Source organism: Asterias rubens, chromosome 7, assembly GCF_902459465.1.
Source record: "Asterias rubens chromosome 7, eAstRub1.3, whole genome shotgun sequence".
Classification (NCBI taxonomy): Eukaryota; Metazoa; Echinodermata; class Asteroidea; order Forcipulatida; family Asteriidae; genus Asterias; species Asterias rubens.
In genome coordinates this window covers 20304045-20441687 of record NC_047068.1, presented here as the reverse complement: position 1 = coordinate 20441687, position 137643 = coordinate 20304045, and the positions used below count along the sequence as shown (strand labels likewise).

General features: G+C 38.6%; 5 protein-coding genes and 1 pseudogene across 6 annotated transcripts; 5 read left to right on the top strand and 1 right to left on the bottom strand.

Moving 5' to 3' along the window:
- The first annotated feature begins 3385 nt into the window (after positions 1-3385).
- Positions 3386-7974, top strand: LOC117292759 (annotated as a pseudogene).
- Positions 7975-22106: 14132 nt separating this feature from the next.
- LOC117292982 (transducin beta-like protein 3) lies at positions 22107-43553 on the top strand. The gene is made up of 23 exons (XM_033775169.1): positions 22107-22164; positions 26077-26224; positions 26374-26421; positions 26833-26910; positions 27307-27455; positions 27965-28057; positions 28892-29045; positions 29660-29756; positions 33254-33486; positions 34179-34320; positions 34439-34497; positions 35084-35190; positions 35849-35987; positions 36685-36846; positions 37350-37418; positions 37833-37903; positions 38225-38381; positions 38891-38949; positions 39395-39498; positions 40143-40214; positions 41246-41404; positions 42212-42311; positions 42674-43553. Exons 1-23 carry the CDS (start codon positions 22142-22144, stop codon positions 43452-43454), a joined length of 3204 nt encoding a protein of 1067 aa, XP_033631060.1. The 5' UTR covers positions 22107-22141; the 3' UTR covers positions 43455-43553.
- Positions 43554-47076: 3523 nt separating this feature from the next.
- LOC117292697 (mitochondrial uncoupling protein 4-like) lies at positions 47077-55676 on the bottom strand. Its single transcript, XM_033774835.1, has 9 exons — positions 55251-55676; positions 53433-53561; positions 52876-52938; positions 51811-51895; positions 49770-49892; positions 49029-49141; positions 48337-48421; positions 47575-47770; positions 47077-47345 (listed from the first exon to the last, which is right to left on the bottom strand). Exons 1-9 carry the CDS (start codon positions 55441-55443, stop codon positions 47274-47276), a joined length of 1059 nt encoding a protein of 352 aa, XP_033630726.1. The 5' UTR covers positions 55444-55676; the 3' UTR covers positions 47077-47273.
- A 2291-nt stretch (positions 55677-57967) lies between these two features.
- LOC117292379 (BTB/POZ domain-containing protein KCTD5-like) lies at positions 57968-77340 on the top strand. Its single transcript, XM_033774407.1, has 7 exons — positions 57968-58192; positions 63647-63755; positions 64764-64855; positions 65552-65647; positions 70588-70713; positions 71543-71594; positions 72513-77340. Exons 1-6 carry the CDS (start codon positions 57968-57970, stop codon positions 71585-71587), a joined length of 693 nt encoding a protein of 230 aa, XP_033630298.1. The 3' UTR covers positions 71588-71594; positions 72513-77340.
- A 4426-nt stretch (positions 77341-81766) lies between these two features.
- LOC117292240 (3-phosphoinositide-dependent protein kinase 1-like) lies at positions 81767-125933 on the top strand. Of its 2 annotated transcripts, none has more exons than XM_033774221.1 (14): positions 81767-81876; positions 100789-101166; positions 105377-105419; positions 107348-107485; positions 110284-110428; positions 111602-111699; positions 115748-115823; positions 116138-116206; positions 116734-116830; positions 117564-117734; positions 118298-118516; positions 118924-119021; positions 119668-119722; positions 121806-125933. In XM_033774221.1, exons 1-14 carry the CDS (start codon positions 81853-81855, stop codon positions 121914-121916), a joined length of 1722 nt encoding a protein of 573 aa, XP_033630112.1. In that variant the 5' UTR covers positions 81767-81852; the 3' UTR covers positions 121917-125933. The 2 variants fall into 2 exon arrangements, with proteins under 2 accessions (XP_033630112.1, XP_033630111.1); XM_033774220.1 differs by lacking the exon at positions 81767-81876 and adding an exon at positions 93082-93532.
- A 2812-nt stretch (positions 125934-128745) lies between these two features.
- On the top strand, positions 128746-132096 carry LOC117292963 (nephrin-like). The gene has a single exon (XM_033775144.1). The coding sequence runs from the start codon at positions 129593-129595 to the stop codon at positions 131390-131392; it is 1800 nt and encodes a 599-aa protein (XP_033631035.1). The 5' UTR covers positions 128746-129592; the 3' UTR covers positions 131393-132096.
- The last annotated feature ends 5547 nt before the right edge of the window (positions 132097-137643 follow it).

Below are 137643 nucleotides of genomic sequence, written 5' to 3'. Positions count from 1 at the left end.
GAGAGTTGGGAGTTGGAGGTCTCTACTTTTGAGAGTTGGAGGTCTCTACTTTTGAGAGTTGGGAGTTGGAGGTCTCTACTTTTGAGAGTTGGGAGTTGGAGGTTGAGAGTTGGAGGTTGGGAGTTGGAGGTTGGGAGTTGGCTTGTAGTCAGGCACCCTCTGGGATGTGGCTTGTAGTCAGGCACCCTCTGGGATGGGGCTTGTAGTCAGGCACCCTCTGGGATGGGGCTTGTAGTCAGGCAGTCCTCTGGGATGTAGCTCGTAGCCAGACACCCTCTGGGATGTTGCAGCAGCAGGTAGCACCACATCCCCAGCAGAACTGCAGACTCCTGAAATATAAACCAATCGAGTCAAATCAACCAGTGTAACACTGCATGTCTCTATGTGGGTCTGTACTTGAGCCCTTTTGATTAACTATGATCAGAATTTGGAAATTTACCTATGTTTGGTGCGCTTCAATCACATGGAATGATGTCCTCTAGGCAGGCACCCTTGTTGCGAGTTGCGAGTTGGGAGTTGCGGTTTGGGAGTTGGGAGTTGGGAGTTGGGAGTTGGGAGTTGGGAGTTGCGAGTTGCGAGTTGCGAGTTGCGAGTTGCGAGTTGCGAGTTGCGAGTTGCGAGTTGCGAGTTGCGAGTTGCGAGTTGCGAGTTGCGAGTTGCGAGTTGCGAGTTGCGAGTTGCGAGTTGCGAGTTGCGAGTTGCGAGTTGCGAGTTGCGAGTTGCGAGTTGCGAGTTGCGAGTTGCGAGTTGCGAGTGTTAGGAGTTAATAGTTAGGAGTTAATAGTTAGGAGTTAATAGTTAATAGTTAATAGTTAATAGTTAATAGTTAATAGTTAATAGTTAATAGTTAATAGTTAATAGTTAATAGTTAATAGTTAATAGTTAATAGTTAATAGTTAATAGTTAATAGTTAATAGTTAATAGTTAATAGTTAATAGTTAACAGTTAATAGTTAATAGTTAATAGTTAGGAGTTAATAGTTAGGGGTTAAAAGTTAGGGGTTAATAGTTAGGTATTAATAGTTGGGGTTAAAAGTTGGGTTTAATAGTTAGGGGTTAATAGTTAGGGGTTAATAGTTAGGGATTAATAGTTAGGGGTTAATAGTTGCGAGTTGCGAGTTGCGAGTTGCGAGTTGCGAGTTGCGAGTTGCGAGTTGCGAGTTGCGAGTTGCGAGTTGCGAGTTGCGAGTTGCGAGTTGCGAGTTGCGAGTTGCGAGTTGCGAGTTGCGAGTTGCGAGTTGCGAGTTGCGAGTTGCGAGTTGCGAGTTAATAGTAAGGGGTTAATAGTAAGGAGATAATAGTTTGGAGTTAGGAGTAAGGAGTTAGGAGTTAACACAATTTTAACACTATAGACCCTTTTGCAATAACTGTTGAATCAGATGCGTGCTGGCTTAGCTAGGGATCAAACACGATCCCTAACCAGGCCAGCATGCACCCCAGCCAATAGGTATAATGTGATAACATACATAGAAATGGTAGTTTCTTGATACATTCTTCCTGACCTGATTCCAATCTTCTTCTTGAGTGCAGATCCGACACAAAAAATGATAATGCTTGATTTCCCATCAAACAAGCAAGCATCTTGGTAGTTCGACCACATCTGCAAAAAAAGTAGGAGAAGTGAGAACTTACATTGAATGGGCCAGATGTGGTTATTTTTACAATTACACCATCATGGAGACATGTTCCCGCAAGTTTACCATTATTTATAGTTTATTCCTATTTTCTGTTATGTGATAATTTCCACATAAAACCAAGAGTTATGGAAATAAAAGCTGGACAAGTCTTTTTTTAAGTACTTATTTAATGTTAAGGTAACATTTGTTTTCATGATTTCTTTTGTTGAAAATCAGATACATTTGCAAGGTTATTCATAGCCCTGGTAGGACGTCAGTCAATGCCACTGCACTGACGTCCTGGGTATAAAGGTTCTTTACAATGTGAATACAAATTAGTTTTCATTATTTTTTAACTGAATCGAGAAGTTGGAATTCCAATCATTTATTCTTAGTGTCCCTTAGTACATTTTTAAGTTGCGCCGTAACAAAATTGCAGCTTGCGCAAATTAAAAAAAGACTGTCACATCTCCAGCCGCCACGAGAGGGCGGTAGTGATCAATGCAAGAAAGTGTTTACAAGCAAGTCCATTCTCGACATGCGTATTGAAAATGTCAAATTTAAATTTTCTTTTCTCAAAAACTTAACACCAAAAAAGAAATTTCAAAAATGTTTAACAATGCGGGCTTGGATTTCCGACTACAAGGAGCATGTGAGTAAAAGATCAGCTTTCTGAGTTAAAGCCATTAGACACTTTCGGTACAGAAAAAAAATAAAAGTTCACAGATTTACAAATAACTTTACAGAAGGTAATGTGAAAGACTTCTCTTGAAATATTATTCCGTGAAATGCTTTACTTTTTGAGAAAACATTGTAACAATATCAATTCTCGATATTGAGAATTACGGATTTATTTTAAAACCCATGTCATGACACGGCAAAACGTGCGGAAACAAGGGTGGGTTTTCCCGTTATCTTCTCCCGACTCCAATGACCAATTGAGCCTAAATTTTCACAGGTTTGTTACTTTATAATATATAAGTTGTGATACACGAAGTGTGGGCCTTGGACAATACTGTTTACCGAAAGTGTCCAATGGCTTTAAGTAAAAATGTTTTTAAAAGATTTTTGAAATTTTTTCGCAATGGTACGGGACCTTTATACCCTGAACTCCGTCGCGTTGCCTGCAACGGAGGAGTCCAACCTGGGCTAGGTTATTCACAATGCTTTCAATTTGTGTCTCCTATTTTAACAAAATGGTGCTGTCTTCCACCAAAATGCAAACTGGTCATAAAAAAGTCAAGTTTTCTATCAAAGGAGACCATGGAGGAAGAACATTTCTAGTCATAGCTCTTTATCAGTTTATGATGCAGTGGGGAGCACTGATAGCCCAAGTAATAACAAAAATTAAAAATTACCCTTTCTTGGTGCATTTTGGAACTGCGTCATCAGTTACCGGCGTCCTTAGACTCCTTACCAGCTCACATGGCGACTGCACTAAATTGGTCGTCGACATAAGTGGTCTCTTTGTAATAAGAAACACACACAGCAGCATATAGACGAACAATAACTCGGTTGTAATCATGATTGTTCCCACAAGTTTACTGTTCATACCTACACTTATAGTTTCTCTCAATATTCTCCACACCATGCAAAGCTTCAAGCACCATTTAATAACTCGGTCATCCATGGTATTCTCAAAACTGTGGCGCGAAGATCGCCACCTAGCCTGTAAATAGAAAACCTTTGACACACACACACCAAGCTCGTATTTTTCTCACATGTTCTGAAAAATGTAGTCTAGGTGCAAGACGATGCGGCTGGGCGGGACGTTTACAAGAGGTGAACAACAATGTGTTGACGTTGAGGGGGCTATTTTAAAATGGCGACGTCCATGGCAGACAGAACCGCTGGTGAGTTTTTACGTTTTGTTTCCGATATTTTCATCGTGATGAAAGTTATTCTTTTGTAGAGGTTGGTGGGATGTAATAAGGAGTTGTTTGTGTTCACAATAGCCGTGTGTAAAATAGAACGGGTTGTTTTATTTTGATATAAATCATTATTTGAAAATTAAAGTTCTCTCACTCGTTGACATCTCCGATCTCGTGGCACCGCATGTATGATGTAGTCGATGTGGACGGCCGGACTCGATCAAGCGAGCGAGTGTGGGGGAGTTGATGGGGGCGGCCGGGCCGCATGCACGCATATAAAAATATATATATATATAAACAAATAAAAAAATAAAAATAGTGTTTGCAAGTTCAGTCAGTTATTTTATCAACACTGAATTAGAGTGTTGATAATGATACTCTAATAGTAAGAATAAGATGCTACCAGGATAGTTTATTATAACATAATTTCCGTTGTAAATTATTATATTTATTAATATTATTGTCATCAAATATATTTAAGTTTAAATATTGTCAGGGAACTATGGCAAGCTATAACTAACAATTTGTAATGATGTTGAAGAATTTATTGTTTCTATTTTTTTCTATTCATGTGTGAAGTAAGCCTTTAAAGATAGTTCCATTTTCTCAAACAGGGAAGAGCAAAGCTTCACAAGACCATCTTCTGGAGATCCCTCAGGGATGGGAAGAGCCAAAGTTTACAGCAGAAGACAATCCAAATGGTGTACTGGAGGAAAGCTCATTCGCTACGCTGTTCCCAAAATACAGGGAGAAATATCTCAGAGAATGCTGGTCGCTGGTTGAAAAAGCCCTGAAAGATTATGTGAGCACAAAATCTATTAGGGAAAATAGTTGCTATCCCAGTCACAGGCCTGTACTATATGCTTCGTTTTAAAAAGGCGAGGGCACCAAGTCATTTTCGCCCTTGGTAAAGGGCACCCTATGAGGAAATTGTAAATTTGTACTACAGCATTTCAAGGGCACAAAGGCAATGACCAGGGGCATGGAGGCAATCGCCTTCGTTGCCACCGTGAAGTATCAGGCCTGCAGTCACCATTATTTCCAAATTCATAGGCCTCCTTTGGCACAAAAAGTAGCTAATCACAATCAAATCAGCAGCAGTGACTATTAGAGATTTCAAAAAATAATTAATGGCCAAACGTTTTGACCCTAGCAAAGTAGTCTTTCTTGAAGGCTTAATGGTGGTATTTCGACCTTTCGACCTTAGCAGGGTCTTTCTCGAAGGCTAAATGGTTGTTGTTTTCTTCAAGAAAGACTTTGCTAGGGTTGAAACACCGGAACAACGTCAAATGTTTGTGTTTATACCATAGGGTCCTTTTGGTTGATAAGCAGGTTTCAACAGCTTCTCAACTGTTTAATTTGTGTCTTTTCCTCGCAGCATCTCAAAGCTTCTTTAGATTTCATCGAGGGAAGCATGTCCGTTACGCCATATGCAAGACATGGGACCCCTTTATACTCATCAAGGCACGGGACATGATCAAACTTCTCGCTCGCAGCGTTCCTTATGAACAGGTAGGTTCATGCTCTCACCATATTTGTCTTGTACCCTGTGTGCAATGGTGACATTAGCCATAAAATCTTGGCATTCTTAAAAGGGACTGGACTAATTTGCTCTTTTAGCCTCGGTTTGGTTACATTGATTTTTGTGAGAGAACGCAAGATGGTCGCACGAGCAAAGTAAAAACCCAAAAGTTTTTGTTGTTGCCACATTTCAAATGTCTGTACGTTCCTGAAGAAGTATCATAGTATATATCTCAAGGAGAAATGGGATGGGAAAGATACTTTGTGAAAACGAAAATAGTTCTTGCATTTTTTCCTCAGGCTGTTCGGGTGTTAGAAGACGGCATTTCAGCCGAGGTCATCAAAATCGGTCGCATGGTACGCAACCAAGAGAGATTCGTCAAACGCCGACAGCGTCTGATTGGCCCAAATGGCTCAACACTCAAAGCCGTTGAGCTACTGACCAAGTGTTACATCATGGTTCAGGGGAACACAGTGTCTGCGGTAGGTCTGTATAAAGGACTCAGAGACGTGTATAAGATCGTCATAGACACTATGAAAAATGTTCATCCAGTTTACAACATCAAGGTAATTAGATTTTCTTTAGGTGTAGATCTTTTCTTCCACGGTGAAAAAAACGCCCCTTGGTGTCTCACCCGGTGTTTAAAACCAGGTGAGCAACCGGATGTTCTGGCCCAACTTCAAGCTGTTCCCTTTTGGGCTGTTACTGTTGAGTCCACAACTGTGGCTTCCCTCCAGGAACCAGGCGGGTTTACCGTGGAAAGAAGTATCTCTTAATTTTAAAATCTGGAATAACGAATATAGTTTGTTTTTATCCTCAAACCAATGTGTGTCAAGCACTGTATAATACTTTCCTTAATTTTTTGAACCCCACAGATTTACATTAAACTTACAGGGTTTGAAGATAATGATAGTGGAAAGCTTCCCTTCAAATATTACTAGCTAAGGTTGTGTAGTTTTTGAGAAATGAGTAAAACAAGTCACAAAATAGTTTTGGTCTCATGAGACCAAAATTATTTTAACATGTAAAATCCTCTTAACCAGTTATGATATTATACCAAAACCATAGCATAACTGGTTAATACGTTTTTACATGCTATAGCTGAGACAACAACTATTACTTTTACTCATTTCTCAAAAACTACAGCACCTCAGTACGTAAAATTTCAAGGGAAGCTTTCCACTATGATAATTTTCAAACTGTGTAAGTTTAATGTAAATCTGTGGACATTGTGTTTTTTGTTAGGAATAAGTACATATATACCCTTTAAAGGCAGTGAACACTATTAGTCATTACTCACAATAATTGTTATCATAAAAACTGACTTGGTAACAAGAAATGGAGACCTGTTGAAAGTATAAAACATTGTGAGAAACGGCTCCCTCTAAAGTAACCTTGTTTCGACAAAGATGTAATTTTCCACGAATTTGATTTCGAGACCTCAGAATTAGATTTTGAGGTCTTGAAATCAAGCGTCTGAAAGCACACAACTTGGTGTGACAAGGGTGTTTTTCTTTCATTATTATCTCGCAACAACTTGGACGACTAATTGAGCTCAAATTTTCACAGGTTTGTTATTTTATACATATGTTGAGATGCACCAAGTGAGAAGACTGGTCTTTGACAATTACCAATAGTGTCCAGTGTCTTTAAGTTAATAATAATAAATTAGCATATTGTAAGTTGCAGTTTCCTGTAAACATTCAAAGGTGCTGGTCTAGTAGATTTTAAGTTTAAAGTACTGTCAAATTTCGTCCTGGTATGTTATTGTCCATTTAGGTAGCTAATTTGTTTTACTTTCTACCAAAGTCTTGTTATTGTTTGTATTTTATCTGTGATTTATTTGTATATTATGTAAGAAATTATTATTTCCAGTGTGAACACATTGATGGGGATAATCTAAAAGTACTTTTAGTGTTTTATATTTTGTTGTTGTTTTTCTGTGCCCTTATCTGCCAAGTGTCGTCGTTTAGTATTTTATCTTTGATGTGTTTTTATACAATGTTATGATCAGCTGTGTTGATCAGCTGTGTTGGATGGGTTCACCATCATTAAATGTGGTTTAAAAACAGTAATAATAAATACATAGATATTTTGGGACCTCTTTATTAAGATTATTTCTCATTAAAATTTGAAGAAACGAAGAAAATAAAACAGAAACTAAGATTTGAAACTTTGTTTTCTTTGCAGGTGAAACATGCTGAAGCCGAAACAAAACGCAAGGAGAAACGAAACCAGTCGTTTGTCCCACCCAAGGAACCCTCGGTGACAAAACCCAAGACACATCCCAAAGCAGACACCCAGATTGATATGAAGGCACTGAAAGCTAAGATCAAGAAATCACAGGTATATGATCTTTCATTGATTTTCTGATCTACCACGAGTTCTTACAAGAAGTAAACTTCTGTATAAAATATTGATGCTTAACGTATAGGATTATGAATTGCACAAAACAATCGATTGTGATACAGTAACTAGAGGACAATACATGTACATGTACTTATACTTTTCTTCCGTCATTGTGTTCTTATCCATTTGTTGTTTTTTTATATTCCAGAAAACACCATTTCGAAAGCCAGAGGAAGTGCCTAAACCGAAGTCAACGAGGCCGGAAAGAAAAACAAAGAAAGGGGTGAAGAGGAAGCAGAAACCGTAATTTTCGACCTCCCCCCCCCCCCCCTCGCCACCCAAAACATCATCCCCCCAAACATATTGTCAGAGCCCTGTTCCGTCAAACCTCAAAAACAAAACTTGCTCCTCGAATAAATGAAACTTGGTATGAATTCACACAATAATATACTATCAAGTGAATATAAATACTTTAAAAAAGGTAAAACTGTCTGATTCGTTTTATCAGATTGAATTACTTTAGAAAGTTACCTCCGCGGCAGTTTTGCCAAAGACTAGCCTTCACAGTTGGTGTATCTCAACATATGCAGAAAATAAAAACCTGTGAACATTTGAGCTCATCGGTCATCGAACTTGCGAAATAATAATGAAAGAAAAAAAGCACCCTTGTCACACGAAGTTGTGTGTGTTTAGATGGTTGATTTCATGCCCTCAAGTTCTAAATCTGAGGTCTCCAAATTCGTGGAAAACTACTTCTTTCTCAAAAACTATGGCACTTCAGAGGGAGCCGTTTCTCACAATGTTTCATACCAGCCACCTCTCCCCATTACTCGTCACCAAGAAGGGTTTTATGCTAATCATTATTTTGAGTAATTACCAATAGTGTCCACTGCCCTTAATGTCCCCTTGATCCAAGAGAAAGTCACACGGCCGATTTTCTACCCCAGGAAGTTCCTAAAGGCAAGATTCTTTTTCAGAACTATAAAGTCTCCTGAGGTATGAGGAAATACAAAACAAGCAATACACAACATTGTGGCTGATTTAAATATTCTTGTTTCTTTATTTAAATAAAACTCCAACATAAAATATTGGTAAATGGTAAAATTAATATAATATATTTATAAGTTTCAATAAGCCGATGGTATACTACAACATAGTTAGTTAAAACTTTAGTGTTACGTAAAAGAAAGGGATGGATTCTTTAGAACCATCACTCATTGTTTCCTTAATTTAGTTTAGATAACAAAAAGACACACAAGGACAAAAAAGCGCGGGAAACTTTCCAAGTCCAACTTCTTATCCAATTGCCATTTTACCCATTGACGCCAAATGCAAAATCTCGTTTGAGTAAAATAGGATGGGGCCTACTAATTTGTTTTAATAACAAAAAATAAATGTGGAACTTTCACCAAAAGTGCAAACAAATTGTGGAACTTTGTTATAGTTGCTTGGTTTGTTGTGAAGAGTGAATATCAAGATATTATGTGTAAATTTAAGTGATATTGGACCCCTTAAAGAAACTGGACATCTTTGGTTATTGTGAAAATTTGAACTGAATTGGTTGTCGAAGTAGCAACATAATGAAAGAAAAATCACCGCTGTTACACGAACTCTTGTGCTTTCAGATGCTTGATTTTGAGATATTAAAATCAAATTGTGAGTCCCGAAATAATTTGTTTGCCCATATTTTAGTGGGACATTACTTCTTTCTTGTTACTTCAGAGGGAGCCATTTCTCACAATGTTTTAAACTATTAACAGCTCTCCGTTAACAAGAAGTTTCTGTGCTAACAGTGATTACCAATAGTGTCCAGTGCCTTTGGGGTCAACCTATTTTTGCAAGTGACTACCTCATCCAAACTCGCTATTGAAAGTACAATCAATTTGTTCCATATAAAGGCTTTGTACTAGATATTTTAGTACTTTATACAATGTAACGAATGGTGGATTGCAGAATGAAACTATGGTTCTATTCTGGTTTTTCATTTAAAGATCACCAAGTGGTACTTTTTATTAAACATAGCATACAACATAAGCTGACATAATAAGATACTAAAAGCTTTAAGCTCAATACTCTACAGATAGTCTGAAACAGCAATAACATTTTATAAACCTCCCCCGGCATGGATAGCATACAAACACCAATTGTAAAACTATAAACAAGTTCAGGAAACAAATAAATGCAAAAAATAAATAAATAAATAAATAACAATAATGCTGAAGAATACCGATACTGATAATGCATTGCAGGCCAATTTCATGTAGCTGCTTAAACAGAAAATTTTGCTTAACATTTCCTTGTCTACTGAGCAAATTTAAGCAGGATACAAGTAAAAGATGGACCATGTGACAGGGTTACTGGCTAGTATAGTCTGGTAAGCAGAAATGTGTCTGTGCTTGTCAAAAATTGCTTTATGAAATTGGGCACTGATGTTAATGCAATTGTACAAGTACATGCATGGTTTGTTAATACAATCACAGACAGTACACATCTTAAAATAAAACGAAACAAAACATTAAAGGCACTGAACATGTTTGGTAGTAAGAATTGTCAAAAAAACAATATTCTTACTCCGTGTATCCCAACATATGCATTAAAGAAACAAGCATGTGGAAATTTGGACTCAACTGTTCATTGAAGTTGCAAGAAACTGATGAAAGAAAAAAACACCCTTGTTGTATAAAATAGTGTGCTTCTGGCCAGATTTTTTTATATATTATTTTAGTGAGAAATTATCTCTTTCTCAAAAACTACGAAACCTTAGCGGGAGTCGTTTCTAACAATGTTTTATACTATCAACAGCTCTCCGTTGCTCGTTACCAAGTAATGTTTTATGCTAATATATTTTGAGTAATTACCAAATGTGTACAGTGCCTTTATAACAGTAAGATAACTTTGTTCCTTGTTATAAGTTTTGCTTTTTATACAAACCCTACTATCCCATATAACATCATATAATTTTTTTAATTTGTTGTTGTATTCATGCCCTTATATGGAAAGGGTTTGCTTTGTGCATGGCATCCTGTCACCTAATTTGATAAAGGCAATAACAAGTCCACGGTGCTAATTCATTTAGGGGTTAGCACCTATTAATGCACAAAACAAAAAAACACCTGTTACACGGAGTAGTGTGCTTTCAGATGCTTGATTTCGAGACCTTAAATTCTAAATCTGAGATCTTGAAACGAAACTCGTGAAAAATTACTTCTTTCTCGGAAACTACGTCACTTCAGAGGGAGCCGTTTCTCACAATGTTTGATACTATCAACCTCTCCCCATTGCACGTTACCAAGTGAGGTTTTATGCTGATAATTATTTTAAGTCACTACCAATAGTGTCCACTGCCTTTAAGCAGGCCTGGAGCCTATGCTGTTTGGCTACTCACACTAATGCTCAAACTTTGACAAAATTGCACCTCCCCCTTGAAACAGGTGGAGGGCACAAACTCAAATGTTTCCTGTGTCTATGACCATCTTTATCTTGAAACTCAAGTATTGCACTGTATAAAGACCAAACCCTGTGTCCCGTCAATGGCATCAATCATAATGTTTGAGCATTCGTGTGAGAAGCCAACTAGCATAGGGTCCAGGCCCGTTTATAGGCACGGGAAAATTCTGCATTTTAGATGCTCTGTGGTGCAATCTTTGGTCAATTTTGAGGGGGGACATTTGATATAGTGTCCCCCACCCTTCTAAAAAATTGTGTCATCCTTAGTCCCCAGGATTAATGCCCATGGCGAGACACAGGGTTGGTCTTACACAGTGCAATACTTGGGCTTCATGATTAAGGTGGTCAAAAAGATGGGGGGGGGGACATTTGATATTGTGCCCCCCCCTCCCCTTGTCACACCCCCACCCCCACCTATTTGATGCCCACCACCATTAGTAGAATTTGAAACTTTGTATGGTGGAATTATAACTATAAGAACATTTTGCGATAACACCATGTGAGTCTCTTTATGAGTAGTGTTGGTTCGGAAAAGAACTATTGGTTAAAGACTCATATTTCTATTAATATACGCTGATCATCTACAGGAGAAAAATCATAAGAAAGACTGTACTTACTGTTTGTCTAGACGTTACTGTTCGTCGAAAGTACTTCTGTAGGGTTCTCTACGCAACCTAAAATAAACGACAAATATTAGACAAATCACTAGGCATAGTTAATTTTTTACAGTATTACATTTGAGAACCACCAGTTCCTTAAAAGCTCAGATATGCCTAGTTCATTTTGATGGGTCATAATAAATAATTTGCAGAAAATAATTAACTATTTGTCTTTTTAACGACAAATTAAGCACTTGTGTTTTAACCCATCAAAGTCTTTTGGGAAAAAAAATTTCACTCAAATTTCACAAGTACATGTACCTACATGTGAGGTGAAACTAAACATGGATTGGAAATCACTAACAAGGCAATTATTTTTTTAGAAACCTCTTTCATCAGTGAAAAGGGTACAAAAGAATTTAGGCATTGCATGGTGAGGTATCAATATATATTTGGTTTGCGGTAACACCATGTGTGTTTCTACTTGCCAGGTAGAGTTTGTTCTTAGAGAACTGTCTTTCTTTATTCTACTACCACAAAGAGTAGATTATCTGATTTTTGGGAGACTTGTTCTGAAAAGAACTGTCCTGCTTTGTAACTATACCCGGGCGGAAGGTATAGAAAATTGGCTGGGACAACTACTTTAGCTTTATAGGATCATAATTAACTGCACTACCGCGGAGTCAGTCTCTTGACGATGACTAGAGCAAGCTAGTCAAAACGTTGAAACCAATTCAAGAACTGGATAGTGATTTGGTTCCCTATTGGGCAATCCCTATAGGCTTCTGCTTGCTTTTTGTTGAATGTCTCTAATTATTTTACTAATAATGTAAAAATTATACATTTCTACTTATTGTTGCTGTGTGTTTTGAAGTTTTTAAAGCCTAAGTGAATAAATAAATAAACAAATAAATAAATTACTTGATTGATTGGAATTGGACCAAAATTAAGAAAATGGACAAAGCTTTATGGAAAGATTTCTCCAAACTGTAATTACCTGTGGAGCTCCTGGTTGTCTCTTCGTCTTTTATCCATATGCTCCAAGTCCTCTGCATTCTTCTCACTCAGCCTCTTCCTTGATTTAACCTCTTCCCTGCAAACAGTCAATCAAAACAAACAAAGCTCGGTAAATAACACCAAACTCACAAATCTCAACTCATGTTAATCCGGCATGGGTACGCCCATCGTCTTCTTGATACTCCAAGGGTTTATGAAGACGCACCAAAAATTCAATCCATACTCAGTGATACCGCCTCTTGAAATACATAATTCTAAAAACTCCCCCTTTCTGGAGCTCCGGCCCTGGCCCCACGCGTCGACCTGGTATTCTTTTAAAACGTAAGAGCCCATAATTTAATAACAACAAGTTACTAGTAGTAGTACAGTAATTTCGCTGCATTGGCCTGAAACCCCCCCCCCCCTCCCCCTGGGTTAAACAACAGAGGAACCGCAGTTTAAATGACCAGATAGAGAAAGGACCAATAACACTATAATTAATACCAGTATCAGCCGCCAGACTTGAGATTTGCTGAATTGGGCCCGCCAGACACCTCCCCCCCCCCCTCCTGGGTTGAACATCTGAGGAACCACCTAAAACCAAGTTGAAATGACCAATGATGACACTATTCCCAATACCAGTATCAGCCGCCTGACAAAAGTTTTGCTGCATCCATGGGCCCGCCAGACACCCCCCCCCCCTACTTAAGTAAACATCAGAGGAACCACCTCAAACAAAGTTGAAATGACCAATGACACTATTCCCCAAACCAGTATCAGCTGTCATTTTCAAGAATGGTTAATTCAGTCGGCACAAACGCCTGCAATTGTATGTCTGAGCTAAATTACATTTTCCGTGCATATGATGAGTAATTTTGATCTACCATGACCGATCCAACTCGCCCTTTCCCTCGTGGCCCCGGGGCTGGATGTATCTCACCAAGAACTTTACGTCCACAGTACTCTATGTGTTGTGAAATATTTATCTGTAAATTGAAACTTGGTAAAGTGGTCATTTGGGTACGTACTTGAAGTCATGGCAAGCAAGTAGAAAGTTTGACGTGAAATAAACGTTTTAAAAATAATTATTCACACTGTGCAGAACTGCCCCCGAATTTGCAATTTCTCGCGTCTAAAGATTTGCATAAACACGAATAATAATTATTCTAAAACGTTTAATTAACGTCCTGCAAAATTCTGTTTCTTCAAACCATGACACCAACTACGTACCCAAAATACCACATTGCCAAAATTCGCAACTTGACAAATATTTTACAACAAAAACGATACTGCGGATGTTAATATACATCCAACCCCGGGGGCCACGAAGTACAAAGTGGCTCTCTAAAGAAGCTAAAGACAGATGAAAAACGGTTGTATACACGACGAAAGGAATTGGTGGAATCTTGCTACATTTTTTTGTCTCAGTTTAAATATTTTTTAAAGTTTTATCGAAGTGTCAGTTAAATCAGCGTAGTATACATACGTGCTTCACAATGTAGAAGGTTTAAACACTTTCTTGCGAGAAATTAGTTGATCAATACACACTGCGAAATGTTTGTAAATATACTAGTGCGCACAAAGTCACTGTAACACCAAAAAGGTTAATCAAAGAGCAATAACAGCAAAGTGGACAGTGAACTTGGCTAATGGAACACAGCATCAACGTTAATTAAGGCAATCAAAAAGTAACAGTTTAAAAGGTACATGTTCTTAAAATAAAGTGCACAACAAATAATTAAATGTATGTATTCACCAAGTCCCTGCGCTCCTTGACAAAACACATCACCCATTAGAAGTGATAGAATTGCCCTTTATAATCATGGGGAGCCCAGGGCTACATTCAGCGGCCGACTGTACTCTCGCGGTACCGTTGTGCGACTTGCTGAGCCCCGCGGCCATGTTGTTGGAGATTGGTCTATTCACTCTCTATTCACTCTCGTCTTGTTGTTTCCTTCTTAAAAAATCAGAAGATAGTTTTTGAGCTATGAATAAAGTACTTTATTAATATCAATATAAACTGCGCCAATAAAGTATCTAAACACTTACAAATGGTCAGATTTGTCGGAACCTGAAATAGTATACAAAAATTTAAGAGTCAGTTCAGGTAAATAATTGACATAGCTGCTCACGGTCAAAAAATGAATTTTTTTTATACTTTGTGGGTGAAAGGGCCTTGGGGTGCAAGTAAACAAAATTGCATTTTCAATTCTATATATAGCCCGTTGCCATGGTTACGGCTCATTTTGTTTTTTGGCCATTTTAGGCCGATTTTGGGGTCTGAAAAACTGGTTTTTAGCTCATATTTACAACTCCACCCCACCAAAGTGCAAAATTATTTCAAAAAACCTTATATATCACTACAAAGTATCATCCTTGGCCTTCCTTGAGAAAAAAATTATTGCTTTAAATATCACCCTTGTGCTATTTTTGCATCATGCATTACAGTATGTTTTTGGAACTTGCAAAATCGACATTTTTACCCTATTTTTGGACCCCAAAATGTCAACTTGCCAGGGGTCTCAGAAGATTTTCCTTTCGGCTGTGATTAGGGCCAACATTGGTCTTTCCATATCTGGTGTCAAAAACTTGGGCAATTGTATCCTGTTGTGTACTGCCTCAAAACTAGACTTTTTTCCCAAAAACGTGAAAAATGCCTTTTTAAGGGTCTTTTCACATAATATCGACATACGTGTCCATGGTAAAAAAAAAGGAATCTTTTTCTTATACTTTGTGGATGGTAGGGACTTGGGGTCCAAATAAACAGCATTTACATTTCAAATCATAATATAACACGTTGCCATGGTAACAGTTCATTTGTGTTTAGGCCACTTTAGGCCGATTTTGGGGGTCTGAAAAACTTTTTTTTTAGTTAATAATTTACAACTCCACCCCACCAAAAAACAAAAATATTTCATAAAACCTTTTACGTCACTACAAAGTATCATCCTTGGCTTTACTTGAGACAAAAAAATATTGCTATAAATTTTACCCTTGTGCTATTTTTAGAACGTGCATTAGAATATGTTTTTTTTTAACTTGCAAAATCAACATTTTTACCGTATTTTTTGCCCTCAAAATTTCATTTTTTCAGGGGTCTCAGAATATTTTCCTTTCGGGTTTGATCAGGGCCAAAATTTGTCTTTTTATTTCTGGTAAGAAAAACTTGGGCAAGTATATCCTGATGTTAACAGTACTGTCTCCAAAATAGACCTTTTCCCCCAAACAGAACAATGCATTTTGAATTGTTTTTTCTTCATATTGAATTTATAACATTAATAAGTAATAATTCTATCAATCTTGCAGCTCTTCCTAAGCACTCTATAGGCTTAGTGGATTACCCAACATTGATCAGGAACTGTTGATGACCTTAATTTTAGAATTTGCCCGGCCCAGCCCCAATCATTATTTCTTGACATTGCATAAAACAATGTTTTGTGAATAGCGCCTCTTTTTTTAAAGTGTTCCCTTTCGGTTGTTATTGGTATTTTCATGTCTTCTGGGTAGAAACACTGTGTTTATTGTATCTTGTTGTGACTGATCATGCCTTAAGTATAGTAATTTTTCCAAAAACAATGCATGCTTATTAAAAGTCTGGCACTGTTTCCATGCCCTTTGAGTAATGAATACAAAGGTTTTTTTTAAACATAATGGTATCCAACCAAACCATAACCAATGCTTTGCCACTGAGAGTTCCTGGTTTGGCTACTTTACCTATCGTACAGGTATGATTCCCATTGCAAGTAGAGTGCGATGAGCATTCTTTACAAGTTGTCTTAAATACAGGGCCTACTCTCCTTGGTCCCTGCCTGCTACCAAATGTAAAACTTTTCATAGAGATAGAGATCATAAACAATGTAGTTTCTGTGCTTGAGGCAGATGGTTTTGAGCATCCAATCATGTCCAACACAAATGTGGGAAATTGAAAAGCCCGCTTAAAAGTGTTGGAAAAGTTTGCCAAGATCTTATTAAAAACAATGATACTAACGATTTGCAAGATGAGCGTAAGAGATCATTTAAACACGTTGCCTGGGATCGGTCAAGTTGGTATTTGAAATGCGTTTGTAACCGCTTGTTATAAAATGCATGGTTAGAAAGATGTTTTTGAGTGATACTTGTGTGGATCATTATATTCTACTTTTAAAATATCTTTCTAATCATATGCATTTTGTAATAAACGTTTACAAACGCTTTTCAAAGACCAACTCGACCGATCCAAGGCAACGTGTTAACGTGTTTAATGGAACAACATTGAAAGAAGCTGTAAATACTTGCACCTGCTCAACATAAATAAGTAAGATGCATTTGCAGTGACAAAAGTTTATTCAGGCTCATTTGATTATTTTTTCCATTCACTATATTACTAGTTCATAATTATTATATATGTCTCTGAGAACGATCAACAAAAAACATTGTCAAACATTACCTGCTGAATTGTTTATCACGTTAAATAAACCAACTCTTTTATTGTTTGCAACAGTACAATTGAAAGGAACCCCACCATGGATGGGGGAACTGCTTACAGAAGGCCAAAGCAGGTGAATGGCCATTTAGACACTTTGGACACAGTACTTGCTCACTTTTAGAGCCTCTTTGTTCTGATAGGGATGAAAATGTTTAGTTTGGTAGCGGGCAGGGGACCAAGAAGACTGTTATAAGGCCATGTATAGACAAGAATAGTAAAGAATGCTCATCGCACTACTTCTCTTCTTGCAACGTGAATCATACCTGTACAACTAGGTAAAGTAGTCATGACAAAACAAGAACTCTCAGTGACAAAGCATGGTTATAACATTTTTATAATGTTACTTAAAGAGCATGGAAACAGTGCCATATTTTTTTAACAAGCATGCTCGTTTTTGTTTTTTATCAATTCAAACTAAGGGATAACTTCAAAATGCATTTTTATTGTTTTTGGCAAAATTACCATGTTTGAGGCAGAACTGTCACAACAGGATACAATAAACCAAAGTGTTTCTCCCCAGCAGACATGCAAACCATAATGATAGCCCAATCACAACCAAAAGGGAAATATTCTGAGAACCAATAAACAATTAAGACAATACAAACTTTCTTTATGTGCAAGGGGAATTAAAAAATGTGACTTTCAAAAAAGAGGCACTGTTCACAAAACTTTTTTTTTTATGCAATGTCAAGAAATATGATTGGGCCGAGTCGGGGCGGGGCAAATTCTAAGATTTAGGTCATCAACAAGTCCTGATCAATGTTTGGTAAAGCACTAAGCCTACAGAGTGCTTATGAAAAGCTGCCAGATGTATGGAATTATTTCTAACTTGAAAAAATGAAGCAAATATTTCAAAATGCATTTCTCTATGTTTTCGGGGAAAAGGGTTTATTTTTGAGACAGTTCTGTTACATCAGGATACAATTGCCCGAGTTTTTCTTACCAGAAATAAAAAGACAAATTGTGGCCCTGATCAAAACCGAAAGGAAAATATTCTGAGATCCCTGAAAAAATGAAATTTTGAGGGCAAAAATATGGTAAAAATGTTGATTTTGCAAGTTCAAAAAAAAATATTCTAATTCACGTTCTAAAAATAGCACAAGGGTAAAATTTATAGCAATATTTTTTTGTCTCAAGTAAAGCCAAGGATGATACTTTGTAGTGATGTAAAAGGTTTTACGAAATATTTTTGTTTTTTGGTGGGGTGGAGTTGAAAATATTAACTAAAACAAAAGGTTTTTCAGACCCCCAAAATCGGCCTAAAGTGGCCTAAACACAAATGAACTGTTACCATGGCAACGTGTTATATTATGATTTGAAATGTAAATGCTGTTTATTTGGACCCCAAGTCCCTACCATCCACAAAGTATAAGAAAAATATTCCTTTTTTTACCTTGGACACGTATGTCGATATTATGTGAAAAGACCCTTAAAAAGGCATTTTTCACGTTTTGGGGAAAAAAGTCTAGTTTTGAGGCAGTACTGTCACAACAGGATACAATTGCCCAAGTTTTTGACACCAGATATGGAAAGACCAATGTTGGCCCTAATCACAGCCGAAAGGAAAATCTTCTGAGACCCCTGGCAAGTTGACATTTTGGGGTCCAAAAATAGGGTAAAAATGTCGATTTTGCAAGTTCAAAAAAGATACTGTAATGCATGATGCAAAAATAGCACAAGGGTGATATTTAAAGCAATAATTTTTTTTCTCAAGGAAGGCCAAGGATGATACTTTGTAGTGATATATAAGGTTTTTTGAAATAATTTTGCATTTTGGTGGGGTGGAGTTGTAAATATGAGCTAAAAACCAGTTTTTCAGACCCCAAAATCGGCCTAAAATGGCCAAAAAACAAAATGAGCCGTAACCATGGCAACGGGCTATATATAGAATTGAAAATGCAATTTTGTTTACTTGCACCCCAAGGCCCTTCAACCCACAAAGTATAAAAAAATTCATTTTTTGACTGTGAGCAACTATGTCAATTATTTACCTGAACTGACTCTTAACTGTTCGTTTCTATTCACCGTTAATTTCTGCACGTTTTGACACATCTTGTGTTGCGCTACGAAGTTGTTTGGTGGATTTATGGACACTTGAGTGGCTTAAGGTCGAATTTCAAAAGTTGCAAAAGCCCCTATTCACCCCAATTCCAAAAGGGAACTCACATAAGCATCACACTCAGACAAAATCAAGACAAAAGACACAAACTCGTTTCGTTTACATGACCATGAAATTAATTGCCGTATCTTTAACTCTAAAACTGCTGTTATAATGTCCTCCATTCTTGGTGTGTCCTCCATCATTGTCCTGATCGGCAAGGAGTCGTCTTCTCATACTCTCAATGAGACCTCTGATCTGTCCCTGGTCAATCCCCTGCCGTTTACCGATCAGGATGCGTCGCAATCCCTCAAGAGTGGTGTCAGGCTTTATGGACTTGTTCACTTTCTTCTGCTGCAGAAGTCACCCTCGGACGGCCACTCCTTGGCAGGTCGTCCACATTTCCCTGAGCTTAGCAGCGATTTCACCATTTACTGACCGTCGCTGGTGACGTTTTTACCTCACATCGACGTACCGGCTTCTATCAAACCAACGATCCGTCCTCTTTTCTGTTTGGTCGTTTGAGCCATCTTTCCTGTTATCTTGAAACACCTTTCCCTGTCTTACCATTGTTGTATGCCTCCCATCTTTGACCCCTTTGCTTGGTTACTGACAATTATTGGTGAGTATGTTCATCGCAACCGATTTATCCAAAACGCGACCAAAAAAACATCATTTATAAAAGGCGAGCAAAAGAAACGCCGATCTTACTCGTCACAATACAACGATTTAGCTTGAATAGGGGCTTTTGCAACTTTTGAAATTCGACCTTAAGCCACTCAAGTGCCCGTAAATCCACCAAACAACATCGTAGCGCAACACAAGATGTGTCAAAATGTGCAGAAATTAACGGTGACTCGAAATGAATAATTATTTTTTGGCATACTGTTTCAGGTTCCGATATATCTGACCATTTGTAAGTGTTTAGATACTTTATTGGCGCAGTTTATATATCTATATCAACAAGTAACACAGGTGTGCAAGCACTTGAATAAGTGCAAATAACACATTTAATTGTATACGTACAAAGGCAATGTTCACATCGTCTATATGAGCTATTGTGGTTATATACGAATCTGTGGTTATATCAAACCGACGTTTCTATCAGTGTGTTCTGACTGTCTTCAGTGCATGCCTTCATCGTCTCATTGAGACCGGTCAAAGCACACTGGGCGAAACGTCAACCTGTTAACCACAGACTTTCGTTATAAGGGGAAGTTAAGCTGCACGTTGCGCGGGCCAAAACCAGAAAATTGTCTAGGTGACGTCAACACTTTGGGCTTATTTTATGCTGACGTGGTGACGTCTGTACGTACGTGCCTGACGTGAAAAAATGGTAACTTCACCTATACTAAAATCACAATTTTCTGACTTTCACGTTCACATTTTTGCTCGCGTAATACGCAAAAGAAAAAAAAAACTTGCTCGCGTAACACGCAAAAGAAAAAAAAAACTGCGTGACAACCGATAGGTTGAATTGCACTGAAAGTAAGTAACAATAAACATATTACTATCCCCCCTCCCCCCATTCCATCTCGTCTAGTTCTGCCTCATATTTGACAAGTATGTACTGGGCCCTAGTTTTAGTATGGTGGTTCTGATAATTATATATCGTGTGTGTAATGCTTTTACTTGCCATCTTTTGTATTGATTTTAGCTACAATTTTTGATTTCTATGTTGTATATTATATATAAATTTGCACCCTTTCTTACAATCAAGGTCTAGGAGGGAACATCTTTTTGGATGGCAGTTTTTATGACTTTTGCCTTTCACATTGTATTGTCCGTAGAATAAAAATAAAATATAAAGATATTTGAACCACAACGGGAAGTAAATGTCTTTTTTGGCTTTTGTTCTTTGACCTCCGCTTGTATATTGCCAAAGAGTTAAAATAAATACATAAATAAACTCCTACATGTATGGGGGTTCATTATTCACGCATTGTGCATCACTTGATTGTATTGTACATATCAACCCTGCCAAGTTTTGACTCCTATTTAATTTTTAATTAATTCAGACAGAGGTATAAACGCTCGTTGCACAAACACGCTCAATTGACACGGCTCAATACTTCTATTAAATCTCATAATTTATTCATTTTTGAAAGAGTGGAAATTTTGGATACTCGTAAAAAACAACTATTATGGTAACTGTGCGTGACAAGGACCTTGTCACACGCGTCAATTTTTACAGGGTACTTGGAGGCAGCCAACGCAGTGCATGCTACAGGACCACTTTGGTCGTACATAAGTATTTTTTTCAAACAATGTCTTAAAGCCATTGGACACTTTAGAAAGAAAAAAAATTAAAGTTCACAGATTTACAAATAACTTACAGGGTTTTTGAGAAAACATCAAAACAATAATTGAAAATTCCATGGGAGGAAAAAAAATTAGTGGACATAGTAAATGCTGCCACCTATCGACGGAATATGAATAGCGAGATGACCTCCGAATCCGCACTGTGTAGGATTCTTCCCCTGTTGCTTTAACATTGTGTAGGATTCTGGCCCTATGCTTTAGCATTGAATAGCATTCTCTGACACTTATGTCATAAAAACTCTGCATGCTACCTATTCTGCAAACACATTATAATGATCCATGATTAACAAGGCAGAGGGCGCCCTATCTAGCCCTCCGTTGGTTTTAGCAATCATTGGTTTTGTACAGTAGTATATGGAGTAGAGCAGAAAGCACAGAGGTCAATGAGTAGAGTAGAATCCTACACCGCCTGTGTGGTAAAAATTTTGTTCGTATAGTAACAGTGATTTTAGTCTGATACCCAAACATAAGTATTCATTGACAAGTGATAGAAGTTTTGGAAGCCAGACTCAATAGGCTCTGTAATTCTAGAAACAATGCATCAAAAGGTGTTACCAAAAATACAAAATATAACGCTTGAGGGCGACTTGCAAACGGCCCTGTGAAACGTGTTCATACACATACCGGCATAATAGTTAAACATCATTTAAACAAAAATTGGGAAGATCTCTTCTGCTTTTGATTTGAATGTTGCATTTAAGTGTTTTTTGTTACTTAATTTGATTTGTATTTCGGCGTAGAGCTCCCTCAACGATACAAATATGGAAGGCAACTTCGGTCACCCTTTACCACATGTGATTTGAATGTAATGTTTTGGCCATGTTAAAGTCCATGTGGACGTACGCTGCAGCGCAAGCATGGCGGTCAAACTCAAGTCGAAGTAAGTAAAAAGGTTATTTAGGCCTTGTTTTTATGGTAAATGCTAATAAAGGTAAATGAAAATAAGGTCCTGATTCTAGTTAGTGGTTACCCCTTACAAAAACATGTTATTGCCAAATCCTTGTTCTCTCAGAATTGTAGTTGTTGGTGGCCAACTCTTTCGTTCGTCATGTTCGTTCGTCTTCGTCTGTTCGTTGTGCTGCAAGTGCGACACATACATTCATTCGGGTCGCACTAAATACCGACAACTCACGACAACAATTTTTAAATGTACTTTACCAGAACATTTGAACATAAGTCAACCGTTAAATATATGCACAAGAGTCATATGCACCCTGCGGTGTAATAGAATCGTCCAAGTACGTCGAAAGACAAAATGGCGAATATTTCCGTCCGTTACTAAATTCGGGGTAAAAACACCTTTTTTACAGTTAAAAATACAATTTTTTCAACAGTTTGAAAGTGATTTAGATGCACATATTTAACGGTTGAATTATGTTCAAATGTTCTGTTAAAGTGCATTTAAAAAATTTTGTTGAGAGGGGTCGTGAGTTGTCGGTATTTAGTGCGACCGATTCATTCATTCCATCGATTCCGTGTGTACACCACACCGCGGCGGTTGGCCGGTCATGTCGGTCTGAGGTCAACTCGGTTTAAAAATATTGTTATACCTCTGTACAAATTGTGAAGTTTGATTGGTAGAGAACCAATCCAAGCCGTGCAACAAATACGCATGTATCATGGCTAAATATGCGCGCTACGCGTAATGAATGAACAGCACGCCGGGTATCATGAAAAGTGATGTACACCGATGTACATCACCTTGATTGTTCCCACCGTTGGTCAATTTCCAACGCTGTACGAAACACGCGCGGGTTCGAGGGAACAGGTGAAGAATTGTTTCTTATTTGAACTGTTCGTCTGCTTATTCGACCATGATTAAACTATGCATTGCTCTGTCTTAATAATGTTTGAAGATGAACAGAGCTTTGAGAAGAGGAATAACAATGTTACCAAGAAGGTATAACAAAACAACTGTTGCACGCTTTCGTGACTGGGGTCCATGGGTTTTGTACACCCTCGGTGGCAAATGGCACCCCCGGCTTTGCCTCGGGTGCCATTTTCCCCCTTGGGTGTACAAAACGGAAAACGCCATGGATCCCGTCACAGCGTGCAGCAATTGTATAATGTCAAGTGTGATTGCAGTATGATGAAGCTGTAACGGTGGTGCTTGCATTATTTTACTTACATTATTAAGGGAATCAATCCAATCAATGTGTGGTGAAGAGATTTTCAACTAGTGTTTTAATCCCAACAAGGCCTCGTTCTGATAATTTTATCGAGATGAAGTTGAGGTCAATTATCAAGAACCAGGCCTCGGCGGGTTTAAACCACTGGTTGAAAAACGATTCAACACACTTTGATTCCCGTTCATAAATACCTGTTCGGTCAAAAAACATCAACACTTATAGTCAAAAAGTAAAATAAATGCAAGAAAATTATAATTTTTCATTAATTTCTTTCAACACAACACCCCTCCAGCTATGAAATGGTAAGGCCCAGTCAAGGCCCTCGGGTAAACAACTCCTTATAAGGGAATGCTGTGCGCGTATTGCGTGATGTGGCACAATTGTCTCGGCCGTTGCTTTCGACCAATAGGAATGAAGAAACTGTCTTATAAGCACAGGTGCAAACTCGCGTCTCACGTCCATGTGTCAACACTTTTTACTGGTCATAAACAAAGGTTTATACACACTCACATAAACAAAGGTTTATACACACTCACGTGACGCGCTCTCCACCAATAGGAATAGCGAAACTGTCTGATGTATTTATGAATAAATATTAATTAACAATATTTTAAAAATAAACATAATGCTGAATAACTTTCCGTATGGCGCCACCACTTTTTCACTAATTTTTACAAAAAGGGATATCTCAGTCTAGAATTGCAAGGGTCGTTGGTTCGAATCCCACCCGAGTAAAATGTCTGTGATATTTTTTCATAAGTACTGAGTAGTCAGTGCTAACACACATCAGTGTATGGGTAAAAACCAAAATTAATATCTCAGTCTCGATGAGCCTTGAGTTAAATAATTAGAATTATACTGTTTATTTCATATCAAATGAAAAAGTGGAGGCGCATACCATATATGGAAACTTTTCAAAATCCAACATATTTCTCATATTAAGTTCTGCTAACTAAATAAGTAAATTTTCAATTGGAAAAGTTACTAAATAAAGTTAAATAGAATCATATCGGTCCATTCTTCTTCTTTTAGTTAATATTTGTATTACTTTTAATTATAAGAATAGCTAGTATTACTATTCATTAATCATGGAACTTGTATAAAGTTGTAATAAATAAATAGTGTATTAATTTTGGTTTTTACCCATCTCAAATAAATAGTGCCTAAAACGCTGGACTTTCTGACTACCTTACCTACCACCCTACTCTTACCTTAGAACTGTATGAGGTTCATTTCGCTATTGTTCGTGGAGACTACAGCAGAACAAACCTCACAGTTCTAGGAGTTGCCTAGCCCTATATCTCTCCAGGAGGTGAAATAGTTTTTCGAAAAGAAACATACTTTTATGACAATATTATCCCCCATTTTATTTGTACTCACTTACCGTCGCTTATTAGGGAGAGCAGATTAACTCAAAAATGTGCGCGTTCGCTTTTGTGTAATTTTATGAGAACTCCGGTAGCTGGCAATCACTTGGTGAACATCGCCGGTGCCATGATGTTTACGGACATGCATGATTATACTAAGAGCATGGGAGTTAAGACAACTCGTCCTGCAGACAACTCAACAGTCTGACAAATCGAGTCGTACAACTTGACGATTCAGACAACTAGACGGATGGTACACGCGGTCTCAAAGACTTGAAGACGACTTTTTGTTATCCTACCGAGTATGCTGAGCAATATTGGTAAACGTACGTAAATCTAGTCTTGATTCAAGATATTATTCACTACTTGATACCCCCTTTCTTTAAATTCGCACCACTTTTTGCTGATGCACGTTCGATGGTGGCGCTCTAAGCAAAGAACACTGCATTGACAGAAAGAGTACTTGCTCACTTGCACAGTAACAAACATCCTGGCGCAGATGATGTTTTTTGTGCAAAATGTTTCCTAGAACTAAAACCAAACAAGCGTGTACATTTTGGAGTTAATGGGCTCTCCCCAATGTGCTTAGGTAAGTGAAACAATTGGGGAAAAATATTGTCATAAAAGATGTTTTTCTCATGATTTCACCCCCTGGAGAGAGATAGGCATATGGCCAAGAAGCGGAGGTAGTCCAGCGTATTTGGCACTATAAGTATTTATTAGGCTATTTCTGGAGTAGTTGTTATAATTGAACCCTCCATGTTTTGAGTATTATGAATGGATTTATTAGACATTTGGTAATCAAGACTGTGATCTTAGAATTTGTGTCATGTTTTTCAAAAGTGAAAAAAATTGGGCAGTGGCAAGTCTATCAACACTGGTTGAAATTGCATGTGTGAAGTTGTGGTGTAATATGTAGCGTCAGGAGAATGAAGGGGTTTTTATTGAAAAATGTGCTGAAAACTGATTTATTTAAATCCACATACACTTAGCTTGTTGTATGTCTTGACTTAGATTATTCAATTGCCATTGTGGTCTTTATTTCTCTTTTGTTGTATATATGTTTTGTTTTTTGTTCTGCGCCTCGGAATAGGGTCTTTTACACTAGATATATGGTGCATAATAAATGCAGCTATTGTTATTATTATTATTGTTATAATTACAATCATCGCAACTATGTATGGAAGAGCCAATCCACCAACCATGTCCACTGGAATTCCTTATGACCTTTACCCTTTTTATCCTTGGCCCTACTTGAAGTATTTTTAATTTTATTTGTTTCTTATCACATTACAGCTTTCGTGTGGAAAGTAAGATCTCTGCATTATACACAGGGGGTAAGGTTCATCTCTCTACCAATGGACTTCATTTGTTCTGTGTACATGGAACAAGTATCAACATACTTGACACCTCCACTGGGAAAGTGGTACATTCCATTAAAGAGGTTAGTAAACTAAAAAATACATCTGCAAAATTGTTCTCTGTTACAATGGCTGACTTAAAATCTACTTTTTCAAATTAACCATACACGTTTTGTCACAAAAAAAAGCATACTCTCTATTTAATATTATGATTTACAAAATTGATTTGCAGGAAGACTGCGACGATGTTACATCATTTGCAGTAACTCCAGATGACAAGGTTAGTTTCTGATTTGTTGGTTTGTTTTTGAGAGGGCGTCCGGGGCACCATGGCATTTTCTCCTCGGTACAGGGCCCCTGTATGAGGAATTTGTGAATTTCTATTGAAACAATTCCAGTGGCACCAAGGCAATGATCAGGAGAAACTGAGTTAACAACCTCTGTTCCCTCCGTGAAGTGTGACGCCTACTTTAAATAAAAGAGGTAGTCTAATTGCAGGCAATCACCAATAAAACATCCTCCGTTCAATGTGAGACTTTTGAACGTTAGGTGGCAGCAGACTTACCAGGTAAATTGTCATAATACTGAGCGTGCTTACATTTCCGAAAACAATGGATTTAAGTTTAGTCTATTACCAAACTGGGGTTGTTTATTTTTGAAGTTTGAGTAAACCTTTTTTTTCCTTTTGTAGTTTCTAGTAGTTGCTCATAGGAACTTGTTAATGAAGCAATGGGACTGGCAAGAGGAAAGATGCGTCCGCACATGGAAGGTTAGTGCAAGGTGTGTTTATTCTAATTTTATATTGTTCAGACTTCCTGCGAATGCGATACGAATTATGATATCAGAAATTCGCAACAAATAATTCCGAAGAGTTGAGCTTTGTTCAATTCCTGCGAAACAAGTTATAAGAGTCAATATTATTATTATAATAGTGCCATGAAACTTGGCCCAGTGTTTTCAGGCATTATGCATTTCGTCTAATTTATGAGTACAAAGTACATGTTAACAGCACATACGTGTACAATAGCAAAGACATAGCGCAAAGATATAGTGCAAAGATATAGCTTTTATCGTAATTTTACTTGGAATTTGGCTGATGCTGCTATTCATAAATTTGTATAATAAACAATCAGTGAATGTTGGGACAACTACCCACTCCTTGCAGGCCATCCATGTTGGGCCCATTGTCAGCATGGCCTTTGACCCCACCTCTACCCTGCTAGCCACTGGGAGTAGTGATAGCACCATCAAGCTGTGGGACATCGTTCAGCAGTACTGCACCCACAACCTCAAAGGTTCACAGGGAGTGGTCAGGTAGGTGTACCCCCATCCAGTCTATTACCTCTTTGTATTTCTCGATTTACATGTATAGCTGCACCTGAATCTGCATGGATGTGATTTCTCTGTTTTTATATGGAAATTTGTTTTTTTGTTGGTTTGTTTGTTTGTTTGGTTGGTTAGCTGGTTGGTTGGTTGGTTGTTTGTTTGTTCGTTTGTTCAGTTGTTCGTTTGTTCGAATGTTCGTTTGTTCGTTTGTTCGTTTGTTCGTTTGTTCGTTTGTTCGTTTTTAAGTAAGAAAAAGGAAAAGAAAACGAACTCCAGTTTTTTTAAGCCTAGTACATCCCTGTAGTCGGCAAAACATCCTTTTGGAAACATTACACAACCTTTTTTTTATAAAGAAGACAATGAAGAACTTTTAGTTTTAGACGTGAGAGGAAAACCCCTATAGTGGAAGACACACCCCTCTGTTGTTTGTAATCAAGAGATAGAAATAATGTTATCCGTTTGGTAATTTGTTTTTGTTTGCTTATTTGTTTTGGCAGTGTTGTTGAGTTTCATCCAGAGTCCGGTAAACTTCTCCTCTTCTCTACATCCGATGACTGCAAGATACGAGTATGGGATCTCAGTACTAGCAGGTACCACAACAAAACTTTTAATTGAATGAACCTTACATAACAAAAATAATAGTAGTAGTATTGACCCCTTACACACGCATCCCACGCGGCGACTGTGCCACGCTCACCATGTCGGTGGGCACATAGGTTTACATATAAACTCTGCGTTGCCTAAAATGCGCCCTCACTGTTTAACACACAGTGACATTGCCCACCAGTATGGCGCATCCAAGATTATTCTGATGATGATGGCAGGTGAATTGGATCAATATATAGCTCGAGGTCATCTCAATATGAGGTCATCTCAAAGCGAGGTCATCTCAAAGCTAGGTCATCTCAAAGCAAGGTCATCTCAAAGCAAGGTCATCTCAAAGGGCTCTTTATTTGCTCACTAAGTTATGCGGGGATATGTTGGTTAATATACGATCCATTTATTTATATAGCACCATGTAACAGTTTACATGATGCTGTTTTTACTATTGAAGCTGCTGTAGGTTTCCAACCAACAGGTTTTATTGCCACTAATTTTAAGAGTGATTACCAGACGTATTCCATTAATAAGGAAGGGACATGAACAGGCAAATCTAAACATGATTCCAACCTCACTCGACTTAAGAGGTAGAGAGAGTTTAGAGTCATATAGCAACACTTTCACAATCACAATTGTGGCATCAGGAGATTAACTCGATAGTAATTTAGTTTACTTTTAAAAAAATCCATCAGGGGTGCTACTTTTTGTTTTTTCTCTCTCTTATATGTATATGTTTTCTTTACCGTTTTTATTTTCTGTACTTTGCATTTTCACTTGTGAAATTAATAAATGAAATGAAATTTATTCTTGGTTCATTCCCTCAGATGTAAAGCTGTATTAGAGAGCCATTACAGTGGAGTCACCAGCTTTGCATTCACCGAGGATGGCATGACGATGTTTAGTTCAGGTAGAGATAACATCGTGACTGTGTGGAACTTAGAGACGTATGAAGCCACCAAAACAATTCCTGTCTATGAGGTAAGTTAAGTCAACTGATTGAGCGCCTTAAAACAAGTCTAGAAAAGACCCAGCCATTAGGCTTGATCGCTATAGTTGGACCAGTATGCACCTCATTCAATAGAGCTTGCACAATGGGTCTGTGCAAAATTTTCTACGGCCAATCACATCTGCACAATAGTCAATTAGGCTTCTATAATATTTGTTCAAGTTTGTGCAAAACTATGGCATCTGTTGTCAATATAGTCGCAGCCTATTTAAAGTAGTACAAAACAAGATTGTTTGTGTTTGAGTTAGGTTTTTCGCAGCTTTTTGGGGGGTTCTAATCAGGGGTTCATTAAGATAAGGGCAGGGGTTCAAATCAAACCATTTAAATTGTTTTGAAAATACTGTGTTAGAGCACTGTTCATAAAATATGTTTGTTGTTGTTGTGAATCATGCTAAAATTTTTAAATTTATTTGTTGACATTCTAGCTGCTAATACAAAAGAACAAAAACCCTATTAGTTGTTTACAGCAGAGAAGTCTATAGATTTCATTGTTTCCCACTGCAAACCTATTGTACTATTTCTGCCATGTAAAGGCTGACAGCTTTTATTAATTTATTAATTTCTCTATTGATGATTTTTATGCTAGCCGTTAGAGTCTGTCATCGTACCACCATCTGACGTGGATTGCAGTAAGATTGGCATCAGTGGTAACGGCTCATTCTTCATCACTGCTGGATCTCAGGGTAAGTCTTGGTACTAGACCGGGGATTTGCTTCATGTTAAATCTCCTTGCATCCCTTGTGGGTTCATGGCTGTTGATATTAAAGTGGAGTTAAATTTTTGTCCCCTTTGAATTTTATGTTAAATTTGGGGGGTGAGTTGTTGGAGTAATAATAATGTACATTTATAGGGCGCACATTTCCATTAAAAATGCTCAAGGTGTCAACAAGAAAGTCATGATAATTAAAAAACAAAACCGAAGGAATTATTTGAAAGCAACTCTCATCAGATGAGTTTTAAGCTGTTTCTTGAATGTTGATATGCTGGTGCATGACCTAAGGGATGGCGGTAAAGAGTTCCAGAGAAGAAGGGCTGCTGGAGCAAAGGATCTATCCCCCCATGATCTGTTCATCTTTTTGATCGGAGGCCGACTCTTCCAGGAACAGAATGTTGGATATGGCAATATAAATATTGCGGTGCTAAACCAGACAAAGGCTTGTAGGTCTGCAAGAGAATCTTGTAAACAATACGCTCATTCTTGGGCAGCCAGTGAAGTTCTTTAAGTATCGGAGTGGTGGATGCTGACTAGCTTGCTTGCACAACAAGACGGGCAGCTGAGTTTTGTGTCTTTTGCAGCTTATGGAGCAGATGTTTTGAAAGTCCGTAAACTTTTTTGTTAGTAATGACTCTCACCCCTTTGATATGTGTGGACTTCTTTCAGTCTTTTCCTGCTTGATTCACATGGTATGGTTTGACCAAACTTGTAAAACATGTATGTACATGTATACCACTGTTGCAGCGAAGGAACATGTGTGGAGACATTGAAAAGTCTACTGACAACAATGCACAGTATTTTGGATGCACGCTCATCGTTGGACTTTTTACTAGTCGTCAGTACGCACCTTCATAGGCTTACAGTGCTGTTTCTTCCATACATTTAATGTGTTTTACATCTGGAGTTATTTTTACCCTTTGAACTATGACCTGGAATTTTGTTTTGTGACAATGGATGCATGAGTGTGTGCAACACGTGTGTGCAACACGTGTGCGGAGATACTGGTAATAAATGACATTTCAGGACGCTCTACTTAGTAAACTAAATCACAGCACTCACAATTGTCAATAAGTACATAAGTACATCAAAATAAATAAAATAAATGAAAAATTAATTAAAATGAAAGCCACCTGTAATGCAATAAATTGACTCATTTCGAAATAGATATGTTTGATAATTTTCTTGAATTTGGCAGTTGATTTGGCATTTTTTTATTAAAAGTGGTAGACTGTTCCACTCCATTGCTGCAGTGACTGTGAAGGTTCTGTCACCGGCCTTGTTGTGTGTGCATGGGAAAGTCAGCCGGAAACAGATACATCCCTTTTTATGAGGGAATTATTCATCTCTGCAAGAGAGATTGGCACCCACCGGCAAGAGAATGTTGGAAAGATTCATACTTCTTCCAGAAGCATAACTTGCAACAAGCCCGTGTAGGACATTTCTGTCTGCTTTCAGGATTGTCCTCTTGCTTGTGTCACTCTACTGTAAAACTTCAGAGTTTCGATAGTTGCTGGCTTGTTTTTCTTGTCAGGGTCATATAGAGAACAACTTGTCTCTGTGGTGGACTGTACATGAAACTTGTCTTGTACAAACCTATCTAACTGCCTGCTGGCCATTTTCTCTTGCATTCAGCAGTGGTTGTTGAGTAGTTTTAGTTGCAAGATCTTTTGTGGCAAGATTTTGCAGCACACTCTGACTGGGATGTAATAAAAAAACTTGGAACCTGTGATAGACACACATCAGTGACTGTTCGTCCTTGTTGTCACGCTGAGGCCTGTGTGGGATTGCTTCATTGTGATGAGTCCCATCCGTGTGCCACGCTATGTGCCATGTCAAGTTTTCATCATTCACTTGGTCCATATATTGAAATCCTCCAGATATTTGTTGGTCTCGCTTCGAGGCTCTGATCACATTAGTACTAACGAGAACTGGTACACGTCGTCTGTAGCTATCTGAAGGGACAACAAATGCATCGACATCGTCATAGGTGACACCAAGAATTACGATGGAGATCGGGACAACACTAAGATATGGCACGTTTTGTCCACTCGTGTCTTCTATTGAAACGTCTGCTGGAAGTATGGATTTGTTCTTCCAGAGTTCTTCAGTGATTGATGTTATCTGTGAGCCGGAGTCTATTAATGCTAAGTAGTTTTCACAATCTTCTTCGATGACATCTTCATTATTAGGTCCGATAAGTTGTTGAAATCTGGTTTGGCTTGGTGAGTCCATTGGCCGCGGCCTGCCAAGTTTAAAGGAATGTTTCTGCACCCTAGATGAAGACCCTGTTGGTGGTATCCCTTTGTTGTCTCGTGTAGTTCTTCTTGGGCTGCTGGCAAGTTCTTCTACCTTTTCGGTGAGGAGGCTCATTCTAACCATCAGTTCTTGAAGAATATTGTGGTCAGTCTTCTTGTTGGGTGGTTGAAAGGTAGTCGGTGCTTTGTGAGGATTGGGTTGCGACTGATAATGATGTGACTGTGCTGACTTCTGTGACTGCGCTCTGACTTCAGGCTTAGTCGTCGGTTCAAGTCGCATCTCTCTCTCAAGTTGTCTTACTTCTGTCTGCAACTCATGGAATGTCATCTCACGTGGTCTCATAGGTGCGATTCGTCGAGTCACTCTTTCATCTTTTACTCCTCGCATGAATTGTTGCGTCAGCATGTGGTTGTGGTTTGGGAAAGGTATGTTCTTGCTCATGCGTTCTTCTATGGTGCAGAGTGTAGCCTCAAGTTCCACTGCAAAGATGCTGGTCGGTTCATTAGGACTCCTCATCTGTGCATAGAATTTCGGCTAGTAGATCACCAATCATCATGAGCTCACCAAACTGTGCCCTCAGCTCAGCAAATGCATGTTGTGGAGTCTGTTGTCTGGATGGAAGGTTCAGTCCTAGTTTCCTTGCTGATCCACCCAAGTACCTCACGATTGTTGCAAACTGCATTTCTATCAGCATCGCTGTGTTTTCTATCGGGTACTTAGTGTCTCGCACCCAGCCTCGAGCATTCTTTTCCTGTTTAGATAGGGACATTCTTAACCTGGTGTGACGGCATGAGATGTAGCTGAGGTGTAGGTTCAGTCTGATTTGAAGAAAGATATTGATGTTTCTTGGTCTTCGGATTGTTCGGCTGTGAAATATGCGGTGGGAAGTTTAGGTAGTCTGGTGCTACGTGTCTTCGTATGGGCGTAGAAATCAGCTGCAATGTGTGACTTGAGGTTATAAGTTAGTGACCATCTGTCCAGTGCACAGGTTGTTATGGTGATACCAATTTATGGTCAAGTCCTTAGTCAAGGGCACAAGGGAATCTGAACCCGCACTCAGTTGCTGACAACACAAGAGCTTGGGTCCGGTGAACTATATCGCTCACCCACGACATGCATTTTAGTTGTTTGAGTTACCAGATGATAAAGGATTCTGAGGTTGTCTTAAATACAATAAACTCCACATTGCTTTCTCCCCCCCCCCTTTAGGTCTGCTTAAGGTATGGGATGCTTCTACAGCGAAGTGTGTATTCACTCAACAGCGACAGCTCCCTGACCTCCCTCAGCCAGAAGGTCAGAGTGAGGGCAAAGGTCATGATCAACCAATGGGGAGCCACATCAACCAGGCAATGTTCTGTGGAGCGTTGGGCGTTCTCGCTGTGGTCACCTACGATCATAACATCCTCTTGTTCAGTGTGAAAGATTTTGAACTCAACAAACAGGTTTGTAAAAACAAAGTTTAATTAGTGCACAGTTGACTCTTTCATGCTCCGACTGGTCGCTAGGGACCAGTTTAAATCCCTTCAGAAAAATAGTAGTAAAACAGAAAATAAAGACTGTACGGCCACACAGTTTTCAGAATGGGAAACAGGACTCTTGAGGGTGCTATTGTGACCTGTTTTGGGGAGGTTGCCATTTGCTGAAGAAACAAGTAAGTAATAAAATTTGTACATCATCAATTTATCACTAAATTAAATGGTGCATGGAAGTGTTCAACCAGGAAGTTCTGTAGTTTTTCAACAGTTCATTATTCTTAAAATAGAGGAAATTGGAATACCAGTTAAACTGCCATGCATAACTTTTGCTTGTGACTGATTTTCAACTAATTTTTGCTAAGCAGACATTTGTGAAGCAGTATTCCACTGTATTTTGGGGTTTTACAGAATACACTGATGTATGTAAAGCACTGTATACTCAGTGCTGAGTCCTGTAGAAAAAAATCCATGGGCATATTGCTCAGGTGGGATTCGAACCCTGGACCTTTTGCCAATCTCAAACAGATGTCTTGCCATTAGACCACAGAGACTGCCCGGTAGTCCGAGGCAGTTTCAAATCCCATTCCATTATTTGTGTACAGAATGACCAGTTGCTGAATACTTGATAAATGTGTATTGTAATCTTTTTGTCCATGCAGTTTGTTGGGTACAATGACGAGATCCTTGATCTATGCTTTATGGGTGAGAATGATACACACATTGCCGTGGCAACCAATAGTGAACAGCTTCGTGTTTTTGAGCTTTCCTCCCTCAGCTGTCAGATTCTACCTGGACATACAGGTTAGTTATTTGTTGTGTCTGTCCAAAAGATTTGTTTAGTCTTAGATATTAATGGCTATCAACTTTGTGAATTCAATTGTGTTTTTAAGTTCACCATTTGTGTTTGTTTTTCCTGTAGATATTGTTCTCGCACTTAAAGTTTTTAAGAATGGACTGATGTTAGCCAGTAGCTCCAAGGTGAGTTTAAGTTTCCTTTAAAGTTTGATTGATTAGAATTTATTCAAATTACATGAAGGATGTGGTCAAAATGGTCAATGACATGATTACTCACCTGTTCCCATCTGACACTTTTGTTTATTTTTTTATAATCAACTTTCATTATTACCATCTTAGCTGTCCTCCTGAGGCAGGTCATTTTTACTGGTGGGGATTTCTGAAATTACGTGTGAAAAAACAGGCAAATTACTTGTGTGGGATTTGAACCCACGCTCTGTTCTTTATCGCACGGCCATGACTCGGCCAGTTTTAATACAGGTGTGCAAGACCTCGCACCACTCTTTTATTCCCTTAAAGGCAGTGGACACTATTGGTAATTACTCAAAATAATTATTAGCAAGGAGTATTTTTCTTTCATTAATATCTCGCAACTTCGAAGACCGATTGAGCTCAAATTTTCACAGGTTTGTTATTTTATGCATATGTTGAGATACATCAACTTTGAGGGCTAGTCTTTGACAATTACCAATAGTGTCCACTGCCTTTAATATAAATTGCGTAAAACAAGACAATGACAAATTGTTTCTTGGGGCTTGTTTGTTTGTAGGACAACACTGTGCGACTTTGGTGTATGGAGCCAACCACAGGCTCAGTGTACTGTGTAGCAATAGGTAAAGGACACACACATTCAGTTGGAGCACTGACTACTGCAAGGTGAGAATACTGTGGGTTTACAGACTTCAGAATCTGATGAAATTAATTTGCTCCTGAACCAAACTTCAAAGTACAAAGTGGTGTTACAACCTCGCGTTTACTTTTCAAAGCCTCTTCATAACGTCCACATAGTAGAAGCATCTGTCTCGACAGTGTCCTATCAAGTCAATATAATAGAGGTTACTGATTCACATTAGCTTCCAAACAAACATACATCAGAAGTCATCAATGGTTTTTGGTTTGATTAGCCGTGTGTAAGTTCAAATCTGGACAGGATATAGTTTTATGACTTGATACGTTTGTACACTGTCACAAGGGAACTCTGACCTTTGATTGTTTTTAAGAATATGAAAGTGTTTATTTTTTATACTGTTTAGGGCTTAATGGGTTTGGGTACTTGTACAATATGAAACACCATTTATACAGACTTACACGGTTTAACAATAAAGATTGTAGAAAGCCTCTCTTAAAATATTACTTGCTGGGGTGCTGTAGTTTAAAAAAAAAACAATAATAAGTAAAACAATTTCATATAATAAAGTTCAGCTCAATGAGACAAATGTTACTTTATCATGTTTCGTGGATTTACACAACTCTGGTAGACAAGGTACTTGAAGAATTTGTTTGTCAAATTAGTTCTATGAACTTTTGTTTTCAGACTATCTAACAAGTTTTTCGTCAGCGGCAGTGAGGACTGTACCATCAAGATTTGGGATATTCCATCTACCCTACCCACTCAGAAAGGCAGCACACCTGTCCAAATTCATGGAAGATTCACTGAGCGTGCTCACGAAAAGGTATGTGATTCCGTTCCGTTCTCATTGAGCATATTCATATGGTAGGCCTACATGCATAATAATATAATTGAACAAGTTTTTTTGTTTTAAAAAGTTTTTACTTTATAAGGAAAGCATTAGACACAGTTGGTAGTTGTCAAAGACAGGTATTCTCAATTGGTTTATCCCATCATGCTTAAAATATCTAATCTGTTAACATTTGGACTGGAATGGTCATCGAAATTGCAAGAGAATAATGAAAGAAAAAACACCCTTGTTTCAGATGACCCTTGTGTGGTGTCAGATGACTTAAAAAGGTGTCTGTATATATGTGCCGGAACGACTGTAGGTCGGTAATAGTTGAAGCATGATGCATTAAACATGTTAATTAACAAATCTGTACAATTTTGACTCATTGTTCATCAAAGTTGCAAGAGAATAACAAAAGGAAAACACCCTTTTTGTGCAAATTTGTTGTGTGATTTCAGATGTCTAAATAAAGGGCTTCAGGCTTGAAGTTTTTTTATTATTTGATTGAGAAATGACCTCATTCTCATAAACTATGTTACTTCAGAGGGAGCCGTTTCTTACAATGTTTTATACTATCAACAGCTCTCCATTGCTCATTACAGAGTAAGGTTTGATGGTAACAATTATTTTGAGTAATTACCAATTGTGCCTTATATAGTTGTTTAGATCTCTATGATTCTTTTTACAGGACATTAATTCAGTTGCTATATCGCCCAATGACAAACTGCTAGCCACTGGTTCTCAAGACAGGACAGCCAAACTATGGCACCTTGAGAAGGAGACTAGCCTGGGGTCATTCAGAGGTCATAGACGTGGTATTTGGTGTGTCCAGTTCTCTCCTGTTGATCAGGTATGTTCGGATTGCAATGTATATAGGGGTTTGTAGATTTGCTGCCAGTTTCAACCCAAGTTTTCTCAGCTGTGGCTGTGTATTATTTACAGTTTTGATACCTTTTGTCGATCAAGATTTGGTCTCACAGTGATTGAAGAGGTATGTAAAAGAATTTAACTATAGAAGTTGCAGCTTCATCAGTCGTTAAGTTTTTGAGAAAAATTGGAAAATTAAAGATTAATGTTTGCGTCAATCCATTGTACATGCCATTTGACATTAACAAAGACAAACAAAAATTGTGATTTTTTTTTTACTTGTTTCTTAAAGACTACAACTTTACAGCAAGTAATATTTTATGGGAAACTTCTACCAATATTATCTTTGTGAACACATTTGTGTTTTGTGTCCTACAAAAGTACATAAACCCTTTAATTGTACAGAACAAAGGAATGACCACACGAAAAGTAAAGTTGTGATTGTTAAATTTACTGTTTCTTTTTATGGTGTTTGTTTTCATTTAGGCCTTAGCAACAAGCTCAGCGGATGGTTCCATCAAGATATGGGCTCTGTCTGATTTCAGCTGTGTCAAGGTGAGGCAAGGTTGCATCTCAAATTCAGTTTCCCAATGTGACATATTCTGTGTACTTTTATCACTTCCGGCACAGTTTTGTCACTTTTGTTGCACCCTAGTTGTAAGTTCCTGTAGAGGTGGTTTATACTGCCTCCTTTAAAAGTCTAATTGTATGTGATGGATATGATGGCTGTGGTGGTAATGTGTTCCAGTCTTTAATAACTGTTTAGGGTATGATTGAATATACCCCCGGAAGTGATACTAATATGTTTGAAAGCGTCCTCACGCAGTCAAAAGTACAGCGCGTTGTAAAATTTACATCAGATCTTTGTCTCATTACATGACCTGGAACAAGGGAAAACTTGTAAACTAAGATAAATACGTCTATAAATTATTTTACAATTGTTTATCATTGCTTTTTATTTCTCCACAGACGTTTGAGGGCCATGATGCATCAGTCTTAAATGTCCTCTTTCTGTCCAGAGGGATGCAGCTTGTTTCATGGTAAGGAGAAGTTTGTCCCTGGTTGCATCCTCCATGAGGATGGCAGATAGCGCTATTGGTTTGTGGTGAAGGAAGAAACTTTCTCTGCCTCATTAGACCAGTAGTAGCCTTTGGTGCACGTATATGTAAGAGCCCAGGGATCGATTTCAGAAATCAATCAATTGAATCTTAAGTCAAACTGTCAGTATTACCATAGTGATTTGTATTGTGACATCACACTTTACTTAGCAACTACGATTGATTTGCAGTTAAGATCAATCTTAGCTCTTTGTGAAATTGGCCCCAGTCCCTTTATAAACAATTTCTTTCCCTTTTTTCCAGTGGCTCGGATGGTTTGCTAAAACTCTGGACAATCAAGACCAATGAATGTGTGAAGACATTTGATGAACACAGCCAGAAAGTCTGGGCATTAGCTGCCAATAGAGGGCAGGATTTAGTGGTCAGCGGTGGCGGTGACTCAAATATTCTAGTTTGGAAGGTAACTCAAGGAATAAAGTGTCAGACACAGTACTGCTCTAGAATTGCAAAGGTCATGGGTTTGAATCCCACCCGAGTAATATGCCTGTTATTTGTTCACAGCGAAAGTACTGTGTAACCAGTGCTAACATACATGGTGTATATTGGTAAAACCAAAATGAATATAAGTTTGTATTGTCATTAATTTTCGGAGTCATTACCAAACATATACAGACCCTTTAGAGATGTGGCGAGCATGTAAATTTGATGTCGCGTACATGTACACTGCGCACTAATAATAATAATACTAAAAGTGGCTTCTTGTATAGGGCTCCAATCCAGTGACGTTTATGGTGCTCCATTAGTTTTACCCATGGTCACTGGGCCATTTACTTAATTCCGTATACCATCTCAGCTCCCTTGGAAGTAAAAAAGCCTGTGTTGCCAAATATGTAGCGCACATGAACCATCTCTGGTCTCACAGGTAATCAATTGTATTAACTACCCTTAATTGTTTTTATCTTCAATCAGGATGTTACAGAACTAGAGCTTGAAGAGGAAATGGAGAAAGAAGAAGATCAGATCGAGAAGTAAGTTCATCGCTGAACTTGAACCCAATGTCTTGAAACTCTTAAATGTGTAGGAATTGGTTTGCTAACAAGGAAACATTTTGTAGTGAACCAGTCCAAACCAATGTCCATAGCGTGTCATTAAGAATTATTGTTTCAAAATAATGCAAACAAATAGTTGATGATGTTGGGCCATTAACTTTTGTTTACATTTATATTATAGGTCCTTTTGGTTGGTAAGCAGATTGCAACAGCTAATTCTATTTTGTCAATAGTTTCAAAAGGGTTAAACCTGAACATTTACAACAATCATTTTGTGACTCGACAGCGATAGCTGTTGGTAAAAAGTGTGTGACCTCATTTTGATAAGGTAGCATTCTTTGCTTTCCACAAAGGAAGGACAATTTTTGTGTGTTTACAACAAGCTTTTGTTGCATCTTTCTTTACTTTATTTGTTTCTTTACAGGGAGCAGGAGTTGTCTAATTTGCTTCATGACAAGAAATATCTGAAAGCAATCGGCCTGGCCATCACCCTCAATCAACCTTTCCGAGTACTCACTATTATGAAAAGTATGTACATTCATTGAAATTCAGTATTAACTATTTTATTACTCTGAATAATACTCCATCATTTAACCATAGCACTAGTAGCAGTGCCCTGTGGCAAATATGTGTAATGCAATGTATTTTAAAGGCAGTTGACACTATTGGTCATTACTCAAAATAACTATTATCATAAAACCTTTCTTGACTATGAGTAATGGGAAGAGGTTGATAGTATAAAACATTGTGAGAAACAGCTCACTCTGAAGTGACGAAGTTTGCGAGAAAGAAGTAAATTTTCTACGAATTTGATTTTAAGACCTCGGAATTTGAGGTCTCGAAATCAAGCATCTGAAAGCACACAACTTTGTGTGACCATGGTACGACAAGGGTGTTTTTTCGTTCATTAATATCTCGCAACTTCGACGACCAATTGAACTCAAATTTTCACAGGTTTGTTATTTTATGCATATGTTGAGATACACCACTGGTGAAGACTAGTCTTTGACAATTACCAATAGTGTACAGTGTCGTTAAGCTGAAAATTACTACTTTTTAAATTAATTGTTGATAAAATTTGAGAAAGTATGATTGTAGTAAAAGCATTAGCAGGGTTCTTACATGTAGCTGATTATTGCTCACAAATTGCAATTATTTTCTCTGACTTCAAGACATTTTGGATGAACCCGGTGGAGAGAAGAAACTGGAAAGGACAATGAAGAAGATGAGGCAAGACCAAATAGGTGAGAGAACTGGAGCCCACTTACTGGGGGGGGGGGGGGGGTACAGTGCTAGGTGGATAAGCATGAGTCAGAGGCAATGAAGGCGATTCCCTCCATGCCCCCTGGGGTGGATTTCACAAAGACTTAAGACTAGTCTTTTCTCGAGTTAGGGCGAGTTACTCGTCCTAACTTAGGACTAGCCACACGTTTTGTATATATCCTAGGACTAGTCCTAACCTAACTCTTTGTGAAATCGACCCCAGGTCATTGCCTTGGCGCCCTTGAAACGCTCCAGTTGAAAAATACAATTTCATTGGATGAAGGAGAAATTTCATTGGTTCCCTTGCCCTTTCAAAAACGAAACATACAGGCCTGGGAGGTTGATCCCACTAAGGCTTGGGCCCGATTTCAATCAAGCTGCTCCAGCAGACAAAGGAGCTTTTAAAAAAGGATACCGGTCACAGATGGATGGTTCATTTGACAAAGTATTTATTTAGGCTGGTAACCTTATAGTGGTTAGCATAATTTTGTTGTGCTTAGCTGCTTTTGTTGTTGTAAGCAGCTCCAGGAAAGCAGGTCCTGGTTTGTACGTAGTTCATGAGGTGGGATTACGAGGCAAATAGTGATTTGCGCAAGAGTTGAAAAAGTTGAAAAAGTTTCAAAAACGTTGCATGATTCAGAAAAATAGTTTGTGATACCAAATTTCCCTCTCGGCAGTTAATTCTGCGGGTGGGGACCGTGGATTTTGTGCCCATGCTCCACGCCTTTGGAACCGTCTCCATCATCAAATTCATTCAGCTGAGTCATTTTAAGTGTTCTAAAATTGATCTCAAAATTTTCATGTTCAATGTGGTTGATTGCTAAGGAAAACTGTTTTCCCTTTATTAGTGCCTTTATTTATTTGCTTATTGTTCTGTTTCTGGTACCCAGTTTAAGAGCGCTCTATAAATGCCTGTTATTATTGTATTTAACTAGTCCTATTATTAACTAAGCTAGTTTATTGTCTGAATTGCAGCCAAGGTAAAAGTGTCTTGTTTCCTTGTACTGTTTAGAGTCTGTTCTAGGTTTCTGTAAGCACTGGAACACCAACTCTAAGCACTGTCACACAGCGCAGACCGTTATTGCAATCATCCTGAGACAGGTCACCCCAGATGACCTCTTGACCTTTCCTTCAATGCAACAGACACTGGAAGGCTTGATTCCATATACAGGTAATTTTGTTGTCCTTCTTTGGTTTGTATGTCCATCCTCATCGGTGCAGATCATATTCCCTGAGCATGAAACTAGACTTTCTCCTTCTAACCCATGCACTCTTGGTCTGTTGAGATGTAGAACCATGAGCCCAATGAGCCATTCAAACAGCTTTATGTGGAAGTGTTATGGCTGAGCGGTTAAGAGCACCGAATTCAATTTCTGGTGTTTCTGTTCAGCAGAGTGTGGGTTCGAATCCCCAGCTTGTGTCTTTAAGCAAGACACTTAACCATTGTTTTGTCCTTCGGATGGGACGTAAAGCCGTTGGTCCCATGTGCACTTATCGAAAAGAGAAGGGGTTCGCCCCGGTGTTCCTGGCTGTGGCTGCTGTATGCTCGTAGCACCTTGTAAACCCTTATAAGTTAATACATAATTGGGTCTCAGAATTCATCACTGCAATAACCTGCAATCTTTCTGAAAGTTTGCATATACTCAGCGCCTTGAATACCTTGTTTGGTAGATACGTGCGCTATACACATATAAGACTTTGACATTATCATTATTATTATTATTCCATGTACTGCATCTCTTTGGAACTCCTTGCCTGGTGGATGTTTCCCTCGATCCTACGATCTAGACTGTTTTAAGAGAAATATCAATTCCTACCTTCAGCTCCCCAGATTTATTGTTCACATTGGAACATTTTTCTTCTTGTAGCCCCTTACCCAGAGTGGCTCATAGCCTGGTTTGGGGTGAACTTGCATAATTGAAAATGATCATTTACATCCATTGATTTATTTATTCTCTCTATCCAATCAATACTACAGAGCGTCATTTTGAGAGGATGAATCGTCTACTACAGCAGGCAATGTTTGTGGAGTATACCTGGCAATGCATGAGACGAGCTACAGGACCTGTTGATGATAGGTTGGTTCAATTTCTCTTAGTCTCTCTCACACCTCCATGGTTATTTTGACTTAAATTTAAGCCAGGCAAGTTATACCTTACATGGGATTTGGGGCATGGTGAGGTATCAATGTATGCTATGTGTACATCTACTTTCTGTGTAGATTATGTTCTTTTTAGAACTTGTTTTGCCATAATCTACTACTGCAGAGTAGATTGTTCAGAATTCGGGAGACTTCTCAGTTCTGAAAAGTGTCCTGAATTCTGAAAAAATTCACGAGACAAGTTCTATAAGGGCGTAATCTTCCCAGCAAGTAGATGTACACACAAACCAAATATAAGTTGAACAATGTTATAATTGCTTTTTATTTATTTTTTTGCAGTCTTGTCCTGAAAAGTAGTATGGGAGAGACAAGTGCATCATTCGTCATCGATACGGAACCTACGGTTGTCACTGGAAACATCACTGACAGACTTAAGCTGGGTCAAAGGTCAACAGATGCTGAAGAGAGCAGTGAAGATGATGAAGAAGATGATGATGAAGATGAAGTTGAAGATGCCGAGATGGAGGAAAATTCTTTGAAAGGACTCATGAGTGACGAGGACAACGATGATAGTCATGACCAAGGTGAGAGGTCACAGAGAGGTCAGAAGTCACCAGGGGTCAGAGAGGCGGGAGAGAGCAGTGAGGACGATGATGAGGAAGATTCTTCATCGAGTGACGACGATAACGACGATGATAACGACTATGGTGGACATCTTGAGGAAGAGCTCATTACACCTGAGAAAACCAAGAAAGTAAAACCCAAGAAGAAAGCCCAACAAGAGATGATTTCCTCACCCAAAACAACGAGTCTCAGCAGTGTCGAACATAAAGCGTCTCCCAAATCGACTCCAAAACTCCTACGCAGCAAAAAGAGGAAATCTGAGATGGCGGATTCCATTGGAAGCGATGGTACGGCGGACATCGATGAAAGCGATCACGATGAGGATGATGGGATTGCAATCAGAACTAGAAGCAAAGATACAAAAAAAATGAAAACAAAGACACCACGGAAATCACCCGTTGTCAATAAGAAGAGGACCGTAAAAACACCGTCTTCTATTGGTAAGTCAGCCAAGAAAGCTAAGATCGCTGGACTGTCCACGTCCTTGCGATCATAGAGGTGTTTTAGCTAGCACTTGGAGATTTGAGGCAGTGGACACTATTGGTAATTACTCAAAATAATTATTGGCATAAAACCTTTCTTGGTGACGAGTAATGGGGAGAGGTTGATGGTATAAAACATTGTGACAAACGGCTCCCTCTGAAGTGCCATAGTTTTCGAGAAAGAAGTAATTTTCCACGAATTTGATTTCGAGACCTCAGATTTAGAACTTGAGGTCTCGAAATCAACCATCTAAACGCACACAACTTTGTGTGGCAAGGGTTATTTTTCTTTCATTATTATCTGGCAACTTCGATGGCCGATTGAGCTCAAATTTGCACTGGTTTGTTATTTTATGCATATGTTGAGATACACCAACTGTGAAGGCTAGTCTTTGACAATTACCAATAGTGTCCACTGCCTTTAAGGTAGTTAATCATTTATGTAATTTGTAATAAATATAAGGGCCGTCAGGCCTTGAATTACACGGTCTCTCTTATGGCCTCTGTGGTCCCATGTTTGGCTTTAGTGCCCCTGTAAAAGTTTCCCATAGACTTTAAGATTTTCAAATGGAAGTGCCCTTTTTAAAATGGTTTTAAAATGTCTTCCTTAAGGACACAAGTGTTGAGGTTGAGACGGGGACTCGAACCCACAACCTGTTGATCAGAAACACCAGATTTTTTCCCGCTCTTATCCGCTCGACCATGACACACCACAGATGATTCCAGACTGGGATATACAGTTACATTTATATCTTTATTCATTTCAAAATTCACCAATATATATTTACATAAAATAAACTCTTTTCTATTTATACATAGGATCAGCTTTGTGCTTAAAGACCATTCATTGGAATAATTACAATGATCATAAACAATGCTAAACTAATACTTATTCAATGTTTATTGATTAGGGCAGTTGCATCATTGGTAATTGCAGTATTTTTTGGAGAATGTATGGAATTGTGAGGTAGGATTCAACATTTGTTCCAATGCCCTTTTGCATTTGTCAGTCCATGATTGCTGAGAAAAAACAACACCAACTGGTGACGATGTTAAACTGTCGGAGAAATCTTGTTTGAACCCACACATTCAAACAATCAATACAATGATACAAAATTGCATTTTTCTTTAAAATGGAACACCTGGCGAAACTATTTTACTGGATACTTTGGAATAAAATAGTACTTTCAGTCAAGTAATCTATTTTGTAGTAATGTTGAAGTACTTTTTTGTTCATGTTTGCAAAAGATGTAATCTGCTTTTAAGTATCTTTTCTTGTCACTCTTTGATCGTTTTTGACTCGTCTGTGGCTCTTGCCTTTACAACAAAATGCATTCAATATTTGTTTTGTATTCAAATCCAGATATGGAATTCCTGAGGAACTTTTACAAATGTTTCATTCAACTAACTTCCTTGTTTAGTTCTGATTACAGGCCGTCAATTAGTCTTAAACTAATCCCTTTAATGTTGGAAAAAATAATGTGTGTAGCCAGCATACATATCGATTAATTGATAACCCAGCGTTTTTTATCGACTAAATGTATAGATAGGGAAACAGGACCACCCACACTGAAAATAAAATAAATAAAAAGATCTGGCTTTTAAAGTTTTAATATATCGCCTCTCAATTATATTCTGCAACAATACACTTATGCTTCCAATAATTGTAAACTATATCCCACAAGGGTAGTTTGCATAGTCTGATCACTGTTTGATAAATTCATTCGTTCAAAAATCACAAATACAATAGGACACTTTGAGGACCAAGTGCGGGCACCAGGCCAACAACGACCCAAGAGCTGCTCAAGCACACAAAATAGCTAAACACAACAAAAAAGTGCTTACCAGAATAACGTTACCAGCTAAAATACCATTTCACATGTACCATGTGTGACTGATATCCTGATTTTTATTGCAATTGCTTGTCATAGTTTGATTTAGAAATATTTTCTGCTGAAGCAGCTCTATGAAATTTCGCCAAGGTAATCTAGTAAGCGCTTAGTTCAGAATTACTAAGCAAAAGTACAGGGTATGTATTGACCCTTTGCACCATTGTCACACACGGGCAACTGTCAATTAGGTTCACAAATTTTGGAGTAAAAATGCAAGTACAAAATGCGCGATACACTGTACTTAAAACACAGGGGCATTGACTCCCAAATTAGCTACAAATTTCATGGCTACGGTAAGCAATTAATCAGCGTTTACGGAAGCAAGGAATTCCACGTTGACATCATGCTTATTCCACAGGTTAGCAAAAGGACCCAATTTAACAGGGAAATTTTGCTTGTGTGCATGCATGCATACTCCACCTTGCCAGGCATTCTTCGCTTACACAGCTAGTGCATACATTTGGTGCTTGCCCTCTAACATGTCTAAGCAAAGAATGGTGATCGAAAGCGCAGAATTTTGCGGTAAGCAGAGCCATGAAATTGGGTCCAGATGAATTTGGACAATACCAGTTGCCAATACCATCTCAATAGCTTCTTGTTGAGATGTAACTTACTGTATGGAAATAATATAATGATACACACTTCATCAACTGCATTTATCATAGAAACTTACTTTCTACAAAAGCTTGGAAGGATCAGCTTCATACATTAAAAATATAATCTTTCTAATAAAACTTAATTACAACTGCATTGTGCGTTGATTTAATATAACTGTCAAATTAAAAAAAATGCTCTGGTAAAATTAAATTTGTACAAATAAACTTTGTAGGAGTGCTATTCACTGCAAATGGCCATGTTATTGTAGACCAGTGGAAATCTAAAAACGTTTTCATACCCTTATATACCCTATATAACAAATAAAAACCCAAACTCCAAACCACCTGAAAATCTCATCCAAATAAAAATTTGGGGTTTTGGAAAAATCTTTAAAATCTGTATGCAAATAAAATTGAACTATACTTTCTTGTCGACTACTCCACGACCAACCCATGCAGTAAAACAAATAGTCCCCTTTTCCTGAGTAGGTATTCCTTCTTTTGAACCGCTTGACACACACAAAAAACTAACCAGTGAAATTTGATTTCAATGGTCGCACTTAAATGACATATCGCCGAAAATCCGGAGCAGTTTTGTCCAGGCAAACAAATTCACAACCTGAGAAACGTATCCGACAATAAAAACTTATTATTATGTTCTCCCATATAACTGCATTTACTTCAAATTGAACTGATCGTCAAAATTCTTTATACTATCGAAAGCTGCTGTACTTTAAACCAAGTAAGTTTTTATTGCCATTAATTTTATGAGTGATTATCAAAAGTACAAGCCTTAAAGGCCCGGTCCCACTGCAGCGATAACGAGAAGGATAAAGATAACGACGCAAAGAGAACGCATTCTATTGGTTGAATGAGCGTGTGCGTATTCTGCGTGGAGTGATTCAAACAATACAATGCGTTCTCTTTGCGTCGTGATCGTTATCGTTTTCGTTGTATAACCTTCCCTTCAATAAGTATGTAGGGCATTGTTAGCTATTCCTCGACATGGTATGAGGAAAGATCATAATAGATGTTAAATTTGCATCGGGGATAAAGAATATTAATGTTGATTTTTATCCATATACACCGATGTGTAATGCACTGTATACTCTGTACTTACCCGAGTTCTGTGAAAAAACAATCACAGGCATACTAACTCGGGTTGGATTCGAACCCAGGAACTTTTGCAGTTCTAGTGCAGTGTCTTACCAACTAGAAAGATCGTCTAACGGTTAAATTGATACCAGTAGGCGCAGAGATAGTTTGTGTTGATCCATCGACTTTGATGAAGTAACAGTTCCTCTGTGTTGGATGCTCCAGTAGTCTGCAATCAGAAGGAATGCAATCAGAAGGAATGCACTCCTGTCATGTGTCGGATCTCCTCATAAGACACCCAGAATGTCAATGACCAAGGAGCCTGAAAGAAATAGCAAAGCACTGAAGATTTATACCAAGAATTGTTTTATTTTTATTCAACACAAAAAAAAGTAAATTCAAATGCAATGCGTACAAACAAACCGTCTAATTTAATAATGATATTATCTTTAGTGATGTGTGATCGGCATTGTACACTTATTGATCACAAATACTCTATTGGTTTTCTGAACGCAAAAGAAACCAAACAGGACTTGATTTGATTGACGTACCATTCTGGCCCATATAGGGAAGAAGCCTTTATACAACGTCCAGAACCCTTCATTCCTGACACATTTTAATAAGCAGTCCATAGACGACCTATAGAGCAGCCCCCGGCCGCTGGCATCGGTAGGCTGGTTCATTACCCGTGTTTTAATTACATCTGCTGGTGTACTTAAAGAGGCTGCAACCAGACCTGAGCAGCCACTGTGGAAGTAAGAAACAAATGACAATAATACAATACGATATAAACAAGACCATCAAAAACTCAAACCAGTTGAGTTGGCTGCAACTACACGTACAAGAAGTTAAAGGCCAGCCACCAGTAGAAGCTGGCAAGAGCTCCAGCAGAATGAAGCCACAGCAGTATCGTCACTCGAAGGTTTGCAAAAGGAGATGGGCAAGTGAAGTAACCAAACACCCCCCCCCCCCCCCTAGTCTTGGTTCCAAGACCTTCGCATATCAATTCCAATCACGGAATGAATCATTTAACTGGCCTATTAATTTGTATTTATATACATGTAACAACTAATTTTGAGTTCCCAAGATGCATTGCGGCATAATGTTTGCCAATGCCGCAATAGTAAAGTTCACGCTGAAAGGGTTGTGTCACTGATGTCTGATTGTGTTTCGTAAAAGTAAATTATGTTGCCGAGAATAATCACGAGTGTTGGTAACTAAACAGGTAGTCACGTCTATTTTTGTAGTAGTCGTAGCAGTTCGATAGACCGAGTAGTTGAAAAATTGTAGTTGCGACTTATGTCAATGTATACCTTGCTAAACCATGTGTTATCCAGTTGTCGCTGAATTCTGTGTGCTTGAGTATGAGATGTTTGGAGGTGTCGTAGGTGGCTAGATCTGAAAGATAAACACACAGCAAAAGTTGGTCTCTTTTACGTGAGGACAGGGTGAAGTCAGGGTGTCTACAGTTTGGGCCAGGTCCATGTACATTCACCAGACGATTGTCACTACAGTGTAGTGTCCATTTTAGGCGGTGCAGTCTTAAAAAGATTACCATGACTTTTACGTACAATTTCACTTCCAAAAAATAGCGAGCCCAGAAGATAATAGCCACAGGTGACATTGGTGAAAATTAACATGGGCATGCGTACAGAAGTTGGAGTGTGAATGACTGTGTCGTCATCAAGTCGTCATCACAACTTTCGACTTGAGATATGGTATAATTTTGTTATACATACCTTGTCCACTCTAGTAGTCAATTAGTGCATAGTTCAACTACACAGAGTTTGGGCAATGTGAGTCAAACTATGGTCAATGATAGTCCAGCGCAAACTTGGTCTTTGCCGTCGCATTAATGCACGTGATATCAAAAGACCCAAACGGTGCCCGCACAGAAGTAAATCATTGGGTAAGAGTTGTGCGCGGCGCCCAGACGCATGCATGTTTCCATTGTTTGACATTATCGATGGCAGCCAATACAAGGGGGTCTATTATTATACTGTACCTCCCATGTTGACTAATGCTGCTCTCTGTACATTTGGTATCCAGCCCTTCCACAAACCTCGGATCCCACCTTCCCTGAGAATTTTGGCAAATGTATGTAAGGCACTTTTGACTCTGTAAATAATCACAAGCCGATAATATGTCAGTTTCAAACTTGTTCAGTAGGATTAAAACCTGTGGAGATAATCAGTAATGATAATATTAATAGTGAATGGATTTATAAAGCGCACATTCTCAAATACATCACTCAAGGTGCTTCGGCAATACAATGATTGAACATTGTGAGAACCCATTGCTCAGAATCTAGAACACATGAAGCTTGTGTAAAGAGCAATTTCTTCAGTTCTGTATTGAAAGCCTTAAGAGAAACAACGATAAAATGATAGTATTTTAGTTGATAATAATGAAAATAATTTATTGATTAATATTGCGCGCATTCCATACAGTACTCACAAGGCTTTCCTGGGAATTTTGTTCCAGTGAGTGCACTACACTCGCCCTACAGGGTGGTTGAGAAAAATTAATTCAATTGTTTATGCTTTTCACAACACCTGCTTTTCACAACACAGCCAAAAATGAGCTAATACAGGGTGGTATTACAAATGATTGTTTGTATTTATTTTCCTGGAAATATTGTTAGACAACAAACCCTACTAAAACGTGCCAAGCGCTTCATGGTGGAAAGCAAACCTGTATTATCAAATGGGAGGTATGGGTATAAGCTGAGTTGTACTTGACTGACCTTGGTGGTTTGCCCTCTAACACCCTCCGACCCTCCATCTGCATCTGAACTTTGACCAGGTCCGTTGGACTGGCAATAAATTGACCAATCATACCGGCCAGCATCCCTGCAATAGCCGCCTTCCTTTATGTAGAAAATACACACAAAATATAACGGTGGTGTATAGACAATGTAACCTGCGACACCTGTTACAAAAGAGCTACAGAGCCTAGACTTCTTGCAGGCACCATTTGTACAAAGCTCAATGGACGAAAAACAAATTCAAGGACAAAGCTATTAATACCTTTATCAACTTTTGATCGCACACCTTCAAACTTCTTGAAATATCAATCAAATTAAAATAATGGTTTTTGTGTTGTTTTAAAATGAAAATTGTTTTAACTTCCCAGTTCTCAACACCAACTGGATGAAGTGTCTTTTGGTAGTTTGCCTTTGGCTTTGGAAGTAATGTATGACACTTTTAATGCAGAGATACCAACATACACGATTTGGGCGTAGCAAATACGATTTCGAGCCGTGACTACGACGCTACGATAATACTCAATAAAACACGCCAAACAACCGCCCAATATAATTGTATTAAATCGTACAATACATGCAAACAACGAATGAACTATTAAGTGGAAATAAAAATTAAGAAAAATATCAAAATAATTGTAACAGAAAAGAAAAAACACTTTTAATTTTAGAACGCAGTGTTGAATAATAGCGGCGAATTCACTCGAACATTATACGTGTCTCGACGTAATGATTGTTGCGTGCCCTCTCCCCCGCTGGCTGGCCGGTGAGTATTTTTACGCTAGTGCATTGCTGCAAGATCGTACCCATTGATCTCTATTACACCATGGGGAATAGAGCACACGTGCGTGGGGAATGAGGTTGTGTGTGAGCTAACGTGTCACAGTAACCTCATTCCTCATGTATCCACTATTATTGTGCCCGCGCTGTCTGTACATGTTCTTCATCGAAGCTTGGCACAAAAAGTAAGAAATAATGGCGACAAAAAAGAAGACCTTCTGAACCAAAATACCTTCAACTGAGTGGCCTGTGAGATCTAAGCTAGACAGTTTCCATGTTTTCTTACTAGTAATGTAGCGCCGATGTCCAGACAATGCCCAAAATACGGACACGTATTTTTTGCCCAAAATCCGGACACGTTTTTTTTTTTTTTTTTTTTTCTCTCTCCCAATAGCTTGTTGTTGCATTTCTGACCATTAAAACAAAAACATTTAAGTAAGGCCACCCTTTGTTATGTTTTTTTTTTTTGAAACAAAGTCAGAAGATGAGGGATTTGTTTTTTTTTTTTTCCAGATTTTTTTTTTCACTGGCCATTATAAACATTTGTAGCTGTTCTGGTGGTGCATACAGAGGTAATTGTTATTTCACGACAATGCCTGAAAATGAGCTAATTAGCATTGTAGAATGTAATAGAAAGATCGGTTTAGGGAGCCCAAGCCACGCTCCCCCTTAACTTTTGGGATATGCTACTCTTTTTTAAAGTTCAATGTTGGCATCTCTGTTAATGGGTAGAATGACTGAGCTACATGTACATGTGGTTCAAACTGTGACAGACTATGTAACAATTTTTCTGATTTTTTCTGAGGATAAGTTAAACAAATTAGAAAACAGATTAAAGTTTGAAGAATGTTGCGCCTAGTTATATGATCAGATCAATTAAATCAATCAAAATCAATTAAGATTAATCTAGTGTAGCAATGAAGCAATTGTTACCCGTTCATCAATACTAAACCAGGTTTTAACATCTGTTGAATACTGGCTGTATTGTATGTAGTTTTTTGGGCAACACTAAGCATTCAAAACTTACACTGAAAAAGTACCCCCAAAATATTGCTTTAAAACAGACCATTTAAGTTTTAAGTGTGTATGTTTATTCTGTTTTTACTTACATTGTGTGTCAGGGCAGAGCAGTTAACCCATACATTGAATTAAATGTACTAATTCAGTTTCCCTTGTGGATAACTAGAACTCTAAAATTAAAACAACAACAAATATTGTTGAGAATGAATCTTTGTTTACTCACCACACTGCAAAGGAACCATCACTGCGCCTATGAAGAACATTTTCTCGGATGTACTCATACGCTCCCATCCTACAGCCTGTATAAACTGTTGCAGAAAACACAAGAAAAATCATATTATTGAAAATTCGTCAGGGCTGAAATGTGTGGGCAAAATCCACAAGACTGTTGGGGCTTATAGTTCTAAATTGATGATGGACCAGAACAACTTTCACAATGCCAGAATGAAAATGAGAAGAAACCAAATATCTACAGTTTCAAATTCTGCCTTTATATTAAGTCCCTCATAATGTTTGCATGACTCCCTCCCAACCCTGTGTTCTCCCCATGCATTAACAAGCCTGGGCCCAATTTCATAGAGCTGCTTAAGCAAAAAATGTTGCTTAAGCAAAAACATCCTTGCTTAGTAAAATCAGAATACCGGCCAGGACTCCACTCAATTTTTATGCTAAGTAAAACAATTAGTCACAAGCAATGTATATGCCATGACATTTGGCCAGCAACATGTGTAAAATAAGCAAGCTTTTTTCATGCTTCAGCAAATTTTTTGCTTAACCAGCTCTATGAAATTGGCCCCAACTAAGGGCCCAATTTCACAAAGCTGTTAAGCAGAAAATTCTTCTTAGCAAATTGCTTGGCTTAGCAAGATATGATCAGGGTACAAGTCAAAGCAATGGTAACTGTGTGGTGTTCTGACTAGTAACCTATTTTTGCTAAGCAAAAGTTTTTTATGCTAAGCAATTTTTGTGCTTACTATGCTTTATGAAATTGGGCCCTGGTCATAGCTTGTTGGGTATTCAGTTCCTTTAACCTCAACAGTAAGGATTTCTACCCAGTGATAAACCTACATCTAAACAGCAAACTTGGCCTTACATTTTAAGAAGGCAAAGTAATGCAGAAACACCCACAGAAAGTTGTGTTTGAAACTGAAACCGTGTCAACAATTTGGAAACACAGGTACCAGCATTTTCATAACAATAAATGGGACACAATTTTTTCATTTTTGACTTTTGAGAAAGCCAGTATTGCGAGGGAACCAGCAATTATGGCTTTTTATTGCTTCCTTACCGATATGCCGGTAGATTGCTGGTGTCACACCTTGCCACAATTTCAACAAACCCTCTTCTTGAACTGAAAAAATAAACAAAGAGAAAACTAAATTTAACTTCAAATAATTTATAAGCAGTTTACTTGATGATTTGTTTACCAGTTAAAGATGATAAAATTAAGTATACAAGAACATTACATCCTCCATGATTACATGCAGCTTTAACATTGAATATTGCTCAAATCAAATTTGTTGGTTTGTTTAATAATATAGTAATATAGGCCTAATATGCACATTGTCTGTGAAAATAATGACAAATTCAAATGTTCATGCAGGGCCAAATTCCATGTGGGCACTGACAAGGAATTGTTCATAAACTTTCACTAATCAAATAGTGTTTTTGTTTAAAATTGCAAGTGCACTCTTAGGCTTAGCGAATCGAAATGAGCAGGAAACCAGTCACAACACGTGGGACATGGCATTTTGGCTGGTAACCTTCATCTGGTAAGCATTTTGTGCGTATCTATTTGTTCTGCTTTCAAAAGTAGCTCTATAAAATTGAGTGCTGTAATCTCACCAACGCCAACAGCTGTACGGACCATCCCCCTGTAAGGAATGGCTTCTGCCGCTACCCCATAATGCCTTGCTGATGCATGCTCTCCTTGAAGCTGAAGTCTCGTCTTGGTCAGGTCAAGTGGGTAGGTCACTGAAATCAAGGATGGCAATCAAGAATCAAAAGGCAGTGGACACTATTGGTAACTAATCAAAATAATTGTGAGCATAAAAAGTTACTTGGTAACGAGTAATGGGGAGCTGTTGGTAGTATCAAACATTGTAGGAAAGGCTCCCTCTGAAGTAATGTAGTTTTTGACAACTAGAGGTAGTTTCTCACTCAAATAAAAAAAAAAAATCAGGCTTAAAGCCTTTATTAGGCATCTAAAAGCACACAAATATGTGCAACAAGGGTGTTTTTTCTTTCATAATTGTTCTCTTGCAACTCCGAAGACCAGTTGAGTCTAAATTTTCACAGGTTTGTAATTTTATATGTTGCTGATAATTTTTTTCAAAAACCACATTACTTCAAAATCAAATGATAAATCAAAAATAGTTTTTATTGTTTGAATGACACACAGGAGTACCCGCCGTATGCGTCACATGACTTATACGCGGGTTACTCAAAATGAATGAACCGTGTCGTGATTCGTTCATTTGAGTGCATTGATGCATGTCAGTATAAAAGCAACGTCCTTAGCAACAGAATCCAATTCAGGCCGCTGCTTACTCTGCTGTAGTGTTAGTGTCGCATTTCGGCAACAGCGTATTTTATATACAACATTAAGTTCGCAATGTCAACTGATAAAGATCAACCCGCGTTCAAGAGAAACGATTTGATAAACTCAAAGAATACTTCAACCATAAATTGGAAAGCATTCAAACTTCCAGCAAAGACACAGCTGATCAAGTTAACATTAACGAACTCTCAAATAAAGTGGAGGCAAAAGTAGTGACAAGACCCGTGATGTGAACTCGGCACAATTCGAAATCTGCGGAAAAGTCGCAATCGCCCACGATAAAATCAAGGCTGCCCTCGAGAAGAGCAACATTCCAGCAGCCATTGAAGCACTTAAAGGAGACGAAGGCATCATTGCAGAACGAAAGAGAACAATCAAAATTGGAGACTGTAGCAAGGCTAGCTGGGTCGCTGTACAAGAGCTAGACAAGACGGGGAATGATAGAACGCCAGAAGAGGCCAAAAGAATCATAGTAGATGAGGAAGCCGCATTAAAAGCATCGAAAGAAGAAAGAAGTTTAACCAATCTCCAGATAACCCCGAGTATGGCAATGGCACTGCTGCTGATTGGTTTCTTTGTCGAGGTAAAAGAAGGGACATAACACCCACCTTTTGATCTTTGTAAATTCATATGCAGTTTAACAACGGCTCACTCCCATGATTTAATAAATTCTGAAACTAAATAATGTTTTCAAGGTGTGTTTATTGTGTGTCCTACAATAAAGTGAAACTGTTTTTCATGCGTATGAGCGCAGCGAAGGAACATGAAAATGCTTTTAATAAGTTTATTTAAAGCTGCTGCAGTACCTCAAGTCTTACCAAGTAAGTTTGTATAGCTATTAAAGTAAAGGCACTAGACACCTTTGGTAATTGTCAAAGACTAGTCTTCTCAGTTGGTGTATCTCAACATTTATGCTTCAAATAACAAACCTGTGGAAATTCATTTGAGAGAGTCATATCAATATCTTGCAGAAAGCCCATAAAAAGGCACGGGGTAAACAATCTGCTTAATTCATTTAATTTTTTTTAAGTAATTTATTTTTATGAACTAACAACTTGAATTGAAGTGAACGACACTTTTTTTAGTAAGTTACTGGTAATTACCCGTTTCAGCCACAGTTGCTGCACACGCTGACAAAAAGTACTTGAAGACGAAGGAGTTGGGATCAAATATTCTCCTGCCTGCTGCTGGTGCTGGTGCACTCGCGTCTTCACCCCGACCAGCAGGGCTTCCGACCGCGGCACCGGCGGCACCGGCAGCAGCGGGCAACACGGGTTCCCCACCCCCGGTCGACATCGTGTCTGAGCGCCTCTTCTTTGGTGGTGGGTGGGATCACCGACCTAATGTGACTGCTGCCCACCTCAACTTAGACAGTGATACACCGCGTTAATAATAATACTCTTGCCGTACAGGTCCTTATCCTGATGTTAACTCAGCATACCGTAAATATTTCTGGAAGTATTTTCACCCTTGATTGATCGAAATTCACTCGATGAAATTATTGTTTACAACCGTTTGCTCACACCCCCCAAAACGAACGTGATTCTTGTGTACGTTTTCACTAGTCGGATGCCCAAGAAGCCTTCTCGCTTTGTTCTAGTCAAAGCGTCAAGGTTACGCACTGACTATGCCTATATCACCAATAGAGGGCGCTAGTGCACTAATCGTCTTCGTTAAAAAAGGCAGTGGACACTATTGGTATTGTCAAAGACTAGCCTTCACAGTTGGTGTATCTAAACATAATAAAATTATGCATAAAATAACAAACCTGTGAAAATTTGAGCTAAATTGGTCATCGAACTTGTGAGATAATAATGAAAGAAAAAAACACCCCTGGCACACGAAGTTGTGTGCTTTTAGATGGTTGATTTCGAGATCAAATTGGTGGAAAATTACTTCTTTGTCAAAAACTATGGCACTTGAGAGGGAGCCGTTTCTCACAATGTTTTAGACCGTCAACATCTCCCCATTACTCGTCACCAAGAAAGGTTTTATGAATAATTATTTTAGGTAATTACCAATAGTGTCCACTGCCTTTAACAAAAACTATTTTTATATTATGATATAAGGGAATAACAGGGTAGCGACGAGTTCTTCGATCGACAAAAGGTTTATGCACACCCACGTGACGCGCTCTCCACCAATAGGAGTAGAGAAACTGTCTGGGGTATTTATGAATCATTATTACTTACAACATGAGGAAGAATATGAATTTAACAATAACATTAATTCAGAAATCCTCATCCTAGTATAAGAACATGTTAACCTTTTATAAACAACTGTATAAATCAATCAATAATAAATTAACCAATCAGTAAGTAAAAACGTCACTCAATCAATTGTACTCGGTTTTGTATTTTTTATTTGTCACTTTTCCACTGTTATAGATGTTGGAACTTCAACGCATTATGCAACACAAAAATGTTATTACCAAAAACAATTCAATTATAGCTTCGTATCCATATTATTTCTACATAATAATGCTCTGACGGCGTTTCATCCCATTTTAAAAGCCCTCAGGTGCACTCTTAGGCCAATAAGAGGCAAAATGAATGAAACAAAACATAGAGTTTTAAAAATGTGAGCAGCAGTAGAGCCTTTTGGGTTAACAGCATCTTCTTGGTGTTGATCTAATACAATTTTTGGGGGCAAATTTGTAAAACTTGAGCATGCGAATGTGAAGCCTTAACGGCGTTGGAAAATGTTGCATTCTCGATGGTGATGCAATCTTAGGCCAATTTTGAGTGGCCTTTGATGAGAGGCCGGCCTAGCTTTGCGAATGTAGCCTTCAAAATTTGAGCAGTAGAATTTTGGTCCTTTTGGATTTTGGATTTTGGAAATAACTTGAATTTTCATTAAAACAAAATAAAAACAATTGCTTGCTTGCAATGTTTGTACGCAAAATGTTTACAGAAAATAAAAACAATCTCAGAAACGTCTCAATGAATAATGGTGTCAAAAGCTTCAGAGTTAATAACAACCTGGAATGCGCAGTAACTTGTTGACCAATCTCGAACTAGCCATGGAGGCCGCAAAACAGCAATGCCAGAATGAGACAGCGCATCACCGAAAAGTAAACACGTATAATTATACTTTAACGAACGTTCAGTAGCTATGGAGATGGCACGCACGTTCCCTTGTATACAATTAAGTTAATAACACACGAGTTAACACAAACTTGGGGTGAACAGAGTGTAGTCCAACTACCCCCTTCCCCCTCCCAACGGATTAATGCAAAAGGTGGGAAACAGGGTAAGGTCACCACAGTGCAAAAATTGAGCCTCATGGTATAAAGGTGGTCAAAAACATGGAGGGACGTTTGATATTGTGCCTCTGACCCCCACCCTTCAAAAAAGAGGGGACAGACCCTTCCTCCCGCTCTTTTAAGAGGGGTACAAATCTGTCTGATGGAGCGTTAGGGTTTGAAGACTTTACGGCGTGGGGTCCAGGCCCGTTTAAGGGCCCGGGGAAATTTTGCATTCTAGGTGCTCTGTGGTGCAATCTTAGGCCAATTTTGTGGGGGAGGGCACATTTTGATCAAAAAGTGGTGTCATCCGAATTGCCCCCAGGATTGAAGCTGATGGTGGGACAAAGGGTTTGGTTTTACACAGTACAATGCTTGAGATTCATGCTAAAGGTTGCTTAAAAAACATGGGAAAACATTTGATATTGTATTCCCCACCCTTCAAGAGTTGTGGGTAGGGACTTGTCCCCCCCCCCTGATTGACGCCCATGCTGCTGTATGCGTGATGATGGAACGCACTGCATCTCATAATGTCAACAGAGGGCGCTACCACACGTCAACTTGTACTATTCCAACATGGCGACTGGTGGGGTCGGTGCAGTGAGCAGCAATCACTTGACAATGGAAACAGACGTTTCTCGACAAAACGGCGTCCAAGAGAAGACAGAATCGAAATGGGTTCGGCTGAATGTAGGAGGAACATATTTCTTGACAACTAGGACGACACTATGTAGAGATCCCAAGTCATTTCTATGCAGATTATGTCAAGATGATCCAGTCCCGGACCTAAGTTCGGACACGGTGAGTGATCCTGTTTTAAATTTTACTGGTTAATTCGTTAAAATCATATCAAAATAATTAAATCAATATTGTTATTTGTTTAAAGGGAGGATCATATTTTGTTTAACTGTTGGGAGTCACTATGTCAGCGTTATAATGGTTTATTGGCAAGATTTTAAAGAAAGATACAATTTACAAAGGAAAAGTTTCCGTATGGCGCCACCACTTTTTCATTCGAAAAAAAATAATATAGTATCTATTTTACCTGATGGATATATCCCTTTTTGTAAAAATTAGTGAAAAAGTGGTGGCGCCATACGGAAAGTTATCCTTTACAAACTCTACATTGTTGAAAAGGGAAAGTCACATGTGATGTGGACGTTTGTTTGTTTGCAAAAATAATATTTTATTTTTAGTGTCTACCTCAAAGTTTAATAAAGTGTTTATTTAGTTAGAAAATTACCTATTTTTACAAAGCAAAAAGTGTCACCGTATTTTCATCAATGATCAACTGTGTCCCCCCCTGTGTCTGTGATCAAGAGTGTTACTTTTATTAAAGCCATTGGACCCTTTCGGTAAACAGTGTTGTCCAAGGCCCACACTTTGTGTACCACAACTTCTATATCAAATAACAAGCCTGTGAAAATTTAGGCTCAATCGGTCATCGGAGTCGGGAGAAAACAACGGGAAAAACCCACCCTTGTTTCCGCGCGTTTCGCCGTGTCATGACATGTGTTTAAAATAAATCCGTAATTCTCGTTAACGAGAATTTATATTGTTTTGCTGTTTTCTCAAAAAGTAAAGCATTTCATGGAATAATATTTCAAGAGAAGTCTTTCACCATTGCCTTCTGTAAACCCTGCAAGTTATTTGTAAATCTGTGAACTTTTTTTTTTTTTTCTGAACCGAAAGGGTCCAATTGCTTTAAATTGTAAAAATTCCCATCCACTAAACTAAAAAATATCCGCAAGTTTGTACATTTGTTTTTATGTTCTAAAGAATGGTGGTAAGAATCCTGCCAAATTCATTTGTCTAAAATGCCCAAGCAAGTGATTAAAAATCAACAAAATAAAAAAAATTGAATCTGAGAGTGAGAAAGGACTGTGAGTCATGCTTGAATCGTTTTTCAGATTTCTGAGGGTTGGTTTTCGTTCGCGAATGCTGGGACCATAGATGTAGTTGGTAGCCACTGTCACCTCACACATACATGGATATTTAACATTCTTGTGAAAATACTTTCATTTTTTGATGCTGTTTTCTCAGCTAGTAGACACGGTATTCGGCTGAAACTTTCACAGATGAACTTGGTTGTGTACACACCTTTCTTGATAATTTTGAATATGTATAAATCAGTAAAAATCAAAGGTTGTTACTTGTACATAAAATACCTTTTAACCTAGTTTAAAACACAAAGGGTTTCCTTGTGAAATGTATTGTCTCCATTTTTATAGAATAAAATCAGGGCTGTATGCTTCGTTTTCGAAAGGGCAAGGGCACCAAGGCATTTTTTTCTTGTTAAAGGGCACCCTATGATGAAATTGCAAATTTGTACTGGAGCATTTCAAGGGCACTAAGGCAATGACCAGGGGACACAGAGGCAATCGCCTTTGTTGCCTCCGTGAAGTATCAGGCCTGTAAAATAGATTGGATTCATCTGCAGAAAGCAGGCTAAATTGTGTAAAATCTAGAAAAATTTATCAAAATCGTGAAATAACAAAAATCTTCACTGGACCCAATAAGGACCCCTGTGGTACCCCACTCAGCAATTTGTGGACTTATTTTCATGAACAAGAGTGGAGAAGCCACCAGCTGTGCTCAATTGCAATGGAATTTGGGCCACTGTTGTAAAAGGATGCAGTGAGTTCTCAACCTTTGTTCAATTTCTCCAGCAGCATTCTGTGGCACTGATTGAACATACTTGGTGTAGGAAAGTGTGGGCTGTGTACAGTACATGTACGTTACTTTTTCACCATGTTGTGCATTCAGTGTGGCATATAATATCAGGCCTGGAATAACCTTTGCTTCCATTGCCCTGGTCTTGGCATTGGTGCCCCTTCAAAAGTTTCATGGAGACTTTAAGTTTTTGCAATGGAAGGATGAAATTCAAGGCCTGTAAATGGGAGATTTTAGTCATCTTGTTTTACATGTTATAGGCACTGTACACGCTTGGTAATTGTCAAAGACCAGTGTTCACACTTGGTGTATCCCATCATAAGCATAAAATAACAAGCCTGCTCAATTAGGCATCAATTGGACAAATTTGTGTGTTTTCAGATAAAAAATAAAGACTTCTAGGTAGAAGTCTTATAATATTTTAGTGAGAAATTACCTCTTTCTCTAAAACTATGTTACTTCAGAGGGAGTCATTTCCCACAATGTTTTATACTATCAACAGCTCTCCAATGCTCGTTACCAAGTCAGTTTTAAAGTTAATATTTGTTTTGAGTAAATACCAAATGTGTACCTTCCCTTTAAATGGAGTACAGTACATGTACATATGCACCAAATGTGTACAGGAGGGTTACATAAAAAACGTTAATTGTGGACATTTCCACTCATGAATTTCAGTTGAGGAAAAACAGACACAGTAAAATTTCTGTAGCGGTATACCAAATAATGTGTCATACATTTTGTACAATGTGTACAGACTTTATAAGAGATCTGCAAATTTAACATCGCTTATATCGTTGCTGTACCCGCTGCCAAACATAGGATTCGAACTGCCTCTAGCTACCGGGCAACCTTGGTAGTCTAGTTGGTAAGACACTGCTCTAGAATTACAAGGGTCGTGGGTTCGAATCCCACCCGGGTAACATGCCTGTGATATTTTTTTCACAGGACTTAGGAAAGTACTGAGTATACAGTGCTAACACACATCGGTGTTTGGGTAAAAACCAAAGTTAATGTGTACAGACTTGTGTTATAATTCCTCTGCCGACTCATATTCTTGTTGGGTTTTTTTGAAAAGCACTATTTAAAATTTCAGATGAATCCAGGCCTTTTTGAGAAAATAAATTGTGGGTAAAAAAGGTGTAATGTATACGTATGTATGTAGCTGGAAATAAACTAGTGATGTGGCAAGTATAATTTGCTTTCAATTTGTAAAAAAGAGAAACAAACAATCAAAACACAACCAATCCTGCAATACATGTATGAACATTATCGTTAGCGGTGTTGTTGTACCATGGATATATACAATTGAAACAGTCAGATTTTATTTAATAGGATGTCTAAATTTTGTCTTTAGACTATTGTGTGTGAAACTTGGAGGAAAATGAAAGAGCTCTCCTTTATTAAAGCCAAACGATCAAAACCAAAGAGTAGTTTATAGCTGCCCAGTATGTCTTATAAAGCCCCTTTCACACAAGAGCAATTTAGCAACCTGGTTCCTTGCTAAATTGTAGCATGATTGATTGTAATATTTTACAAAATGTACCTCGCGTGAAAGGACAACAATTTTGTCTACTGTTCAAGTTCTTTTGCAAAATCTTGTCAAACATTGTAGCACTACATTTTACAACCATGCTGAAACTAGGCACCCTAGTTAAATTGCTGTCGTGTGAATAGCACTTTGAATGAAGCACTGTGAGAGGTGGTCCTTTCTATTAATATGGATGATGTAATGGAACATGTGTGAACAGTTACAATGTAATGTTTAATCACAGTGTTCATGTGCAACATGGGCCAGAACAGTAACCACATGTGGGAAGCTACCTGATACATGTAGAATGTACCGTCCAAGTCTGACATTTCCAATTATAACAGTGTCAATGCATTCCCCTGTGCTGCTGAACGCCTACGCCAAGCTAAGCTATCAACCCATAGTCTTCCCTTGGCCATTATTACAACTTGAGATCTGGACCAGTGAACCATGGAAATTACGACCTGACACAATACTATCCGAACTCATCCCACACTTATCCCACACACCCACCCTCTGTATCACACAAGAGCAATTTAGCAAGGGTCCCTTGCTAAATTGTAGAAGGAATGTAAAATTTTACAAAATATGCCTTGGCTGTGAAACGACAACAATTTTTTTCTACACTGTCAAAGTTCTCTTGAAAATCTTTTCAAATAATTGTAACATTTTTACAACCATGCTAAAATTAAGCAAGGGACCCCAGTTACCATCCTGTCGTGTGAATAGCACTTATGCTATGCTCACTGAAACAGGTGGGGATGGCTCAATGGTGAATGTCACAGGGTGCCTGTAGCCTGTTTTAAGCCCACCACTGAATATGTACTAACCATAGTATTTCTCATGAGGAGATATAGATTCTTGTTCTCAGGCCTGATACAAACCATGGAGGCAATGCAGGCGATTGCCTCCATGGACGCCCTATGGTCATTGCCTTGGTGCCCTTGAAATGCTTTGACAGTAGAATTTTACAATTTCCTCATATTGTAGGGTGGTGCCCTTTACAAATGAGAAAATGCCCTGGAGCCCCCGCCTTTCAGAAACGAAGAATAAAGACAGGCCTGTTTTCCCCCTTCTTTTTTCCCTTGTTATAATGCATTTTGTGTCTTTTGGGGTTATATATGTACGTAGAGTAATCATCACCGCTGACAAGGCCTGGTTTTGTTATTGTATCACCGTGTGCTTGATGTGTGAGCCAGGGATTATTAAGGTTGATATTTGCATTCTGCAATACTGTACAGCTGTACAATGTACTTGTGTACAACACACCCACGTACACATTTTAAAACAAGTGGTAACAACGGGGGATGTAATTTTTATGTATGTTATTATCAAATTTATTATTTCACTAAAACAGTGCCTTTGAACGATCTGTGTTTCTTTACTCAAAGACCCTTATTTACAGTAGCATCATGTGCACACTACTTTATACATACATGGGATTCGAACTGGCTCCAACTACCACTACCAGGCAGTCTCGGTGGTCTAGTTGGTATGAAACTGTTCTAGAAAGGCAAAGGTCATGGGTTCGAATCCCACCGAGTAATATGCCTGTGATTTCTTGTTCACAGAACTCAGGAAAGTACCGAGTATTGACCCCTTACACGCACGTCACACGCGGCAACTGTGTCAAGCTCACCATTTTGGTGGTCAATAGGTTTATGTGTAAAAGCCGCGTCGCCTAAAATGCGCACCTCACTGAATAACGCACAGTTGGCATTGCCCACCAGTATGGCGGTTCCAAGATTTTCTGATGATGACGTCAAGTGAATTGGGTCAATACAGTGCTAACACACATCTGTGCATGAGTAAAACCAAAATGGATGTTCTTTATCCTTGATGCACACTTGACATCTATTAAATAGGGGCCTACTACATAGTACATGTACGTGTTATCTACTGGCACTTGCACACAATACTTTGTAGTACAAACCCATTAACCTTGAAATTGACATTACTGAACCAGGCACTTCCTGTCAAAACTAAAAACTGGGGTAACAAATAAATAGATCTACAGAAATAAAATGATCGTCATTTCCATTTATTTTCTGCAGGATGACACCGGTGCCTATCTTATCGACCGTGACCCGACCTACTTTGGGCCAGTTTTAAATTACCTGAGGCATGGCAAGCTGGTATTAAACAAGGACCTATCAGAGGAAGGTGTGTATCAGGATGCTAGACCGACCCATTCGGCCGGCCCCTTCCATCCCTCCACTCTGGGCCCAATTTTGTGTTGGTGCTTGTTTCGGAGTTCTGTCATTACTGCCTCTATGGGCCATTAGCGCAGAATCCGCGGTAAGCAGTGCCATGAAATTGGGCCCCATTTACCAACCAGTTCCAGGCAATCTCCAATAATAAAATTGTTTCACATTTGAATGTTCAGTACTACATAACTGCTTGTACAATAATGGCGTTCCCACAACATTCTTTAACAAGACAGTTCATTGTTGGCTCTGACTCGGCTATGCTTACATAGTCTGAACACGTTCAAGATAAGCTTGGGAAGAGAATGCAACTTCCCAACCTAGTAAGGAGATCCCACCCCCCGACCAAACCACGCTCATGGAGATCTTCCCATGTTTGGCCCACAATTGGCTCGCTATTGGCCACCCTCTCTGCCACTTTTCCATCGTAGTAGAAGTGGCGTCTATGTGTGAACAGGGGTTTAGACATAGGCATTTTGGGGGTGTTGTGGCCGAGCGGATAACAGAATCTGACTCAAGTTCTGGTGGTTCATCAGGATGGGTTTGACACTTAACCATTGCTTCTCTCCACCCAAGAGTAAAATGGGTACCTGTGAGGGCCGAGATGGTTTATGTGAATGATTAACTTGGAGCGTGGTTACTCGCAGCAAAGGCTCTATACTCCAAGGGAGAGACGGTTTAAGGAATGAAATAATATGGCCCAGTGACCAAGGGGTTAATAATATTGGGAGCGCTTTGAGACGCCCTTCGGGCTGTGATTAAGCGCTATACAAAAATTGATTCTTCTTATTATTATTTGCCCTTGATCTCCTCCTCAAATTATACCCTGCTGGAACCACTGTCACCTCTCCTACCACAGCTTGTCTTTCCAGTGCGGTTGCTTTCAGTTTGGTGGTATAACAATTGCAGCAAAAGTTTTCTTCAATTTTACAAATTTGCTTTCCCCCTTTCTATGTGTGTGTAGGTGTTTTAGAAGAAGCAGAGTTCTATAACATTACATCATTAATAAAGACAGTCAAAGAGAGAATACGAGATAGGGATACACGAACAGCACAGGTAAGAATACAATGTTCTCTTTCTACACCATAGTTAAGCCCGGTTCATACTTCCTGCAAATGCGAAGCGAGTTGTGACGCTACATGGCTGTTTTCGCTGTGAATGTTTTATAGGAGTTGAACACAGTTCAACTATTGCAAATTATTTGTTGCAAATTTGTGAAGTCAAAGTTTGTTTCACATTCGCATTCGCAGGAAGTACGAACCGGGAGTTACTCCACTTTTATTTCAATCTCTGAAGTAATGAAATAAGGAAACTCTCAAAAGGTTCTTTTTACCTGTAGCCCAGAAAATGTGGAAGAGGAGATGGTGATGAAATGTCAGTGTTAGATGTGGGAGGAAAATCTGAAATGGCAAGAAAACACACAAATACATAGGGACTTAAAATTGGAAGGTTTTGATTAGACAGGGATGAAAGGAAAAGAAACCACTAAGCCAAGTCAAATGCTGATGGTTTGTCGGATTTTTGTTTTCCCCGAGTACAAGATTTGTCAAAAGTCTATTTCCATTTTGTCTCGTATTTCTAACTAACTGTACAGTGGGTCAACCTCAAAGTGAAGAAAGAACTGGCCGTGAACTGATTTAGAGAGTCTGTAAATGTTTCACATTTGTTTTCCCGTTGGGAGTTTAAACCATTGACTTAAAAATTGAAAGAAACTAGTATCCCAACTTATTGTTTTTGTGTCTTTATGTGTAGGGTTCTTTAAAGCATGTGTATAGAGTATTACAGTGCCAAGAAGAGGAATTAACGCAAATGGTCTCCACAATGTCAGATGGATGGAGATTTGAACAGGTGAGTGCTGAGACAGGGCTTGAAATTAACACTGGGTTACAGGCTCGAGGCCTGTGATTTTGGTGTACATTTGTAGGGTCAGTAAACATACAATGGGACAACCCCAGTAGTCTAGGTTTTTTTTAAATTGATTTTTGGGGTTGAACAAAGAATTGACTAGAGTGGGATTCGAACCAACGACCTCCGGATTAACGTGCCGGCGCTCTACCAACTGACCTATCTAGCCCTATATTGGCGGTGTCCCTATTTTGTCAATATCTTTGTTCGGGGATGCCATTTTTTTTTAATTGAGTGACATACCTCATTATGTCCAATCTCTGTATAATCATCACAAAACGCCCAGACATTTATAATGCTGTTCATTTCTTTAGTGATATTTTGTCAGTAAAAATAATTGTCAACAGAAATTACATGAAACAGAAAATTTCAATTTGTGTTTTGAAATTGGGATACTATGTTAATATACTAAAATTAATTGGAAATTTTCATATCTGGACTTGACCTTTTCTTTGACCTCTCTAGTAAATGGAAATAGGTCAAACCTTGGGGCTGTTTGCGGCTGTTATGCCATTTTGATACAATCAGCTTGTGGACTCTAAAGGGTTTTAAAACAGTTACTTGAAATGACTGGACGCCTACATCATCATTTGAAATCAATATCTGCAGACGGAAACTTATGTTTGGTTGTATTTTTTTAATTTTTATGTTCAGAACACGCAGGGCACTCATTGCACTGCAAAAACAAAGATGACTCTTGTTTTTTTAATTCCTGAGAAACAAAAACAGGAAAATGTTTAAAGTGAAACTAAACAACCTCTGTTATGACTAATTGGTCTTGGATGAAGGCCAAATTTTAAAGAGCTGCTTAAGCAGAGAATTATGCCTTAACACCTTTCTGCTAAGCAAAAATAAGCAGAATTTAGTCACAAACTGTACATGTAACATACAGTTTGAGTGGTAACCCTTATTCTGGTAAGCATATTTTGCTTGTTCTTATTAAAAAAAAAATTGTGCTTAAGCAGCTCTATGAAATTGGGCCCTAGTCATAATGGAAAGTGTTTTAAACTGACAAAAAAGTGCATTCATCCCAGACTCGAAGCATGGCCATGCATCCCTGATGAATCCTACTTACTTTATATAGTACACTGCATGTATACCACTGTACCTAACTATACTCATCCACATTCTAACGGTGTCCCACTCTGACTCAGTACAAGAGCCCTCCCTCTAGAGGCAGAGGTAAGAGTGCTTGTAGGAGAGTGGGTGGTAAGCATGCTCTCAATCTCACTATCCATTTAGCAGGGTTCCCTAGAGATTTTCACAAGCTAACAGACTCCCCCCCCCCCCATTGTTCGGGTACATGTTCACAAGAACACTTTGTACACAAAAACAGTGTGTACAAAATCAGAGTGTGGTCTAGTCATTTGGACTGATGGGTTTCTGGGGGTTGTTTTCTTTTTGGGAAAAAAGAAGCTTTTGTAAACGGGCAGGGCCCAATTTCATAAAGCAGTTTAGCAACAAATACTGCTAAGCATATTGGTTTGCTAAGCAACAAATGATTGGGGCACCAGTCGTAACAGAGTAAACTTAATGGAATGTTGGCTGGTATGCTGTTTCTGCTTAGCAAGATTTTCTGTGCTAAGCATATTTTAAATTCCTTCAAAGACTATAAGGTCACCCGAGAAATTAAAGTTTCCGTCTGAGTCTTTTTGGGGGGTAAAATTACACACAAGCGAAATTCCAGCTCTTGTATAGAGCTGTGCAGCAGCTATGTACATGTAGACTAGTGTCTGATGCAATAACTTTACTAGATTATGAACACTATCACTTATCAGGGATGAGATTGTTTAGACTTTTGTCTGAATTCAGACTTTTTATGTCGGCCTGTTGAAGAAAAATCAGACAATTTTGTTTCCACAACTAAAATAAAATTATAGTAAATACTCATTGGTCTACTTCTCTAGTGCTTTGGATACTGTTTCCAAAAGCTCCTTGGAATCTATAACCCCAGGGGTAACCAAACAGTAGAAATGGCATCATCTCGACATACCTTTGAATTTGTATCCAAGTTTCAGACTTTTTGTTAGTAATTACTCTCACCCCTGCACTACATGTACATGTACGTGCACTACATATGTACATGTACAATGTACATGTATGTAATGTACACAAGCAGCTCTCTCTGTTAATCCTTTAGTGTCCTTTAGTAATTCTCATGTAATTTTCATCAACGTCTGAGCTGACCATCCTCTGAATTGTCCAGATTTAACATTCTAATTGAAATCAAACTGAACCCTAGTGCGATAACGGTAGCACTCTAGGCTTGCATAATGTATGAAGGAGAGACACTCAAGACGGAATGGATTTCTGTCCGAAATGGTGGCCACCTTTGTGCAGGAAATAATTAAGTGCAATGTCAGTGACTCGACTTTGAAAAAGTGACCTGCGGTGTTCTTTTAAAAAATCCAGCCCTTTGTGGAAGACTAGAAGAAAAGAAAGAAATCCAAGAGACGATAAGAGAGAAGCTTTAATTCATGCAACAACATTCGTTCTCTACGACCTACAGAAATCGTAACTTTGAAGTAAAGGGATTTCTCACCAAGCTTGGGCAACTAGTGCGACTAGTGTCAAAGTCACTACTATAGTTTCTTAGTCGACTCACAACTACGGTTTTTCAGTTACTTGGTTAATCGTGCCACGCTAACTACAAAAGTAGTCAAGCTTGGTGAACCATTTGTGTCGCTCACGACTTTTCATGTCAATAATCCAACATAATTTGTAAAGACCTCAGCGTTTTCAGACAGTAATAATTTAAATGGATGATTGGTCACAGTACAGACATCATAAAATTAACAACTAATTTTTTTTTTTAAACGATAATGAAATTCTTCCCCATACAAATAATCACCAAAAGTGTTGGTTTGGTAATCACTCTTATAATTAATGCCAATAAAAATTGACTCGTTAGAAGCCTACAGCAGCTTTCGATAGTACAAAGCATTTTGAGAATAATTTCATTTCAAAGTAATGATGTCAGTTTTTATGACCCAAGGTTTGAACCGGAGAAGCATTACTGTCAGTAATATTTTTAAAGGGAAGGTACACGTTTGGTAATTACTCAAAACAAATATTAACTTAAAAACCGACTTGGTAACGAGCATTGGGGAGCTGTTGGTAGTATAGAACATTGTGGGAAACGACTCCCTCTGAAGTAACGTAGTTTTTTTAAGAAAGAGTAAATGTTTTCACTAATTCCTATCTGAAAGCACACAAATTCGTCCAACAAGGGTGTTTTTTCTTTCATCATTTTCTCGCAACTTCGATGACGAATTGAGCCCAAATTTTCACAGGCTTGTTATTTTATGGTTATAAGTGGATACACCAAGTGAGAAGACTGGTCTTTGACAATAACCAAACAGGTACCTTCCCTTTAAGGGATTATTCTTTCTTTGTGCACATTTGCTCCAGAGTTTCAGCAATGTCTCAAACACGCAACCAAAATCTAAGGGTTTCAAAAAAACAAAGGTACACTTTGCTTGTAAGGGCATTGCCATTGGCAAGGCATAGTGATGAGGCGCCTGGATGGTCGTGAGTCAGGCTGGTCGTGAATATCAATTAGGAACTCTGGCTTGCTTGAGCCATCGCATGTCAAGAGTAAAATGGAACGCTTTAAGAGTGATTCTGTAATCCCTGTCTGGGGGATGTTTTCCAGAAAGTTCTCAAGGGGGAGCCTGGAAGAGTGAGAGGATAGACACATTAAATATTAATAATAATATTAATAACTAGACATTAGGTGTTTGTGCACAAACCCAGAGCTGTCCTGTGTTGTTTGCTTTGATTAAAAGCAGTGGACACTATTGGTAATTACTCAAAATATTTATCAGCATAAAACTTTACTTGGTAATGAGTTATGGAGAGCTGTTGATAGTATAAAACATTGTCAGAAATGGCTCCCTCTGAAGTAACATAGTTTTTGATGAAAAAAAGTCATTTTCCAAAGCTTTGATAACGAGACCTCAGAATTAGATTTTGAGGTCTCAAAATCAAGCATCTGAAAGCACACAACTTTGTGTTTACAAGGGTGTTTTTTCTTTAAGTACATGTATTATCTCGCAACTTTGACGACCAATTGAGCTAAAATTTTCTCAGGTTTGTTATTTTATGCATATGTTGAGATACACCAAGTGAGAAGACTGGTCTTTGACAATTACCAATAGTGTCCAGTGTCTTTAAGTGCTTCAAAGATGATACTGATTTCAAGCTGGAAGAGTTTTGATCTTTGCCATAGGAGTCTACGTATAACTTAAAAAGGTTTGAAAATGGGTTATGTAGTAAATTAATTTGCAACTGCCAATTTCATATTTTTACCTTTTAGAGTGACTGTGATTCAGAAACTGGAAAAAACACTGTGCAAAGTTCATTCTCTTATCTTGATAACTGAGTGACACAGCTTTAATTGCATATAAATACTCCTTTAAAGGAACGCGTTGCCTTGGATCGGACGAGTTGATCTATAAAAAGCATGTGTAACCGTTTTTTATAAAATGCGTATAGTTGGAAAGATGTTTTAAAAGTAGAATACAATGATCCACACAAGTTTGCCTCAAAATCACGTGGTTTTCCTTTTACTGTTCTAACTAACACGGTCGGCCATTTATGGGAGTAAAAAATTTGACTCCCATAAATGGCCGACCGTGTTAGACAATGAAGTAAAAGGAAAACCGTGCAATTTCGAGGCATGTTTGTGTGGATCATTGTATTCTACTTTTACAACATCTTTCTACCCATATGCATTTTATAACAAACGGTTACAAACGCTTTTCAAAGACCAACTCGACCGATCCAAGGCAACGTGTTCCTTTAAGACTGGATAACTTAATTACCCTTACAAATCTTCTGTCTCTTAATCTGTCATTGTTTTTATCTCTTCTTTTATTTAGCTGGTAAACATTGGTTCATCTTATAACTATAGCAATGAGGACCAGTGTGAGTTCTTGTGTGTGGTATCTAAGGAACTAAACAACACAGACGGGATTCCCACGGTAGAACCAACAGACAAAGCAAAGGTAAGTGTTCTTCCACTTCTTTACTATTGACCCCTTGCATATGACAGCGCACTCTCAAGAAGCGCCATACGTGTTGATAGTATAAAACATTGTGAGAAACAGCTCTCTCTGAAGTAACGTAGTTTTAGTAATTTCTCACTAAAATATTTGAATTGATTTTGAGACTTCAGCTGAGGTCTCCAAGTCAAGGTATCTGAAAGCACACAATTTGTGCGACAAGAGTGTTTTTTTTCTTCTTCCATTATTCTTTTGCAACGTCGACAACCAATTGAGTTCAAGTTTTCACAGATTTCTTATTTTATGCATTTATGTTGAGATACAACCAAGTGTTAAGAGTGGTCTTTGACAATAGACCCTTCCCATGAAATATGTAAATTGCACATAGCGCGTGCGCACTAACGTTTTGGTTGGCAAAATGAGGGAACATAGCGCTGTTTTGTACACGGCTAGTGGATGCGTGACGCAGACGCGCGTCTGCTTAGTGCACAACTCTATGGCGTTTGCCAACCAACAGGGTCTGTACGCATGCGTGAATGTAATTAGCATATTTCATGGGAAGGGTCCATTACCAAATGTGTCAAGGGGTTGATTTCACAAAGAGTTAGGACTAGTAACTCGTCCCAACTCGAGATAAGACCAGTCTTAACTGTTTGTGAAATCCACCCAGTGCCTTTAAGTTAGGGTTAGGTTCTTTTCATTTGGTTTTCATCATGTACATTTATTAGTTCTGGTTGTGAAGCTAAATCAAACTAGATCAAAGAGGTGCAAGGAGGTGACAATGCCACTGCCAACAGTTAACATGTTGTCCTTTGTAATTTTTCATTTTCAGATCTTACAAGAACGGGCTTTCCGGTTGAGAGATCATAGGTCATAGAGCTAAGGTCAGTGTCAAATCATTTCTCTTTCATGATGCTTGTTTATTTTTTTTAAGCAGATTCCTCTACATGTATTTATATCCTTTAAAGGATTTGGGTACTTTTTAAAAATGTCCATAGATTTACATTAAACTTACAGGGTTTGCAGATAATGATAGTGGAAAGCTTCCCATCAAATCTTACTTACTGAGGTGCTGTAGTTTTTGAGAAATTAGTAAAACAATGTCATGAAAATACGTTTGTAAACGATTAAAATAATTTTCGTCTCATGAGACGAAAATTATTTTCATGACGTTGTTTTACTCATTTCCCCCAAACTACAGCACCTCAGCACATAGTATTTTCAGGGAAGCTTTCTACTATCATTATCTTCAAACTGTGTAAGTTTAGTGTAAATCTGTGGACATTGTGTTTGTTGTCCTCCAAAAGTTACATACATGTAGACCCTTTAAACATGTGAAGTTGCAAATAATAATGATGATAATAGTATGCAGTTCTATACTTCTCAGGAGACGAAAATTATTTTAGCATTTAAAACATACTTTCGAGACATTGTTTTACTCATTTCTCAAAAACTACATAATATTAGCAAACAATATTTTAAGGTAAGCTTTCTACTATCATTATCTTCAGATGGTGGGAGGTTAATGTAAATCTATGGACATTGTGCTTTGTGTTACAAAAAGTACCAAAATCCTTTGCAAAAATACAAATTTGTGAAAATGTTGACCTGATCGCTGAACATAGTCAGACTGTGTGCAAGATGTACAAATGTACGCATACAGCGCACATTTATATCCGTTCTACTTTTAATTGAACTTTCAATACACCTTAATTCAAAGACTAGAATTAAATGCACAATATAATGTAATGTAAGCCTCAATCACCAGTTCTTGTCACCGTGATTTTGTATTTCTTGCACAGGGACCAACCACTTCATTTTATCTCTTCAAGTAAATCCTGAGACGATGTCGGAAATTTCTTGTTGGGAAGTTTCTCATCTCTGGACCTCTACAGTTTCTTAGTTTGTCAACACTAAGGTATCATCAAGCTTGCCGACTAGTCTCAACTCAAGTCAGTCATCGCAGTTTCTTTGCTTATTATAGCACCAGAGTTTTGCCAGGATAGGTTATCAGTCAACTAGTCTCGCCTCAAGCCAGTCATCCCAGTTTCTTCGCACACAGCTCTATGGTAGGTGTCACCAGGCCAGCCTATCTGTCAACTAGTCTCACTTCAAGCCAGTTATTACAATTTCTTTGCACACAGCTCTAGGATGGGTGTCACTAGGCCAACCCATCTGTTCACTAGTCTTGTCTTAGGCCAGTCACAGCTCTGGGGTGGGTGTCACCAGGCCAGCCTACATGTATCTGTCAACTAGTCTCACCTCAATCCGTCATTGCGGTTTATTTGTTCTCCAGCAACAGAGTTTTATCAGGCTTGCTCCTCAGCCAAGTAGTCTCCCCATCAAGCCGTTTTTCTTTCACATACCTTAGGTTTTCTATGATCTTTGAATGTTTTTTATTTCTTCATTATGCAGCTGTTAAGTGGGAACATTTCCTTGCCTTGAGTCGGTGAAATGTTTCTATAGTATAAACAAAATGTATGTTTTACTCAGTCACTTGTGAGCCACTTGGTGGCAGTGTTCGTAGCATGTAAGGCACAGAGGACCACAGCCAAATCCCATGCTTTTGTGTGAGCAGTTTTGATGGTTACCTTCAAAATATTACCATGCACTGGATGTGGCAAATTCCGACAGATCAGGCAACTTGTTACTGTGGCTAAGATTTGAAAACTTGTTCATTCCAATATTTCAGTCTAGATACATTGTGTACCTCTCAAGGAAAATATAATGTTTGTCTTCTGATTTTGATAGCGTTTCTCAGCTTAATAATCATGAAAAAAATGCAAAAGTTATGATCAAATTTGACTTCTGCGTATGTATCTGACGTCTGAATCTCAGGAAATCTACCTTGCCCTTCTGGGTTAATGCAACCCACACCTTACAAATTGGGTTTATTATCTGTTTACAGCCCAAGCGACCCTTCTGAGATGACCTCATTTTTGTATTGCTGCCCATGCAGGGGTTCTTACACGCTGCACACTAACTTTATAAGAACCTGCTCGGACATTTGCTGCAAAACACAAAACCCAATTTATAACTTGTTCATCCCATCGATATTGATGCTACCCAATTATGGGTGTGAATGATCCTTACATGTACAGTAGTTGTTCTCTCTAGGTCATTATTACCAAAGCTGTCCAAATTTGGATATAGACCGTATTGAATAACCCCCCTTTTGCTATGAAAGTCGCTGTATTGTAGGGCAACCATATGCGCACCCATATGCGTACATCAATGAAGCACGCAGCATTCCTGAATTGATTTATACAGAACATGCACCCATACACACACACACACACACGGGCGCGCAAAGACGCCATGTTGAAGGGCAGATATTTGAACGGCGACGCCATATTCATTACGGTCTATTGAAGTGCCGTGTTATCATTAACAATATCCCAGTTGGGTATACTTGTACCCATATTAGAACCCACAATGCCAATTAAGGGTGGTACCGGGTATCTGTTGTCCCTAATCTGAAACCCCACAATGACATCGGCATCAATTTATTGTACAGATAGTTCAACTACCGTACAGTGTGTGTAACTTAGTTTCAAATGTTCACAGTACCAACAAGCATCAAGAACAAATTCAAACCCACCGAACACTTGTTTCGGTGTTTTGGTACATTTCCCGTGACTATCGAGATGCTTAAACAGAAATGATTGCTTAACAAATTTCTGTTTACGCAAAAATTAGTGGGACACTAGTTATAGATGGTGTGACATGATGGTTTGGCTGGTAACAATCTTGTTAGGCTAATTTATTGTGCTGAGCTAGTTTTTTTTGTGCTTAAAGCAAGTCTGTGACAGGCGGCCCAGACCACGATTTGAAAAAGGCACCCAACTATTTCAGACAGCCTATGTTTGGTTTCAGTCGGGCCGTATCCGAATTGGCACCTACAGCAATGGCTGTTGCTAAGAGTGCTGCTAAGGACGCCCATGACGACGCAGAAGTCTTGCCGCTAGCTGTAGCCCGAGCTGTAGCTCCTAATTTGGACATGGCCTATGTCAGTGTGCATCCGCTCGGTAAAAGTTCAGACGGTGTGAGGTCGTTTCTTATGTCTGATTTTGGCTGTCATTATGCAATGGGTTATTTGTACGTCATTTGTTTGCACAGCACTAATATGCTACATACAAGGTGAAGTCATGAACCCAATTTCATATAGCCTTTTGTCATGGCCTTTGTAGAGCCGGGGTTCCAAGCGACTGGAACGGGAGACCACACACGCAAGTGGCGAAGCCACGAGTGCCATTTCCAACTTGTTTTATGGTGTTGTTGATGAATTATTCATAGGGTGAATGAATGTATGCTGACCCGCTGACCCCAGTCGCTTCTGATTGGTTTGGACTTTTGCTACCCTTTTGGTAGCATAAGTCGAGATAAGAAACCGCAAACAAGTTGGAAAAGGCCCTCGTGGCTTTGCCACTCGCGTGTGTGGTCTCCCGTTCCAGTCGCTTGGGACCGCGGCTCTACGAAGCTGTCCAAGCCACGAAGGCCTTGACAAAAGATTAAATTTCATAGAGCTACTTATGCACAAAAAGTTGCTAAGCACAGTATTAATTGCTTACCAGATTAGGGTAAATGGCTACAATACCATGTGTAACAGGATACCATTTTTGGACTGGAATTCTGCGCATTTCTGCTAAGCAGAAAACTGTGAAATTGGGTCATTGTCTGATACATGTATGACAGGCTAGAGGAGTTGAGGCATGTTACATTATTTTCTCAAAGTGTGAAACATGAAATGGTTTTTAAAAATTGGAAAGTTTAGAAACATAGAGGCTTTGATATACAGTGTTTTTAATTACTATGCAGTTTTATCGTGCCATAATCTCTTTTAGAGTAGATATTTGAATAATGTGTAGTAGCATCGATGTGTAGTACATTGAAAGATGCTCAAATATTTTGTGTGTGTAACAGACCTGGAATTTCGTCTTTGAGAGGGCAAGGCCATTTTCATTTTGCAAAGGGGAACTCCCTTTGGGAAATCTTATAGTCTATGAGAAGCTTTTGAAGGGGCACCAAGTCCAAGATCAGGGGCAACAGGCCATTGCCTCTGTATGATTCCAGGCCTGGTGAAAATGGTCTACTGGTTCATGTATCAAAATGTCAGTGCAATTCTGTTTCTTCTTTTTGTTTTTTTAATTTTATTTTTTAGGTGGGCATTTTGTGAAAGCAAAGAGAATAAATGGGAGAGGTGTACATGTATATATAACAGTTTTTTTTATATAAAAATATAAACTAAGTATTTGTTATAGGAGAGAATGCTTTGTCACTGCAGATGCGTTTTTTTTATTTATAAACACTGTTGCATGTGATTTTGATGTGCATTGTCAAAAGATGTAGTTTTCAAGTGTTTGAGACAGCATTGTGTAACTTGGAGCTGTGTAATAAGCTTTGAAAACTTGCGATTAGAAGCAATTTTGTGTCCAAAAAACATGCATGGGCGAACACAGGGTGCCGGACTAGTCTGCACTTTGGGTTGTGCTTCATTTTTGACTGAAATCAGCAACTATGTGACCGAAGATTACTGTTCCCTCTATGTCACAACTATGTCAATATATGGCTCTGACTTGGAGACTGCTGTGTGCTTCATGTTTTTAACACACATTGTGCCTGTGAGGGTCGTATGGGTTTGTACAAGTGTACAAATTCAGAGACTTTATGATTGAAATTATTGGTTCTCCTCAGAGATCCTTAGAGGCAACCTGGTTCCAATTGGTGTATGATCTTGCCGCGCAATTTTCTTTTCAGTCCGAGAATGCGTGGCTCGATCGTAACCCCCTTTAAGTGTGACCTAAAAGTATAAAAATATATGGGATATTTAAATTAGTCATGTGGTTACGCGCCTCCATTCTGCGTTGGCATTAATCACGCTCAGGCTGGATGTTCTGTGTGGAAAGTTGTAGGAAACTTGAGGTCAGTGTTGCGTGACAAAAAAAGTGAACACTAACATCTTTATATCTGTTTGCCTTGCGACAAAAAGAACTTTTTGAAAACTTTAGCGTCTCAGATTGTACGCGTATATGATAGCCAATTCACGACACAGATCAGAGTTTTTCTTCCAGGGGTTAGAGACGTACGCAGAGTTTGCGGATGATACGGCGTGCTGCCTATGGTAGCTAGGATGCCTTTGAGGACAGTGATGCGTTAAACATTCTACCTCCATGATTGTACCTTTGATAAAATCAATGGTGGTTGCCAAAAGGCCAACAACAGTGTGGCCAATAGAGGGCGCAATAGATAACCAACACACACAGATCTTTGTCATTTGGTTGGCAAATGTGCATCACCTAACCTTAATTTTATGTATACTGCCGTGTATAAAATCAGGGTGAAAACTGCGTTTGATGGATCTAGGGTATATATAAAAGAGGGTGTCAAAACTCAGAATGCTTAAAAATATTGGCACATCCTCGCGGGGATGTTAAGACCAGACATTCCAAAACAAAAGGAGCGAGTGTCGGCAGAAACAAAAGGCAAGCTGCATGTCCTACTTTGGGACACCTGACATTACTAAGGTAAAACTACTGCCTGCTCCGGTTAAATCGTTTGGATACTTTTTGTACAACACAAAACACAAAAGTCCAACAGTAGAAAGTATCTCTTAAAATATTACTTGTCGAGGTGCTGTAGGTTTTGAGAAATGAGTAAAACAATTTCACAAAAATAATGTTCGTCTCAGTGCGACAAAAAAATATTTTAGCAAATACAACGGATTTACTTGACTCTCCTCTGTGATTTTCAATTTTTTTCTCTCAAAAACTTGACAACTAATGAAGCTGAAACTTCTATATAACATACATGAACATCTTCATTCACAGTGAGTGAGGATACATGTCATGACCAAAAACTTCATCACAAAAGGTATCAAAACAGACAGTTTTCAAGAGAATGTTAATGAGTTTTTTTATTATGCTCCTTCTCAAACACAAGCCAAGTGATCAAATGCTAACCACTGCACTGTGCAGAGATTTTCCAGTCAATTTCTTATGTGCCTAAGAGAAGAATATTTCTTAAACAAAAAATGTTTCATTTCCCAAAACCCATTCCCAAAGTAACTACTGTCTTGTATAGAAGTTCAAATTAGCCCCATACCTCATTACGTACAGTAGAGATACCTATTGCTTATAGTGTTTATTGCTTGATTTTGATGTATAGAAAACAATGAGGAATCGTTGGTTTGATGGTGATGTTTAAAGGCACTTCACATGTTTGGTAATCACTCAAAATAATTGTAAGCATAAAAACTTAGCTGGTAACGAGGAATGTTGATAGTATAAAACATTGTGAGAAACGACTCCCTCTGAAGTAATGTAGTTTTTGAGGAGGAAGTTATATCTCACTCAAATTTACATGATTTAATTGAATCTAGACCTCAGCTTAGGTCTTGAACTCCAGCATCTGAAAGCACACAACTTGTAGGGTGTTTTTTCTTCCATTATTCTCTCGCAACTTCGACAACCAATTTTCAAAGGTTTGTTATTTCATGCATATGTCGAGATACACCAAGTGAGAAGATTGGACTTTGACAATTACCAAAGCTGTCCAGTGCCTTTAACAACTGTTTTTATTATTTTTTCCCCCGAAACTTTGACAACTGATTTGGCTTAAAAGCACTGTACATGTTTGGTAAAATGTCAAAGACAAGTATTCTCACTTGGTTTATCCCAACTTATGCATAAATTAACAAATCTGTAAACTATTTAGCTCAATTGGTCATTGAATATGAAGTTGCAAGAAAACAATGAAAGAAAATACACCCTACCAGTTGCACAAATGTGAGTGCTTTCAGTAACCTGAGAAAGGCTTCAGGCCTGAAGTAGTTCTCAGATTCAAATAATTTAGTGAAAAATTACCTCTTTCTCAAAACCTACATTACTTCAGAGGGAGTTGTTTCTCACAATGTTTTAAACAATCGACAGCTCTCTGTTGCTCCTTACCAAATAAGAAGTTATGCTAATATATACTTTGAGTAATTACCAAACTTGTCCAGTGCCTTTAAGAAGAACCAGAAACTTTGTATTTTTAAAATAATTGATCATCATTTTTGCCAACTTTCTTTTGTAGAAATGTGCAAGTGTTGAGTCAGAGTGATGTTTTAGCACTTTTACTATTCCCCCCACCCCCAGCTGCAAGGCTCTGAGAGTCAGGAGATTGTAAATAAGATCTTTAAGTTGTTAAGGTCATGGTCAGATGACCCAGTGAGGGTCTAGTTGCCATGTTAGCAGGGTAGACACGTCTGTATGTATAGTTACTATGAAAACCTTGGTGTCGGAGCTCAATTAATTTTGGTTTTTACCCTTACACCAATGTGTGTCAGCACTGAATACACGGTACTTTCCAGAGTCCTGTGAACAAAAAATCCACAGCTTTATTACTTGGGTGGGATTCGAACTCATGCCCCTTGCAATTCTAGAGCAGTGTCTTACCAACTAGACCACCGAGATTGACCTGTATGCTGTTGGAATTTGATGGAGCCATCAAAGTTGAAGTAAACACAGGATTGATATTTTGTTCTTCTGTAAAAAATTAGGTAAAATATTTTGATTACATGGGCTGATCTACCTGCTAATTGGTATAGAGTTTAATTTAGGCTTTCAAAAAATTTTGCCTGATTTTTCCCAAGAGCAACTAAATTGGAAATTACACTTAAGTCGGAAAATATTAAATGCCTGCTTCTAGGCCTCTTGCGCTGACATCAAACATGGCAACTAACTGTGTGTCCATGGTCTTCCATCTTGAGAGTCAAAATGCTTAAAACTGCGAGCGCATTGCCTAAAATCCGCACTGCACAGTAACACACAGGGAATCACAAAATGGCACAAGCAGGAATTACCATGGTCAGGTTAATTGGATAAATAAAGTGAGCGAAAAGGCTGGTTAGAAAAACTAAACCACTCCTGTAGAATGCAGACAGATTCATGTATAGTATGTATTTATTTGTTAGAAAGGATTAATATATTCCTGTAGAGTAAGTCCAGAGGTGTATGATTGTAGAGGTTTTTGATTTTTTTTTCTTCAAGTGTATGCATGAGATGTAAACCTTAAATTAAAAAGGAAATTTTTGTTAATATTTGATTTTTCATTTTCTAATGCAATTCTATGTGCCATTGCCATGTCCTTATTTTATACCAATAAGTAATCAGCATTCAAGTTTGATAAGAAAACTTAAAAAGTACTGTATTAAAACCGTTTCAATAAAATCTTATGTACATGTCATTTTGAAGTTTGATTTCAAAGCGATGGGCAGTGCAAATTTTTTTATTGAGGGTCGAAGATGTATTGACTCATTTCACTTTGCGGAGTGCACTATTAAAACACAGTCTTGATTGGGGACCGGAGTCATCGAGAACGCAACAAAAATAATTGGAGAAGAGGTTATTTGTGACACACAAATCTTTCAGAGCACTAGAATAATGTATTTGAGAGGAATGGGGCAATATCTTTTAATTGATGGTTGCCGAGGTTGCCTTGGTTCCAAGTTTATGATTGGGTCTCCCCCTCCCCTCCCCCCCCCTCTCAAAATTGGCCTAAGATTGCACTTTTAAAGGCTGACCTACCAAAAATCGAAAATAAATCTGAAGTTTACTTGTCTGAAAATTTATCAGTTTGTTTATTTTCAAGAAGCTGCTTATTTTTGAATGGGAGTTTGTGGTGCACCCTATAATGCCTGAAATAGCGCCCTCTTTTGGTTTTAAACTTATTTCTAATCACTGGAATTGCCACTAGCGTAGTACTTTTCAATTGATTGTTTTTTTCTCTCAATCGATTCCAACGGGAATCCTTAAAATAAAATTAAAATCTGATAATTATTGTTCTGAGGATGGCAGCTCAAACATTATTGTGCACAAAAAGAATTGTGTGGGAGGGGGTTGCGTGTTGATGCTAGTTTTTTTAGTAAGTGACAGAAACAATCTTGCAAACAAAAGTTTATCTACAGGATAAAAATACACGTTTTATACAGAACTACCCAAAGCACTGGTCCTGAATGAAGATGAGATGATCTAGTGACAGAAGGTTTGGATACATCAAAGAACATAAGAATAGATGGGGGTAGATTTGGTAAGGATAGGTGAGAGAGGGAACATCAGGGGTACGGAAATAGCCTCACAAAGACACGTTCAAGCTAACTGGCCAGGATCAAAAATAAATTACCCGAAAGTCTGTCAATCCATTGAGACCGTTGATTGGCTGAAAGTTGTGCGCGGCGCATAATGGGGCGTGGTGTATGTTTTTCATGACTTCTTGGTGACAAAAGACCTCCTTTTACGGTGATGCCAGCAAAAACTGAATGCAAACTTAAAGGGTCTACCGACCGCCAAGGACGAATTTTCACATAAAAATGCAGTGGCGCACTCCAAAATTCATCAACATGGTAGTCTTGAAATCAAGTCTGTAATTAATTGTTGTGCGGTCTAATGTGCCGCTCGCCGCCGTCTGTGTTGAGCTTCGTCGGTCTTTCGGGGAATAAAACGAGCTGATAAATCAAAAAGTATATGCAATCCATTGATTGCCTTTTAAGTGTAATGGGAAGCCTATCCATACACAGTAAAACTAGAGCCAAATTGTGTACGCTTCTTTATTTAATGATATGATCATCTCTAATTTTTGTGTGGTTTTTGTTGTATTTTTAAAATAGTTTATCGTTTCACAACAGCTTTGATGGGTCTTCCTACTACGGATAATATAGTAAATAGTGACAACACACAATATACGGTAAATAAACGGCACAATATGTCTGCTCTAGCTACGGATACTGGGCGTATTACAGTCCATTGTCGTTGAAAACAAAAGCTGAATAATATTTATAATAACTTTGTCAAAGGAATAATTCTGGGTACGGTTTTCGATCGTTCGGGCCCTGCCACTTTACTTGTCTCGTTCAATTGGTTACAATGTTGGGGGAACGAGCGAATCCATGTACGGTTGAGTAAAAAATAATAATAATAGGGAAATTCGCTGGTCCCTTATTCAGATCGAGTAAGGTATACACGCGTAAAGTCTGATGGGTACGCTGCGTGCGTAATGCTTGAGTACCAGTGATCCGGTACAGTAATGGCTGCTCACTGCTGATGTTCGGAACTGAAGTGTTGATGACTGAAAACAGCTTTCGTACCTGGGAGTTTCTTCTTAAATATGGCTAGCCACAACGGCGAAATCGTAAGTTTGAAACTTTTCTTAGTTCTGCCATCTGTGTATTTGTAAAGGACGAGAAGACTATAAACGGAAGTGCGGCTTTACCCCCTTTTCACTTTCTCAAATCTGTGCCCTGTGGTCGAGAATTTTGATCACACCATTTTGGGCAAAATAAGATTGTCATCCTATCATCCCAGCCGAGGCTATTGGACGGCAATGATGGGGAAATAATATAAATGTAAGCTCATTCTTAAAATGCGTAAACTTGGTTGCTCTCTTTCTTGGCTCATTTTGATGTTCTGAGTAGTACTAAGCAAGGTTGTAGCTGAGCTCTGGTCTGGGGGATAGCCCACCTTGTTGAGCTGTAATGGCTCCGCTTTTAACATCGGTCTCATCACTGTCACCATTACAGCCCACCTTTGATACATGTCTTGGATAACTTTCCGTATGGCGCCACCACTTTTTCACTCATTTTTACAAAAAGGGATATATCTATCAGGTAAATTAGATACTATATTATTTTATTTCGAATGAAAAAGTGGTGGCGCCATACAGAAACTTTTCACATGTCTTAAACGCTAAGTTTTCAAAGACGCAAAATGCAAGGTAGTTTGTTTGCAAATTTCTCCCATTTAAAAAGTCCTATACTACTCCAACATACCTCATTTTATTCCTTACATCTGTGGAATTACTATAATATAACACATAACAGGGGTTACTAAATGATGACTTTGTCCAGATGTGATTGATTTGAAAATTGGTCCAAAAAAACGTGTACAAATGTGACATGTTCTTGGGCGCCGCCATCTTTTAATGATTCTCTTCTTGTTGGACGTGAGAAGTCAGGGCGCCAGGCAAATATTGCAAGTCATGAATATCCAAGAGGTAATGTCACGTGACGCGGTATGGCTACGCTGATTTATCAATTTGTGTGGTGTACAAAGTAAATATGATACAGATACAGCGCATTGCTACGTCACCTTATACATATTGATGTTTTACTGTACACACGCACATAAGCCTAGCGATCATGACGTCACCTTACGGGCGCCCACGATCAACAGGGGGAGAATCATTAAAAGATGGCGGCGCCCAAGAACATGTCACATTTGTACACGTTTTTTTGGACCAATTTTTAAATCAATCACATCTGGACAAAGTCATCATTTAGTAACCCCTGTTATGTGTTATAGTAATTCCACAGATGTAAGGAATAAAATGAGGTATGTTGGAGTAGTATAGGACTTTTTTAATGGCCAAATAAATAAAAAAATACCAGTTGATCGTCCGGATTTTTCCAAAATGAGGATTGTTGCATGAGGACCCAGGTATAACAGGGTCGGATTATTACACAAAAAAGATTTGCTAATTAGGCATTCACTAATTTTGTTTTATGAGACAGACGGTTACACGTGTTCGAGAGCATCACGTTAGGTATAGGTCAGTCCTTAAAATAAAAAAATTGTTATACAAAAATCTAGAGAGAAAAAAAAGTATAAAAAAAGGATGCGTCCCTCCAAAAAGATGCGGGCGGGGAGGATGAACTGGTATTTTTTATTTATTTGGCCTTTTTTAAAACACATGATCAGCTCAATGTGGACACATGACTCAGGAGCCATCTTGTCAACAAACGCTGTATAGACAATTCCACGACGCAAAATATGATTTGCACAATGTGCAAAGAAAATACAGTGTGTAAGGCCCTAATGCATAAGTCTGCTACAGCACAACTCAAGATGAGTAGAATTTCATAGGGGCCTAACCGTCCAAAACCCACATTACATACGTATGAAAGGCAAGCAAGGCGTATGATGGAAGCGAAATCATGATTCGTACATACAGTGTACCTTGCACATGTTGCATAGGAATAGGCAACTTTGAGTGTCCTTTTGAAAGCAAGCCAAAAATCTTGTATTTTTTTATGTGGAGAAAACAATATACATGTACAAGTACATGTATGGGGAAAATGTTCACTGAAGTTCATCTCCAGATCTTGTGATCCATAAGGTCAATTTCAAGGTCAAACTAGAGGTCAAAAGGTTATCAAACCTAAACATGCTCCTACAAAAAAAGTAATGACAGATTTGGAAAGCTTATAATGCAACATTTCAAAAGACACCAATTTCAGCCAATTTGACCAAAATTGCATTGACCTGGAATGACCCCATTACCAAAACAACCCTGGGGAAGGGTTACAACAATAATTATTTAAAATTTACAAATGTCAATTTACATCATGACGGAGGAGTTAGCAAAAGCCTCAATGTAAGCATTTAAACAAATTATAATTAGTTCTGTTTGCAAATTATCAAATAAACCACAAGGGAAACTGACTTAAAGTTGTAAATTGTATTTTAAACGCTGTAGGTAAAATGTGTAGTTTTAATGAGTGAGTTTTAATCCAAATGGGAAGGGAGGTTGTGTTCAGTACTGAATGTTTTTTTTATTGAACCTTTTTGAGAATAAATTCATATACTGAGGTCACTGCCATGTGTTTGGGAATTGTGGAAATGAAAACATTTTACTTTAGAAAGTCCTTCAAGGGTGTACGTGCATGCATGACATCATTACTTCAATGTACAGTTAGTTGGTTTGGATTGCGAGTTTTTAAAGATGATAAAAGTTTCGTATTTCACTTGCTTTCCTGTCGATTGTTTCCTGTTTGTTACCTGGAGCATTTTCCCTGCGGGAAATGTCATAGTTTGAGCACTTTCACTAGACATTGTTTGTTCATCAATTGATTATATTAGAATAATTCTAGTTTAAGAGGACTTTTAGCAGGGAAAAAACAATGACGAAGAGTAGCTTTATGTTTCAAGTGTCTGTTACTTTACGTTGAAGTGGAGATCAGATCAGAGTACCATTAACAAAACGTAAAAAGAACTGATAGGTGCCGGAAACAAAGACCATTATTAATGGAATAGAGTTGTTGGAGCTATTGGCATGGTGAAACAAGTAAAAATTGAGTTGTGCTTTAGAGATTTTATTTGATTTTTTTATATATATTTTTTTATGCAAGTCGCCTGACACACAAGGCCTGAAGGCCACTTCAAGGTGTGGGCTATAATTATTTTTTCCAGAGGCCGTTGCCACCTACTCCTAGGGCTGAAACAGGGTTACCCCTTTCACAGTCCATACGAATGTAGGCTTGGGTATCATCAATTCGAAGCCTGGCCGGTAGAGCAGAAAGCACTACCTCTCCAATTTTATGTAGCAAGTGTCACGACCGGGATCCGAACCCACACCCTGCTGATCAAACACCAGTGCTTGAATCTGGTGCTCTTAACTGCTCGGCCATGACACTGCCACAAAGTGTTGTGTTGATGAAAAATAAGAGCTTGGAATAAACTGGCAACAACATTTTTTTGAAAATTTGCGTCCTACTCATTTTGACACTTTCTATAACATACAGCACGCCTGATACTTCACGGAGGCCACGGAGGCATAGCAACGAAGGAAATTGCCTCCGTGTCCTCTGGTCATTGCCTTGGTGCCCTTGAAATGTCCAGTACAAATTTGCAATTTCATCATAGGGTGCCCTCTACCAAGAAGAAAATGCCTTGGTGCCCTTGCCCTTTCAAAAACGAAGCATAGGCCTGATACAGTGTGAACCTTATTTTTGAGTTTTTTAAAGTTTTTTTAAAGCAAAATCATGATTGGTTTTTGTATGAACATGAAAGCAAAGGGAAAACATCCTCGCTCTATGGAAATACTTTGCTCCCTTTTGGTTAAAGTCCTGGTTAAATGTGTTTGGGGAAAGCCGTGAAGAAGGAAAAGTGTACCCCGTTACGTTACTTGTTTCCACAGGGAGACCTAGTGCACATCTACATGTACATATACATTACACTGTACAATGTACATTTGTACGTGCACTGTATTACTGGGCATGCTGGGTGTACACACGTATCGTTTTTTGAACATGAGTCGACATGCAGGGCCCAATTTCCTGGATCTGCTTACCATAAACAAATAATCAACCTCCAATGTGCACTACATGTAAATTAAATGCAGATCATGTCAGATTTTTGGCCCCTAACATTAAAAAATTGATTTTTTTGAGTGAATGGTATTGAAAGAGTATCACCCGCTCTAACAACTAAAAGTTTAACTTTTACTTTTAATGGTCAGGAACCATGACAAAAATTTAAAACGTTTCTTATAAAACACATAAGAATTGGTCACGCGATATACATGTTTTGTCGGGATCCCGACAAAAACTAATTTTGAGCACTTTATTTCACTGCTAATAATAATTGGCGGACTTTTTCGAGCAATGGCATGAAAGCGTGTAACTTTCTTGACCCCCAACAAAATACCTACTAAATTTTAAATCAAAATTTGTGGGTCAAATTGGCCAAAAATCTGACATACATGTAGCATCTTTAATGCATACATGTCCCTTTAATAATGATGGCAATGGCAGTGCCTTACATTAGTATTGGCCTTCAATTACAAATGTATGCCCCTTAATCTGGAAAAACCCACTCTATGCGTAAACATTCTAATGAATAATTTGATTAAAAGTCAAATTCCTCGCTACACATGTTGTATACATACATTACGTAAGTGTAGTTTACCTACAAATTGTTAATGTTGTTGGCAGAGGGCAGACCGAGTTAAATAAAATCGGAAACAATTCATCCACAGTACAAGAATACTAAAGATCAGTTTCTGAAATCAGAGCAGGTGAAACAGCTGTACAATGTACAATATGTACATGGGCCATGCAGGGAGAGAGAGACACAGCTCTACAACCCTACAGTTCTGCATTACATGTGATGTGCATGACTCATGAATGATGACACTTAACATAATTTTGTTTTCCTGAAATATCTGCGGTATTGAAGTGGCGGGGATCATACATGATGGGCAGTCTTCATGTTCGGGCATTATTTATCCTGAATCTTATGGGACGTTCGTGTACACACTACACTGAAAGACTGTAGAATGTTGGTGGAGGAGCATTTTTGCTCCTGATGTCAACACAGTTGTCAAGAGTGGCTGGTTGTAAATGCCAGGTATCTCTGTGCAAAATTTAATGTCTGTATTTGGCGTGATATCTCTGGTTTTATATGGAAGGATGTAGGCCTAATGCAAGTCTAAAGTTCCTCTTTTTTTCTTGTATGGAAACAAAGATGAAGAAATTGTCAATTAGGTCACAATTTCTAAGAAGTATATAAATAGTGTTTGCTCTGGATCAAACTTGTTGAAATGAGGTTTAGGTTTAAGGCACTTTTGGACACTGACTCAGGATAGGATGGATCGGATGGCTGCCACAATTGTTTCCACTTTTCCCTTTACGAGGATGTGTGAGATTTTAATGTACCATCGGCCGTGGCTTTGTTGGGGTGTTGTGGCCGAGTGGTTCAGAGCATCGTTCAAGTTCTAGTGGTTCATTGGGATGTAGGTTCGAATCCTGGTCGTGACACGTCCTTGAGCAAGACACTTTACCATTGCTTCTCTGCAACCAGGCCCAAAATGGGCAGAGATGGTTTATGTGAATGATTCTAGGAGCGTGGTAACTTCCAACACTGGCTGTATGCTCCCCAGAGAGCTTAAGAAATGATTTAAGGCCCACTGACCAGGGGTAACAATGTCAGAAGCGCTTTGAGAGGCCCTTTAGGCTTTGATTAAGTGCTAAAATTTGAATATTGTAATAACTATGTACATGTACAGCCTAGGGACGGCTGAAACATGCTGAACAAAGATGGCTTCCATGCCAGTTTCTTGACAGAGAACTGTGTAAAATCCAGCTTCAAACACCACCATTTTTGTGTCGTTACCTCGCTTAGCAACAATGTATTCAACAAATAAATTGTTCTGATTGATTCTGTTCTGATACTATACCAGGAAGGGGAGATGGGGAATATTTTGGAATTTAGCTGTTGAAATGAACTAAGGGGGAAATATGCAGTTTTTCTGATGAAAGTGCTGTTGAAAAAAAATATTTTGAAAAGTATTTTACAATGTAGATCAATTCAATAAAATATGTCACGATAGTGAAGAGCCATGTCAGGTGGCCCTCTCTGCTAGATTTATGACTGTAACTGAAACAGGTTTAGTAAATGTGGCCTAGTTCTATTTACTGTGTAGTGTGTATGTGTGTGGGGGTGCAGTGTGTGTTTATAATGCTTGTGTAGTCTGGCATTCTTGGCATGTCTAGACTACTGCCTCCTGGTGAGATGGAGGACAGATAAGGTCACCCCTTGGCCCTCCATGCTGAAGTTTGGTGGAGGAGGCCCTCTCTAGACCCATTTGGTTGCAATACAGAATGTACAGTAGTCAAGGATATGTCAAAACGATGACTTCGGCTACAGCTACAGCTAGATCAGTGCGTCTGCCAATGTTAAAGAATAGGCAGATGCGCGTGATCTAGCCGTAGCTGTAGCCGAAGTTTCCATTTCGGACATGACCTTACATTGTACTTCACGGAGGCAACCAAGGTGATTGCTTCCTTGCCCCCTGGTCATTGCCTGCCTTTGTGCCCTTGAAATGCTCCAGTAGAAGTTTACAATTTCTTCTTAGTCGTATAGGGTACCCTTTATCGAGGAGAAAACGCCTCGGTGCCCATGCCCTTCAAACAATGAAGCATACAGGCCTGAAATTGTGTAGTACACAGTGTAATATTGATATTGAAATTATCATCCCCTTGATCAATGCATGGAGGAAGGAAGAGAAGGAGCTCGAACGACCAGCAAAACCTGTCTGGCCAGTGGAAAAAGATAGGGGACCTCCAGCTGGACGGCCGATTAACGAGCGGGATGAAATCTCTTTGTACAGAACGTGCGGTACCGCCGCTCTGCACCGTTTCCTTCGTGTAAAGTTGAATCATTGGAGACAAGAATTGTGCATATACATGTACACGTTTTCATATACCGTTTGTGGTGTTTCACTGAAACATCATGGCATATTTTTACATTTTTTGTGATCTTCCGGTCAATAGCGGTGGTTCAAAATTTTTCTGTATTATATCCATACGACATACGACACCATGGTTGAGTGAAGAACCAAGTGCGCATGCGCAAACTCACATTGGCGTGGTCGCCCATTGTCTGTATAAGGTATGTGGGTGATTATGAGGTGTCGTTAAACGACCGCGGTACCACGGGTTCCACTTTTGAAGTCCATTCGTTCGAGCTCCTTCTCTTCCTTCCTCCATGATCAATGTAACCAGAGACTCCAAGCCAAAGCCGAGAGAAAAAAAGCCACACCTGTTCATGTACAAATGAAGTGAAGCTTTGAAGACAATTGCTTGAGTGTAATGTTATGTACACGCATATTGTACATGATGTACAAAATATATGTCTGCTGCCCCCAAGAGTCTAGTAGTATTCCATTGATTGGTCAACAAAGTAGTCGGGTTACAATTTACCGCATTATCAAATGACTGGGTTGTTTTGGGATGTAAGCCTATAATGTGGAACGCTGTTTTTTCAATTATTGACTGCAAACAAAAAGCTGTTTAAATGTGCATTAATGTTAGGCTGTCATTTGATCCCTAAGATGAGGGGAGGGGGGTACACGTTTGGAAGCCGTTATTGATCCTTTTTTGTGTACTTAACTTTCACTTTCAGGAGTCTATAATTAGAAAAATTAATTGTTGTACAATATACACAGTAGCTACGATGTTAGTTGCGATAACGTAACCCTCCTGCCGATACGCCGTCGGCAGGAGGGTTACATTATCGCAACTACTACGATGTATAATACATAGTGCATCTAAGTATTGCCTGACATAGAACATACATGTACATGTATACTGTACATAGTATTACTGTAGGCCTTCATGCAGTAGACGCGCATGTGTAGCCTACATGTTTGGCCCATAACAACTTAGTGTATACGTACATTTTTATGTAAGCACAAAATTGGGGAGAAATTGTTTATTTTATGGTGTCATATTGCACACTACAATGTACACAGCACTTGCAATTATACTTGTGACGAAGTTTGCTGAATTTGTACCTTTCAAATTTAAGTCAAAACGAATGTAGTATGTGCACTTTAAAGGCGAGGTTTATCTCCATTGTGTAATGATTCAATAATTACAATGCAAACAAAAGTTAATGATCTGACATTTCGACCTTAGAGGAAGTCTTTCGCAAGAAAGTTCAGTTTGGAAGGCCTGACCCCTTCCAAAATGTTTGTGCAAATTTAGGTAAAAAATTACCTATTATAGCCTACAGGTACATGTATCATGTAATTGTACATCACGTAATACAGTACATGTAGCTAGTGTTATGTATTGTTCAGTGCCAGAGTTTTATTGTCTCTGTGTTCTAATAAATAACTAATGTTTGGTAAGCTTCAACGTCAATACTGTAGTAAGTATCCTTTTCGATCTCCTGTGACCTTTTTCATGAAAAGGGGTCAATTTATATTTGGGGACATCTTCACTGTGGTGTTGTGTGGCTTACTGAGAGATATTGTCATGTGGATGAAAGAGCTGGTGTTGGATGTTCGTGTTGACCTTTTGTGTATCACGTCTCTATGGAGGATGTTGGGGGGGGGGGCGGCGGCGACGACTGTCAGACAGGTCCTGTGTTGCATTGTTAGGGTAAGGTTACCCTGTAATCATCACGCCTGATACTTCATGGAGGCAACAAAGGCCCCAGGTTATTGCCTTGGTGCCCTTGAAATGCCCCAGTAGAAATTTACACTTTCCTCGTGTGTAGGGTGCTCTTCACCAGTGAAAAAATGCCTTGGTGCCCTTGCCCTTTCAAAATCAAAGCAGACAGGCCTGTAATTCTTTGGGTTGCCCTTCTTCAAGATGCATTGTCTGACCACTTTATCTCAATGTCTGACACAGCTCAGTTATTGGTAATTTCATTACAATAAACTACATTAGATAAAGGCAACTGTTTATCAACACAATGCACCTAATGTGTCCTATTGTATCATAATGTCATTGCAGAATATTGTCTGTCTTTCAATCTTGTGGTCAGAAATGTTAAAAAGGATCTTTCCATGCAAATGGATGTAGCCAATCTTTGTGCCTAATGGGGAGATGGCAAAATGTCCTCTTTTGTTACAAAGAGAAAGGTTGGAAGCCAGGAAAAGCCATTGAAATCTCCTAAGCTGGGAGAGCATTGTTTAAAATGTCTGGAGGCGTTACTTTGTTCTTGAGTTTATAGGGTGTATAAAATAGTCTGTCAATATATAAAAAATCGAAATTTGGGATGGGTGGGCGGATAAAAAATCACAAAAGATTAACATTTGTAATTGTAATGACTCCGAATCGACGTCTATCGAGGTCTTTTGCGGCAAATCTCCGGATTTCTGAAAACAAGTCTCACCACATCCTCCTAATCTTGGATCACTTTTATGACTTTATAAATTGAGAAGTAAGAAGATTCATTTACTTACTTCAGGCCTGAAGCCTTTTATTACATGTAGGCATCTGAAAGCACACTTACGTATAAATGTGTGCAACGAGGGTGTATTTTCTTTCATAGTTACATGTAGCTTGCAAGTCTCCAAATTTTCTCAGGTTTGCTATTTTATGTATATTTGCATTTTTTGTGACAACACATGTCTTTGACCATTACCAAAGTTCCTAGTGCCTTTGACTATTACAAAAGGTGCCCGTGCCCTTTTTCCCCTTTTTTTTTCAATCGAGCTCAGGCTTGTTTCCAATCACTAAACAAATAAAAATAAAACATAAAAATTGGTAGGCCTATTATTTTTCTAGACATTTTCCAACATTGTACCAGATTTTAAAACAGAAATAAAGCATTCCATTTTCCTTAAAACTTTGTCTTTCCTAATATTACATAGTATGTATTTAAACTAAATATTGTATTTCATCCCTTTGTTTTAAATTGACTCTAACCTCCAATAAAACTTGTTCAAAATACAAAAATAATTAATTAACATTTAATTTATATAAACAGTCCATAGTTTGTTTCATTTGTCTAACCCAAATGAAACGTAAACAAAACTGCCCAATTTACTGGTCCAGCTGTCTACCAAACAGTTGGTCTCTTATGATTTAATGCCTTGGACCCAAATGGCCTTCACTGAATCCAGTATTTAATTTTAATGACAGTGTTTACCTCAGTCAAAGCACTTCTGAGCCACTAGGCTGTTCAAAAGGAAAATTAATAGCATGTACACGTGCATAATTTCCCTGTTTATGGAGGTACTGAACAAGTAATATAGGCCTACATGTACACGATCATCAACATTTAAGTTTATCTGGGGTCATTCGTCTAGTGTTTTACCTAAAAAGATCACTGTTTTTACCTACATTAGGGTCAACAAATTTAATGAACAAAAATATGCAGTTGCCTTTTAATTATTAGTACATATAAAATATGTATAGGAAATTAATCCATTTTGTAGATGAAATTTAACAAATAGGCTAAGAATATGTTTGTTATGCATCAATACAAACAACATATTAGATGATGTACAGTGCATCAATTATACAGTGCATACTACATTAAGTACTTTGTAGGCTTCAGAATCCCCAACATTTTTTTTTAAAATCCTGGCGAGAACACTGCGGAGCTTTTGATTTTGGAGACTTTTGTAAGTTATGCCTTTTCTTTATGCTGTGATTGTGGACCTTGTTGAATTTTTAGATTTATTTCTTCGTTTTTTAAGATTATTTTTAAGCTGCCTGTTTGTTTTTGAGGATTTTTGTTTGGGATACGTCATTGAAGAATTTTTTTCCCTATTGTTTTTAGTCGATGGAAGCACAGGATGTGTAATTTGTGTAGTGTTTTAATTGAATCCATAACAAAACAAAACAAACCAAAATAACCTGGAAAAACATAAACCCTTCGCTAGATTCCGTTGAGTTGATTGATCAGCAGCAAACAACACAATTGTTTTTAATGATTTCAACTGAAAGCCCCTAGGGCTCATTGGACTGCAGAGAAAAGGAGCGAAAAACAAAACAAAACAACAACAGATCGCGCCATCTGTCCCGCATAACAGCATAAATCAAAAACATGCCCAGTATGTGATCTGATGAGGAGCACTGCACCAAGCACTCACTGCATGGATCCTTGACCAATTGCAACAGAACACACATGTTGTGATACCATAAACATGGTGATCAGCAGCTGCTGGCGAACACACACATACACACACGCCTGCCTGCCTCACCGCCACAACCGAGCTTCCCCCACAGGAATAGTGGATCCTCCCAATCAGATTTGTGGGGTACCTTTTGCTGTAAACAAGTTATATTCAGCCTTATGATTTGCACCTAACATGCCTGTCATCTCAAACGGCCTCAGCAACGGAGCTGCATTTTCGACACCGCCGGCCAACGTTTTGTCTTATGTGAACCCAGCAGTAATTAGTAGTAATAACTGGCTTTGATAAGAAACTACTTTGATTAAATAGACAAAGAAAAACAAGTAAACACTTCGACAGGGAGTTTTTCCAGAGACCATAGAGAAAGAATCTAGAGGAGAGGGGGGAAGGAGAAAAAAACGTGAAGGGTTGGAGCAGTTGAGGGCTTCAGATGAGCCCCAGTGGTACCCCGCCAAGTCACGTCGTCGTGGTAGAGCCGGCCCGTGCCAAGCTGGGCTGTACCCTGACCAGCTGTTTGTGTGGTCACTCAGAGGTAAACAACAGTCGGAACAACCACAAAAACAGACTCTCTGGGAGGCTGAACAGGATGCTGACTATAGCATTTAGAAGGTGGACCAGTAAAACAAAGAAGGTAGGCCAAAGCCAAGCGGGCAAACAAATGGAGGTAGAAATAGAACAAAACCAACTGGCCCAATGTAGACGTCAATCCCTTTTGTTTCTAGTTCAATGTTTAATTGTAACCTGCATTGTAAACGGCTAGTTTTTGTAGCGTTGAAGTTTGTTCATCTGATACGAAAAAATGCAGCATCTGTTTCTAATCTAGGCATTACACATGTATGGTGTTGAATCCCAATGATACAGAACAGTTTTTTTTTTACACTGTAAACATGTACTTGTGTTCAAGAGAGGGAGAAAGATTGGAACTCCAAAATATGAATTGTTTGTTGTACATTGTGTACATTTGGAAAATCTTAATTTGGAAATTAAGGTGTTTTTTAAAGGTACATGTTGTTTTTAGGATCCATTTTGAATGTTGATTGAAATCTAAGTACTGTACACATTTTTTTTAAGGCAAAGTCTGGTAGTCTATAGAGAGGATTTGTTTGTTTTAAATTGTCAATAGAAAAATAATAAAATTAATTGATTTACTTTTCAAAGAACCTTTTTAGGGTCCACTTTCCTTCATAAAGCAAGATGAGGCTTTACAAATGTTTAGTAATACATCATGTAATCATTAGATAAGGATGTGAATTGTACATGTATGAGTAAATCCTGCACTGTCATAGTCTGTTGTCAACTGTTTGTTTGCTGGCTACAGAAATAGGTCATTGTGCACTAAAATTGATGTGGACAACTTCTCATGCTCGTGTCTGGCTAAAAATATTTGATCAAATATGGTTAAACTAAATGTTATATTTCAGGGAACGGTTTTGTCCATTAATTTTGCGAAATTATTTGCAGAAATATTTAGACTGAGCATGTTTTTCAATGCAATTTTTCAATGGAAGCTCTTTGCAAAATGAAAAATAACCTTGTCTCTTCAAAGATAAAATCCCCGGCCTGGGATGGGTATTTCTTCTTCTTGGGACCGGACAAGAGCATCTTTCATTTAAAATACAGATTATACAGAAAGGAACGGTTTTAAGATTCCATTTGGTCATGATGTTGGCTTACTAGACAAGGCCCACCTTCGTTTTAAATACAGATTTTACAATAAGAAAGCATGTTTAAGGTTCAGTGGACATGATACAGTACATGTAGTTGCCTAGACATGGGCCTCATAGGTCACAGCCTCTACCTTCAGGTGATAACAAATAATTTGCTCTGCTTTTCTAAAAGATATATTGAAAATCAGCTTCAATCTGAAAGCTCTACTTAATATTCCAGTTCATACTAGTACCATGGAGGAAGAAAATGCTAGTACCAAATCGTTCTTATAGAAATACTTCTTAAATACAGTAATAGTCCGGGGGTCAGTTTCCAAAAGAGCTGAGAATCTCTGTGTATCAATCTTTATTGCTAAGCAAAGTACAATTTAGATGAGTTGCAATAGACGCCATATTTACGGGCAAATTGCATTTTGGCTTGAGGATGTGTCAAGCGTCTAGTTTCTTAACGCGGTCTCGCTGTTTACTAACCAATCATGCAACACGTTTTGTGAAATTTGCAAAACGCATGGCTGTGTGTTCCAAATTGCCCGTAAAGATGGCCGGTTTACGTCATGTGGGAACTATCTGTAGTCACAATACAATCATCACTATGGCAATACGGGAACAATCAAACACTTTTGATCTTTGGCTGTGCTCCCTGTTCATAATGGGTTGATGTTGTAGCCGTGTCCTTTGCAATTCAGCTCTTTGCTGCGAGTAATGATGATTAGCCCCCCAAATTATTAATATAAAAAACTCATCTTTAAAGATGAATCTGATGTAGGCCCGATACTTCACAGGGGGCAAGCAAAGACAGCAATAGCCTCCATGCCACTGGCTGTTGCCTTGGTGCCCCTTAAACTATTCCAGTACAAGGTTAGGCTACATTCCCTCACTGATGAGGTGTCATTTTACGAAGGTAAACTGCCCTGCCCTTAATTAAAAATAAAATAGCCAGTCAAGGAAATTCAATTTCAAGACCCCCAACAGATGACCAGTGGCGTATTTTGATTGCCACAATCTAAACCAACCCAGTGAACATTCACTCAAACAGAATTTTTAGCAAAAGATGTTTTTTCACAGGTGATCTGATTTGTGCAGTATGGTGTGTTTATTTTTAAAACCAAAGGATGGGACTTCATGCACAGTTTTATTCCAAAGTATTGATAGACATTTATAACATGTAATTTTTCACTTATGAATGTACAGACCAACACATTGTACAAGGAACATGTTTTAAGGAATCTACGTGTACAGTATGTAATAAAATAAAAATAAATCTCCTGTGAATTATCCATCTTATGAGCGAGTGTCACACCTACATCGTATGTAAATCGGTTAACAACAGGAACAAACAGTTGTCATTTCCGTTTAGCTTGCAAAGAAGGCACGTACACACAATTTCGTTGAAAAACCGTAAATAATATTTAAATCCCCTCTGACGTTTTTTTTTTTTCCCCCGTGAATCCCCCTCAACCCGAAAACAACAACAATACAACAACCAAGCCAATTTAATTGTAGTCTCATCCATAGGTTAAATGCCAAACTAATTAAATCCCCCCAGCCCCGCTAATTCTAATTCCAGCGCTGGACAGACGGACAGCAGCGTGTTGGTTTTCAGTGATACACAATCCAGAAGCCTTGGGACACACCATAGTCTTATATTGCAAGCACGGTTAAACGAATGTAATTGCAGCATGTCAATAATAAGCTCAAACGCTGGATTGCTGGATATCTACATGGTGAGGAGACACGAGGGCAGCCGGGGGAAACAAGGGGGGGGGGGGGGGACACACGGGAGGTCCTTGCGCAAGCTTGTTTTTGTCATCGAGTGCCGTGAATTTGTTGTTGTTGTTGTTGAAGATGATAGCCAATCGTGTTTTTGCTCATTGTCGTCTTCATATTTGTGCATCGCTGAAATAATTTTAGCGCAGAGTTTGAGACTGCGGGGCGTGGGTGTTCTGACACGAACTGTACTGGTACGTCACGGTCTTGTTCCAACTCACTGTTACGGAATCTATTACCGAATTTGCAGACTTTTTTGGAATGAAAGGATGTCTGCGACTTGGTAAAACAATGCAAGGGAGAAGTGATTGATTTTAAATGATTAGTTGTCATAAATAACTCAAAAAGTGTTTGTTTTTGCTGGTTACATGCAGTCTCACCATTTGGATCTATTTACTATTTCTTTTTGTCAGTCATTTTACACAAAATTAGCATTATTGATGAAAACCCACAATTGTATGATATGGTTCATTATCTAGACAATTAATTAAGTACTTTTGTTGCAAATTCTACAAAAATACAAACTTTACATGTTAGACTTATTGTAATGTCAGCGTTGAATTTTACCACACAGCGCCTGCGGCAAACAATATGGCGCAATGCATCTTGGGAATACAAATATTAGTTGTGACTATTTGAGGCGTGATTAGTTGAGTCCCTAGTCGCCCAGGCCTAGATGTACAGACAAGGAAAATGGTTTAAAGTCGTTTTGTTTGGTAAAGCGATGTGTCACAGCCCTAAGGTATGGCGTTTCTCTTGGGGTATGGGCTGTTCTTTGTCTAGTGGTGACCATCAACAATTATTTCTGACGACACTCTACATGGTGGTTTTGCAAAACTGTTTTTTTTTTTTAAGTAGTATGAAATTGGACCCAGGTTTTGCCATATTTAAAATGGGGAGGGTTGGGTGGGTTGGACTTTGGGGCGGGGGGGGGTTGGCAAGGATTGGCTTTGAGGCAGTCGGCACGATAGAAATGTGGCTGACCACTGTTGAAAAACAGGATCATATTATTGAGAAGTAACAAATTTGCTTCAATTAGAGCTCTGCACAAATAGCTAAGTAGTCATTTCCCTGATTCCAAATACACCTGCCGTCACATGAAAACAAGAAAACAATGAAGTCAGCTCTTCTTCCACTGCTTCATCATTGATGAAGTGCCCCGCGATGCTGTCGTTACCTAATTCCATGTACATGTACTTCACCTCTGTGCTGTAAACACTTCCAGAGAAATACTCTCTTTAATCGGGCGGCTGTTCAACATGTGTAGGCCACATGGAGGTTGGTCATCCTGTGTGCAGTGTACAGACACTGTGCACATAAAGGCCTTGAATTTCATTCTCAGGCCAGATACAGGCAACAAAGGCGATTGCCTCCATGCCCCCTGGTCATTGCCTTGATGCCCTTGAAATGCTACAGTAGAAATTTACAATCAATTTCCTCATAGGGCGCTCTTTACCAAGGAGAAAATGCCTTGGTGCCCTTGCCCTTTCCCTGGTCATCGCCTTGGTGCTCTTGAAATGCTACAGTAGAAATTTACAATCAATTTCCTCATAGGGCGCTCTTTACCAAGGAGAAAATGCCTTGGTGTCCTTGCCCTTTCCCTGGTCATCGCCTTGGTGCTCTTGAAATGCTACAGTAGAAATTTACAATCAATTTCCTCATAGGGTGCTCTTTACCAAGGAGAAAATGCCTTGGTGTCCTTGCCCTTTCTAAAACAAAGCATAGTGTACAGGCCTGCATGATTCTTCAAAGGACACAGCTAAGGGGCACCTCTATGACTGAGGGCAATGTACATTTGTATGGGAACTTTGCAAAGGGCACCACAGCAAAATCACTGGGCACCACCGCATTTGCTGGGGGTTGATTCAAGGCCTTTGTGCATTTATAACATGAAACAGTCTAGCAAAGAATATGACTTAAATTTTGGGTAGAAAACATTTTTTTTCGTTTGAGTTGACCCTTGGTCTGGTAGATCACATCAAGGTTTCATGCTTTTGTCCATTTCTGTAGAGGATCAGACAGGTGTACATATTGTACTAAAATAAAAAATAGAAATAGATTTATTTGGAACTCAAAGTAGTATTACTTCTGTAAATCCATCTTAATTGGGAAAGCTTGTCGAACCTGCTTATTTTAGCAAGGGCAAAATTCGGTTATGCAAAATAAATTGTATTGAATGCACGCAAATCAAACTAGTGGTTCTTAGAATGATCTGTGAAGCTTACAGAGACAAAGAAGATTTACACTGAACCTTTCTTTAGATAAGAGCAGATAATATATACAGGTGCGTGTGTCGTGAAGATTATTATTATATTCAGACTGGTTTGTTTTTCAACTGAGACTTTGAAACCAATGTGGGTTATATAAAGTAAACAAATAAAACATGTTTAGGTAGGGTACACTGGAAACAAAACGGGAAGAACTGCGAGTTAAAACAGGAGACCGACTGAACATGCTCCATGCAAAACCAGGCAACTTCCTCAAACATGTCAAAGCTGGGTTGATTTGCTCATCGAACAGATGAGATTAAAGAGCTTTCAACCCCCAAAAGAAACATGTTGAGTGTCCTCTGGAAGGAAAAGGGGCGTTTTTTCCTTCTCAATATAGCCGCCCAACACATTTTTTTTAAAGACAACCGGCTGCGCTATTTAAAAAAGAAATTGTTGTTGTCTGAGATCACTGAAAACGTATCATTTTCTAAGTTATTTGGCCTAGTAAGGACCTGTGTATCTCATCATACGTGTAGAATGTTTATAAAGACATCACATCGCTTTGATGTCTTGCACACATCACATTCATGTCTTGCTTGTCTTCACGTTTAAAGCCACGTATTAACTATTTTCTTGGAAGTAGATTGTTTCGACATTGGGTGTCATGTGTATTTTTCCATACCTTGTTGACATAAACAGGAAACTGTGTTTTTTATCCTGGTAGTTTCCGCATTAAATTTTAAAAGATCAGTACATATTGTTGTATGTAAAAGAAAAAAACATTGAGACCCCCCCCAAAAAAAAAAAAAAAAAATGGTGGGATCTATGCAGACCAAACTTCCTTGTAAACACTTGTTTTTCCCACCACTGCCCTGTCTTAATTACTGACTGACACAAGCTTCCAGGCATTGTATTATCATGGGGCTAGAGAATGTCATCTTAATGAATTCATTCCATCCTATAAGAGGTCAAAGAGACTGAACGGCTTCAGCCGAAAACAATGTGATGATGTGTTGTTGTTTTTTTTTATCTCTGCCCCCCCCCCCCCCCTTAATGATTTACTGGATCCTTCCCCACTTTTTTTTGTTCTTCCTTCGGTTGATCCTTTTGGGATCAAAACAAAGGAAGTTTTTCATCAGTTTGTTTGATATGCACAGGTTATTCTCAATTAACTAATGACCCATTGCACTTACAACATCTGTAGCAAACAATTGCTAGAGTGTGTAGGGGGAAGGGACAGACTGCTCATCCAGTATAATGCCATGTACCTGTGTATGTACTGTACATTGTGTACCCCTGAGCAGATGATACTGTCGATGCATGCAGTACAATGCAACCCCTGTCTGTATGCTTTGGGCAAGGGCACCAAGACATTTTTGTTCTTGGTAAAGGGCACCCGATGAGGAAATTGTAAATTTCTACTGGAGCATATCTTTCAAGGGCACCAAGGCAATGACCAGGGGGCATGAAGGCAATCACCTTCTTGCCTCCGTGAAGGATCAGACCTGTCAACCCCTCTCTGCACAATGCAAACAAGTCTCTATCAAACTACACCATCTTAGCCACTTACTGCCTGGGTTTTACACAATATTGTGATGCCTACTCAAGAGATTAAACCGGAATATATTTGTGCATTCTTTTATATGAGAATATGGTTGTCACAGTGAAATCATGACATACATGTACATGTACGTAAAAAGATGTGTGCACTTTACCAGTGTGTGTTAAACACAAATATTTTGCGGGTGTTAAACATGGTTAAATGTACGATATATTATTGAACAATTTTGTGCTAAATGGAAAACAGTCTCATTATTTCTGATGTACTTTTCTAATAATGACACAAAAGAAGAAGCCCCCCTCCCTTGTTTTTAATAAGCGATGTCCCTTTTTAATTGATGATCGGAAAAATAATATCCATGAAGAATGTTTTTCAACAAATTAGGAATCTTTTAGATATAAATATTGTTCAGCTTGAGCTGACGTTTCAGGTCTGTTTTTCTGGCAGTTGTATAATTTGACGTTTCCCTGTGTTTGCATTCCAGTAATCTTTTGAAATACTTGTTTGTGCCATATTTCTCATGACAAGTCGATGTGGGAGATTAATTTCATTGTATCCCGTGGGGGGTTAAATCGTGCCTGATTACACCTCCGGCTGATACCTGTCAGTGTCTATGTCAACTCAGGAAAAAATACTCATCCTCATTAAACATCTCTGTCTATCCCCCATCCTTTATGCACAGTCAAAAGAGCAAGCACGACAGCCAATAGGAGGGAGTGACAGCTCATCATGTGACACGTCATCGACCAATGGGCATCAGCAGCGGCAACACATCAAATCACCGGCCAGTCGGACCGTGTCGACGGGCACGACCACAAACTGCAAGAGGGGTTCCACTCCTCCATCATCCTCCCCATCTCAGCCGCTGTCTTCGTCGTTACCGTCGACCAGTTCGGACTATTTGCAGAAGCGGCCCTCCGAGGTATCGTCCAGCCCAAAAGACATGAATCCGGCACAGCAGCAAGCGGAAACAACGACGTCGACGACGACGGCCCCCAAAAAGAAGCAGAGGGCGGACTTTAAGTTCGGCAAGATTTTGGGAGAGGGCTCATACTCCGAGGTGAGAATTCATTGTCTGGTTCCTTTGTTATTAGGGCCTGACGGTATAAAAGTTTCTATGAAATAGAAAACTTGCTGTGTATGTAAGATATCTTTGTGATCTTGAGAGAACTTCCACAACTCATTGGGCAGTCCATGTAATCACCCCAATCTTAGTTTCTGAACTTAATTTTTGATATGTACATACATGTATTTGTAAACTGTATACGGGCATGCATACATGTATTGCATGTACACGTAATGTGAGTGCTTGTTGGCAGGCTCAAACTGGAAGCCAAGAAGTCTATATAACACGTGCTTCTTGGCTTCCGACAAACGCCCTCTTTCTGTTGAATACTCGCACCACGTACATGTATGTAGTGTTGAGTTTGCGTGGTTCTACTAACAAGCTAAATAATGTATTGCACTAAGGCTAACTCTCGGCAAGTAGACAAGGGTACCAAGCCATTCAGAAGCCAGACATTTAGGCCCACTTACACATAAGAAAACCCAGAATTACAAATTGTTATCGAAAACATGTGTGAACCACGTGTGACTGACTGACTGAATAGCGAAAATAACCGTCGCTGCATATTCAGCATTTCTCACGAAGATAAGCCTCAGTTCGTAGCCGTGATTTAATCTTGTTTGTTTCCCAAGAATGCTGTCGGTTATAACATACATGTACCGCCATCCGGTCATTTAAAAAAAAAAAAAAAAAAAAAAACAGATACACTTTCTGATGTCTTGCACTATTGATACACGTAGGCCTAAAGTACATGCACATTCTTGATGCAACATTTTACAGCACTCATGTTTGTTTGATGATCGTAGAGAGAGGTTCTTTCTATATGGTTTAATCTTCCTTCATATACATGTATAGGTTTTTCTGATATTCCTGGTCAGTGTTTTCAATTATGAAACGCAGTGTAATTTAATCCTCCTGGCATCAAATAATTGTGTGCATGAAAACTTACTTGGTAATGAGCGATGGAGAGCTGTTGATAGTATAAAACATTGTGAGAAATGGCTCCCTCTGAAGTAACTTTTTTTTTGAGAAAGAGGTAATTTCTCACTCAAATATTAAAAGACTTTAGGCCAAAGCATCTGCAAGCACACAAATTTGTGCAACAAGGTTGGTTTTTTCATTCATTATTCTCTTGCAACTTCAATGACCAATTGAGTTAAAATGTTCACTGACTTGTTATGCTCACACACCAAGTCAGAATACTGGTCTTTGACAATTACCGAAGGTGTCTAGTGCCTTTATTAAGGCACCAGGACCAAGGTCATACAAAACATTTTCATTTCGTGGAAAGAATTGATTACCAAAGTCATTGCACTTTCATAACGACAAGCACGACTAACCAAATTGGAACAGTCACACATCAATGTGGTACAATGCTCATAATGTAGATGTACAAACATGCTTATAGTATGATACCGGTAATGTATTTGGCCGTACCAAGAGTTTTTCATGAACATTATATAATGTTTTGTTCAAACCAATGTCGACAGGCCTAAATGTATTGCAAAAAAGTATGGTTTTGATGCACTTGTTTTGATGCTTGAATTAACAGCGCATGATCATGACATGAGTTTGCATTTTTTGCAATGTTCAATGTTAAAGCAATCACAATCAATGCACATTTTATAGTGCATCAAGAAATAGACATTAGAATTCATTCGTCCCCAAACCACAAATCCTAAGGTCTTGACTCTAAAAAAAAAACCATGTCACCAGGATCGATATATTTGACAGGTTTGACTGTAAAAGTACAGTTCATGGTTATTATACAACATTGATGAACGTCGTTTTACAATTTGTACAATGACATTTCCTCTTCATGATAGTACACGTAAACCATATTTACCTTTCATACCATTGTACATAAGAATCCATCTGTTTCAGTTCTCTTAACCCCCCCCCCCACCCAATAAATTTCCGTATGGATACTTGTGTACTATTAACTCTAGATCTCCAGGCTGCAGGGCCTAAACTTGTACGCCGTTAGCAACAAGGAATTATTGCTGGGTTGAGTACACTCCCCTCCCATTTAAAAAAAAAAACCTGATCTGGAGCCGATATTGAATTCACCGGGGACCAGAAAAACAAGAGCCATCAGATTGAGCTGCAGACAAAAGCAGCGGAGCTCGAAATGTACGCTTTCTATTAATAACACTATCAACAACAACGATGCAGGGAGAGACTTGTGTAGGTTAATATGACTGACTGTCTTTGACATCCTAGAACATCATTATTTCTATGTGTGGCCCACACCTGCTGCTGGGCATTTCTGATTTGGTATTTAAAATTTGAGCTTGCTCTGCCAGCGTACATGTTTATATAATGAAGTAAACACAATGTTCAAACGCGTACAATTTGGCCAAATGAAAAGTAAAACAAAAGGATGGAGGAGGGCCTTTTTAAATATTTTTTATAGATAACTGGGCTGGGCTTATTTTCAAAATTTTAGATCGTTAAAATTTAAACTTTTTATTTTTCGTAAAAATTTAAGATGCGGCCTCTAAAAAGGAAGCAGGCGGGGATGCTAACAAGAAAGACTTAATTTGTAACCCTGCTAATCAATTGTTTCAACTTCACGTGTGTGTAAAGCTCAACCGGTTTGAAATAACACCAAAACAGATTCTGCAGACAAAGAAATAAAAGTATGGCCAATGTGAACTTGTTTTGTTTTGTTGATTCGGGGCCAATTTCATAAAGCTGCTTACAAGCAGAAAATACTGCTTGACAGTTTGTTTTGCACGAAGCAAAAATTTAGTGGGGCACCAGTCACAACAACAATAACCTACATGTACATATGTAATGCAGTTTTGGCTGGTAATCTATTTCTGTTATGGGATACTTTTCTGTGCCTAGCAAGTTTTTGTGCTTACAGGCTTTATGAAATTATGCCCAGTAAATGATCGTTCATAGTTCCATGTAAACAAACAAGAATTCCAAATCCCAATCCAGCTGTTACAATCTGGCCTTGTCTGAGCATGTCAATCTCTCCTTTAATATGGAAAGTGATAACGAATATCAAAAATACTTCATGATAAAAGAAAGCATGCCCTAATGAGATCAGATTGTTTTGCAGTAAACAAGCTGGCGATTCTACAGAACAATTTTGAAACATGAGGCATTACAGCAATGCGGAGTATCTTGGTTTTTTTTGCACTGAGAAAACTAATGACCTGTGGACAAAGTGTTTTTGTCCTTTGAAACGAAAACACGTAATTATCTGCAAAGTATGTCTTCTTTGTTATGTACAAAATGTATTATGTCTCCTTTGTTTTGCATCTGGAAACAAACAAGGAGACTTTTAGCTTGTCTACTTAAAGGCTTTCTGTTAGTGTTGCGTACAGTGTACACAATGTTCATGTTTGCATAAATGACCCAGGTTTAGTTTGTTTCTATTTTTCTCAAAACTTAAAGAGCTTCAAACATTGTCAAACATTAGCATTAGCCATGATGGGTTGGCCCTAAAAAAACAAAACATAATTTTAAGTGGTGCAAAAACATAGATGAAGAGCTTGCCCCCGACAAAGTTTTGCTTACCAGAACAATGTTACCAACCACTAAGTCACTACCATTCTGACTGGTAATCTTCTAATTTTTCTAAGCAGAAAATTGTTCATGCAATATATAAAAAAAAATCAAGTAGTTCTATGAAATTGTGCTGAATCCTTGATACATACACGTACAATGTAAGTGGTCACATTTCCTCTCATAGTTTTACCTTTGTGTGCACTGTCAGCACAATTGTAGATAGTAAGAAAACCTCTGAATTGTGTGAGTATTATTTACACTATACTGTATTTTCTTTTAATCAAAACCCATCATCAATTTTTTGTGTGATTCTAATGGGTGCTCTGTTAAAATCCTTGCCCTTTGTCATCCGTTGAAGATAAATTGTCCACTTTGCGAACGGCACGAAAAACTGCATTTAAAAAATGTTTTTTTACAACTCTACATCGTACATCGAGCCTAGATTCCTGATAAAAGTGTGAGATGAGCTTGATAAAGAAATAAGGTCATGGGTGGACAGGTGAGGGAGGAGGGGGGGGGGGGTTAAGGATACAAGATTGTAATAAAATCCATTAAAGTCTCAGTCGGATAGGCAGATGCTCTGTTCGTTTATTGACTACGGCATCTCTGAGTGTCTCGCAATCACACGCCTTTTATCTCTTTTTTTTTCTCCATCTTCTATTTTGTTTTGTTTTTGCAGGTCGTCCTTGCCACTGAAATCGCCACGGGCAACCAGTATGCAAGTAAGTATGGGAATGGGTTAATATCTGTTTAATGGCTGAGAATAAGACTGTATACACATTAGACTTGACGGCCGATGGTCTAGTGTACATGTTGGCTGCAACTGTGGTTCATACTGCGCGCAATGTACAGTATGTAGCTTGTATTGTGAACAGTAAATGTGCTTGCGTGCACAGTCGGCAGATAGTAAAAAAATAGTGACTGTGTACAGCATACATGTAGAATCGTTGTTCCATGACATTTCCAGACGGGAGAATTTCTGCATTTGTTTTTTGTAATTGATTAGAATATTGTGGAGATAACACCGAAATAAAGCTTGGTTCATTGCAATAATATGCAATACAAAGTGTGACGTCACACATTCGCAACAATTGACTTGACATTGACTTGTGCTGTGGAAACAGCCCAGTGGCGTCAACATTTGTATCGCATTCGCAGGAAGTATGAACCGGGCTTTAGAGTTGAGATGTACAAGTTTGGTGTTTTTTTCATTTAGCCTACAGTGTACATGTACTTTTAATTGGAGTTTCATTAATGGACATTCAGGCTTGTGTACATTTATCATCAATTCCTATGTAAAGTTTAATGCTACGGATGATTGACTCAGCAAATTGTTCCCACCAGCACCAGCCTTGGACTCCCACTTTGTTCATAATTATAAATTGATGTCAAACATTGCCTTTTTATCTACATCAACATAGTGGGCGGACATGCAATGATTAATAGCAAAGCTCATTGTTTTGTAGAATGGATCTCTCTGGATGTTTTTGTTGTATTAATCAAGGACAAACTTATTTCAGGTTGTTGATAGATTTTGATAGGTGGATACTATTTGCATTAAGTTGTCTGTCTGTTTTTGAATTTAAACAAAGATAGTGAGTCACTTTGCATTTTGGCTAAAAAAAAACATTTATTTAAAAACAATATACATATTATAGGCCCTCTAAATTTGTACTGAATTTTACAGGAGATTTCTACCATGTATTTGGAAGACTTGGAGAAACTGTACTACACTGCTTTTCTGATAGTGTTGTGTAATGCACGTAAATGAAACCTGCCGTCGATTTCACCAAACTCTTCTCAGCTTAGGATCAATCTAAGGACTTTAGGATGAGTTAAGTTCTGTATCCATAGGCGTTAGGACGCATTGAACCCATCCTAAGTTAGGACGAGTTACTCATCCTAACTCGGATTAATCCTAGTGTTTTCTGAAATCGGCTGCAGTGCACTTATTGTTGAGAGAGAGGGTACATGTATGCCCTGGTGTTCCTGGTTTGATTGGCAGCATATTGTGCCCATCCAATCTTGTAAACCATTACATACTGCTATGTAAAGGGCAATGTCTCATACATTGTATTTCAAAACGAAGCTCCACGTACCTTGCAGAATAAATCAAATAATAATGTTGGAGCACCATGAGAGTCGCTGAGTGACAGATGCTAGTGCTTTTAGAGGCAGTGGACACTATTGGTAATTACTCAAAATAATTATTAGCAAAAAACCTTTCTTAGTAGCGAGTAATGGGGAGAGGTTGATGGTATAAAACATTGTGAGAAACGGCTCCCTCTGAAGTGACGAAGTTTTCGAGAAAGAAGTGATTTTCCATGAATTTGATTTCGAGACCTCAAGTTTATAATTTGAGGTCTCGAAATCAAGCATTGAAAGCACACAGCTTCGTTTGACAAGGGTGTTTTTTCTTTCATTATTATCTTGCAACATTCAACGACCGATTGAGCTCAAATTTTCACAGGTTGGTTGTTTTATGTATATGTTGAGATACACCAAGTGAGAAGACTGGTCTTTGACAATTACCAATAGTGTCCACTGTCTTTAAAAGGAGTTGCTATGTATTGTTATTACTCTCTAATATATGTATCTTTTCTTTTCATGAAATTATGCAACTACATGTACTTTTGTTTTCCAACTCCAGTCAAAGTCTTGGTGAAGCGGCATATATTTCGGGAGAAGAAAGAGAAGTACGTAATGCGAGAGAGAGAAGTCCTGAGCAAACTGGACCATCCGTTCTTTGTCAAGTTGTATTTTACATTTCAAGATAAAGACAAGCTCTGTATCCTTTTGACCTTCGACATCTGACCTACATGTATAAAGTATGTAGCTGCTTAGCTTGTCCACTCTCTGCTTAGTTGCCATGTTTTGTTGCCTACCCAAGCCCCCCCCCCTCCCCCCAAACAAACGAACAAACAAACAAAGAGGAAAGGAAAGCAAGGGAGTCGAGGGGAGTCTTGTCAGCTTTGATTTTTCCGATGGAAGGGTTAAGGTTTTAATAAATGTTATCAAAGTTATTTGGTTCAGTTAAAATGACAAAATACATATGTTAACTCAAACTGTGTACAGCCTGTATGGGTTTCACAGGTTGATGTGTTTTGGGGGTTCATGGAGCAAAATGATAACAATCTATTTCTCTTAAATGAAGAGTTTCTCTATGCGCAGTCAAATTATGATTCTTGGATAAGATGTGGACAACTAAATATTTTACATTTTTTAAAGAGGTTTTTAATGGATTGTTCCCAGTCTAAATGGTGACTTTTCGGAAAGTCCACTCTTTTCAAACCTTGGACTTCTTTGTTAAATAAAAAAGGGAACATTTTGTTTGCTGAATGTTATAACAAATATTACCGTTGCTATTGTACATATTTTTTAGTAAAAACCAACAATTAAAAGAAGTACAAGTCTTTGCCTACATGTTAAAATTAGTACAAGCAGTCAGTAGTTTAACCACCAGAGGGAATCATTCAGTCAAGATGAGTAAAAAAAGGAAATCCATTTCCAGGAAACTAAATGATGAAAAACTGTCTGTATTTCAGTACAGCGCACAAATGCTGTTGTTGCATTTGTTTATTTGTTGATTCACCTTTCTCATGTTTCAGCTTTCGATCACCAGAGGTTTTTCTTTTAAAGGAACATTACAGAATTGGTTTTGCTAGCAAAGAAGTTGCTGGCAGTGTAAGCACTCTATGTAATCCACTTTATACATAAACCTGTAGAAGTTTGAGATCGATCGACCATCTGGGTCACGAGAGAATACTGAAAAACCGATTACACATTTTGCATTGCATCGATGCCAAATCAAAAATGAATAAAATGCTCACTGAGCGATAATCTCCATACGCGAAATTAGATTATTTATTTCTCATCAAATATGAAATTTCAGACAGAAATATTTCAAGGGATGTTTTCTACTATCATCATCATTAGACCATGTAAGTTTTATGTAAATCTGTGATCTTTACGAGTTTTGTTTCTTACCAATTCTGTAACGTTCCTTTAATCTTGTTTTCCCTTTTTTCACATTGACTCTGGCCATTTGCCAAATCAATTGTACAATTGAAATTTGATGAGGCATGGTAACAGTATCTTGTGGTAAAATGTTGTCAACATATTATTGTCAATTTGCAAGTCTCCATTGTTACATTCAGGAATTTAAACCAACCATTCTATCCCCCCCCTAAACAAAAAAAGAGGGGAAAAAACAAAACAGAAAACAAATTTGATATGAAAAGAGTGGTTATTGGACTCCCAACCTTCCATAAACCAGCTACATTGCTTGTTGAACCACAGCGAACTGACCAGGATGTTATTCTACAAATCTGGGTCAAGAATGCTAGGTTTACATTCCTAGAACCAACCTTACCCCCCCCCCCCCCCCCCTCGCTGCTCTGTTCCTTGATCCTGTTTTTGTACATGCTCTATTTTAGCCGCTCAATCCAAGGGTAGAGAGAGGATCCCAGATTCCCTGGCTGCTCGTATTATTGTTATTAAATACCTGTCCCCCCTGAAATATGACCATCACACGTTGCCTTGGATGGTAGACAGTAAATCTTAGTAGTGGGATGGGCTTCAATAACACTTGAAGGAAATAAAACAGAGTTGTGGTTAGAACTCGGGAGGGAGGGGACAGACCTACTCCACACTGTTGATGTTAGGCTTAAGCAATTTAACTGGTGTCCCTTGCTTCATTTTGGCAAGGTTGTAAAATGTAGCAATGTCTGACTAGGTTTTACAAGAGAACTTGGGACAGTAGAAAAGGTTGTTGTCCTTCCACATACATTTTGTGAAGTTTTACAACTATGCAACAACTTGGCAGAGGACCCCTTTCCAAATTGCTCTCGTGTGAAAGGGGCTCCAGAATGTTTTGCTGTAAGCCAGTTTGGGATATTAATGTTGATTTATTGTCTTCTTTTGTTGTTTTCCTCCCTGGAAAAATGGTACCTCCCAAGGAGAGAGGCAGGATAATAATAGTTCCATAAATTCTGAGTTTTTTTTTTTTGATTTCTCATGTGGTTTGAGTCGAGCTGCCGTTAAAGGTCAGCTGAGGTTACCAGACATTTCAGAGGTTTGTTACTACCCCCCCCCCCCACAACACACCATCGATAAGAAAGAAAGTAAACCTACAATTTACAATGTCGTATAAACAGCTGTTCTGTACATTTTCTTCAAGGTTTGTTGTGGTGCTGGAGTTAAGCACTGACTACTGGGGTTGTTTATTCTGTTTTCAGGGCAAAGGTGAATGGCCATAGAAAAATGGCTAATGGGCAATTTACTGGAGAACCGACAAAACAAAGTTGTTCAGGCTTGTGATAACATTTTCTCACTTGATATCACTGTCCTTTTATTTCACTTCTTTTATTTTATTTCACATCTTTTAGTTGTTTTGAATTTTGTATATTTTTCCTTTTATTTTTCATGACCCAATCTTTCTTCCCTTATAACCCCCCAAATAAACAAATAAATAAATGAAGAAGAAATAGAACAGCGATAATAATAATACTTAGCATTTAAATTATAAGAGTAATTAATTTCCTACTGCAAATTGCCGGAACCTTTCCTTAACTTTGCCGCTGTCAGATTTCGGTCTGAGCCTCGCTAAGAAAGGAGAGCTTCTACCCTACATACAGAAGCTCGGCTCGTTTGATGAAAACGCAACAAGGTTTTACGCTGCTGAGGTTGTACTAGCCCTGGAGTATCTACACAATATGGGCATTATACATAGGTGAGGATCTTCAACTCCATAAAACTAACAATCAGAACAGTATTTCTGGACTGAACAAGGATTTGAACCAGCGACTTCCTGATTAACATGCCGGTGTCCCAGGGAATTCTGTCCGGCTGAGATTCAGTCTCCCTCAGAGCTGTAGGAGTATGATTCAAAAGAGGGCGCTATTACTCAGAAGAAGTTTGTACACAGTTCGCCATATAGGGGTGTGTGGGGGGGGGGACCGAATCTCTGGGGGACAGAATCTCCTGCCACACCTGCACTTTACCAAACTGAGCCACCCTAATTCAGATCAGATTGAGTGAGAAATACACCAAAAACTGTGTTACAGTGTACTTTAGAGGGAGATGTTTCTCATAATGTTTAAGACTATCGACAATTATTTTGAGTACTAGCAATAGTGGTCAAGAGAGTGATATTTAAGAGAGACCATCAACATTAGGGGTAGATGGCACAGTTGGGTAGAAGACCAGCAGGTTTATCTGGAGGTCACAGGTTGAAATACCTACAAATCTAATGTATTACATGCAATGCTATGGGTTACCTTGAAATTACCTCTAAAGCTTCCTTTAAAGGCACTGGACACTTTTTGTAATGACTCAAAATAATCGTTAGCATAAAAACTTACTTGGTAACGAGCAATGGAGAGCTTTTGAAAGTTTAAAACGGCTGTGAGAAACGGCTCCCTCTGAAGAGACATAATTTCGTAATTTCTCAGTAAAATATTGAATTTGAAACCTCAGCTAACTGCTGAGGTCACGAAATCACGCATCTTGAAGAACACAACTGGTGCATCAAGGGTGTTTTTTTCTTCCATATTCTCTCACAACTTCGACGACCAATTGAGTCAAAATTTTCACAGGTTTGTTATTTTATGCATATGTTGGGATACACTAAGTGAGAAGACTGGTCCTAAACAACTACCAAAGGTGTCCATTGCCTTTAAGTGTGACAAGGCTGTTCTAATCATATGTGGTTGAAAATGGAAACTGTTGTTTATCATGTACTACTTGTCCTATCACTGCACTATCACTTTTGTTAGAAGTAGAAATAAACAAGGATTCTTTATCAGGTAACAAGAGCTTGTTTTTGTCCACAAACAAGGCATGGAATCAGAAGGGAAAATATTGTTCTTGACACTTTTTTTGTGTGTTTTCATTCCCTGTGCAGAGATTTGAAACCAGAAAACATCCTGTTGAATGAGGATATGCATATACAGATAACGGACTTTGGAACGGTCAAGATCCTTGATGAAAATGCAAAGGAAGGTGAGATATTGGAGACACTTTCTCTGCATGATTCCACTGTATTATTATCTGTGCTGTGAAATTTGATTTTTCGAGCACGCTTGTGGCCCCAACTTTTTAAGCCACATGCTGGGCCCTATTTTGTGGAGCTGTTCAGCGGAAAGATATCACTTAACACATTTGTTATGGCTCCCGACCAATTACTGCTAAGCAAGAATTTGGCTGTGCTTAGAAAAACTTTTGTGCTGAAAAGCTTTACAAACAGAACAAGTTAATCTGGGAGCTTCTTGAAAACCTGCTTCAATAAAACCGGCATAAAGTTGAAAGTTATAAACTTCAAGTTTGTTAGACTGTTTGCTCAAATTTCCTAATAATATCGCTGATATTAATTGGTCATCCTTACACGAAATGATGATCTACATTGTCAACATTTGAAAGTGTTCTGGTGACTGTTGTACTGTAGGTCCAAGTGGCATAAATTTGATCCGTTTTCTAGAGAAGTTTTGTTGATGTTAATTCATGGTAACTGGGCCAATTAAAAGTCAAGGGAGGGTCCATGTCTACGTATTTGAACAATAATGAAGCAGACATCTGTCTGGGAGTTTTAGGGCTGTTTTAGGACCTGTCCTTCCGAGCTGTAATACGTCAGGGAAAATCTTGACCTCTTAGTGGGACGGTCATCGGTCAGTTAAAAGTCATGGAAGTGCTTGACAGTGTCTGAGTCACTGTGGATGGAAAATGTAATACGATGTAATTTTTGTTGCCGGTGTTTTGGAAGGACACCATTGTTTGTTGGTGGTCAAGCAAAAGGTCAATGACGGAGACTTGTTGGTTACCTGTGTTGGTTGACTCTTCTAGTCTTGTAGCTAAAGCAAATCTTGGTCCAGGCCTGATATTTCATGGAGGCAACGAAGGCGATTGCCTGCATGCCCCCTGGTCATTGCCTTGGTGCCCTTGAAATGCTGTGCAGTAGCAATTAACAATTTCCTCATAGAGGGGGCCCTTTACTAAAGAAGGAAATGCCTTGGTGCCCTGTCCTTTCAAAAAGGAAGCATACAGGCCTGTTGGTCTCTGTCTTTATATGGACCAAGGTTTTGTTGTCAATGTTTAAATACCCTGGACACTATTGGTAATTGTCAAAGACCAGTCTTCTCACTTGCTGTATCTCAACATATATGCATAAAATAACAAACCTGTGAAAATTTGAGCTAAATTGGTCGTCGAAGTTGCGAGATAAAAATGAAAGATAAACACCCTTGTCACATGAAGTTGTGTGCTGTCAAATGCTTGATTTCAAGACCTCAAATTCTAAATCTGATGTCTCGAAATCAAATTCGTGGAAAATTACTTCTTTCTCGAAAACTACTCCACTTCAGAGGGAGACGTTTCTCACAATGTTTTATACTCCCAATTACCAAGTAAGGTTTTATGCTAATAAATATTTTGAGAATTTAACACTGCCTTTAAAGGGACGGTATACCTTTGGTAATATTACAAATTAATGACCATACAAGCTTACTTGGTGAAGGGTACTTGAGAGCTATTGATAATAGAAAACTTTGTTAGAAACGACACCATTTGAAGTAAAGTAGTTTTAGAGAAAGAGGTAAATGTTTTATCGGCTGTTTGTGGCCAATAAAAAATGCCTGTGTGTACATTCTGAGGTCTTATCAAAAAATGTTGTGTGTTATTTTTTGTGGAGAAAGCTATATTTGTAACTCTGTAGAACACAAAACTAAAGATGACCTTCTTTGTAAAAACTTAGTTAACTCAGGGAAAACATCTGTTAACATCTTGGCACTAAATAATCATTTGCACTATTCAAACTGTCATATTTTACAGGAAATACTTTCAAGGTTTTTTTTTCTTAAAAAGTCCAAAATATTTCCCTTACTAAAAAGCATTCCATATGTTCCTTTTTAAAATTTCGAAAATCTTTCAAAGCCAAGCAATACAAAGCTTTTTTTAAAAACCTACACTGAAATTTATAGGATCGCTGGAGATAAACACATGAAACTTGAACCAGGATCTTGCTGAGTTTTTCCTGCTGTTTTTATACAAACCACACTGTGCTAAAACAAACGCTTGGATTTTATCAAAAGGATATCCTAATTACTTTTGTTTTTTCACAACCGAGACAAATAAAACAAAATTCCCTTACATGTTTCCTTTCCTGTTCTTTCAGTCAGTTGGTTGCCTGAAAAAGGAATTTCCCTATCCAGATAACCTCAAAATGTAGATGAACGGCGGTATATTAGGCCAATGAAATTAGGTCACTTGTTTCTCGCCAGTTATCGCATGTGATTTTGGCCCGCACCAAAATTGTCATTATTCAGTGAAAGTCAGACGCTAACTACTTCAAAGGTAAAAACGTTCCATTCTGGTTGCGCGGTCCGTGTTTTTGGTCATGACACGAATCCTTTACTCACTGTGGATGAAGACTTTTGTAATAAAGTTTACCATCAGAAGTTTCAGCTTCAGTAGGCGTCAAGTCTTTTTGAGAAAAAAGTGAAATCACTGAGCAATGTTTTTTTAGCGGTGTTTCTAAAAAAATTTGTCTCACTGACATGATTGAGACAAAAATAAGTTTTGTGAAATTGTTTTATACATATAATGTATATGTACATGTACTCATTTCTATACCAAAAAAATACAGCACCTAAGCAAGTTATATTTGAAGGGAAGCTTTCTACCAATAATATCTTAATGTAAATCTATGGACGTTTTGTGTCAGAAAAAAAAGGTACCCGAATCCTTTAATGGAATACAGTGCACTGTACGTGCACCATGCGTAGTAATTCACCGTAGGTAATTTCAATTCAACAACCAAACTCGCTGTACTGAAATAATGACGAAAACACTTGAATAATTGAAGATGGAAAATAACACACCTTTGGCCTCCTGTGTAATTACTCTCCTGTGTCTATTACTCTTGAAGTAGATTGTTTATAGTAGACGCTGAGTTGGTTGAGGGTTTTATTTTTATACTCTAGTTTAGTTTTGTTTATGCTCAATTTTACTCACAAATTGGTTTCTGTTATTGTAAATGCAGATATTTACTTGGCCGAGGTTTTTGGGATTGTTTATAACACTAGTATGTTCAGAGACTAGGTTTTTGTCCTTACATGTATTTAATTAGTGTTTTTACATGACTTGTTTTTTGTTCTTATATTAGTGTTTTTACATGTTTTTAGAGTTGTAGTATTGTAACAAAATTGTAAAGAAACCAGATAATTTGTTTTTAGTTGTTTTGCCCCTTTAACTTTTGAATTATTGGAGAGTTCCTCACTTTTGCTCAGGTTGAAGTGACACTGGAAGTATTAGGTTTTTGTCCTTATTAGTGTTTTTTACTTGTTTGAAGAGTCATAGTATTGTAAGAAAATTGTAAAAAGTAATAAGATAACTTGTTTTATTAGTATGTCCCTTTAACTTTAGAATTATTGGAGAGCCCTCTGTCGGTCACTTTTGCTCAGGTGGAAGTGACACTGTAAGTATTAGGTTGTCCTTGTCCTTGTTAGTGTTTTACATGTTTTAAGAGTCATAGTATTGTTACAAAATTATAAAGTAATTAGATAGTGTTTTTTTTAGTTCCCCTTTAACTTTAGAATTATTGGAGAGCCCTCTGTCGGTCACTTTTGCTCAGGTGGAAGTGACACTGTAAGTATTAGGTTGTCCTTGTCCTTGTTAGTGTTTTACATGTTTTAAGAGTCATAGTATTGTTACAAAATTATAAAGTAATTAGATAGGTTTTTTTAGTTCCCCCTTTAACTTTTGAATTATTGGAGAGCCCTCTGTTGGTCACTTTTGCTCAGGTTGAGTTGACACTGTAAGATCACATCAACCCAGGTTCATTGTTACTGATGTGGTTCTTGCACAGCATGGTCTGGTTTGGGAGAGATGGTGGATGGACCATTTCGATAGTAAAATGGCTGAAGTTGGCTAAAGGCCAGGTGGCATATTTTCAGAATAAACATTATTAATGTATGTTATAAGGAGTATTCTTTGATTGTTTTTGTTTCTTCTCTATCTCTTGAAATTCATCTTCCGTTTTCTGTTGATCTTTTTACAGTCCGGGCAAATTCCTTTGTTGGTACAGCTCAGTATGTGTCACCGGAATTACTAACAGAGAAATCGGCAATGAAAAGGTAAAATCACCCTTGAGCAACCTACCCCCTTACCAGTATATTCTAACTTTACCTGTTTACCACTGTTTCTTGTATTTTATTGCATTTCATAACCAGTCTTCCTTTTGCCCCCCTATTTTGCACCTTTTCTATACAAAAGACTTTACTAAATCTGAGATCACACCGGCTCTTTTCAGAGCGTAAACCTGAGACCACACCCGGCTCTTTTCAAAGCCAACACTCCCAAAAGAGATTTATTCTTGATTGGGTTGTACCTGCAAGTTTACTAGTTATAGTTTCTACTTGTTACTAAATCTTGACCGTTTGTCCTTTAGTTCTGACCTGTGGGCTCTCGGATGTCTTATATATCAACTTCTAGCTGGATTGCCACCCTTCAGAGCAAGGTAAGGTCTCATTTCACTTTGTACTTAATCAATTATTAGGACTAGGCGTGGGCGACTAGTGAAATTTACTACTAGTCGTGCCGCAAAAAGTTGCGACTTCAACACTAGTCGGGACTTATTTTTACTCAATATCACAATGCAACAGGGTCAAGGGTCCGATATTCTACATGTATTTGTGCAACTACACTAAATCATGGTTTGCGGTCTTAACTCACCTGTGCCGAAGATCATGGCTCTGCTGAGTTCTGCGCTTCAAATCACCATTCTCTGCTTGCAAGGCAAGTGCAAAATTTCTGCGCTAGCTGTGTAGGCGTAGAATACCTGGACTACGCACGCACACAAGCCAAAATTCCTTGCTAACCCCTGAAATACACTTGCCGTCAGCACAGAATTTCCTGCTTCCGCAAACGTTGTTCCTTTGGTCACAGTAAGCAGAGCCATAAAATTTGGCCCTGTACTTGAAGGAGACTCTGGAATGCAACATCGTGATTCAGATGATTTGATCCTTTTTTTTTCTTCTGTTACAGTAACGAGTACATGATATTCCAGAAGATCATCAAGCTAGAGTACGAATTCCCTGAAGGATTCCCAGAAAGAGCTAAGGACCTTGTCTCAAGACTACTGGTGAGTCTAACACCCCTTCTTACCCCCGCCCCTTTCTTTCCAGCGCCCTTCACTGGCTTCCTGTACCTCAGCGAATTTTCTTGAAGATATTGGTTCTGGCTTTCCGCTCTCTCCGTGGCACCTACCTACATAAGGGAATAAAAGGGTAGCGACGAGTTCTTACCTGGCCGTTAAAAGCCGGCAGGGTCGAGTTGCTGTGTGATAAAGCGCACAGCAACGACCCTGCAAGGTTTTAAACGGACGTTTAAGAACGAATCACTCCTCTTTTATTCCCATTCATAAATGCCCCCTTTTTTTTTTACATTAAAAAAATACAATTACAGACACTTTGACAGTTGCATATTCGAGGTTTGAAATATTTTTTTTGCAAAAACTTTGTGAAAAATCTGTTGCGCGTGGGTTGTGTGTACACGCGCACGCTTAGAAATAGATTACATGCGCGCTCTTAGAAGTAGATTATGCGCTGTTCCTAATAGCTATGAATTGTGTTCCGCATGATAATCTTGCGCGCCTGACACGCGGAAGCCAGCCGGTCATAAACACTGGTCATTATCAACCATTTAAACACCCCCACGTGACGCGCTCTCCACCAATAGGAGTAGAGAAACTGTCTGGGGTATTTATGAATGTACCTTAAAGAGCTGTTACATAACCCCCAAACCTTCAAATCACTAAAGCTCAACTTTAATAACTATTTGTTGTTGTTTTTTTTTAATCTTGCCCTTTTGTCAAGGTGTTAGACCCATTAAAGAGAATAGGATGCGAGGATTGCGGAGGCTTTCCTGAGTTGAAGGCACATCCATTCTTTGAAGGAACCAAATGGGATAACATTTGCAATGAGACGCCTCCTGCCCTCAAACCCTGCATGGTGGTCGATGGTGAAGAGATACACAGCGATTTCTATGTAAGTCTAACGGGCATGATACTCTTCCTACTTTAGTCTAATTTCCGGATTTTTGCCCTTGGACACTTTCGGTAAACAGTATTGTCCAAGGCCCACACTTCGTGTATCACAACTTAAATATAAAATAACAAACCTTTGAAAATTTAGGCTCAATCAGTCATCGGAGTCGGGAGAAAATAACGGCAAAACCCACCCTTGTTTCCGCACGTTTCACCGTGTCATGACATGTGTTTACTACAAATCCGTAATTCTCGATGTCAAGAATTGATAATTTTTTTAATGTTTTCTCAAAAGTAAATATTTCAAGAGAAGTCTTTCACCATTACCTTCTGTAAACCCTGTAAGTTATTTGCAAACCTGTGAACTTTATTTATTTTTCTGTTCTGAAAGTGTATAACGGCTTTAAATTAAATATAGTAAATTGGAGCCTACACCATGCACATGTGTATGTATTAAATAACGTTTTCTAGCACTCGGAAGCTTTCACACCCTAAAGCTTTGTGCTCATAGTTCAGGTTTACTTTACAACAGCCTATCACATCCCTGTTTATACTTGATTCCAGATTGACGAATTCGATCTGACGCCCCTCAACAAGTTCCTGAGCAAGATCCAACCGGAGGAGAACAACAGGCAACGGGACCTGAACAAGCCCAAATACGTCATTCAATTCACCAAGGAGGAACGGGCAGCCAGGCTGGAGAAGCAACGAAGGGAGAACAAGTGGCACCGGTTTGTAGAGGGTAACCTGGTACTCAAGATGGGATTGATCGACAAGAGGAGGGTAAGTAGAACAGCCATGCCATGTTGTGGTTGAGTGGTTTAGAGCACCGGACTCAAGCTCTGGTGTTTCTGATCAGCAGAGTGTTGGTTGAGTCTCAGTCGTGACACGTGTGTGACAAGATACTTAACTATGATGCTTCGGATGGGACGTAAAGTTGTTCGTCCCGTGTTGTATAATGCACGTTAAAGAACCCAGTAAACTTATCAAAAAGAGAAGGGGTTCGCCCGGTGTTCCTGGTTTGATTGGCAGCATCGTTAATCGAAAGGGTCTCATACTTCAAAAACTTAGCTCCACAATACCTTAAAGGAAAAAATACTGATCGCTTTGATACGCCCCTTAGGGGTGTGGTAAAGCGCTATAAAATAACCCAGTATTATTATTATTATTATTATTAATATCACCCACAGGGTCTGTTTGCAAGGAGGCGGCAGTTTCTACTAACAGAAGGACCTCATTTGTACTACATTGATCCAGAGAACATGGTCCTTAAAGGAGAGATACCTTGGTGAGTACATAACATGACCACAGGGTCATTATATGACCAAAGGGCCATAACACGACCAAAGGCCTTGTCACATGAGAGCATTTTTAACAGACATTTGGAGGCAACCAACTCCAGTGCATGCTACAGGACCACTGTGGTAGCACATGAGTCACTTTTCAAACAATGCATTACAATCAACAAGAAAGATAGGTGAACATTGAAATGTGAATGGCGTTTCTTCTTGGAGATTGCCTGGAAATGGTTGCCTATATTAAGTACCTCAAGTGACATGGCCCTAAGACAGGGACTTGTTGGCTACCTCTGAAACCCTAAAAGCAAACACAAACAGGGCCCAATTTCATATAGCTGGTTAAGCATAAAAAGTTGCTTCGCACAACAAAAATGTGTTTACCAGAATAAGGTTACCAGCTAAAATGCTTTAATCCTGGTTCATACATGTGCTTTCTGCGAATGCGAATGCAACACAAATTTTGACGTCACTCAAAATTGGCTTCCTGTTTGCATTCGCAGGAAGTATGAACCAGGCTTTATACTACTGAAAGCTGATGTAGGCTTCTAGCCAAAAGTTGTTATCGCTACTTACTTTAAGAGTGATTGTAAAATTAAAACCCTCCTTATGAGTTCAATGATCTTCTCTTTTCTGTAGGTCACAACATATGCGAGTAGAGGTCAAAACTTTCAAGACATTCTTCGTTCATACAGTAAGTATTACTTAGAGTCGGGATATCATCACTCTTTAGGGAAGCATTTCTAACTTAACTTATATTGTTCAAATATCTTGCTGCCCTACTGTTACATTCCATTGTTGTGGTTCTATCAGTTTGGGTTTTACGCTTTCTATTTTGTGCACTGAATCATTTTATCATTGTTATACTGATTTCATTTCTATATTTTAATATTTTTCTTTTGTGCATCTTCTTGATTTTTACTGTTGTGATTGATTGCTTATTCATTTATGTATACTTTATCCCTTATTGCTTTATTTTGATCACATGTTTGTATCATATTGTTGACTTTTTTATGACATTTATATTTTACCTGTTTTTTACTGACGTGATTGGTTCCCTATCATATTCTATGTATACTTTATCCTTTATTGCTTTATTTTGATCACATTTGTGGATCATAATTGCTGAATTTTTTGTCATTTTAATATTTTTTTTATATATATATATTTTTTTATATCGTTGTGATTGATTGCTTATTCATTTTTGTATACCTTATCCTCTATTGCTTGATGTTGATCACATTTGTGGATCTTATTATTTGACATTTTCATGATTTTGCTTTTCATGTTTTCATGATGTGGTTGCCTTTGTCTGGTCCCCTGTATACACTGTGATGATGATAGTTCCTATTATCATTTCATGTGAAGGGACCAGACCTGTTTCCCCTTCCTTCCATCTTGTTAATATCATTATGTTTAAATTTTATACTTGCCATTTTTAAAACCACAGCTTTGCTTTAGACTCTAGCAAAGGCTCCATCTGCTTGGTTTAAATCCAAAAAGACATGTTTTCAAAATAACCAACAGATCCTTGTAGTCGAGGCTAGAGCTGAATATGAAGCCATGGTTTTTTTAAGGGCCATAAATAACCTTCTTCTCGATTACTGCCCTTTGACCTGTAATACTTTGTGCTTGTATTTCATAAGTAAGGTTTGCAGTGACACCATGTCAAAATCTCTTTAGTGAGTAGTGGTGGCTCTGAAAAGAGTTAGTTTGTACTGGTCAACGTTTCCGTCAGTGTGCTCTGACCGTCTTCTGGAGATTGCTGGAGAATGCTGGACTTTGGTGTGTGTGTGTGAACTTCTCCAGAATATGGTCAGAGCATACTGACCGAAATGGTCAAGCAGTACAAAACGGCTCTTCTCAGAGCGTCCACTACTCAATTAAGAGTGTTATGTCTACGTGGTGCCACCACAAGCCTCATTTATTAAGTATTTTCCACCAGGCATAGCCCAAGGTCTTATCTTGAGTTTAATGTTATAAAAGTTTTTACATATTGATTTCTATTAAGTAAGTAAGGTTTGCGGTGACACCATGTAGAAATCTCTTGAGTGAGTAGTGGTGGCTCTGAAAAGAGTTAGTTTGTACTGGTCAACGTTTCCGTCAGTGTGTGCTGACTGTCTTCTGGAGATTGCTGGAGAATGCTGGAGAGTGCTGGACTTTGGTGTGTGTGTGTGACCTTCTCCAGAAGATGGTCAGAGCATACTGACCGAAATGGTCAAGCAGTACAAAACGGCTCTCCTCAGAGCGTCCACTACTCACTTAAGAGTTTTTTACATGGTGTCACTGCAAAACTTCCTTAGTATTTTCCACCATGCATAGCCTTAAATCTTTATCTTGCGTTTTACATATTGATGATTTGAGTTATGTAATTGAAATGTCATTTTGGAATGTTAATATGTTACATTGTTGATACCGCCCATTAAGCTTCAAAACTTAGCAGATATGGGCGCGAAAAATAAATGTTCATATTATTATTTTGATTAATTATTAATTGAGTGAGATCAAGGGACATCACGTTACCATAGACATTTGATTAAATCTGAAGTAAAAATCCAGTTAGAACTATTTGAGTAGGTTTCTAGAACTAGTTTAGATAGAACTAGAACTATTTTAGTAGGTTTCTAGAACTAGCTTAGATAGAACTAGAACTATTTTAGTAAGTTTTTTTCTTCTAATGCGAGTAAGATTAGTCAATTGAAGAATTCTGTAGACGAAGTGAACTTGTGTCTTGTTTTCTCATCAACAAACCTCTTTTTGTTCTGTCTCCCCATCAGCCAAACAGACTATACTATTTGATCGACCCGGATGGCCACGCCCTGGAATGGTGTAGCGCTATTGAGGAGATGTACAGGCATACATTCGAGACCAATCAGAAGCAAGAATAAGAAAACCATGACCCCCCATACCCTACTGGGTGGATTGGTGGCAAGAAGGGGTTAGGGCGACCAGCAACAAAGCTTACAGTAGAAAAAAAACCTTGCAGGACATAAAATCTCTCTGATGTCATTGACTGTCGTAGATGTATGTGTGTGTGAGCAAGCAGAATCTGTACCCCTCCTGTGTATGCTGTTGGGTCTAGGCTAAGCAGAGGTCGCCATAATCATAGTTATAAAAGTAATAAGAAGTAAATATTATCCAAATCATTCTCAAGTGTTTTTGTTTGTTTTTGAGGTGAGATCTGATTTTGTGCGGATTCAGCGCTCGAATCCTCCAGGAGTGCGTTTTCACGATCGTAGCCTGTAACTGTTTTGGTTGAATTGACCACTGGCTAATCACTGCACAATGGCAGAAACGGTTCTCTTGGTTACGACCAGCACGTGAGAGATTTTTATTGTCGGCAAAACATTTGTGCTCTACTGTGTGAGTACTTTGCATCCCATGTGAGGACATTGTTTGAGTGTCCACATCTTGGACAGGTCTTGCTGTAACAGCCAAAAGAGATAAAAATTGCTGTACTGCAGTAACAATAAACCGGTCCTATGTATGCTATTTAAATTTATGCATGCATACAGACACTATTGGTTGGCAAAGACTATAGAGATGTGCACTTGACAGACGCACAATGGTGTCTGCGTCACGCAGCCCTTAGTCGCATACAAAACAGCAGGTTGTTCCCTCATTTTGCCAACCAAAATGTTAGTGCGCACCTGCTTTGTGCAATTTACTAGGTAGGGTGTTATTGCAACCGTCTTACTGAGTGTGTTGTACGTCACACCATAAGGTTTATCGCGATTCAGAACAGCATGCGTTGTGGGAAGGCATATGGGGCAGTTTGCTATGCGATTTACGTTGTCATGCATGACTCGCACACGCATAGTCTATACATTTGTGTGGGTTCAACAGCGCCCTCTCTTGATTTTTTGCTTTTCGCGATAAACCTTATGAAAGGATCTCAAGGCTGTAACCACTGTGGTTTCACTCTCAGAAACAGAAAGATGTTTTGCAAGAGTTCTGCAGTCACGAACATACTATAATTGTTGGACTATGTACGTAAATTTATACCTGTATTAAATCCTACCAAAATTGGAATAATTTTAAACAGCAGCACTTGGGGGAGTGTCATGCTAACCTACAGGGCTTGCACGTAGAGATAAAAGCAACTTGTTTTCAAGGTGTCTTTCTGTGACAGAAATTTGTTTGTTTTCTACATTCCTGCTTGTAGAGTCGAAGAACTGAACTCGGTTCTATGAACATCAAAGAACTGAACTCAGTTCTCTGAACAACTGAATTCAGTTTTATGAACATCAAAGAACTGGACCCAGGTCTATGAACATCAAAGAACTGAATCAGTTCTCTGAACAACTGAACTCAGTTCTATAAACATCAAAGAACTGGACCCAGTTTTATGAACATCAAAGAACTGGACCCAGTTCTATGAACAACTGAACTCAGTTCTATTAACAACTGAACGCAGTTCTATGAACATCAAAGAACTGAACTCAGTTCTATGAACAACTAAACTCAGTTCTATGAACATCAAAGAACTGAACTCAGTTCTATGAACATCAAAGAACTGGACCCAGTTCTATGAACATCTAAGAACTGAACTCAGTTCTATGAACAACTAAACTCAGTTCTATGAACATCAAAGAACTGAACTCAGTTCTATGAACATCATTCTGTTGTCTGGGATAGTAAGTTGGCAAGGATCTTGTTCACTTCCCAGTCATGCCAGTAGGGTGTAATGTATGCATGTTGTTTTAACAAACATTTCTGAAAGAAAAGTCTTAGTATCATCTCCCTCGCTATCTCAGTCCTAGACAATGTTCATAGAGCAGCTACTTTGGTCACCACAAAGTTACTAAGCACTGTGCTTTAGTAGCTTAAGGTTACCAGGCTTAATGTCATGTGATGCGTATTGTTAATGACTGCGGATTCTTGCTTGGCAGACAAAAAATCTAAGTAGTAGACTCATTTAAAATTATCGATAGAATTTAATAAGGAAAGATAAATCAGAAGAAAAGTAAGGTGAGATATTTATTAGAAATCGGTGGATAACATCTCAAAGAATTTTTGTGTCAAGCTGTTTATCTGTAAATACATGTACTTCAGAGGAGTCTTCAGTATTGTACAGTGAATTTTAGGGTAGTCAAATATATGCAAACAAATTGCGAACCGAATCTACATGTAGCGTTAAAGAGTTGAGAAAGTTTTAAAGAGGCAGGTGCAACATTATTACGCTCGTAGTAGAAGCTTGTGTTTGTGGCCTCTTGTCTTCAAGCCATGAAACTGGGTACCATACACTGTTGTGTTGGAGCTCATTCATCAGAAACTGCATTTTTCAGAACCTGTCGTTGATTTCACCAAACTCTTTCTAACTTGGGATTAATCTTGGGACTTGGAGCAAGTTTAGTTCTGAACCCATCCTAATATAGGACGAGTTACTTGTCCCAACTGAAGATACGATTAATCCTCGCGTTTGCTAGGCCAATGATAGGTCTTCATTGACCTCAGTGAGGGCGCTGTTTGGGTTTGTGATGTTAAGCAAGGGGTCTATTGGATTGTTTTCCTCTTTTTTTTCTTCTTCTTTTATATTTTATTTTTTTTAAATGAGTTGAAGTTTTAAAGAGTACGAGGGCTAACTTAAACTCATGTGCGGAGAGTTGTGCAAATTTCTTGATTATTATGTTTTTTGTGGTGTGTTTTCGGCTAAGCGGTTTTTAGCAGAGTGCTATTTCACATTTTGACTGATACTGTGAGAATAGGTGATTTATAAGCCGATAATAACTTTGGGACAATTGTGTGGTAGTAAACATTTTTAAGTTGAATTATTTTGTCATACCTAAGTTAAAAACTCATCACAAACAAAACTCATTATGTTGATTGCTAGGTTTGTGTACAAAGAGAAAAAATATATATAAAAAGAGTTATAAATATTAGCGTTACTACACAATACATGTACATAATTAAACTTGTGTCAGTACTTGCAAGTTACCTGTACTTTAGACTTAAACTCCAGAAGACAAAACTGTTTGCATTTCGTGTCTGTGTAATAACCCAGTTTATGCAGTGGAAGAATTAAAAAAACTCAACCAATAATTAAGAAATTGTGTGGTTTTTGATGGTTGAAGCAAAAGAGAACCAATCTCAAGCAATGTTTGGGGGTTGTTTTTGAGTTCCTTTTGGGGCAAGCTTTTGCGTAGTTATGTAAGAAACGTCGAACACCCAAACACTTTTTTGAATGGATGTGTATGCCACAATGGTACACAGGTTTGCTCATCTGGAGATTGCTAAGCAAAGGCTTGCCCAGAACCATTTGACATAGCAACTGTCTCTACAGTCTGAGGAATTAAAATGTAAGCGGTACATTGTGACTAAGCAAGTCATTGTACTTGACACTATTCAAATCTAGCTCGCAAAATGGCTTATTGGAATAAGGGGAAATGATTTCTTGTGTAAGTTTTGCCCCCAAGTATGCAAAATCAGTTTATTCCAGGCTCTTACAATCAAAATACACATATGAAGAAGAAAAAATCAAGTTAAGACCTAATCAACAGAGAGAGAGATGTAATTTGAAATCATTGTATTCATTGTAACTGGGAAAGTAAAGAATGGAATCTCCTCTGGTGAGAGCCTCAACTTAGAATAACATTATGAGAGTCTCTAGAGGGCAGGATCTAACTTCTTGGAGCTGCTTAGCGACCAATTTTTGGCTTACTGTGTGTTTTTCATTTCATAACAAGAAGGCATGCTAACCTTCCCGTGCTTACTTTACGAAAATGAATGACATCACAATCTATGGTGAATGCACAAGGTGGATGCTAATAACCTGTAAAATCGCTTACACCTTAGCAAATTTTTCTGCTTAAGTAAAATTTGCTTACCATTGAGTAGCGCTATAAAATTAGGCCAAGACATGTGGACCTTTGAAAAAACTTGAGGCTTTCCCTTTTAAACACACACAAAAAAAACTTTCGGATAGAAAAACAAAATTCATTATTATTTTAAATGCTTAAATTAATTTAATGTTGCATATTTTGAAGCCCCAGGGGATGATATTTGTTTTTACTGAATATGAATTGGGATACACCAAGTAAGAGTTCTGGTCTTTGACAATTACCAAAGGTTTCCAGTGCCTTTAAGAGTATGTTACGGCCACTGTCATCCTCAGGCACTTCCCAGATTATGAAGACAAACCATAAACATTTGGCCATGATATTAGTTTGATGTAATGTAACAATCTGTGTTCTAAAAGAAAGAGAGATCTTAAGAACAAACTCTACCTGGCAAGAAGATACACTCGTGGTATTACCGCAAACCAAATGTATAACAATCTATGTGTAGAGCAATATTAACACTGTAGGCCTTATTTAGTTGCTATTTGAAACCCCTTACTCTCATCTATTTTAATAATTCTTGGTTGACTTGAGAGAGTGGACTTGACCCTGTGACCTCCCAGTTAACATCATGTTGGCAGTCTCCCTAATTTGGCAATATCTTTAGTTCGAGGTGATGCCAGTTATAAGCCATCTGTAACTGCCTAATAGCCAGGGATCACCCCCATGGTTAACATGCACTCTGGACCAAAGTTTTCAGACCTTAAGCACAAAATATTGCTTATAAATTACCTGCTGAGCACAAACGAGCAGGACACCAGTCATAGATTGTACATGAGAAATTGCATTTTGGCTGGTAACCATTTTTAGTAATCATAATTTTGTTTATGCTTAGCTACTTTTTGTGCTTAGGCAGTCCTATGAAATTGGGCCCAGAGAAGCAGCAGACGGGAGGCAAGTTTTGTCTATTTGATGAGCAAATAAACCCAGTTTTGAATTATGGCAGCATTTGCTGAGCTGAATTTTAGGCCTTGAAAGGGTCAAAGGTTAGGACTGTCAAGTACCAAATCATTTACAGTAAAACATGACAAGATAAATATATAAATTGACTTGTCAGAAAATAACCAATGTTGTACATGACTTTAAACGGTACACTGCATAAAGAAAACTAAATGCATTTTACAGACAACAAGTTCCAGGCAATCTCCAAGAAGAGAACCTATTAACATTTGAATGTTCATCATTCTTCTTGGGGGATCGTAAGACATTTTTTGAAAAGTTACTCATGTACCATCAAAGTGGCCATGTAGCATGCACTGTAGTTGGTTGCCTCACAGTTGCCTGTAAAAGTTGCCTTGTGTGACAAGGCCCTTAATTCAATGTCAAAGTTCATCCAGGGTCCAGAGTTAGGAACAAGCTTAGTAATGGGGAAGAGGTTGTCATCAAGTCACTTAGTGGTCATGTTCACACCCATGGCCTAATTTTATAAAGCCTGTAAGCACAACATTTTGCTTAAAAACAAGATTACCAACCAAATTTTAATTTGCATATTGCTTGTTATTGCTGACATTCAGCTGTTTGCTTATCCTGAAAATCGCGTGGAAATTTGGATGGTAATCCTGTTTTTATTAAGGAAGATATTTCATGCTAAGCAAATTTTTGTGCTTACAGGCTTTTATGAAATTGGACCCAGGCTCTCTTTATATTCTGCTAACAGTTATTGTATTTCCACATAAAATGTTGGTTCAGTTGTGTAAATATACAAAGTATGCTTCAGACTGTTAATGATTAAGGTTCTCCATTCTTGACTCTGTATAAAGAATATATTAATTATTGTTTTCATGTGATTTATATGATTATTATATAAATATATAAATATATGATTGTTATTGAAATATGTGTAGGTATTGAGAAACAAAAACTGAAAAGATGTCACTGGTAATGTATAGACCAGGAACCCCAGTGATGTAGAAACAATTAAAACTTTTTACAATGATGACAATGTGTACATCATAATAAATCAAAAAGTGTGTTGGTTTTATTACTTTGACCTGCAATGTTTCATCATAGAGACACTTAGGATGAAATGTATCGACCCCTCCCCATACCCCGCCCCAAAAAGTTTGCTATCCACGCGCGCATGCATCTAAGGATTGGCAAGACATCACTAGACAAAACAACACAATCGCAGACTTGGTGGAACAAAGGCTTTCCCATCAATCGCTGCTCCAAGTTAAAGGAACACGTTGCCTTGGATCGGTCAAGTTGGTCTTTAAAAAGCGTTTGTAACAGTTTGTCATAAAATGCATATGATTGGAAAGATGTTTTAAAAGTAGAATACAATGATCCACACACATTTGCCTCCAAATTGCGTGGTTTTCCTTTTACTTTGCGAACTAACATGTTCGGCCATTTTTGGGAGTCAAAAATTTGACTCCCATAAATGGCCGACCGTGCTAGTCGACGAGGTAAAAGGAAAACCGTGCAATTTCGAGGCATGTTTGTGTAAATCATTATATTCTACTTTTACAACATCTTTCTAATATGCATTTTATAACAAACTTGTTGTCCAAAGATCGTACAAGAAAGCTGGTGACATGACTTTCACATCTACCGCGGCTCGTCTTTGGAATGAACTTCCGATCAGTTTTCGTGAAGCGCCGTCTTTGTCTGTTTTCAAGCGGAAATTGAAAACTCATTTGTTTCCGTGATTCACTGTTTACCTCTTCTTTGTAAAGCGCTCCGTTCTTCGTGGGGCACTTTAGAAATGCTTGTTTATTATTATTATTATATTATTATTACAAACGCTTTTTATAGACCAACTCGACCGATCCAAGGCAACGTGTTCCTTTAAAACCCTAAGTAAATAGATGAGGAATTCTGGGAAACTATTGACCCCTGGCCCTCATCCAGCTGCATGTATCGAGCTGTACATGAATGCAACGATATTTCGTCTGGAAAAAACGATCTTTTGTCCCAAATTTTCTCACAATTTCCGATCAAAAAGCTGTACGCTAAGACAAAATGGGGACACAATGGACGTCCATGCAGCGTTTCTGGAAAATTTTCAGGACTCCGGAGAATCAGACTTTGAAGAGCTTTTTTTGAGAGATTCATGTGTTGAGAATGCTGTATGTGTAATGTTTACGTGTACTGTGTATGTGTCAACGATAACGATGTAGATGAACACGACAATGAGTAGGATGGCAGCAGCGATGGGTCTGGATCGGACGATGGCCCCGATAAAAATCGACAGCAACTAGGCTTAGCGGCCGGTGATAGAATAGTGATAATGAAACAAGCGTATCTCGGTTATTCTTTATCCAAAAAACATAATGTTTACGGCATTAGATGGGAAATAAAATACTCAGTATAAAACTTATTTGCAATTTAGCCCAAAACACTTCCTTCACAGAGTAAAGGTCTTGAGGAAAAATGTGTGTGCATTTTAGTAGCCCCACACAGGAAATTCAGTGCCAGGGGAATACTGTGTGTACAGCTTCGTAGCGTGCTAAGGGGGGTTGTAAAAAAAACTGAGCTTAGTAAACCACGTCTAATATAAAGAACAAAAAGAAAAGGAAAGTCAAATCAACCAAAAAAAATAAACGGAACTTGGCCTTAAAATATTAAAACTGTTTTCATTTCCTGACTTTCTAGAAGGCAGAAAACAGTATTTTTTTTGCTGAGATTAAAAGAGGAAGTCAGCACGATATTTGGCAAAACCTGGTTTCGGGCTGGTGCATACAAAAGTAAAAACATTTGAAACCACGGGCAGTTGGTTCACCATGGCGTGTGGTGGTATATGCAAGTGTGTTTTGGTACTGGCATTGGTCGGTGTGTGCTGTGTAGTCGCTGTGAGTACACGTCCTATGGATGGGCCAAACATTTCGGTTAATGGTGATTGGGAACCGGTCTCAAAACAGAAAGGCTCGTCCGTAAACTTCGGTTGCGACTTCATATACCGAGAGAGTAGCTACTTCAACATTCAGAGAGGTGGGAAAATTATCTGGAAGAAAGACGGTCAAGCTGTAGCTGAATGGTCTAACGAAGCAGGAGAGTATGAAAGGTATGTCCTGAATATGGACGCACCTAACTTCGGGTCATTCTATGCCCGTTTTCGAATCACATCCTTAGTGGCTGAGGACCAGGGTCAATACAGTTGCCACATTGAGAATGGTGACGAGGTTACTCCATCGAATGACGTGAGTTTAGTAGTTGAGTATCCTCCCTCTGGTGTATACCCGAAGTGCTCAGTTCTTCCAGTTGACGATGACATGAGGCTCGTGTGCAAGTCGGAGAGGGGAAGTCCCCTGGTCGGTCTGCAGTGGATGAAAGATGGTGACTCTCTTCAACAGACCATTGACGATGACGGAGAAAGCTTCATTGAGGTGTACACCACGGTAGCAGGACCGGAGGCCATCAACATGGGACGGTACGAATGCTCAATTACTTACAAGGGGGCATCGAGATCATGCTTTCTTGACCGACTCACGATGCAGATACAGACCAGTACGAGTGGGTTATCCATCGGGGAAGATCTCGAAGTCATCTGCCGTGCATCAGCTTCTGACAACCCACCGGTCTCCACGTTTAGGTGGGAAGTCAAACCAGACCGGCACCATACAGTGGGTAGCGATGAGGCGGTACTTCACATCTCCAACATCACATCTCATGACAACGGAACTGAAATCATCTGTGAGGGACAAAACGCAATGGGTCGCAGTACAGCGAGCAGTGTGATCATCTTACGACCTGTCGAGGCTACCCCAACACCAATAACTCTCGAGTTGGAGCAGACCGAGATACCAGAACACGTCGGTGCAATCGCTCGCTTCGAATGCCGAACAACTCCCGAGCGTACCACCAGAGAGTGGGCATACAACGGGCTTCACATTGACCCGTCCAACACAACGGACAGATTTTTCGTCGAGGGGAGACTTAACGACGTCATTGCGGTGCGGAGGATCACACGGGAAGATGTCATGGCCCTGGTCACTTGCCACGTCACGGTCAACAACCGACCAAAGGCTGAGATGCACCTGAAGGTTAACTTCTCTCTGACCACACAGTCGCCTCGCTTACCCACAACATCCAGACAAGAGCACACCTCTACCAGTCCCCACACTGTTCCGGCTGTCTCTCAGGCACCCATCCTCGTCACCCCTAAACTTGACACCTCTACATCGAAAGACGACTCCTCGTTTTTCAACAGTCAGATAATGTGGTACATCGTTGGTGGCATGATGTGTGTTGTCCTACTTGGTATCTGTTGCTGGGTGTCCCTCAAAGCGAAATCACTCATGTGCGACCCACAGGGAGTCACCAAGACCGTGGTGAGCCCCACTTCACCGACCCCATCTTGTCAACGTATTAACGGCGAGGATTTCGTGGTCCGAGTCGGGATTCCTAGCGAGGTGAGACCCTCCCTGACACCGGATCAATCTCTGTTGACCAAGGAGCAACTGGTAGAGCAGGAGGTACAGTACCAGGATCTGGAGGATGTGTCTCGTGAGAGACAGGCTAACGAGTACCAGCGACTCATCAGCGATGTCTGGTTGCCGCCTCCTGTGTCTTTGCCTAATTGAGGTTTATGCAAGAGCGTCGAGTTCAAGTTCTGACGATTTCGTCATCTGAGTCTGGGTTCAAATCCTGGCTCGGTCGTAATATCTTCTTTGTGCGTGCAAGACACTTGGGCAAGGGCGTGTTCGAATCGGCGGCTACCAGCTATGGCTACGACCAAACCGTCGCGTCATCGTGTGTTGATGTGAAGAGGCTATGTCACACAGGACAACCAACTGCATTGCATGCAAAAGGAACACATAGACAAGACAAAAGACATACTTATATCTGTAAAGTCTCTTTTCTCAAGAAAATAATGAGAAGACTGAAATGAGATTGAATTGTTTTAGTGGAGATTGCCTGGAACTAGTTGTTTGTATTGCCTCGTGTGACATTTCCTTTGTCCTCATTGCAACACTATACTTGGACAAACAGTCGTAACAGTATAGCTTCAGCTGCCCCTTTGGGTCTGCCCTTAGTTCCAATGCTTACCACCCAGGAGTTAATGGGTACATTGTGAAGGTAGATATTGTTGCTTTTTTGATGAGCAACCTGTGTCTCCATTTGGCTGCAGTTGCTGCATCTTCCTAAGGAGTTAAAATGGTTTCCGGAATATCTTAGGCCCAATGTAAAAGGGCTAGCTGTGTATAAAGGGCTTTGAGACAATGTTTAAAGACACTGGACACTATTGGTAATTGTCAAAGACCAGTCTTCTCACTTGGTGTATCTCAACATATGCGTAAAATATTAAACCTGTGAAAATTTGAGCTCAATTGGTCGTCGAAGTTGCGAGATATAAATGAAAGAAAAAACACCCTTGTCACACGAAGTTGTGTGCTTTTAGATGGTTGATTTTGAGACCTCAAATTCTAAATCTGAGGTCTCGAAATCAAATTCGTGGAAAATTACTGCTTTCTCGAAAACTACGTCACTTCAGAGGAAGCCGTTTCTCACAATGTTTTATACTACCAACCTCTCCCCATTACTCGTCACCAAGTAAGGTTTTATGCTAATAATCATTTTGAGTAATTACCAACAGTGTCCATTGCCTGTAAAAGAGCTTAATTATGTGCTCTCATAATAATTATGTGTTAATAATTAACTATAACTTGACATTATTTCAGTATTGCACGTGGCTCAAAATGATATAACTGACGAAAGGTGTGTAAATTTGAAAAACTAAAATCTTAAGTTTGGACGGGTAAAAAAAAGAACACGATGTGCTGGTAAATGTATATTAATGATATAATTTTTTAAGCATTTGATGAGGTAATACTTGGCACAGTAAACGCGCTTCCAATACTTTTCTAGAATGTGTATAAATTGTCACTTAGTAAATACATATCGGGCATTTTAAAACATCAAGATAGACGAATGAAAAGTATATGACTGTTTAATTGAAGAAATTCCATCAATAATGTACCGCACTTTGTGAAGCAACTACATTTTGTTCTGGAATTTGTTTTGCACGTTCAAATCGGTCTATCTTATTTCGGTTGTGGCGATCGATTTAACCAAACATGTCGAATTTCAATGTAATATTCTCGACTGTGTCAAAACATTTCAGAATGAAAAAAATTAAGTTGCTTTTGGTTGAGATTCAAGTTTATAATCAGTAAGCTTTGAGGTTGACACTAATCAAAGTTTCCAGATGATTCAAGGATTTGGATACCTTTTTAAAATGTCCGTAGATTTACATTAAACTGACAGGGTTTGAAGATAGTGATAGTGGAAAGCTTCCCTTCAAATATTACTTACTGAGGTGCTGTAGTTTTTGAGAAATGAGTAAAACAATGTCATGAAAATACGTTTGTAAATGATTAAAATAATTTTCGTCTCATGAGACGAATATTTTTTTCATGACATTGTTTTACTCATAAATTATCCCAAAAACTACATCACCTCAGCACGTAATATTTTCAGGGAAGCTTTCTACTATTATTATCTTCAAACTGTGTAAGTTTAGTGTACATATGTGGACATTGTGTTTGTTATCCTACAAAAGTTACATAGACCCTTCAAAAACGTACCTACTTTATGTACATATTTATTAAATAGTGTTGTCCTTCGTTTTTATGTAGTTTGCAAGGCATTTGCATAATCTGCGTGTCATTATTCTAGAAGAAATTGAAAATGTGTAACCTGGTGCACGCAGTGTTTTAAAGCTAGGGTGTCAGAGGCAACACTTACGAGCGGGCAAGCCGCTCTGGGCCCAATTTCATAGAGCTGCTTAATAAGCACACATTATTGCTTTATAATTTTCTGCTAAGCAGAAGTGAGCAGCAAACCAGTCACAAATTGTTCATGTGATATGGTAGTTTGGCTGGTAACCAAAATCTGGATTTTGCTTCAGCTACTTGTTATCTTTAAGCAGCTCTCTAGAATTAGGCTCCGGTGTTTCTGATCAGCAGAGTGTGGGTTTGAGTCCGTTTCTTGACGGTCCTATAAAAACGGTCCTTAAAGGCATGGTGTACTTTTGGTAAAAACTCCACAAGTTAATGACAATGGCAACTTACTCGGTAAAGAGCACTGAAGAGCTGTTGATATTAAAATCTTGTTAGAAACGACGTCCTTCGAAGTAATGTAGTTTTGAGAAAGACTTTTCATACAAATCTATGCACCAATGGTACTTTTTTCTCTAGTACTTTCTTGAAACTTGGATAACCATTTGAACCCCAAATTGTTCAAGTTTGTTATTTTATGCTTGTGTTGGGATACACTGCCCAAGTGATGATACTGGTCTTTGACAATTACCCTATTAAGTATACCCTGCCTTTAAGACTTGGTGTCTTGTTCTGTATTGTATTATTGCATCTATATAACATTGTAGTTAAAATACTGTTAACTCTATAATTCGTGCCATCTTTGTGTTACTGCAGGTTTAATGTGAATGTTAATATTCTTACCTGTTAAGCTTTTAACCGGTGCATTTCCTTTGTATAACTCATGTGCAACACTTCACCATTATTGTGTGATCCTTCGGATGGGACGTAAAGCCGCAGGTCCCGTATGTTGTGTAAAATGCATGTTAAACAGTATCTGCTTGTTAAAGGGAGGGTATATCGTTAGTAAATACTCCAGCAATAGTGACCATAAAATCTTTACTTTTCAGCAATGCAGCTGCTGATAAGACTGTTATTACATTTTGAGAAACGATTCTCTTCTAAGGAATTGGGTTATATAGAGAAATGGATTAAAAACCTTTAAATCTGAGAACAGTTTGATGCATGAAACGTTTCTCAGATTGTGTATTCCAATGTGAGACTTTTGGGACGCTTGGTGGCAGTAGACTTATCCAGGTAAAATCCATTGTTCTCGGTCATGTGCGCACGCCCAGAACTACATGCAAATAAACAATGGAAATTTACCTGGTAAGTCTACTGCCATCTAGCGTCCCAAAGTCTCCCATGACGGATTTATCTTCCTGCATGATGGACATAACCGCTACAGATTTTCGGCACTTACTATTCTAAAACGTGACCACCTTTTGAAATTACATTTCTTAGGTTTGTCTAATTGTATTATAATTATCAAAATTGTTATTAAAACAACATAACGGTTAAAAAGAAAGTGATGATTGTCTTTAAGAAAATAGGTTTCGCCTGGTGTTTGTGGTTAGTTGGCTGCAGATTGTGCTACAACTCCTTTTCTTACCACTCGTCCATAGTGCTTTTTCCGAATACATGCTGATTTACTTATATGCTACCAATATATCAATATAAACTAATTATTCTGCAATACGGAGGACATTTATCAACTGTCATAATATGTATATTGAACTCATCAATTAACGAGTTAAAACACTTACTGAAAACTATTTGATACATGCTCTGTTTCCAACAATTGTTAGTACGTGTGTCCATTTTTCTGTGAAATTATCCAAGCTTCCCAAGCCTCGTTATGACCGTCTGAAGTTTGTCGCTAGCCAAACTGCCCACACTTTCTCAACTACTTGCAATTGCCTGTTCTCGCAAGCCTGTTTGCTCATGACTACGACACTGATACTATCCCCATAGTAGCAACAGCAGAAGTCTCGCGGGAGAAGACACATCGCGAGAATAGTGACCGTTAATTCACCGCGACAAACATTGAACGACTTGTCCACAAGTTTTTTGATAAACACTTCCTCTTTCACGCCATGGATGAGGAAATGGAAACTTTCCGATAACCGAAATCTATATCCGGGGCTAAGGGTGTTCCCCAAACCTGAAGTATTATGCAAAATGATAAGGAGGCAATTAAGGACATGCACATGAGCCGTTAATAGAAATTCCCGCTCCTTTCCACCGCCGGTGATCAATGACGCAAAACATACCAGGTGGTTATACTATTGTAAAATTAGTACTAGGCTTTATTTGCCTCCCGATCTCTCTCCCCCCCCCCCCCCCCCCCCGGTTGGCCCCAAGTTGGTGACCGCCCGCTGCACCCCACCCTGGTTGCCTACATATATCAGTGCATGATATAGTCGGTCCAGTTGCAAGTAACTACCAATAGTTAACAAAAGTTAGCACAGCACAGAAAACAATTTGCCTTTTTAGCTAAGACAAGCTAGGACCCCGTGGAAGAGGGTGATTGCAGTTCATTTGGAGCTGCAACTGCTCATTGTTTCACTTTCACTATACGTCATGGTGTGTTGTGGTTGACTTAAATTCAGATGACTGTGCTCTGCTTTAAGGTTTATTGAAACGAACAGTCGATACTAGTCATTCGGATAGTGATACAAAATGTGGGTAGAAATCGCCCAAGGTAATACTTACACAGCCATCTGGAAATCCAACTCAAAAGGGAACTAAATGAATAAAATAGAACGCCCATAATACGTCAGGGGACAGACATCACCAAAACAAAACAACAAACTTCCTTGGTTACGGCTCACTACTCCCACCACCCCCGCAAACAACAAAAACACCCAAGCCTAAACAAATCCAGAAATGTAGGACTACAAAGTGCTATTAAGTCTGTAGCAATTTCATAAGTTGTAAAGTTGCATAATCTCATCAGGGGCTTCTAAAAGTCAGCAACCAACGCAAGCACTCAGAGTCCTCTCTGCAAAAACGAGGGCGCCCTCGTGTGATTTAAAAGCGATACCCAATTAAGAATACATCTAGACTGAGACAGGTACTGGTTTTATAGATGAAGCGATTTCATTGAATACAATGAATTCATTGGATAAACCGTTAGTGATGTAAGCTTTCCCCAGCTGTGTTTTGATTGGTCCAAGGTGATGTTTGGAAGCTGCCCTTTCGGTCGTTTTCATGCAGTGTGTAGGCCTATGCCTAATGTGGAATAAATGTAGGTAAAAGGTCATTATGGATATGGATGGGGATTTTTGTAGGTTATAATTTCTGGCGTAATTCCCGAGCCTCAAAGTGTAACGTCAGACGTTCAGGCTACCTGTTCCCTGTGTACACTACAAACCAGGATCTTTTCCCCAAAGCTCGGCATAGCTTCCACTTCATTGGCCCAATTCCATAAAGCTGCTTAAGCAGACAATTTTACTTACAATGTTGTGCTCAGCAGAAATGAGCAGGATACCAATCACAAATCGTAGATGTGACATGGCATTTTGGCTGGTAACCTTATTCTGGTACATTTTGTTGTTGTGCTTAGCTACTCGTTGTGCTTAAGCAGCTCTATGAAACTATGGCCCTCGACTCCGGACTCCGTTTGATGTTGGAAACACTGTACAACGTGTACACAGCTCTAATATTTACGACCAAGCCCAATCCGGAGCCAGAGCCCACGACGAGGTTTTGTAAAAAGCCCGGGGTCGGTTTCGCAAAGATACATCCTAACTTCATAGGACTCTCAGAAAATTTTCCTTTCGGTTGTGACTAGGGCCAACATTGGTCTTTTCATATCTGGTGAGAAAAACTTGGGCAATTGTATCCTGTTGTGACAGTATTGCCTCTAAACTAGACTTTTTTTTATACCAAGAACGTGAAAGATGCCTTTTTGGGGGTAAATTCACGTATGTATTTGACATAATTATGTGTCCACGGTCAAAGAACAAGATTTTTTCTTATACTTTGTGGATGGTAGGGGCTTGGTGTCAAAAATAAACAAAATCGACATTTAAAATAATAAATAATCACATTGTGTGTTTAGGCCATTTTAGACCGATTTGGGGGTCTGAAAACCATCAAAAGGCAAAAAAAAATCATAATTTTTTTGATATCACTACAAGTGACGAGGAGTATCAAAAATACATTGTTGAAACCCAAAACTCACAGACTTTTGTACAAATGTCATATATGTCCTAAACATGTAATGTCCG

Bases quoted from the DNA above. Each gene is read 5' to 3' on its own strand.
- LOC117292982 (XM_033775169.1), top strand. From the start codon at position 22,142: ATGGCGGTCAAACTCAAGTCGAA. The intron at 34,498-35,083 runs GTGAGTTTAAGT...GTTTGTTTGTAG, and splicing joins TGTTAGCCAGTAGCTCCAAG to GACAACACTGTGCGACTTTG. The intron at 37,419-37,832 runs GTGAGGCAAGGT...ATTTCTCCACAG, and splicing joins CTGATTTCAGCTGTGTCAAG to ACGTTTGAGGGCCATGATGC.
- LOC117292697 (XM_033774835.1), bottom strand. From the start codon at position 55,443: ATGTCGACCGGGGGTGGGGAACCCGTGTTGCCCGCTGCTGCCGGTGCC. The intron at 49,893-51,810 runs GTGAGTAAACAA...TTCTACATAAAG, and splicing joins GATGGTTCCTTTGCAGTGTG to GAAGGCGGCTATTGCAGGGA. The intron at 47,771-48,336 runs GTATACATTGAC...TTACTTCCACAG, and splicing joins ATAACACATGGTTTAGCAAG to TGGCTGCTCAGGTCTGGTTG.
- LOC117292379 (XM_033774407.1), top strand. From the start codon at position 57,968: ATGGCGACTGGTGGGGTCGGTGCAGTGAGCAGCAATCACTTGACAATG. The intron at 63,756-64,763 runs GTGTGTATCAGG...ATGTGTGTGTAG, and splicing joins CAAGGACCTATCAGAGGAAG to GTGTTTTAGAAGAAGCAGAG. The intron at 65,648-70,587 runs GTGAGTGCTGAG...TCTTTTATTTAG, and splicing joins ATGGATGGAGATTTGAACAG to CTGGTAAACATTGGTTCATC.
- LOC117292240 (XM_033774220.1), top strand. From the start codon at position 93,332: ATGAGCCCCAGTGGTACCCCGCCAAGTCACGTCGTCGTGGTAGAGCCG. The intron at 105,420-107,347 runs GTAAGTATGGGA...TTCCAACTCCAG, and splicing joins CACGGGCAACCAGTATGCAA to TCAAAGTCTTGGTGAAGCGG. The intron at 110,429-111,601 runs GTGAGGATCTTC...TTCCCTGTGCAG, and splicing joins AATATGGGCATTATACATAG to AGATTTGAAACCAGAAAACA.
- LOC117292963 (XM_033775144.1), top strand. From the start codon at position 129,593: ATGGCGTGTGGTGGTATATGCAAGTGTGTTTTGGTACTGGCATTGGTC.